Consider the following 144179-nt stretch of genomic DNA (forward strand, 5'->3'; position numbering starts at 1 on the left):
CGAAGCATCTATAGCTATTATGTTACTTGGCTGTAGGTGTTGCAAGACAATCTTGCAACAGGTTATTTGAAAACGTGACTGATTGAAACTTAGGGTTACGGGGGAAAATGTCATCAAATTCTATTTTGGTATGCTGATTTCATTCAGTTGATGTAATAACCTCTCGAACGTTCACATTCATACTATGTAATTGTTTTTGTACAGATACAATCTTTGGAGTGTGAAAACGAGGCCAATGAGAAAGAAAGAAGGAATTTGGATCATTAATAAAGGAGTATTCAGATCGTCTAATCGGCAATCTGTAAAACTTCAGAAAAATTGGAATTGTTAAGATGCGAAATCTGCAGGGCAATGTTGGAAATTTAATAATTTAATTATAGGGTTTTACGTGCCAAAACCACTTTCTGATTATGAGGCACGCCGTAGTAGAGGACTCCGGAAATTTTCAGCATCTGGGGTTCTGTAACGTGCACCTAAATCTAAGTACACGGGTGTTTTTGCATTTCGCCCCCATCGAAATGCAGCCGCCGTGGCCGGGATTCGATCCCGCGACCTCGTGCTCAGCAGCCCAACACCATAGCCACTGAGCAACCACGGCGGGTGGCAATGTTGGTAGGCGCGCTTCTTGATAGATGACGTTAATAGCCGCAAACCTTGAGAGTCCCAGACACAGGCGCAGGGCTTCACGCTCCAAAGAACTACAGGCTTTGTTTTACAAGCAGGGCAGCCTGAGAAGAATACACACACGAATTACAATATTGGGAGCATATAAATTTCATAAATCATTAGCAGGGAATCCCTATTGTCGGTTACTCTTTCTGCGCAGAATACCTAAAGCACGTTGTACACGCAACACTTTCTACGTGTGGACCCCAGTTGAGTTTTCTATCATATATGATTCCCAAATATTTTAGAGACTCAGCCTATGTAATGGGTTCTTGCTTATAAGTCATAGAAATTGAAATTGGATCCGTGAGCGGGAACACTAAGGTTGCGCTTTTACTTACATTTAATTAGATAGAGATTGTCTGAAGTCATACCTCAAGCATACTCATGTATCTTCGTAATTTTTCGCATAGGGCGTAAATGTCACTGTCAGTCTGAATCTGCATACACATAAACTTGCACGTCCTGACAAGTGGGGATGGAGCTCGTTAATATGTTAAATAATGTTGGAGACAGGACTGGTCCTTGGGTGACACCGCGCGTCTGTCTGAATTTAGACGAGGAAGAGCCCTACTTGAAGCAATAAAATTATCTTGATCGCAATAATTCTGTCAACCACGCGATAATACAATTTGTAAAATTACGACTCTGCAGAATATCTAGTAAAATTGAATGTTCAACGCTGTTATATGCCTTAGCTATACCTAATGTCCCTAAAGCAGAATACTGTCGCCTTTTCCGGGCAAGTTGGATGCGGCTCTCTAAATGAGCATGGCGACCCCATATTGAGCAATCAGCTCTAAAGCCTATTTGATATGGACTTAAGCTTAAATTATCCGTCACCCAGATAGTAATTCTGCAATGCAATACCCTGTCTATGAGCACGACCATATTAGAAGTAAGAGAAATAGGCTAATATTTTCTGCTATAAACTACTCTTTGTTTTTTAAGTATTTGGATAATTTTAGCTGCTTTCCAATCGTGAGGTGCTCAGGCTTTGTTTAATGAATTGTTTATAATGTTTAGAAGGTCGCTAGGAAATAGATCGAATAAAATTTTTGTCACGTCAACGGTAATTCCATCAGGACCAGGGGCTGACAAGGGCAAGTTAGGAATCACTCGAGGTAATTCATGCAATATAACTTCAGTAAACTGATGTTGAGGCTGACTTTTGCAATTTATAGGACATCGACGACGTGAATCTACTCTCCAAGTCTTTAGCAATCAGTTCAAGAGATTTTCAGTTTTCATCGGAAGACAGAGTGGCATATTCAATAATAATTGGCGATGGCAAAATTTTGCGACATCTCATATATTTAAACAACGATTTTTTGACCCGCCATGGTTGCTCAGTGGCTATGGTGTTAGGCTGCTGAGCACGAGGTCGCGGGATCGAATCCAAGCCAACGCGGCCGCATTTCGATGGGGGCGAAACGCGAAAACACCCGTGTGCTTAGATTTAGGCGCACGTTAAAGAACCCCAGGAGGTCAAAATTTCCGGAGTCCTCCACTACGGCGTGCCTCATAATCAGAAAGTGGTTTTGGCACGTAAAACCCCTTAATTTAATTAATGATTTTTTTGTTGTCAGGTTTATAAAGAAAATCGCATTGTTTCCTATCATAGCATCCGTTAGCTTGAGTGACTGGGCGTCTAGTTACAGCAGCGTGAAATTCGTTCTTTCGAAGGCTCATCTTCTTCTTGGCCGATTCCCCGTAGTGGGCAATTGCCATTCGTTGGAAATACGAACACGAACGTTCGCCGCGAAGCCGCGCGACCGGTGGTGTCCCTGCCGCACACCGGGACCGGTGTCGTGGCCGTCGCAAGGCTGCCCTAACCCCCGGCGGAGGAGGCGGCGCCTGCGTGGAACCGCGACGGGCAGGACGGCGGCCGCTGCTCGAGAAGGGTAACCACGCTCATCGTGGCCAAGGGGTCCGATGGGCGCCCGGCAGGGCACCGTGGCCCATTCGGAAGATGAGGAAGGCCCTTCTCCTCCGGCGAAGAGACAAAGGACCGGCGACCGTGACGCGTCGGAAAAGGAGGTGAGTGAGCCCCATTTGTTGTCGGCATACGTACACCGTTATGTACCCTCGGCTGAGACCAACTGGCTATTTACCCGCTTTGAAGGCGTGCACGCGCGTTAAACAGAATCTGACGCTGTGGACGTTCAACCGCCGTAGTAGTCGTGGGGAGTACATAATTTCTTTTTCGTCTTCTGCTATTTGGCATGCGCTTGGTTAAGAAAACAGGTCTCGGCTTTCGTTATTGGTTTGTGCGGTTAGATTCTGCTTAGTGCTATAACTTTGGTGCATTCGTTGCACCGAATGCACCGAATGCACCGAATTCGGTTGCACCGAACATTCGGCGCAAACGAATGGACGTACTCAAAAATCTGCGATGGAAATTCAGCTTCACGAAAGGTCGTTAGAAGTCAGAAGGACGAGGCAAGTCAGTTCAGGGGCGCAGTCGCTCGGTCCATAAATGCGTATGCTGCTTGCCATTCACGGACTGCCAGTGATGCACGTCAGCAGCAGCGTGAGATGGACCTTGAATTTTACAAGTATGAAACAGTATAGCGAGTGGCTCCAGAAGACTTCCGGTTTCGATTGGGAACTGCACTACTGGTGAATTGGGCGTACATTTACGAAGATTTAGCAATACTGCTAATGCGTATGGTCGGCAGCTAATCATAATTTTATAAGTGAATTTTGTATTCAGATGACGCAAACATTTTATATACGTGAGGCCAAGGCATGGGGCTTTTTTACTTGAACGCCTCAAGCATGGCGCAACACGGGAGCGCTTTCTTTTTTATTGCCAATCACGCTGTTCACAGCAAGCGGCTAGGAGTTTTGAGGTGTCCTAAGTACACCACTTCCACAATTCAGTGAAATGTTCACAAGGAGGCAAAAAAAAAAAGGCCGAGGACAGCGAAGCACTTCTTCTGAGTTGCGAATGCGAAAGCGTTAATGTCTAATCGAGTGCCGCTGAGCGGTCCTTCCAACTCCTCGCGGGCAATCGAGCGTATTCAGACGCTTGGCGCGTTTGGATTTGGCTTGGATTTGGTTTGGTTTGGATTTGGTTTGGACTTGCGCGGACAAAGAACACGCGAACAACATAGGCTTCCGAGAGCGGGAAGGGTGACGTGGCGCCGCGGCGATGCCCTCTCCCTTCACGCAACACCAGGCGCGCTATCGGCTCTGCTCCGTCGAGACGCGCTCATGACGTGGCGTCGCAGTGGATCGTCGAAGGCCACGCAGCGTAGCGTAGCCTTCGCAGCCAATAGAAATTTGCCTGCCGTTTCGCTGCTACAAATGACAGGCGCTGGCTTTTTCGCTCAATAAGCCATTTGACGCTTTCACATCAAAACCTCGTTGGACCTTCTATGCCGGTGTCACAGGTGCGACAAAGTGACGCGTTGGGCTGTGCTGGTTATAATACACGCTGTGAATGGCACGAAACACGAGAGAGAGTTGATGTACTGACTCAGGCTGACAACTGACGATTTGTTTTGCAGAAGGCGGAGCACGATTGGGAGTTAAAGAAAATATATAGAAAGCACTAAAGAAGCAGCATTTCCATACAGCCATTATTTAGCGGCTCAGCGTGTCTCAACTAGCGTGCATGATCTCAGGAGCGCTACCGCGTTTTTTGATGGATGTTGGTATGTTCCAAATAAGCCCTAAGTAGTAAGTCGGTGCCTGTGCAGCCTTCTCATGTGTCCTTGCTCTATTCGTAGTGTGGTAGATATGAAGTGAGGCATTTAACCCTGTCGGCTGTCGGCTGTGCCGAGGCCTTTTGGACCAACGAAAACCCACAACTGCTAAAGGTTACTTATTCTCGAACAGCTCTTTGGCAATCATTCGCCGTCTCGAAGTCGCGAGTGGAAGCTAAGATGAGCCTCAGACGAATCAATCCTCAGCAGCGCGGTAACCGTCAGTGACTGCTGAGGCAGTTATTGTGTCATTAGTTCATTGAACTCAACCACCGGCGAGAAAATCATGCCTGAAGGCACCGTCGCACAGACTTGACAGCATTCATTTGCGTCAGCCTCCGTTCGAACCTTTATCATGGCACTCCAAGATATGTGCAATCAACGCATTCCGCCGTTGACACCAATTCTACTTATTCCTGCAAACTTCCGAACTACATTACTCCATCTGAATTGCCCATTGACTATGTACACTTACTTTGGAACACGTTCATTTAATGGAAAGGACCATTGTTTGTTAGTTTCTTTACGCATTGCTTAACCCGCGCAACTGACGTTTCCTCTTATAATCTTAACTACAGAATATGTTCAATCCGCGTTAAATCTCTAATAAATGTTTCTGCCTTGCTATATCTTAAAACGTCATGCCTATCAACCTCCTGTCTATCGTGCGCAGCGGGGTCATTAAATTTCTTCTAAGCCTCCCCCCCCCCCCCGCCCACCCTTTCCAGTTCCTCCCTGAATTTCAATCGCAATAGGTTGATGTTGGCAAATAGCCGCGAGTGTATCATATTTAACTAGCACTAAAAAGACAAGACGAGAACGATAAGCACACAGGACACGACGCTAGACTTCAACTCACTAGCCAGCCTAACTGCAATCAAGTGGCCCAACTTGCTTCCCTAATTTTGCATGCTTTCCTTTGCAGTGGTACTGGTAAGCCGCAGTTCTTCGAAATACGCCCTAGTCCATTTTCCTTATTCTACAACATTTCCTACTTCATCTTTTTTTTTTTACCAACCACATATCTGCGTCTATTTGCTCGAGTAAATGTCCACATCTCAGTCTGACCTTTATGCCTTCGCATGTGCAGGGACAAGCGGCTACCTCTGACCCGTCGGAACAGAAACCGCCAGACATCGATGAGAGCCTTTACTCTAGACAGCTGTAAGTCAATGGCTTAAATGACGTGCGAGGTCTGTTAGACTTAATGAGCCGACGTCGGTCTGACTTTCGGCAAGACGTCGGCAAGACGTCGGCATCACATACCGATCTGGTGAAAAAGTACACAAAGCGAATACGCGTTTGAGATCGGTCAAAGGATGGTCACCATGAAAAATTTAGAAAAAATACAACGTAGTTCGATTCGCGCTAGTGGATGTTTTCGCGAATGAGTGAGGTTGGCGTCGCAGTCAAGGAGGGAGGGGGGTCACTGTGCGGACGGTAAGACGGTGTTTGACAAGTGTGGGGAACATGTCTGCTTCAATGGGTAAGCTTTAAGCCTCATCCGGGTATACTGTCTTCATTCTTACGCGAACCGGCGCAAATGCTTTCATGTGCGTGGAACTATGTGCATTACTCCGCACGCATCTGTTGCATGCAACAAAACATCCAGGAACAATCTTTTTTTTTTTGCAGTACTAATGTAAACTTATTGTAGAACCATACGTGCCACGGGGTGCTGCTTAATCACATGAACATAACATTTCATGCAGCTCCGCATCAATGGGCAGTTTCGTGAATTATTTAAAGTCACTGCAAGCCACATCGCACTGCAACACACCCAACAAATCGTACGATAAAATCTGGTTAAAGAACTCCGTACACTTGGTGCCCGACTGATTTTTCATATTCAACGGAAGAGCGCTTCAGTACGACTATTCGCACATTCCGTAATCGCTACCAAGCTGATATATCAGTCAGTCAGTCAGTCAGTCAGTTTTTATTTGCAGGAAAATCACATCATCCTGCGGGTGGCAGAGACTAAAGGCATGATTGCCTGACGAGGTCTCTGCCCCCGTAACAAAAGGAGCAGTCTACAGCAGTACAGCAGAGAGCTGGTAACAAAAGAGAAGCGGTGTTACAAAGAGTACACGCATACAGCCTACATCATACATTCTATACAATATGGGTGTACTTAAACACTATGGACAGTTTATTTTTATTTATTTTTTAATCACATTGAAGATTCGCTCATATCACAAAAATACTTAAAAGGAAGTCAACAATTGAAACGGAAATTTACATTTGTCATTGTAACTTAACACTTTCAACCAAAAACAGAATCGACGGAAAACAAAATGAACCGCAGTTCACGTTTGAACGTTTTTCTGGGTAGGCAGAAATCCAAAATAGAAGCACAGTTATTTAACATGTCTATTACCTGATATTCCAGATCTTGTTTTCCATAATTTGTTCTGACTTTTTTATTTCTGCGTTGGGGGTTACGGATATCATATTGCGCCAAGACAGGTGTGTAAATACTGTGGAGTTTCTGTTTATAAATTCGCTGTGCCAGTATCCATAAATAGACTTTATTTGCAGGTAAAACATCAAATCTAGGAAAAAGTGGTTGTGTCGGCAACAAACTAATAGGGCCGGTGTGGTTCACAAAAATCCGGAGGACACGTTTTTGCAGCAGCTGTAGCCTATCGTAGTTCCCTTTTGTCGTTGTCCCCCAGACCAGAATGCCATAGAAAAGTTTAGAATAGAACAGGGAGTAATATAGTGATTGCTTTAGCCAAAGGGGTAGAAGAGGAGCTATTTTTCTAATACAACCAACAGACTTCGCGAGTTCGGAGAGCAGATGATTGACATGGGGGGTCCAAGACAACTCTTCACTAAACCATACCCCAAGGAACTTTTGTACACTTACTTGTTCTAAGTTATGTCCTCTGTACTGTAAGTTAATCATTTTTTTATGCTTATTGATTGGCTTAAATATCATGTACTTTGTTTTTACTGCATTCAACTGAAGTTTGTTTTGTTGCAACCATGCGGATAAATCATTTAAATACAGATTGGCCGATTGCTCAATGTCATGCAATGTTCTACCTGTAAAAAATAAACTAGTGTCATCTGCAAACATGGTTATTGTGGGTGTTCTTTGTAGATCCGTAATGTCATTAACATATAAGAGGAAAAGTAACGGGCCTAATATCGAACCTTGCGGGACACCTAGTTTAATGTCAAGCTGTTTTGAAGAACTACATTCCATTTTAACAAACTGACGCCGAAACGATAAGTAGCTCTTGATAAGGTCCAATGTGATACCTCGAATTCCATAGCAATCTAATTTTATAGCTAAGATTTCGTGGTCAACAGAATCAAAAGCTTTGCGCAGATCGAGAAATATACCTAAGGTGAAGAGCTGATCTTCAATATTTCTGATTATTTGCTGCTTGACGGCAAGAAGAGCGTCCTGAGTTGTCTTGTTTTTCTGAAAACCATACTGTGAGGGTGATATTATATGATACTTAGATATTTTGACAGTCTGTTATTGATTGACAATTCGTAAATCTTTGAAAACACCGGTAGCAGTGAGATTGGCCGGTAATTAGTAATATCGTCAATTCTACCTCCTTTGTGTATTGGAATTACTTTGGCCAGCTTTAATTTATCTGGGAAGACTCCAGTAGAAAATGCGAGACTAATGAGATAGGCTAGGACAGGGCTGATAATTAATGACACTCGCTTTACAGGTTCAACTTTAATTTCATCATACCCACTTGCGACATTATTTTTTAAGCATATTATAAGACCATTGATTTCTCTTTCGGTAACGGCATCCAAAACAAATGAATTTACTCGACGAGAAGGCCAGTAGAGCCCACTTTGTTGAATAGACGGCTGGGGTACGGCTGCATTAATGAAATACTCGTTAATTTCATCTGCTAGCGTCTTGCCTCCTACAGAGTCATTGATTACTATTTGGTCAGCCTTAACCGGTGATGGGTTCCTTCCAGTAAGGTAATTTACCTGTCTCCAGATCTTTGCCGGATCCGTTCTTATCCTAGCAAACATTGCTTCATAATATGCAAGTTTGGCTTTCTTTAAATCAGCGTTTAATTGATTGCGATACTTTTTAAATTCTTTGAACAAGTCACCGTCTTTGCATTTTATGAATTTGTGGAACATATTATTTTTCTTCTTGATGCGTTTTAGCAGGGCGGTGTCAATCCAGGGCTTCTTAATCTTCCCATTGCATTTCTTATACTCTCTCAGTGGAAATGCATCATTGTAGCAACTAAGAAAGACCCGAAGAAAAACCTCATACGCAGAATTTGCATCCTGCTGTAAGTACACATTTGACCAGTCAGCCCGCTCAATTAAAGAATGAAAGTAGCTTAACGATGAGTCATTCACCACCCTATGTTCAAGCCTGCTGCGTTTATAGTTCGTGGTTAGGATGTGTTGTGTGGCAAAGAATATAGGCAGATGGTCACTGATGTCACATGATAATGCCCCTGCTTTGAAATCTGATGCATTCAGGTTTGAAACACATATATCTATGGAAGTAGAACTTTGTGAAGTAATTCGGGTTGGCATAGAAATAGCATTTTCGCACCCATAAGAGGATAAGAGATTCATCAAGTCGCGCGCAGAAGAGTCGTCGGCCAACGTATCAATGTTTACATCTCCCAAGAGAAAGAACTGCTTATGAGTATTAATACAATAGATTATTACATTTTCTAAATGCTGTAGGAAATGCCGCTTGTATCCAGTCGGTGGCCTGTACAGATCAGCAATTAAAAACATGCTGGTTTCCACCGTTAAGCACTCTATATCCTTATTCATAACTGTGCACTCATCAACAATATGATATGCATACTTTCGCTGTAGATAAATAATCAGGCCACCACCTCTACCTGTTCTGTCTAATCGTATTGGAATGTAATCAGTAAAACAAGGAGAAGGCTCATCTTTGCTTAACCATGTTTCTGTGAACATGAATGCGTCAAAATTAACTTGCAGGGATTTTAGCCAAATGTCCAGCTCATCTTGTTTGTTCCTCATGCTACGGACATTTAGGTGTAATAAGGAAAAACATGGGTGTAAGTATTGAAGATTTGATTTTAGCGTGGACGATTCAGTAATGAAAGAGGATGAGTTGAGCACCATACTGATTAAATTAGAAACCCGGGCCAACACAATGACGTCTAAGATTATTTGATGCGGGCGATATCTTGTTTGTTTGCAATTCGAATGGCATCGGTCTGTTCATCTTTCCGTGCCAAAATTTTACCCGAGCTGACCCAGACGTATTTCCATCCGGCTTTTTTCTTTTCTGCAAGGGCAGCCCCAAGAAGTTGCTTGTTCTGTCGTGTTAAGTGCTCATTCACGTAAATGGCAGTGATGCCTGTGCCCTTATATCCCACATCTTCAGATGACAACTTCTTTTTTTTTGACTTAGCAAGGAACGTGTTGCGCTTGGTTCGCGATATGAACCGTACAACGATGTTCTTATCCTCACTGCGGGCCGTGGGCACCCGGTGGCAAATGTCGATATCAGTATCAGTTACCGCTTCACCAACAAGTTCACCGATCTTTTTTATCACTGAGGTCGAGTCGAGCTCCTCTGGCACACCCCTGATTTCCAGATTATTACTTCGCTGATATTGTTCGAGCTCGTCCACTTTCTTTTCAAGTCTCTCGTTTTCCGCTTTGAGATGTTGATTCTGAGCTGTTAACGCTTTTATTTCTTGATGTAACGCCTTGATGTCACCAGTAATTGCCTTAACTTCATCACAGGTGTCGCTACAGAAGCGCAGACTATCTTTAATTTGCCTCACTTCAGTCCGCATTTCCCTGCGGAAGTCTGATAACGCACTTGCAAGTTCCTTTTCTTCTTTCTTTGACATCGTGTGCCCACGTCAAAAAGCAGTCAAAATACAAAATATATATCTATTTTTGGTTGTCCGGCAGCAGTGCAGCAAGAAAGGTAATTACTATAACGTGTCAAGGTCGTTTGTTCTTACCTGTAACGATATACAGGATCACTTAGTCGACCTGCTCGCTGGGTGCACTGCTGCCGGACTGAAGAGCGAAGCAGGGATTCCAGGCTTATGTAGGCAGCCGGGCACTCTGCTCCGTCAGCGTAGGCAGAGACGAGGATGCGCAGTAGGTTGCACGGGCGTCACGGTAACCAAAGGGCTCAGGCAGCCTGCGTCGTTGATGGCAAGCCGAAGCGTTGATCCAAGGCCCCAGGAAACGTGTGGCTGTAACGATATACAGGATCACTTAGTCGACCTGCTCGCTGGGTGCACTGCTGCCGGACTGAAGAGCGAAGCAGGGATTCCAGGCTTATGTAGGCAGCCGGGCACTCTGCTCCGTCAGCGTAGGCAGAGACGAGGATGCGCAGTAGGTTGCACGGGCGTCACGGTAACCAAAGGGCTCAGGCAGCCTGCGTCGTTGATGGCAAGCCGAAGCGTTGATCCAAGGCCCCAGGAAACGTGTGGCTGTAACGATATACAGGATCACTTAGTCGACCTGCTCGCTGGGTGCACTGCTGCCGGACTCATATATAGCGGCTAATTATATATATATATATATAGCGGCATATATATAGCGGCTAATTTTCAGCGATACCAACGTGGTGCGCACCAACCGATTAAGAGCCATAGGGAAAGTGAGCGCTTGGCAGGAGCGCTGAAATAGCTGTGAAGTGCTGTCTACCGATGACACTGACATTCATCATCATCAGCCTATTGATGTTCAATGCAGGACGAAGGCCTCTCCCTGTGATCTCCAATTGCCCTAATCCTGCGCCAACCGATTCCAAATAGCACCCGCGCATTTCCTAATTTCTTCACTCCATCTAGTCTTCTGCCGTCCTCTACTGCGCATCCCTTCTCTTGGTACCCATTCTGTAACACTATTGGCCCAACAGATATCTAACCTGCGCATTACTTGACCTGCCAAACTCCATTTTTTTTTATATTGGTGTCGATTAGAATATCGGCTATACCCGCCCGTTTGCTCTCTGATCCAAACCGCTCTCTTTCTGTCTCTTAACGTTATGCCTAGCATTCTTCGTTCCATCGCTCTTTGCGCGGTCCTTAACTTGCTCTCAAGCTTCCTTGTCAGCCGCCAAATCTCTGCGCCGTATGTCAGCACCGGTAAAATGCACTGATTGTATACTTTCCTTTTCAATGATAACGGTAAGCTCCCATGTAGGGGCTCACGATGTCTGCCGTACGCGATCCACCCCATTTTTATTCTTCTGTGCATTTTCTTCTCATGGTCAAGGTTTCCTGTGATTATTTGACCTAGGTAAACGTACTCCTCCACAGACTCTAGAGGTTGACTTGCGATCTTGAACTCTTGTTTCCTTGCCAGGTTATTTATAATTATCTTTGTCTTCTGCATATTATTCTCCAGTCCCACTCTTACACTCTCCCTGTTAAGGTTCTTAATCATCTGTTGTAATACGTCTGTATTGTTGTTAATAGGACAATATCATCGGCAAACCGAAGGTTGTTGAGGTATTCACCGTCGATCTTTACTCCTAAGCCTTTCCAGTTTAATAGCTTGAATACTTCTAAGCACGCAGTGAATAGCATTGAAGAGATTGTGTCTCCTTGTCTGACCCCTTTCTTTATAGGTATCTTTCTACTTGTGTAGAATTAAGGTGGCTGTGGAATCTCTGTATATGTTTTCTAAGGTATTTACGTAAGCGGGTCTGTACTCCTTGATTACGCAATGCCTCTATGACTGCTGGTATCTCTACGGAATCAAACGCTTTTTAGTAATTTATGAAAGCCATATAGAGAGGTTTACTGTACTCTGCGGATTTCTCGATAACCTGGTTAATGACGTGGATGTGATCCATTGTAGAGTAACCTTTCCTGAAGCCAGCCTGCTCCCTTGGTTGACTAAATTCCAGTGTTGTCCTTATTCTATTGGAAATTATTTTGGTGAATATTTTATATAATGCAGGGAGTAAGCTAATAGGCCTATAATTTTTTAGTTCTTTAACGTCGACCTTTTTGTGGATTAGTATAATGTTTGTATTCTTCCAGTTTTCTGGGACCCTTGCAGTCGATAGACACTTCGTATAGAGAGCCGCCTGTTTTCCTAGCAATATGTCTCCTCTATCTTTGATTAAACCGACTGTTATTCCATCATCTCCTGCCGATTTTCCCCGTTTCATGCCTTGCAAGGCCTTTCTGACCTCATCTCTAGTTATAGGAGGAGTTTCTGTATACGGTTCATTATTGTCTTGAATAGAGCGCTCCTGAGTCCTCTGGGTACTGTAAAGGTCAGTACAGAATTCTTCCGCTGCATTTATTATATCTTCGAGATTGCTGATGATATTATCCTGCTTATCCTTTAGTGATACATCTTGGTTTGTCCTATGCCAAGTTTCCTTCTCACTGTTTTCTGGCTGCGTCAATTTTTTACCGCTTCTTCAGTCTTTCTAATGTTATAGTTTCGAATATCACTTATTTTCGCCTTGTTAATCATTTTTGACAGTTCCGCGAATTCTAGCTTATCTCTTAAGTTGGACACTTTCATTCTTTGTCGTTTCTTTATTAGGTCTTTTGTTGCTTGGGATAGCTTGCCTAATGATTGTTTTGGTGCCTTGCCTCCCACTTCCATTGCTGCCTCTGAAGCCAGCCTCGTTACGGTTTCATTCATTACCTCTATGTCATCATCATCATCTCTCTGTTCTAAGGCTGCATAATTGTTTGCAAGTACCAGCCTGAATTTGTCTGCTTTTACTCTTACTGCCTCTAAGTAGACCTGTTCTTTCTTGACCAATTTTGCTCTTTCTCTGTTTAAATTGAGGTGGATCCTGGCCCTCACTAACCTACGAACACTGCATTTTACCCTACCTATTACTTGAACATCCGGCACTATGCTGGGATCGGCAGAAAGTATAAAATCAATTTAATTTCTTGTTTCACCATTAGGGCTTTTCCGGGTCCATTTTCTGTCGCTACGTTTCCTGAAGAAAACGTTAATTATTCGCAGCTTATTCCTTTCTGCGAATTCTACCTGCATCTCACCTCTAGCGTTTTTTAGAGTCGACACCGTAGTTGCTAATTGCCTGTTCACTCGCCTGCTTTTTCTTCACTTTTGCATTGAAGTCCCCCATTACTACTGTATACCGCGTTTGCACTTTTCTCATCGCTAATTCGACGTCTTCGTAAAACTGATCTGCTTCCTCATCGTCGTGACTGTAGGTTGGAGCGTAGGTTTGTACTATCTTTAATCTATACCTTTTATTGAGTTTGATTACGACTACTGCTACCCTCTCGTGGATGCTGTAGAATTCATCAATGTTGCCCGCTATGTCTTTATGGATTAGGAATCCTATCCCGCATTGCTCCTTATCCGGGAGACCTCTATAGCAGAGGACATGGCCGTTATTCAGCAATGTGTAAGCCTCACCAGGTCTTCTAATGTCACTAAGGCCTTTAATATCCCAACTATTGCCTGCTAGTTCTTCGAAGAGTCCTGCTAAGCTTAATAGTTGTTTATTCAGGGCATTACAATAACACATAACGTGAACCCACAAGAGTACAAATATGTGTATGTGGCGCAGGGCCGCCAGTATTTTCGTTTTATCTGCCTTTAATTCCATTACAGAGCTCCCAATAACAGCCCCTACATATCACACATTACAAATATTCAATATATGTCAGCGCTAACAGAGAGAGAGAGAGAGAGGTTGATTCAAGGAGAAGAAAGCCTGCTGACCACACCATTATTGTTTAGCGCCCGGCTGACGCCCAAACATCCACAGTATGATAAAAGTATATTTCAGTATATACGTCACCATAGTTAAGGAAATCGGAACACTATCCAGCGAGAAACAGCTTGTCAAATTAAGAAACTGGAAGAACAAAGACACTTGCTTCTCATAACGAAAACGAAGTGTCTTAGTGCTCTTGGCTGAAATCCCAAGCAAAATTTAAACCATAGCTCGCGCAATTAGGGACCACTATGCCGAGATTCAAAATCACTTTCCTGAAAGGTTAACCATCTCCAGTACAAACAAAGCCAGTGTTTTGTGCAGGGTGGGTAAATACCACTTAGTCTCAATTTAATTTTTAACAGCTGAACTCTGCCAAGGGAGGCTACACTCTAAAGCAAAATTACAACCTTTTGCCCAACAACGATAATCGTGATCTGTCTTATTTGCATTTCCTTTCTTTAACGCGGCGAGCCCGGTACTTCCCAGTAACGATCGGTGTGCGCGTTATCAGCATGACATAGCATTCCCGACAGGAAAGTAGCGGGCGCGGCGTTTTCAAGAAAGGAAACGCAAGTAAGGCAGACGCAGATTATCGCTGTGTAGCAAATATACACCCCAAAGGGTGTAATTTTACTTAGGAGTGTAGATTCGCAGGTGCTACACTCTAAAAACAGAGTTCCCGGCACTTTCTTTGAGGGAGTCCCATAGCTTGTCCCATAGTTCACTCTTTTCGAGAGTAGATCGACCCTGTTTGAGAGAGAGTAGGACAACTCCTCCCGACAGGGTTTTGTTACTCCGCCGCAACGGAGTGCTAGTACTCTTTTGCAGAGTGCGAATACTCTCCCCACGGGGGCAATAGTACTCCCTCAGACCGAATGCTTCTACTCCTCCAAACTGAGTACTTCTACTCCTCCAAGCCGAGTGTTTCTACTCCCCCAAACACAGTGCTAATACTCCTTCCAATAGTGTGAAAGCATGATGTAGATCCATGGTCATGTTAGAAGGGATTCGCAATACTTACATGTAGAGAATATTTGTTTCCTTCATAAGCAGCTCCTGCACTTATGCTTGGTGAATGGGATGTAATCGACAGTCGCCGAGTTTCTCAAATGAAACATTTTGTCTCTTAAAAGGACAAAATCTTTATTGATCAGTCACAACACGAACTGAATAATAATTTGAGAAACATACTGACAAACACATAAAATCACATTACAATGATGTAAATGAGCACTACAACACATCTTGTAATAAAACATAAGTATACGTATTCTCTAAAGTTTCATCAGTATTACAGTGTACAAATATCCTTTGATTTCAATTGGCTCCTTCTTTTCAAAAATAATGTACACAATGGAAAGTCAAACATAGAACAAACATGTGCAAATTCACAAAGTATTGACGCTATGAACGAAGAGAAATATGCGCCACATTACTGGCTAGCAAACGCATTTCTGGGACAAAATGCGTGCACTTATATGGCAGAGGTTACTAGATGAGCTGCTAAGCATGGGGCTGGTAATGTGGATAAAACAGCATTATCTACACGGAGTCGCTAAGTGCAATCACAGCACTGAAAGCCAAAAACGTAAGGGAACCTTTAATAGGCAATATAATCCATAACATAATAACTGCTCAAACACAAGGACACGAAATTAAGCTTTGTTGGATACCAAGCCATCAAGGAATTAGAGTCAACGAGAGAGCTGACGCGTGCGCCGCTCAAGCCTGCCATAAGGATGTCAGTACTGTAAATATACCCTATGCAGATTGCATGAAGTTAGTAAAAAACAAGCTTGAAGAAAAATGGCAGCGTACGTGGAATAGCGAAGAAAATAACAAACTACATTTAGTAAAACCTATTCTAGGAGAATGGAGATCATGCAGGCATCAGGAACGTTTTATAGAAGTAATTTTATGCCGCCTGCGCATCGGACACACACACCTAACACATAACTTTCTACTGACAAAACAAGACAAACCGTTATGTGAGAAATGTGGAGATGAACTCACTGTAAATCACATTTTATTCTCGTGCACACAACTCGAACGGCTAAGGAAAAAATATTTTACTGTATTTTACAATGAACGCATTCCCTTCCATCCCAGTCTGCTTTTAGGAGATAACCCACAAGTAGAAACTTCATCTGTTTTAAGTTTTTTGAAAGACGCAGTGATCCTAAACGAAATATAATATATCACAGAACTACTAATTCTAAAAATTATTACCCAGTTTTTTCACGCATGTTATGATGCACCTCACCCATTTTTCTCAGTCCTGAGAAGAAGGCTGAGGTCTTCATTTGATTAGTTGGGCTCCTCAGAGTCCTTGTCCTAGGACCTTCGCTGAGGATACCCAATTTTTGAAATAAATTATACCATGTGTTCGGCGCATGATAGCATAAAACCCAATACGATACGATACAATATAAATTGTGCAAGAAACTTTTTTGTGTGCCGTATTCTAAGACAGCAGCTCATTTTATAACGTACTGTACAGCGTATGGATGTTCCTGACAGTGTATTTAGAAGCGTGTTGTATATTCTCATGTGTGGCCGCAGGTCTAGCTAGCTTTGCTTATATTTCACATAAAGCTATTCATGTACGGGCTGCGCCCAATTGTTTCTAAGTGTGTCTTGTCACGGTTCTGCAGCAATATCCTGCCCGGCCTCAAACCGGTACAGAGGCGTATTATATTTCTTATTCGGTTGGCCTCCTCACGAAAGTAGTTGCCTGGTGCTGTTGGCATTCATCCGTTGCACTTTCTCACAAATAACTTAAAGTTAAAATATTATCTAGTGTGTAGCAAATGAGTATATAACTGCAGGGAGCATTGGCATTAAAATCTTGCTCATCAAATTTCTTGTCATATATGGTACCTTTCCATTCCCATTACGGTAAGAATGGTATATTTCTGAGGAGCAGCTTGCATAATTACGTGATAAATTATTATGACTCGTTGAATACGCAATCTAAAGTATAGCATGGCTTCAGATGTGAACCAAAACTCAGATGTGATAAATATGATGCATCAAAGGCGACATAAGCATAAGTACAGGCAATGAAGTGCACAAAAAAGACAAAGAAGCAAAACACAAATTGAGAATTGCACCATCCTGGCTCACATATCAATTCGATGCACATAGATTTTGCAGGCGACTATGCATATACTTGCACAATGAGCCAACTACCTGGAACAAAAGCTTTTTTCCTACTGAAGTGGACTCCCGATTTGCTGATCACGTGGCCTAGGAACAAAAGCTCATCGTAAGCGAAACGGCACTTTTTATTTTTTATTTTATTTATTCAGCATTGATTTAGACACAGTGAAGGTCTTGGATGGCAAGGCTAAAGGCAGTACATTGTCTGCCTGACTAAGGCCCTGTCACCCATACATTGCTCAACAGTGCGGTAGCATATAACATACAGATAGTATACACACATATCAATAGCGTGGATTAGACGTACATAGCATACATTGCAAACATATGTGCATTAATTACAACAATCACTGTACAACTTTCTGAGTAGAAACAGTTTAGGATCAACAGAGTAATATGAACACGAAAAAAAACTTTATATATATATGCAAGCACAAAATGAAACGCACTTAAAATAATTGTACATAAAACATACAAAAAACCAATTAGCACAATGTCAATCCGAAAGGGAAAGCAAATATTTTTTCATGGTACTTTTAAAGCAGTTTAATGATCTGAAGTTTTGCGCGATAGTGATCGTGTTAGGATGTGCATTTATGAAGGATGGGACTAAGTATGCTAGTTGTTTTTTACCGTAGTTCGTCCTGCAAAATGGAACTCTAATATGCTCATGCCTGAAATTGTATTGGGTGTAACTTGAGAGGTGGTTTTGATAAAAAATGAGTGAATTTTTCACGAGTTCACCTCGTATGTATATAGCAAGCTTAAGTTCGTATAGTTGATTAATTTTTAAAAGTGCATGCTTTATGAAAAAAGGTGCCGTGTGATCGCGGGGTCCAAGGTTCTCAACACAGCGAACTGCTTGTTTTTGGAGACATATCAATCGATCCAAGTTTGATTGGAATGTAGTCCCCCATACCAACAGGAAATAACTAACTTCCGGCTTCAGAGTGAGCCCTGATGACTTGATGGCTTCTAACACTGTCGCAAGCCGCCTAAGGTGATCGTCTAAATTTCCTGCGAAGACGACAACGTCATCCACGTAAACAAGACAGATCTGCCACTTCAATCCTGCTAACACCGTGTCCATGACGCCCTGGAACGTTGCAGGCGCCGAGAACAGCCCGAATGGCATGACCTTGAACTCGTAGAGGCCGTCTGGCGTGATGAAGGTGGTATTTTCGCGATCTCTCTCGTCGACTTCTATTTGCCAGTAGCCAGACTTGAGATCCACCGACGAGAAGTATATTGCGTTGCAGAGCCGATCTAATGCATCGTCTATACGTGGAAGGGGGTATACGTCCTTCTTCGTGATCTTAAGTCGACGATAATCGACGTAGAAATATAGGGTTCCGTCCTTTTTCTTCACCGAGACTACAGGAGATGCCCACGGCCTTGTCGACGGCTGGATAATATCGTCGCGCAGCATTTCGTCGACTTGTTCTCTTATAGCTTCACGTTCTCGCGTCGAAACTCAGTAAGGGCTCTGGCGGAGTAGTCGAGCGCACTCTTCAGTGATTATGCGATGCTTTGCGACCGCTGTTTGTCGAATCCTCGATGACGTCGAAAAGCAGCCTTTGTATCGTCGGAGAAGACTTCTGAGCTGTTTCTGCTTACTCATGGTTAGACCTGGATTTCCGTCGAAGTCTGGTTCGGGGTAGATGCGGCAGAATCCAAAAGGACAAACACATTACTGGTTTCCAGAATTTCCTCGATGCACGCTATCGTAGTGCCCTTAATTGTTGAAGTATTTGAACTCCTGGCTGAAGTTTGTCAGCAACACTTTAGTTTTTCCTCCGTGCACTCGAGCGGTCCCTCTTGCGACGCAAATTTCACGATCCAGCGATAGACATTGAACACCCACGATGACGCCTTCCACGTCGGCAGGCGTTTTGGTGCCGACGGAAATGACAATGCTGGAGCGGGGCGGGATGTTGACTTCACTTTCAAGCATGCTTAAGGCGGGGAGACTACGAAAGCTCTCCGGCGCTATCGCACGATCTTCCGACAGCGTTATCGACTTCGACTTCAGGTCGACGATTGCGCCGTGTTGGTTCAGGAAGTCCATGCCGAGAATGACGTCTCGCGAACACTGTTGGACGATAACGAAGGTGGCAGGGTAAGTCCGGTCATGTACGGTAATTCTTGCCGTGCAGATTCCCTTCGGCTTGATGAGGTGTCCTCCAGCGGTCTGAATATGAGGGCCTTCCCATGCAGTCTTAACTTTCTTCAACTGGGCGGCGATGGGTCCTCTCATGACGGAGTAATCGGCTCCTGTGTCTACTAAGGCGGTGACTGCGTGGCCGTCGAGAAGCACGTCGAGGTTGGTGGTTCTTTGTCTTGCGTTACAGTTAGGTCTTCGCGTAGGATCACGGCTGCGTCTCGTTGACCTGTAGCTGGTACGTGGCGTCGTCAGGTCGTCTTTCGTTGGCGTATTCTTCGCTTCCAGATTTCGTCGGGATGGCGGCGTGTCGTTATGTTGTCGAGGTAGTTTCTTCGGCGTCTTCGTCGGCGGCGGAGGATCTTCGTCAGTTCGAGGAACAGCAACCACACCTCCATCGGTTGCTGCTTTTAGTTTTCCGGATATGGGCTCGCAGACCGGCCCCGGGCTAGGCCATTGTATGGTCGGCGCTGCGGCGACAAGCAGCGGCCGGGTGACGGCGAACGCGACGGTCGTCGAGGGTTCCACTGAGTGGTGGCAAGGTAGTCGGCGATATCGCGAGGTCGTTCGCCAATCTGTGGTCGCGGCGCGTTAACGGTGAAACCTCTTAGTCGCATCTCCCGGTATGGGCATCGGCGGTACACATGGCCGGCTTCTCCGCAGTGATAGCAGAGCGGGCAGTGGTCGGGGGCTCGCCAAATGTCCGTTTTCCTCGCGTAGGTGAGGTGGGCGACGGGTGGGCATGCTGGCGGCGGCGGCGGCGGACGACGGAATTGCGGCGTTGCAGCGCCCTGGCGCGGTCGCACAGGGGGACCTTGACAGCGTGCGACGGCGGCGTATGTCATCGCTTCTGGCTGGGGCTGCGGTAATTGTGGTTGCACCTCAGGAACTTCAAGCGATCGGTGCATCTCTTCTTTCACGATGTCGGCGATCGAGGCCACTTGAGGCTGCGACGAAGGCAGGACCTTGCGCAGTTCTTCGCGCACAAGGGCCCTGACCGTCTCGCGCAGATAGTCCGTGGCCAGTGATTGAATCCCTACGTAGTTGGTAGAGTTCGTACGGTGGTTGAATTGCTGGTTCCGCATTTCGAGTCTCTTCTCGTTGCTGGTGGCCTCGCGAGGGAACTCTTCTACGGTCTTCGGTGGGCTTCGTATCATTGCGCCTAAAAGTTCTTCCTTCACACCACGCATGAGTAGGCGGACTTCCTTTTCTTCGGGCATATCCGGGTTTGCGTGGCGGAACAGACGGCTCATTTCTTCCGTAAATATGCCAACGTTCTCGTTGGTAGCTGCACTTGGGCGTCCAGCATAGCTTCGGCCCTTTCCTTGCGCACGACGCTCGTAAAAGTGCGCAGGAAGTCGCTAAGGAACAGGTCCCATGTTGTCATGGTCGACTACCGGTTCTCAAACCACGTTCTGGTGGCGTCTTCTAAGGCGAAGTATACATGCCGCAACTTGTCGTCAGAGGCCCAGTTGTTGAAAGTCGCGATTCGTTCGTAGGTCTCCAGCCAGGATTCCAGGTCTTCAGTAGCTGCTCCATGGAAGGTCGGTGGGTCCCGAGGTTGCAGGATAGCGGGGGACGCTGGCGCAGCCATTGGGGTTGTCTTGGCCACGATCTTCTTTGTCGTCTCAGGTAGAAGTCCGTGCTCTGGGGGCAGTCCTTGCAATCTGCGGCTAGCACGCTGGTCTTGGGCGATGTTGGTTTTGTTTTGATGTTGGTTTGTTGGTTTGGCGATGTTGAGGGGCCGTTCGGTACATGAACGCACAATCACCTCCACCAGATGTCTCGTGGAAGTAACTGTGAAGAAAGCAGCCAAACTGAGAAAGACGAAACTTGCGTTTTATTGGGTGAACTTGTGCCCTCAAAAACAGGCTACACTCAAAGAACGGCGACAGCGGCGAACACAGTCGGCGATCGTCGAAAATCTCATCAGCGGGTCAAGCGCGTCGGCTTTTATACACCAGTCGTCGAATGTTCCAGAGTAATTTTGCCGCATTATAGTCTGCACGGCTGCTGCGCCATAAAAATCCCAAATAATCAAATCCAGAGTAATCGCTGGGACCCGCGTGCCTTCCACAAAGCTCTACATTATTCGCGTCGCGCACACATGCGATCAGATTACGCAAGTTTCGGTCACAGACAGCGGATGGAAGCATCGACAACATTCCAGAAACTTCCGATAGATGCAGGCGCGTCCTGCGCTGTGCGATAACATTTGTTAGGCGGTGAAACGTGTCGCCGGATAAAGACAAACAAGTACACGTGTCAATATGGGGGAATCATGGACACGCTGATGAAGCTGATGACAAAGTTTCCGCTGATAAAAGGAGGACAAGCCTTCAAGCAAATTACAAGACAGTGTGTCGTCGGCAGGCGCTTCAATTCAAGGCCTCTTAGACAAGAAGCACCACCACCTCCATAGCAGCTGACACCGTGACTCAAGCACAACCATTCGAAATCATCGCAGTAGATTTTATGGACCCACTGCGAGCAAGGCACGCAAACCAGGATAAGACCGCGAAGATATACACAGTTATTTTTACTTATGTGGAGACGCAAGCCGTAAATTGGGCAATTGTAACAAACGTCACAATTAAAAGCCTCTAACAATCCTGTCGATGGTTCGTAGCAAAGTGAGGAATATACCAGACAATTTACAGTAACAACGTACCTACCTGCAAGAGAGCCCCCAAGGAACTCAAAGCTGTCAAAGGCATCTCGACTGACCCCACCATAAAGGACAGTTACAAGTCATAACGTAATACGGAAGTACGTTCATTCCAGAGAAGGCCCCTTAGTGCGTGATTTTACGAAAGATACATCCGGATTTTAAAGGCATTCCTGCGCAAAGCCGTTGGACGGCGATTATGTGGATAACAGCTGCAGCATTCCTGTACCAGAAGACATACCGGGCATCTAAATCCTCCAGGAGGTTTATGTCGCCAATGCAGCCACCTTATTTGCGCAGATGAACAGCCCCTTCCCCATCAACAACGTTACTGATCCACTGCTACGCTATACGGGTATTATTAACGGCTGTAGAAGGGACTGACGGTGGTGGCCTTTAAGTCTACACATTTCGCAGTGAAAATAAAGTCAGGGCTCTTACAAGCACGGCAACGGTGCGATCCAGTCGCTTCTTGTTCGCGAGATTCGAGTAGCACGACCACGGTCCAAACAACGCCGCTTCATGTTGTAAGAATACCGAATACCAGGCTGCGCGTAACTCCCTCGGTAGTCACCACCATCACTCTCCGTTCTTCGCCATTCTTCACATTCGGTGTCCCAATTCAGAGGCCTGTATGACTAATACATTTCGAGGACTATGTATTCAGGTCGGGTCTGACCGCCAGTCCCGAACAAACCAAGGTGTGCACGTTCCTGCAATGAATGGGTACTCAAGCACAAGACATCCTTGCTTCGTTCGTAACGGACGCCTAGGCCCATGGTTCCTTGGGAACCGTCTAAGAGGTGCTCACTGGCATCCGGTCAAATAAGAGTACGAATCTTGCCGGTTGCACCGACGCGCACTGGTGCCCGCGGTAACGGTGGACGCCTTCTGCACAACGCTCGAACACATGGTGAAAAATTGCAAATACCCGTCAGCAACAGACGAGGAACGCCTCGTATGTGAGGGACTCATCGTGGGCCTGCGCGAAATTTGCTTGAGGTACTAGTCTTGTCGAAAATCAAGTGTGATGCTCTGGGACAAGCGCACTCAAAATAGACCGAGCGAAGACGAAGAAAACGAAAAGAAAAACTTGCAAACACCATCCCACCATAGCATTCGACGGTACACATTCAGCGTTGTATCAAAATATTTACAGAACATGTCCCCACAGCCAGAAACGGGTTATGTATGAGACGTGTACTGCAGCGGGACTCTTATATATCGCATTCCTGAGCGCACTCGTCCACATCAAGCGCGGCCGACCAGAAGCGCATGGTTGCAGAAATTCATGGCGCACGGGTGCGTGTGAGCCCGTAGAAACGGTGGAAACGCGTCCTGCGACAACCAGACTCCTTTCTCTCGTTCTTTTTGGAAGGTGCGCTGTGCCATGTAGTGGATCCACCTAAAAGCTTGCGCGTGACCTCTGAGAAGAGAAGCCTGGCATGCCGGTGTCTGTGAACGCTGAGAATTGTTTCCACGCTTCTCGAACACCTAGTGGCCCATACTCAATGATCAAAATGGCGAGGGGCTTCACTGAAGCTTAGAACGACAGAAAGCTGAGGTAGTTGGTAAGGATTCGTGAAGCAAAAAAGAGGTGGGGCGTGCAGACAGGACACAAGAGTAGAGAAGTGGACAACACGAACGCCTACTATCAACTGAAGGGAGCACGGAGGCGAAGAAAGTTTAAGAGCTGAAAATACTCATTGCATTCATGGCGCACCTCGCTTAAACGTTGGTACACCTCAAGGCACTGCCTCGAGACTTTGACTCTCTGAATATGCAGTTGCCTCAAGCTCATTGATGGCTCGGTATAAACAAAAATTTCAATCATCAGTATCTGCCGATGCAAGGTTCTATGGAATGGGATAACTCCTTCTTCAAGGACAAGCAACCAGAAAGCCTAGCTACAGCCTTCACATCAAGAGCCTTGACTTTCACCGAACAACGCTACAGCCAAATCGAAAAGGAGGCACTGGCCGTCTGATGGGAAATTCGAGGTTCTATACGTTCCTGAGGGACCTCAGCTTTGCCGTTGAAACTGTCCAATAGCCATTCAATATCTTTCTGGGATTGGCTCACCTAGACCTCATGCCTCCTTGAGTGCAACGGCTTCGCATAAGCCTTTTTCACTACCACTTCACGGTCAAGGTTGTTTCGGGCAAGCTGCTTGCCATGGCTGACACTCTGTCATGGGATCAAGAGCGCTCCAACTGTCCTGTCTTTGTGGACAGTGTTGAGCTATTTGTGTCACAAGTTGTGAACGCTGTTTCATCAGTTTTAGTGGTGTGCCTTGTATACTTCAGAGCTGGTAAGGAATCAGAAGAGGAACGTGCAGCGTTAAAGGACTACAGCTCCGAAGGTTGGCCTAGACTTGACTGGTTGCCATTGATCGTGACTCGCTAATGGCAACACCAGGGCAACATCTCCATCTGCGATCGCCTTCTCATGAGAGAACGCCTTGTGCTACCAGCTCAGCTACGTCTAGACATGGTGAACCTTTGTCTCCTACACTGCAATCACCAAGGCGCTAACCGATGTTTGGCACTAGCCAGAGTCGGTGTGGTGATCAGGTCCTAGGAGCCAAATGAAGTCTACAGTGGCAAACGTTTCCAACGTGGCCAAGCCATGATGGGAACCGAAACACCTGCAGCAGCCTGGGAGCGGTGTCCACAGACCAGCTTCATCCGGATGGTCGGAAGTTTCCGTTAGTGGTGGAATACCATTATCGGTACACGGAATTAATCACTCTCCGGTCCACGTCAACCGAAGAAGTAAGATTGGCGCTAAAGAGCATCTTCGCCCGGCATGGCATTCCCTATAGACTCTGCTTAGTGACAACCGGTCTCAGTTTGCCTGCAAAGCCTTTCAAGAATTCGCAAAGACCTAAGCGTCTAGAAATACCACAAGCAGTCCTCGCTTTCTCAAATATAATGGTGAAGCAGAGCAATCGCAGCATCTTTACTGACTTCTACGGCGACCTCTCTGCTTATTTACTGACGTTGTCAATGATGCGCTATCTCTCCGTTCTAGCATCTCTACAGATATTGAGTTGTCTGTAGAAATATGCATTTGTAACATGTCTCGTCATCGAATTAGGCATGGTAAAATTGATTAAATGCGTAAAAATATTGAAAATGCATGCATTCGAAGATCGCTCAAAGCGAAGCCGTAGCGACAGTGCCTGCCGTAGACCGTATAACATCTCAAGGCTTAGGAGAAGCGGACCCTTTGGTTAGTTCATGATTTGTAATATCTTCCCCTATTTAACACAGTTTTCACGGAACCCAAGTCTCTGTAACTTATATAGAAACCCGCTCCACGGCCTCAATAGCCACACGAGACCTATATAACTCCGAAAGGCTGCAGGCTCGTTTTATTTATCCTGCCATGTTTTCATAAAAGTTAACCGCAACTCTAACTGCGAATGGCATTAGATCCATGTACGTAATGATATAAACAGGGCAACTTTTTAATGACCCAACACCACGTAATATTTATATTTGACTTTGTTTAAAAAAAGAAAAGGTTAGGCCTTTGGTCCATTATTTGGAGGTCATCTTTTCCTTTACTCGCATTTAGTCGTACTTCAAAGGTTTACTATTCGAACATCCGTAATTTCAAGTGTTTTGCATTGGGGGTGCCTTTTTATTTAGAATAGAGTTTGGTTTAGATCACCTGCGGTAGAAAGCGTAATCGAAATCCTTGAGCTGTGTCACACGAAGCGGCGCAAGATACTGGTTCGAGGAATCCAAACGCATGATTGCATAATTAGCAAAAATAATGATTAATCTTTAGTTGCTTAAATTACAGCACATGTTGATATTGACGAACTATAGCCGATGAATCTGCAAGGCGCGTAAATTTGGAACGAATTTTAAGGATGGCACGGGTTCTTAAATATGCGTCTTAAAATTGGCGACAAATATGCACTATTGTTCAAATTGCATATTCTACAAACCACCGTTTTGTGGATCGAAGCTCAAAAGTAAGAGAAATGCCCACATATTTCGTTGGAAGCTTTGGCAATGAACATCTCTGAAATGGTGTTATCATGCAAATTCGTCCAAAATGAATAAGCCTTGGGAACTCACAAGCTTGAATTTGTAAATTGGAAAAGGCACAATGAAGCAGTAAATATGCAAATGAGATATGTCTGCGACTGCAAGAGAAAGAAACAGCGCTTTCACAGCATCTCCATGTGTAAGCCTCAAAAATTGGTTCGCCAATAACTCGCCCGTTGGTACCATCCTGTTCCTTGTGCTTTCCTTATGCGTCGCTGCAGGGAGTACCCTCCGTGGTCTTAGCCCCGGCAGTCACCAGGAGGCATCTAGTGAATACGACAGCTCTAGAGGATCATCACTAAGGAATAGAGGCAGAGTATCGCCAATAATGTGCTTGTAACGTTGGTGCTAGGTATATTCACGTTGCGCAAGTAAGCAAATACTGTGCACCTCTCGGCCTCCTGCATTTTGAGTGTATATACTTTGAACTGCACAACAGGAAAGCTGCCACTGGAAAATATCACCTGACTACTCATCGATTACTTTTTCCGAGAACATCATTAAGCGCTATAGCAACTTGACTCACCATTCCCATTGACTGCAATTGGCTTGTCTGTGAGTAATAGTTAGCACAAGCGTCTGGTATCTTTACAGTCCCAGTTGCCTATGTAGAGTACACATATGGCCGGAATACGGTTTGTGGCTGCACTACTAACCACATTCATATCTCTCCTCACTGGCACAGGAAATACATACAGGGAAAATAATTTAACATTTTCTGTGCATTACAACGAGCGGTTGCTCACCATTTTGTTTGCCTCCATCTCAAGTCATGATCACGTGGCACTGGCTACCTGCAGAAGGCATTGGGAAGAACAAGACAACGTTTTGCTTCACCACCTGCCGTGGCCAATCAGTGTATGGAAACTGCCGAGAATAACATTTATCAGTGATTTAAACAAAAAAGTTGCAAAAAGTGTCAAGACAAAAGTACTCGTCCGAGATTTAGGTTCAGACATGCATACATGTCTTAATGAAACGTTTAAGTTTCTTGTCGCGTCATACTTCGTAGATTGGTTGCTCATAGATGATAGCGTTGAGTCGAGGGACGCCATGGATCGTTTCGTTTGTAGAACACGCTTGCGAAATTTCACATGTGGGCCCAAACTAGAATATGAAGCCGCGAAAGATCTGAAGACAGCGTCGCAATCTCTGCAGAATGCATTTGTATCTCTGTACACGAAAGGCTCCACATTAAAGGCAACAAAAAAATATAACATACTTCCCAGCCACAACGAGCTGAGAAACAGAGAAATGCGCGTAGGATACACATATGTCGTAACACCGCATCAAAGTTACTTCGAATCAGCATTCACCTTGAAGACACTCAACATGTACAACGTTACGCTCACGTGGATCCACTACAAACAACTAAGAGCATTATACGACGACCTCTTAGACGGCAATATTGACATCAGCGGGGACGTAATGCCTGTGAACTCCTGGATTGTTCACACTTTCTCCTTTGCTGCAGCACACAGCCAAACCGAAGAAAGATTTTACGTGAAAAGCCTTCAACCAGTGCCCGTCTCCTTCTTCGACGTTCTGCTCGAGTCAAAGCTCGGCCTTTGTTTACTTGTTACAGCGTTCTCTTGCACCTTGCTCACTCTGGCTTTTTTGCAAAGGCAAGCTGTGGGTCGACGTCCTGGAGTGCGTAGCAACATTAGTGGCTCATTCATGTTCCTGCTTGCTTCGTTCTACTCCACTTCTGCGCCGCTTCCACGCCCGCGACGTTCAGCCCTGAAGCGAGGTATGTTGTGCGGTGTATGGCTCTTGGCCATTCTCCCGCTTTCGAACTACTTCCGAAGTGAACTTGTCTCGAGGCTTAGTTTGAGGCGGGCGCCGGATGTCGTTGACACTCTGAATGAACTTGAAGATGCCCTCGATAATCTGAAGGTCATTCCGTGCGTAGTAGAGGGCACAATGGTACATACGATTTTGGCAAGAGAGCGCACGCAGAGCGCTGGTATTTACGCGAAGCTCCACGCAGCATTTCAAAGAAAAGAATTCAACTTGATCAAAGATTCTTTGCCTTGCGTGGAATGTGCAAACCGAAAGGGGCATGCATGCATCACAAGGCGGTTCCTGCCGTGCTACTTAAGGCATCTGCGTATGCATGGCGTTGTGGAATCAAAGGAGGAATTTCTGACCGTATGGTTAACAATGCCCGCTCGAAAGAACTTCCCGTTTCTGCGGGGATTCCGGGACTACCTCCGCACAGTTTTCGAAGGTTCTCTGCTTCGATGGCCAGAATTAATGCATCTTCGTCAATGCGAAGTACGTTCATTTGGTCAGCCAAGTATTGAGGACCCTCTGAACCAACTCGCTCACCTGGCGCCGTTCTTCTTGCTTTTCTTCTCACTGTTAGGCTTTGCGACTGTTGTTTTTCTCATGGAGTTGGTCATTGCAAGGCGTCCCTTGAACATCCCTAGAGAAAGCTTGGCTTGAGTGTTACGCCTGACATATCTCGCTTCGAAGAAATCGATCAGCATAGCATATTGCGTGCGAACAGACGTTTAAAGGTTGTAAAGTTTTTCACCTATCTATAGCACCCGTCACAATTTTTCCCGTATGTATGTGTGTCTTTAAAACAATAGAGGGGTGTCATATTACTGAGAAAGCATTGTATGTTCTATTACGCGAAAATATGGTGTTACCGTCGGCGGCGGGACGGAATGAGGGTACCACAAATGGCCGGCAAAGTGAAGACTAAAAACACATCAAAAGTGCTCGGATTGACGTCAGAATGGGCAGGCAGGTTTCTGTAAACAAACTCAATTAATGGAATTGAAGAGAAAATTAGCTGTATTGCGGTCAGCGTGGGGATCGAGCTCGTACGTCCCATGTGCTAGACGGTGGCTCCATGGTTACGTTCGACTAAAGTTGTGCGTAGTGCGTGCGTCACTGCACACGTCACGGCGCTGCTTCCTGAGCGTGACTTGCTTTTCGCACTTCATCTGTGCTGTGTCTGATGGGATGCACTCCGAAGCGTCTACCCCAGCGACATCTCTGAAACGTGGCCACCCGCAGAAGCATGCCGCAGCAGACGAAGCAAGGGAACACAAAAAGGAACGCCGTGCAAGTTTACAACGTGCATGAGGACATACGGATGAATACCTAACCAAAAACATTTACCCAAAGAGACTACAGTGCTTTCGCATTCCCACACTTAAAGAAGTGTCTCTGATGAAGTTTTTTACCGGTCATTTCTCACTGCCTCCTTTGCCGTGTACTCATATAATATCTTCATTAGATGCAGTGGAATAACAAACAAGCTTACTATTCCGGTTCATGTCCCGGTCCAAAATCATTAGTTTAATAGATTGCGAACCTCCTGTGTGTGAGTCACAGCTTGAGTTAGTTTAGATGAGTTCTTCGGCTGCACAGCTGTTTGTGTTTGTGTCACTTCGCATACATAGTTCTACACTTGTGACTCTTGCTACTACGTCTTTCGTGTTCTTTGTCACGGTGCGTTGAGCACATACATTGCGTGTCTTCTACCTGTAACCAGAACTCACCTTCTATGCCAATAAAGTTGCTGCCACTTACATGTACATGTCGAATTGTGTTGATTGTACTTTACCGACGGATAGACACGTTTCATTTTTAATTCACAATGTATCAGGTCAAACATGTGATTGTTGAGCAATAATGCAACAACACTAAGAATTGGAAGTATGATACGAGCACCAACAGAAGATAGCTGAACATTTGTTGAAAATAATGTAAGAACTATAAAGATTTCACTAAGATAAAACAGAATTTTGTCACCTTTGTACGATGGGCTGTTCCAACAGCAGGCCTCCATCTTAAGGTCTCACAATACGTACCGAGCTCCCCACATTTCTCCTGGCGTCAGAGGTGCAAACTGCGATGGTTGGTGGCCGTTCAGATACAGGCAGCAGAGGTATGCTTACAGGACAAACATTTATAAGAGGAGGGAGAAATAAAGAGAGAAGGCAGGGATGTTAGCCAGAAATGCGTCTGCTTGGCTACTATACTCTGGGCGACGATAAAGAGGGAATAGAAAGACAAGATAGAAAGAGATGGAGGGTGGGGGCGGAAGGACGCGGCGAGCTTGCGCATTCTTTAACCACTGCCTATTAGTCAGTTTGCGACGTCAAACATTTACAGACATCACAGATTAATTAATAGGCTGCGGCTAAAGCTATATCCGACATATCCGTTTAACCTTTTTTGCAGGTATTTTAGAAATACGATTGTGTAGAAGGAGGTATGTCCGACGAATCCCGCTTCTTTTGGCATGTTTCACGCCATGGACATGTCATACGTGAGCATGTAAAAGCGCTAACTCCACGCTTTGCCCTGGCTAACGTTGTCATTCTGTGTGTGCTGCGGGAAAAGGCGCTTCAATGAGCTCTTTCGAAGCAGATCGATATGCTAATCACTGTTGCCACTGCAACCAACTTGTCGCCTGGTGAATCGGTCGCCAGACCGGTGGTATGGAGCTTAGAGATTGCGAGGCAAGCTTTAACGTTATGCTAGATATGTGTAAGGCTTGATTATACATTAAACCGCAAAGTGAAATGACAGTACCTTGAGGAACGCCAAGTTAGTTTAGACGTAAATTGAGAAAACGTTTCGCAAAACGATAAAATTTTGTTTTAATTAAGAGGCCAGTCAACTACCTTATTGTCGACCTGCTGGGTAGCTTCCCCAAGTCCACTACCGAACCTCACTTGATTATTGTGTGTGTGGTCTAGTTCACCCGGTATACTAAGACTGCGCCACTTGCATCGGCTGCAGCAGCTGACGTTTCATCTTTCCTGCTGTACTCCGGGATCCTCCGTAACGGTGCTCCGCGCGTTGTGATTAGTGATCCTGGACGGCAGTTTACTGCGGACTTCGTTGAAGAACTGCTACGTATTTGTAGATGAGATTACCGGCACTCGATCCTTTACCACCTGCAAACAAACAGCGTCACTGAGTGCACGAATCGTATCTTGACGAACATGTTTGCCATGCATGTCTCATAAATCACAAAAATTGGGAATATATTATACCTTTCTTTACTTATGCTTACAATACAGCTAAGCATGATGTCACAGGTTATGCGCCTTTCTTTCTTCTGTGTGCGCGCAACCCCCAAAGCTTTCTCGACACTATCCTTCCCTGGTCTCCACATGATGACTCTTCCATAGGCCAGACTTTATGTCGTGCCTAAGAACCCCGTCGACTGGCCCACCTCATCACCCTCTCCTCACAAGATCGCGCGCAGGCTCGTTACGACGCTCGACATATACTCGTCACAATTGGTCCAGAGGCCTTTGTTTGGCTTTGGACACCGCTACTCAAAAGGCGGCTGTACACAAAATTTCTATCACGATACAGCGGCGCATATGTCATACTGACACGCTAGACTGACGTGACATACGTAATCGCAAGAGTGACTTCGCACAACCGGCGGTCACGTAACACGCAAGTCGTGCACGTCGCCGGACTCAAGCTGTACCACCATCTTCACTTTCGGGCTACATACTTCACTTTAGAGCTACATACTTCACTCGCAAAGCTTCGTCTGCCCCCGGAGAAGCTGTCACGCTGCATGACATAGCCGAAGGAAGAGAAAGTAAATGTGCGCGTGAGGAGCTGGCCGATGCCTGTTAGCTTTGCATGAACGTCTTGTCCCTTGCTCTACGCTAAACATCTATCATCTTGTATATACGTCCACCCCATCCGTAACAATTTAATTTTGGAACCAATGCCTCTTTAATTCATTCAGTAAAATGTCATGTTCAAGTTTATGAAAGGCTATTATTATAATCAATGTTACTACAGCCGCGATTTGCCTCTGACGTCGTGCTAGTTTCATACGCATTTTCAGATCTACGTGGGCGCGCAAAACTGTACGATCAAATCTATGTCTACTGCGCTTCGGTCAAACATTGTACGTCGAGCCAGCAGGCCCGACCCGGCGCTCACGGCCCGTTAGCGGCGTTGGCGCCGTGAGAATAGGGAACGAAGAGAACAACGCTCACATTCTTTCTTGATGCTTGTCATGGCATACGTACCTGAGGCAACAACAACATCGGTATCCGTGCCCACCAGCATCTACATTTGCATCTGCGTGGAAGAAAGGCGGAAGAAATAACGCAGTCAGGGACGATATCACCGAGGAACCGCGTTTTCGCCCATACGTCTACTTCCGTCCTGTGTCCGCGTCTTAGGTGCACCTAAATCTAACTGAAACTCAGGATTTCAACGCAATACTGTCTGATGAGGTAGTATATTTTCTGGGAAAGGAGCAGGTTACCGACCACAGTAAAAACAAAACGGCGTTTTGAGCTCCGCGCGTACGCCTAGTTTATATGTGAACAAGTGATATGTATGAATCTGAAAAAGTAATTACGTTTCGACTGTGGATATGCCCTGCTTCATTCCTAATAATGGGGATTATCACGATGATGACAAATGCAGGAGAACCTGGAAATCGAACAGTGCGTTGTAATAGAGGTGTGGAGGGTTTGGCGTTTCAATTTCGGCTGATGGCACGTCATCTAGTTTGTAAGTGCCCTTAGACAAAGACGGTCGTTGCGACTGCACTAATTGATGTTACGAACACCCTTGTGATATTGTGGATCTCAATAACCAGGCTTAAGGAGCTCGTGTCGCAGAAAAGCTGGTGTCGCCATTGGCTGTGAGCGAAAAATACTGGAAGGCAATTCATAAATAAAAACAACTTGCAAATTGGGCTGGGTGGGAATTGAACCAGGGTCTCTGGAGTGTGAGACGGAGACGCTACCACTCAGCCATGAGTTCTTTTTTTTTCTTTATTTTCAGCCATGAGTTCGACGGCTTGAAGCGCGACAAAAGCGCCTCTAGTCAATGCGGTGTTGCCTTAGACACGTGCCGCTGAAAGTTATACTGCGGTGTATATCGGTAATTATGAGCATGTAAATTACAGAAGTCGCAGTTAAACGAGTAGCGAAGTACATTTCCGCTACATTTCTTCTGCGCTTGGCGCACATGCAGAGCCATCTTGCGGCAAACACAGAAGACCTCCTCCTCGCTATGTGCGGCGCCGCCCCGACAGGTGGCGGGCCACTCGCCCGCTTCTCCCCTTCGTCTCGCTAAGAGCATGCCGAGCGAATGAGTGGGCGGTGCGAACGGGGTGCGATAACACTATCGCGTTGCGCTCTTGAACGCAAAGCTTAAGCGTCCTCCAATTTTTTGTCTGTTTCCCCTGAATTGTAAGTACTTTGTGTCAATCTAGTACCAAACTTCCTTTTCGACGTCATCCTTTATGAAACCTTTTGTCCTATATCCAGCTGAAATTCGTATTACTTCACGTCTTTATCGCCAATAACTCCCATTACGGAGTTCTTTGTACGTTTGATGCCTCTAGGATTTCAGGTTACTTTGTGCTCTTATTTTCTCTTTTAATCTTCACTTTGAGCCTTTCAATTTTGCAACCATACTTTCAGATTGTCATACTATCGCCAAATTTCCGTTACTTTTTCTTGATTATTTATTCATACAGGATTACATTTGCTGCTTGGTAGTTGCCTAAAATTTCGAAATGTGACTGCCTTAGAGCCAAAACGCACCAATATACGCTGAAGCTCCCTTTATCGAAATTTCAGTTGGGGGTTGTTCCATTTCATTCCGTCAATAATTTCTGTAACAATATTTCCCCATTTGCTTCGTTTGGTTCACTCTCTTCTTCTTTCTTTTACTGTAACATGCTTCATTATTAAATTCTACATTCTGGTGTTTCATTTTCTTTATAAGCTTTTCCAGCCTCGTGATTTCGTCCGGTGCTATCACCCCTGATAGTTTTTGTGCTTTCTTAAGTGACATTTTTTTTCTTAAATGCAGAAAATTCAGAAGATAGGACGTTTTTAGAGCCAGCTATCTTGAAATCCCCAGTACACTACTAAGGCAAGAACAGAGAAGAAAAAAAGAACAGCAAGATATTGACGAATTACGCTCATGACATGTGAATCAGCGATAAGCGGAGCTTCCCTTTAAATTTATTAAAATGCCCTCGCTCAATTTCTACGTCTAGCCTAGCATTCTTCTCTCAATGCGCTTTGTGGTCCAATTTAGTTGATTTCGCTTCTTTCTCCAGACGTGGCTGTTTCTGGTGCCTCTGGTGCCAATTTCTTCATTTTTCTGTGGTCGACTTGAAAATTCCGATGTTGACTTTTCCATTTCACGCTCTTTTGTAACTTGTGTTCTGCTTGACAATTCGGGTGTATTCTTAGTGGTACCCATTTATTCTGCGGGATTGACTGAGAATGCTCGCATGCCCTGTGCCACGTGTCCAGTTACACGTAATCAGTGGTCGAAGTTGCACTCTAGCCGTTGTTGCTGCTGCTGTTCGCATTGCGCCTCAACTTTCACTGCGATCCTACGTTCACAAAAAAAAAACACTACGCTATTCAGGGCTATTCAGAAAGTAATGCCTCCAAGCCCACTACCTTGCCTATAGGACTGCAATGATTTTGAACTCTTGTTCATTAATGTACTGATGTTTCAGCTATAAAATGCCGTTTGCCTCATCTTCTGATCTCTTCGCTTTCCAAAATAATTGAGCAATCCATGGGATCCAGTGCTGACGTGCGGTTGAAACAGCGGGCTGTCATTGAATTTCTGACTACGGAAGGTTGTGCACCCATTAGCATTCATCGTCGACTGACTGCAGTTTATGGGGATGCTAGTGTTGACGTCAGCACCGAGCGGAGGTGGGCAAGGAATGTGAAGGACCAAAATCCAGCCGCATCAATTCTCCAGGATCAGCACCGAAGTGGACGGCCCGCAACGGCCTCTGATGAGGATCAGGTGGACGAATTGATTCGGGGCAATCCCATGATCAGGTAACACGATATTACAACACTCGCCATTTCCATGCGTTCAGTGAACCACATTATTAAAGACCTGCGTTACAAGAAGATTTGCGCTTGTTGAGTACCCCGACAACTGATGATTGACATGAAAGAGTCGAGGAAGCGCACCCAACAAGCGCAAGTCTTGGATTCCTCCTGAATACAAGAATCTAAGGAATCTTAAATAGGAATCCCAAATAACGATTTTTTTTACTATTGACGTAGTGATGCCATCAGGACCTGGCGCTTAATAGGGCAGCTAGCTTACTACATGGGCCAGTTGCGAAACCATGACCTCTTTCAAGTCTTCACCACTAGTGGGAGGTGGGGAAATATAGGGCGAAGTAGAGTTGAAGCGCCTTTCTAGACCTTTTGCGACACATTCTAGTCCTTAGCCGATTCGCAGTATGTAGGAACCATAGAGACATTTATTAATGCGAAAGCATTATATGGCTCATGAGGCGAAAAATGCGGCCCAGTTGTCGGCGTTGGCGCGACCACCGATGGCAAACCCTCGACCTTTGGTGGGAGTCGAGCTCACACACTTTGGTGTTAATTAAGGCGAAGTAAATAAGACACAATGGATTAAGGTAGACCTAATTTGACCTTGTGTTGTCGCAACACGGATAACTATTCCGTACAGTGGGTTGGCGAAAAAGGAACCGGACAAACTAGACAAACCGGAGAACCCAGGAACCATCTCTTGATCCACTAAGCCCGAACCATGGTGTGCAGGTGTCGTAGTAGTCCCAAGAGCGGCAGGGGGATACCGCCTATGTGTCGACCAGAGTAAGTTCAAACAGACGACCCAAACAGACGAGAAGTGCCTCATACCTACCGCTGACTAGCTGCGCAGACATCTGGGATCTTGAAGGGAATTACGGTCACTGACCAAGTCTTATGAATAATCTGACGTTTCAGAACCGCGTACGGGTTCCTTGTTCACTGAGTTGGACAGGAAATCGTCGTCACTTATATAGCCAGCACGTGACGTAATGAACGTGCGTAAACGGCAGGCATAGTCCCTGGTGTCCGGTTCATCGTAGCTGGCGTCGATTGAATGATTAGAAATTCTAGCAGCCGTCGGGATGACGCGTTCTTTTCTTCGGCAACAACAGTGGCATTGTCCCAGTCAATCTTGTGATTATGTTCCTGCGCATGCTCGGCAATGGCTTTCGTCGTGCGACTATTATTTCGACGTCGAAGGTTGCACGCCCGTCGATGTCCCCGAACTTAGCGAGCTGCTGCGGTTTTGTCTAAGCAACACGTTTTTTTGACACGTGAGGGGGCTCAGCTTTGTCGTTAAAACTGACCAACAACCACCTTTCTTGGATTGGCTGACCTAGACCTCATGCCTCCTAGAGCGCAACGGTTTCACACCAGGCTCTTTCATTACGAGCTCACGGTCAAGTGTACCACGCCAGCGCCTTGGCATGAATACCACTATATCGAGACATCCGGAGCGCTCAGTTTCTCCAATCTCTATGGACAGCGTTGAGGTATTTCTGTTGCAAGTTGTGAAGCCTCTTTAGTCACACTTGGCGGTGCAACTTGAAGATTTCATAGCTCATCAGGAATGAGATGGGAAATGCCCAGCGATAAAGAAATACTGATGCGAAGGTTCATCTAGACATGACTGGCTTCTGTTGAACACGAGCGGCTAATGGGAACACCGAGGCAACTTTTCCATCTGCGATGGTCTTCTACTGATGGGAGAATGCCTTGTAGTACCAGCTATGCTGCTCCAAGACATGGTTAACCTGTTTCGGAACGCTCACCAAGGCTTAAACCGGTATTTCGCACAAGCCAGAGAATCTGTGTGGTGGTCAGATTTCAGCAGCCAAACGAAAACTACAGCGGCAAACGTATCCAACGGGCCCAGACGATGATGCCAACAGAAACTCCTGCAGTAGCCTGGGAGCAAGTGACCACAGACCTTTTTGATCTGGATGGCCACTAGTTTCTGTTAGTGGTGGACTACCATTCTGGGTACCCGGAACTAATCACCCTACCGTCCACGTCTGCCGAGGAAGTAATAGTGACACTCAAGAGCATCTTCACCATGCATAGCATTCCCGACACTCTGCTTAGTGACAACGGGCCTCCGTTTGTCTGCAAAGCCTATCAAGACTTTGCAAAGAACTGGGGGCTTAGGAATACTACAAGCTGTTCTCGGTTTCCCAATGATAATTGTGAAACAGGCGAATAGTCCGGGCAATCAAAAACTTGCTGCGAAAGGCAAACCCCTTTCTGGCTTTGCTGGCATACCAAATTACCCCTGGACTCTCCTATTATATTCCCGCTCAACTTCTTATAGGTCAATTACATCTGCAATTGAAAGGTTAGCCCTAGTCTGGCAACACATTGCAAACATCAAGGGCAGGGACACAGCTCATAGGCATTGTTAAGCACTAGATTTCAACAGACGCCATGCTGTTCATGACATTCACGCCTTTCAAGAAGGGGAAGAAGTATGCGTTCAAGACGCCAGGACAAGGGCCACCGTCCTCAATCCTGTCTAGAGACCACAATCCTACGTCTTCCAGACGCCCGTAGGAGTGCCGGTATGAAATCGCCATAACCTCAGACCTTGCACCAGCCAAAAGACACCACCTATCTCCAGTCCCAGTAACTCGTGGCAGTGCCAAGCATCACAGACTGTGCAGTCGTCACATGAGTTTGGTGACACTGATGACATATCACCTAAATTGTGCCTTCTAAATCGCCTCATGTACGGCACACCCGTTCAGCACGGTTAGCTAAACAGCCCACACACTGGACTTGTGATATGCATGGCTTTTGTTTTCTTTCTCTTACCAGACATTCGGCGTTTAGTTTGTTCCGTCAGGCAAGTCACTATAATGGGCGTGGTATTGCTAGAAACCCATGGTGCTGAAATGAACGTATGTAGGGGGCGTAATAGACATGCCCCAAGGGACTGGATGGTGACGCCCTCCAAATGTGTAGTGGAGGCGAGCTCCACCACGGGAAAAGCTGGCACAACCGTCGGCGTGACGTGGTATGAGGGATCACGTGGACACAGCGGCCGCATCGGCTGCTTCGGAAGCGCCGAAACGAACTGAAAACGAAAGTTTAAGGTCCTGCTTGCGCTGCGGTTCTGATTAAGGGGTGAAGTTTTCCCGTCTTGGGTATCTGCTTGACAATATTTGAAAGCACTGTGCTGGGTAGTGGTTGCTTTTGGAGGCATGCAACATGTTAGGCTACTGCTCGGTGCCGCAGTGCCGCAGAGCCTTGTGTCAGTGTTATTCACACGTAGCCGCAGGAAAAGAAGATGAGTGAAGCTTGGCTCGCGAAACGCCGGCAAACAGCCATCAGCTACTACTCGGGTATGCAGCAAGCACAGACGCGAGGAAGATTTCTGCTAAGGCGTCGGGACTGCGACGTTTGGCGAGTACCAGAAAACGCGCACTGAGACACTCGCCCGCACCTGCTGCCCGGCTTATGTCATGACGCTTTATTTGGTCTATGAAGTCGTTGATGCTAGATTCCGGCAAGTTAACTGGAATGGAAAGGGAGCGGCAAGAAGCCCATTAAAAAAAGGCCTGTCGCATGGTCATGATGGTATTATGAATTGCGTACTGGATTACGAAAAAGAAGCAGCGGGAGATCGCATGCTCGGAGGAACGATAAAGATACAGTGCGACGCAACTTGAGAAATACTATTGCGAAGTCCAAGAATTTAGAAGCAAAAAATAAGATTGAATCGTTGCGATGGCACATCGCAGTCGCCTAGGCGTCGAAGTCTATAACGAAATTATTTTTGAACAGCTCTGATAGCGTCCACTCAACAGTGGTTGCTTGTGTACTGTAAGACGCTCATATTCTGCCGCAAAACTCAGGGCATGGTTCGAATACGCGCTCGCAGCGAAAGCAAAACCTTGTGCGCGGGCATGGATGCAGACGCGCAGTCACTCGCTGCGAACCCGTCCGATTGCGGCATTGAGGCTTCATTCTGTTATGCTCCATTCACTTATACAGACAGCCCACTATAACAACATATTGCACATAGTTTGCTCTCATCGATTGCCCACATTTCACGCAAGGAGCTGGTTCGGGAAACTCCATCACGGCGACCGCGCGCAGTAGCGTTCACTGTACATATTCGGTAAAGAGATAGCGTCTGTAAACGAATCTGGGCTTTCAGTTTGCCCAAGATTATTATTTTGACAGTAAGGAACTGCCCTAGTTTTGAGAGTACTTACAGAAAAGTCGAAGAGGGCTGCCGCGTGGTGTTTTTGTTGAGCGCCGTAAGCGAAACCTGCGGGGAGTGCGCCGCGGGCCCATTCCTGCACTTGCCCGTATAACATCTCAAGGCTGCAGAGAAGCGCACCTTTCAGTTAGCTCCTGATGTGCATTACTTTGTGCTATATAATGCAGAGTTTTAGCGCAACTGAGTTCTCTGTACCTAGCATAGAAACAAGCTCCGCGGCCTCAATAGCCAAACAAGGTCTGTACAGCTCGACAAGGTTGCACGCTCGTTATCTTTATCTTGCCATGTTTTCATAAAAGCTCACCGTACGTCTAACAGCGGCATGCATTAGATGCGCATCTGAAGTAATATGAACAGGGCTCATTTTTACTGAGCCAATGGCACGTTATCTTTATATTTGACTTCATTCAGAAAAAAAAAAGGTCGCAGTGCCGCCGGAAAGACGCAGCACCGATTGGGATAGCAAATTAGTACGTAGCTGTACGAAGCAAGGAGAGCCGTATGAAGCAAGGAGAGCCGTATTATCGGCCGTATGAACTTGTAAACCGTCGGTTGCAAACTAAATTAACAATGATGGAATAAGTAAGCTTGACTGAACGAGGACGTAAAAAGAAACAAACACCCAGAGACAGCGCTGTCTTTGTGTGTCTACTTCTTTCTGCGTCGCCGTTCCGTCGTGCTGACACATTCCATCATGCATTCAAACCAACTAGACCGCCAATGTGTTTCAACAAAATTGGCCGTGGCTTAGCTCGGCTATGCCAGGATATACGTAGCGAAAGCTAATTCATAGCATGGTTAGCTTTGGTTAATCTTGATTGCATGTCGAGGTTAGTCTGGTTGTCTAGCTATGTTGCGGCGTTTAGCCAGTCATTCGGCGTGCTGTTCGTCTGTTTCTTGGGCGATTCGTTTCCTTTTCATCTCGTTCCAATGTTGATTCCAGGTGTCCTCCTGCGTTTCCTTTTCATCTCGTTCCAATGTTGATCCCAGGTCTCCTCCTGCGTTTCCTTTTCATCTCGTTCCAATGTTGATTCCAGGTCTCCTTCTGCGTTTCCTTTTCATCTCGTTCCAATGTTGATTCCAGGTCTCCTCCTGCGTTTCCTTTTCATCTCGTTCCAATGTTGATTCCAGGCCTCCTCCTGCGTTTCCTTTTCATCTCGTTCCAATGTTGATTCCAGGTCTCCTCCTGCGTTTCCTTTTCATCTCGTTCCAATGTTGATTCCAGGTCTCCTTCTGCGTTTCGTTTTCATCTCGTTCCAATGTTGATTCCAGGTCTCCTCCTGCGTTTCCTTTTCATCTCGTTCCAATGTTGATTCCAGGTCTCCTCCTGCGTTTCCTTTTCATCTCGTTCCAATGTTGATTCCAGGTCTCCTCCTGCGTTTCCTTTTCATCTCGTTCCAATGTTGATTCCAGGTCTCCTTCTGCGTTTCCTTTTCATCTCGTTCCAATGTTGATTCCAGGCCTCCTCCTGCGTTTCCTTTTCATCTCGTTCCAATGTTGATTCCAGGTCTCCTCCTGCGTTTCCTTTTCATCTCGTTCCAATGTTGATTCCAGGTCTCCTTCTGCGTTTCGTTTTCATCTCGTTCCAATGTTGATTCCAGGTCTCCTCCTGCGTTTCCTTTTCATCTCGTTCCAATGTTGATTCCAGGTCTCCTCCTGCGTTTCCTTTTCATCTCGTTCCACTGTTGATTCCAGGTCTCCTCCTGCGTTTCCTTTTCATCTCGTTCCAATGTTGATTCCAGGTCTCCTTCTGCGTTTCCTTTTCATCTCGTTCCAATGTTGATTCCAGGTCTCCTCCTGCGTTTCCTTTTCATCTCGTTCCAATGTTGATTCCAGGCCTCCTCCTGCGTTTCCTTTTCATCTCGTTCTAATGTTCATTCCAGGCCTCCTCCTGCTTATCAAAATTGTCGCCGTCCATACTGCACTCTCAACTGTGGTTGCGGCGCACGCGAGCTCTGCTTTTCAATCATCTGACATGTTATCAGGCATGCGACGCAGCTAGCGAAGTGAGCGGAGGCGAACTCAACGACAACGAAGGCGGTGTGACGAAAAACGCGGTGTGCCGTCATGTGCCTCCTCGGAGCACGGCTACGGCGAAATCGGAAGCTCGCGGCCAGTAAAGATTTCACTTTAAAATTAACAAGCACGGCGCCACGCACGCGCCGGTAAACATGAACTGATCTCACTCGATGAGCGCGGAAGCTCGCTGTCAAAATGCTGGAGGAAGGAATCGCGGCAGAAGCAAGCGCATTCTCCTTCATGCATCTCTTGCTTCAACGCGTACGAAACGCACAGCGTTTCGTACGCGTACAAAAGCGCAGCGCGTACGAAGCTACCGGCACTACGCGCACTCCGCAAACATCGCAGATCGTTTTGAAGACGAGGACCGCGTGGGCGCGCTCTTTGGCCACGTCGCAGATCGCTTTCAAGACACACGAGCGCCGACAACGCGTCCCTACGGCGTCCGGCAAAATCGTTGGCTACGCTGTTCGCCATTCGCGTGCCCAACGCCGTAGTAGACACCACGGATGTCTCCGCTCTATAGACCTTTTTCATACGCGGTGTGGCAGCAGTGCGTGCAAGACCCCACCGAACTTCCGGTCAGTCATTTTCGAAAGTCCAGTTAGCCAAGAAAAAAAGAAGTATTTTGTCGCATAGTATAATGTAGGCACATATTCTTGATGTTTTCAGATATAAAAAACGTGCGCCGTATGTCGAGCTCGTGTACACGCGCTTTTTGTTATATTTAACACTGTAGTTCACTTGTCAAAAACTCCTACTCTGCAACAAAACTGGTGCCAGATGTAAGGTCCTATAAATTTTTAGGCTACTGTAACTTACCTTTCTTCAGACTGTTTAACCGGAAGTCTTCTGGGAACTATGTTTGCAAGCATGAAAAGGGTCTATACGGAGTGGCGGGCGAGGAAGGCATTGAGACGCCCTAGCAGCCGCTGGAGGAGAACGCCCCTCCCCCCCCCCCCCCCTTAGCCTGATCCCTGTGCCTCGCGCACGACAGGAGAAGGCACACTTCCTGCCCGGGTTCCTCGCCAGCGCACGCGAGATTGAACCGCGTTCACCGGCTCGCCCTCGCAAGATTTCGCTCGCAAATACAGCACACGGCGCGCGGCGACGCTTATATCGCCCTTCGACTTTATACAGAGCCTCACGGCGACGTCAACGGCGTCGCGGACGGCAGAAATGCGCCTGGAGTGTCCATATAATTGATATCGCAATAAAAGAAAATGTATCATCTTGGGTCAATTATTCGGAGGTCGTCTTTCTCCATTACTTGTATCTATGAAGCTGACTATCAGAACGTCCCTAATTTAAAATGTTTTGCCGAATGGGTGCCTTTCTTTAGAACACATCTTTATTAAATCGTCTGTAGTAGAAAGCTTATTTCTAATCATTGAGCTGTATCACTCGAAGCAGTGTACAATACTCGCTCGAGAAATCGAAACGCATGATTGACCAATTAGCAACATTCATGAATTAAAGCTTAATTATTTACTTTACGGTACATATTGTACTGGACGAATTGTAGTCAGTGAATTTCCAAGGCGCATATCTTTGGAAGGAATTCTAAAGATCGCATGGGTTCTTGGATGTGTGCCGTAAAACTGTCGACAAATATGCACTGTTGTTGCACCGGCATTCTCGACAAACCGGCTTTTTATGCATCGAAGCCTAAAAGCAAGATCAACGCCCATGTATTTCGTCGCAAACTTCTGGAGCAAGTATATTCAAACTGGTGTTATTCTTAAAATTGGCTCCAAAGGGATACGCCTTGGGACCTCACGGCTTGAATTCGTAAATAGGAAAATGCACAGTACAACAATAAATATACCATGAGTGATATATCTGCAACTGGAAAACGAAGAAAACAGTCGAGGAAAGTGGAATTTCGGAGCACTTCATTTATATGCATCAAAAATTGCTTCGCCAATAACTCCTTCTGTTGGTACCACAATGTTCTTGTTGCTTTCAACAGGCATCGCTGCGGAGGCTGCCGTTCGTGGTGTTTTGCCGCGGCAATTTTTAGGAGGCGCCAAGTGAATACAATAGCTCCAGATGGTGGGATAAGAATAATACTCAGCAATAGAAGGAAGCGTAGTGGGATAAATATGGTTGTGACGTTGGTGCCAGGTATAGTCATTTGGCGCAAGTAAACAAATACTATCCAGCTCCTGTCCTGCTGTATTTCGGGCATAAACACATTGAACTGGAAAACAGGAAGGCTGCTATGGGCAAAAATCACGTGCTTATTTATCGATAATGCTTTCCGAGAAGATCATTCGGTGCTATAGCAAGTCAGCTCACCATCCCCAACGGCTGCAAGGAGCTGGTCTGTGAATGAAAGTTAGCACCAGCATCAGGCATCTTTACAGTCAGTTGTTCATATGTATAGAATACACATATGGCCGGAATACGGTTTATGGCTTCAATCCTAACCATACTCACAACTCTACTCACTGGCGCAGGAAAGACATGCGGAGAAAACAACCTAAAATTTTCTGTGCAATTCAACGAGCAGTTGCTCACCACTTTGTTTGCCTCCATCTCAAGTCATGATCACGTGGCACTGGCTACCTGCCGAAAGCATTGGGAAGAACAAGACAACGTTTTGCTTTTCCACCTGCCGTGGCCAATCAGTGTATGGAAACTGCCGAGGGTAACATTTATCGGTGATTTAAGCGAAAAAGTTGCAAAAAGTGTCACGGCAAAAGTACTGTAGGGGTTGGAGGACGGACTTCGGGATGAAAAACCAAACTTGGGAGTATTTATTCTACATTATATACAGAGAGGTGAGAGTCATTTAACAGTCGTACAGTCATTACGGGCCGGCAGCAACTCGGACGCTGCGGCCCGCGGCAAGAAGTTCGAGAGAGGTCACTCAAGGGAATCGGGGAATGTTCTGGTCTCTCTGGAATCCTTCTTATAAACCCTTCGAGCACTGGAAGTCGCGTCATGTTCGACCAATGGGAGAGTCCGCTCAGATGACGCCACTTTCAGCCAATGGTAGGCGCCCGTGCGATGGTGTCATCACCCGGCGAAGAGAGTCGGCGCCTGGTCCTCCTCTCTTGATCCCGGTGCTGCGGGCCCTCAGCGGTAGCAATTGTCTTCTTCAAAGGCGATGAAGAGGTACGCTTGGGCCTTCCCGGCACGTCTGGCTGTCACGGCGCATTACCGCCGTCTTGGTTTGCACCCACTTTACTTCCAAGGTGGAGAACGAGGGGGAGCGCTCATGCTCCATTGTACAAGGGTCCACCTGCTCCTGGTGGCTCGGCTCCGCAGTGGTGGCAAATGCCTTCTTCAAAGGCGAAGGGGGACGATTGAGCTCCATTGTCCGAGGCCCCCTTCTAATCCCGGCGGCGCACGACCTGGGGGCCGCAAACTTGTTTGCACTTGTCTGGTGCTCCTCTGGAATGTGCTTTCCTGCTTCTGCATTCCTCAATTAGCTGTGCTGCGATTCGGAGTGGTTTGGGGAACTCGAAGTAGCCTCAGGAAACAGCTCCATATCTAACAGTACTCGCCCGACATTTAGGTTTAAACATGCATACATGTCTTAAAAGAACATTTACATTTCATGTCACGTCATACTTGGTCCATTGGTTGCTCATACGTGATAGCGCTTAGTGGACGGACGCCATAGATCGTTTCGTTTGTAGAACACGCTTGAGAGATTTCACATGTGGGCCCAAACTAGAACATGAGACCGCAGCAGATTTGAAGACAGCGTCGCAATCTCTGCAGAATGCGTTTGTATCTCTGTACAAGAAGGGCTCCCCATTAAAGACAACAAAAAATATTCTTTTCAGCGAGCTGAGAAAAAGAGCGATACGCTTAGGGTACACATACCTCATAACGCCGCATCAAATCTACTTCGAATCAGCATTCAACTTGAAGACACTCAACATGTACAACATTACGCTGACGTGGATCCACTATAAACAAGCAATAGCATTAGGCAAGGACCTCTTAGACGGTGATATTGACATCAACGCAGACCTAGGCCCTGTTAACGACTGGATGCTTCACAATTTCTCCTTTCCTGTGGCATACAGTGATACCCAAGAAAGATTTTACGTTAAAAGCATTCAACCAGCATCCGTTTCCTTCTTCGAAGTTCTGCTCGAGTCAAAGCTGTGCTTTTGTTTACTTGTTGCAGCGTTCTCTTGCACCTTGCTCACTCTGGCTTTTTCTTAAAGGCAAGCTCTAGGTCGACGTCCTGGATTGCGTAGGAACATCAGTGGCTCAATCATGTTCCTGCTTGCTTCGTTCTACTCCACTTCTGCGCCGCTTCCACGCCCGCGACGTTCAACCTTAGAGCGAGGTATGGTGTGCGGAGTATGGCTCATGGCCATTCTCCCGCTTTCGAACTACTTCCGAAGTGAGCTTGTCTCGAGGATTAGTATGAGGCGGACGCCGGATGTCGTTGACACACTGAATGAACTTGAAGATGCCCTCGATAATCTGAAGGTCAATCCGTGCGTACTGCAGGGCAAAATAGTACATATGATTTTGGCAAGAGAGCGCACGCAGAGCCCTGGTATTTACGCAAAGCTCCACGCAGCACTTCAAAGAAAAGAATTCAACTGGGTCAAAGATCCTTTGCGTTGCGTGGATAGTGCAAACCGAAAGGGCCATGCATGCATCACAAGGCGGTTCCCGCCGTGCTTCTTGAGGCACCTGCGAATCCATGGCTTTGTGGAATCAAAGGAGGAATTTCTGACCGTATGGTTAACAATGCCCGCTCGAAAGAACTTCCCATTTCTTCGGGGATTCCGGGAACACCTCCGCAGAATTTTCGAAGGATCTCTGCTTCGATGGCCAGAATTAATGCATTCCCGTCAATGCGAAGTAAGTTCATTTGCTCAGCCAAGTATTGACGTCTCTCGGAACCAACTCGCTCACCTGGCGCCGTTTTTCTTGCTTTTCTTCGCACTGTTAGGCTTGTCGACTGTTGTTTTTCTGACGAAGTTGGTCATTGCGAGGCGTTCTTGAAGATCCGTGGAAAAATCTTGGCTTGAGTGTTAAGAGGAAGCTTTAGCTCTGGTGCTCCTATCTTAATACGTGTAAAAGGAGAATTCGTTTTTCTCGGCAGCTGCTGCACCAAATTTGACGAGGTTTGTTGCATTTAAAAGAAAAACTTAAATATAGTGACTGTTGGTTTCGAGTTTTTGAGTTAGGTCATGAATGTTTTTTTCAAATATTGGCAAAAATCGAACATTTTCAAAAAACGAAACTATCAAGTTTACCCCTCTGTATTTCAAGAACGAAAAATAATAATGCCATTCTATAAATTACATCTAATAGTACTGCTAAAGCGGACAAAATTGATGTTACACATTAATATACAAAAATTTAGTACTATGGAAATTTGCGCCATTTTGTTTGTTTGGCCTGTTTTACTTTTTTGATCAGCTGATTGAATAAATAATAGCTAAGGTGTTGCAGCAATCACGCATAGATTTGGACATTTGTACGTTATAGTGCCGAAATACGACCACTACATACCCATCGTCCTTTTGTGACTTTGGATTTCTTTTAATGACGTTCGCTGTTCTCCATGCTGCACACTGTAGCGACTCACATCGTTTGCATTACCAGTTGCGCAGATACATGAAAAGGGCATGAATCTCGGTGCAGTTTGTTGCCTATACCAGTAAAAACAACTTTTGCAGAACCCTTGTAACCAACGTAAGAAATTCTCGTAAGATGTAAAATGCCATATCGAATTTGTCCGCTTTGAATGATCTAATGGATGCCGTTTACAGAACCGCGATATGAGGTCTTGATGCAGAGCTATGAGTTTGAATCTTCGTGCTTCTATTTTTTTCAAACAGTCAAATAGTTGAAAATATCTTTAGCAAAATTCAAACCCTGAACCGAGATTCCGCTTCGAACAGTTACTACAATTTAACTTTCTCTTTCAAATGCAACAAATTTCATTAAAATCGGTACAGAGGTTATCTCACAAAACGTTTTTGCATTTTACATGTATTTGAACAGGCCGTGTCGGAGTTGGGCCCGAGCTATAGCTTCCTCTTAAGCTTGACATATCTCGCGTCGAAGAAATCGATCAGCGTAGCCTATTGCGTGCTGACAGACGTATAAAGGTTGTAAAGCTTTTCATCTATCTATAGCACCCGTCACAATTGTTCCCGTATGTGTGTGTGTCTTTAAAACAATAGAGGGGTGTCATATTACTGAGAAAGCATTGTATTCGTCATTACGCGAAAATCTGGTGTTGCCGTCGGCGGCGTGACGGAATGAGGGTACCACAAATGGCCGGCGGAGTGAAGAGTAAAAACACATCAAAAGTGCTCGCATTGACATCAGATTGGGCAGGCAGGTTTCTCTAAACAAAGTCAATTAATGGAATTAAAGAGAAAATTTGCTGCATTGCGGTAAGCGTGTGGATCGAGCCCGGACATCCGAAGTACGAGACGAGAACGCTCCACTGAAGCCACGGTGGCTCCACGGTTAAGTTCGACTAAAGTTGTGCGTTGTGCGGGCGTCACTGCACACGTCACGGCGCTGCTTCCTGAGCGCGACTTGCTCTTCGGACTTCATCTGTGCTGTGTCTGATGGGATGCACTCCGAAGCGTCTACCTCAGCGACATCTTTGAAACGTGGCCGCCCGCAGAAGCATGCTGCAGAAGAGGAAGCAAGGGAACACAAAAAGGAATGCCGTCCAAGTTTACAACGTGCACGGCCACATACGGATGAATACCTAAGCAAAAAAATTTCTCCAGAGAGACCACAATGATTTTGCATTCACACACGTAAGCAGTCTTAAGTGTCTCTGCTGAAGTTTTTTACCGGTCATTTCTCACTGCCTAGTTTGCCTTGCACTCGAATAATATCTACATTAGATGCAGTGGAATAACAAACAAGCTTACTATTCCAGTTCACGCCCCGGTCTAAACTCAGCGGTTTAAGACGGCGCGAACCTGCTTTATGCGGTTCACAGCTTTAGTCAATTCAGATAAGCGCTTCGACTACACAACGGCTTGTCTTAGTGTCCCTTTGCATACATATTTGTGAGATTTGTAAACCACTTGCTACTACGTATTTCGTGTTCTTTGTCATGATACGTTCTGCACATACGTTGCGTGTCTTCTCCATGTAATCAGAAATTGCCTTCATAGCCAATAAAGTTGTTGCCACTTACATGTACATGTACATTTGTTTTATTTTACTTAACCGGCGAAGAAATACAAATTCCATTTTTAATGCACAATGTATCATCAAGCTGAACATGTGATTCATCATCATCATCAGCCTGTTTTATTTCTTTTAGGTCGAAGGCCTTTCCCTCGATCTCCATTTACCCTGTCCTGCGCCAACCGATTCCAACTAGCGCCGCGAATTTAGAAGTTTCATCGCTCCACATGGTCTTCTGTCATCCTCGATTGCGTTTCCCTTCTCTTAATACCCATTCTGCAACTCTAATGGTCCAACGGTTATCTAACCGGCGCATTACATGACCTGCCCAGGTCCATTTTTTTTCTCTTGATGTTAATTAGAATATCGTCTATACGCGCTTGCTCTCATCCAAACCGCTCTCTTCCTGTCTCTTAACGTTATATGCCTAGCATTCTTCGTTCCATCGCTCTTTGCGTGGTCCTTAACTTGCGCTCAAGCTTCTTTGTCGGTCTCTAAGTCTCTGCTCCATATGTCAGCACTGGTAAAATGCAGTGATTGTACACCTTCCTTTTTAATGATAATGATAAGCTTCCAGTCAGGAACTGACAATGTCTGCCGTATGCGATTCAACCCATTTTTATTCTTCTGTGAATATCCTTCTCATGATCAGGGTTCTCTGTGATTCAGTGACCTAGGTAAATGTATTCCTTGGTAGACCCTAGAGGCCCACTGGCTATCCTGAACTCTTCCTTTGCCGAGCTATTTATCATTATCTTTGTCGTTTGCATATTAATCTTCAACCCCACTCTCACACTCTCTCTGTTAAAGTCCTCAATCATTTGTTGTAACTCGTCTACATTGTTGAAGAATAGAACAATGTCATCGGGAAACCGAAGGTTGCTGAGATATTCGCCATCGATCTTTACTCCTAAGCCTACGCTGTTTTATAGCTTGAATACTTCGAAGCACGCAGTGAATACATTGGAGAGACTGTGTCTTCCTGTCTGACCCCTTTCTTTTTAGGTATTTTCCTGCTTTTCTTGTGTAGAATTTAGGTAGCTGTAGAACCTCTGTAGATATTTTCCAAGGTATTTATGCAAGAGTTCTGTGCTTCTTGATTACGTAATGCCGCTGTGACTGTTGGTATCTCTACTGAATCAAATGCCTTTTCGCAATCTATGAAAGCCATATAGAGAGGCTTATTATACTCTGCGGATTTCTCCTAAACCGATTAATGGCATGGATGCGATCCATTGTAGAGAATCCCTTCCTGAATCCAGCCTGTTCCCTTGGTTGACTAAAATCCTGTGTTGCCCTTATTCTATTAGAGATTATTTTGGCAAATATTTTATATAATACTGGGAGTAACATAATGGACCTATAGTTTTTCAATTCCTTAACGTCTCCCTTTTTGTGGATTAGTATAATGTTTGCATTCTTCCTGTTTTCTGGGACACTTGTAGACGATAGACACTTCGTATAAAGAGCCGCCAGTTTTCCAAGCATTATGTCTCATCCATATTTGATTAAATCGACTGCTATTCCATCTTATCCTGCCGCTCTTCTTCGTTTCATGTCTTGCAACGCCCTTCTGACCTCATCGCTACATTTAAAAAATGGAGAGTGCCGGGCACTCTCTTTGAGGAAGTATCTGCTTTTCCCATATTGGCTCCCAAATTGGCTGACCGCTATCGCGGGCAGCCAATTTTTTATGCGAGCACTCCCTGGCACGCGCAGGCCTCTGCGAGCCCCAACCCACGGGCCGCCCTGCTTCTAGCTTTGATGTCCCCGTTGCCGCTTTGGTGTCCTGGAGGCGCTGCCAATAATGCGAAATAATGACACGTTGTTTTGATTAGTAAAAACATGATCGAATAAATACGATTGCGTCGAGCCGCCAACTTGCGATGCTAAGTTCAGCACTAGCGCGCTCCGCGACTTCTGCCGGCACGCCTAGGGACAAGCACATACAACGCGCGCCAAGAAATTCCTCCGTAGTACCTAGGCAGAGTCGTATCTTCAAGGAGCAAAACTCCCCACATTTCCTCTCACGCACCCGCTCTTACTCGCGCATGCGCGCAAACGTCCGTCGTCTCCGCAAGTGCCGCGCCCCGCTGTACCTACAAGCAGTTGAAATTACCCAGCCCTGGCACCTCAGAACAAGCAACGACGCCAGACTCGCAACGGAAAAAGGACAATTATTCCCTCCTGTGATGATGGAATGGCAGCGAAAGCGATTTCCTTTTCGTTTTAAAGCTTCGCCTGTCGTCAACTTTCACTGCCATTCCATATTTACTTTTTTGTTGGTGTTTACATTCAAGATTCGTCTCGATAGGTTCGTCCTCTGCAGCGATTCGCCGGCACTTGAGTTTCCTGGGCCAACTAAAAAGTGTTTGTGCAAGCACGATGTCTCTGTTGTCGATGTCAAAGGTCGACCGTCACATATCTTTTGCTACAACGGGTTGCGCAAAAAGTGATTGACGTAGTTGAATGTGAAAATATATATGCAAATAAAACTGCAAATAAAGATGGCTATATTTGGCTACAATTTTTCCATTCTATTTTTTGTGTTTGGCTACATTTAGGGTGCATTTTTTCTAGCTTTGGGCTATGCCACCTTGTCCAACTTGGCAACACTGAGTGCAACTTGTAGGCGACGAGCGAACGCTACAGCATTCTCCATCATATCGCTTGTAGCGGCCGTGCGCAAGATAGCTTACATGGAGTTTATACTTTATTCAGCATAAAACATGGATTCCTCATGGGTCTTCAGTAAGTTCAACATAACGCGCCCAACTGACTTTTCGCAGCATTCAGCTGGATGCCTGCGGCAAAGTTTCTAACTGGCACTGGCGCTGCACGTAACTTCAGTGATCGCAGATTACCCATGAGCAAGACACCGCCAAGAGCCCAGCTTACTTATAACGAAAGCATACCGCCAGCAAAATGACGCCTTCTATTATGTGACTCCTTATTTCAACAGCGTTCCGTACGCCGTAGACAGCCAAACTGAATAAATTCAAACACACAAAACACACGCTAAGCACGCTCCGCATAGGCTCGGAATCATGGGCTGGTGAACAAACCATTTTAAGCGTCCTCTCGCCTCACGTCTTATTGAACATACCATGGTTCTGGCAGCGTTTGCGATTTTCAAGCTCTTACGAATAGCGGCAAGTGATAAAACCACATGCAATTATCGCGACGACTGGCTTTTTCGATTGACATCGAGAGACACGGCGCGCTTGCCTAGTCCCTTGTCAATCGCGTCGGCTAAGCGCCGCGACGACTTCCTGGCGATAGCATGTCATATAGCAGAATGTGCACCTAAGTTAGAATGCACTTAACGTGGAGGGTTTGTTGTTATATCCAACGAATTACGAACGAGTGTCGTGTTTTAACGGCGACGCGAGATGGCTGACACACGATCTCACTTGGATGGCCTTCGTTACTGCTCGCTGGACGGATCACCTTCTCCGGCGCTGTGCTGTTCCGCGATGTTGAGCGCGCGCTCAGTAGAGCAACTCCGAGTGAAAAAGTAGAGCGCTGGCTCCGCGTTCCTTTGAACTGTGGCTGCCTGTTCTCTTAGAAGCAAAACGGTGTGTTCTTTGCTCAGCGTGCGTGAGTGATACATCGCCATGTTCGGGGCCAGCCTCCTACAGTTGAAGCAGTTGATTACGCTACGTTTTGTTCTCTATTGCCGCAAGAGTAAAACGGGCATTCTACTCTCCCCCAAAAGGTCAGAGTGAAACGCACATTTCACTCTATCCTTGGTGACGGAGTGAAAAATGCATTTCACACCACTTGACATTTTGCGAGAGTAAAACAGCGCTTTGAAAAGTAAGTCGGCCGCTTCACTCCCGCGATACCCTCCCTAGTTTTTAGAGTGTAGTTGGAAACGGTTGGCGCAGGACAGGGGTAATTGGAGATCGCAGGGAAGAGGCCTTCGTCCTGCAGTGGACATAAAATAGGATGATCATGATGACGATGGTGGTGAGGATGATGATAATGATGATATCTCAATTAGGAACGTGATTTCTGCGACTCTGATACTCCACTGATTTACTAGTGGCTGCCCATGGCCGCCACTTGTGTTGTGTCTAAATATAGTAATAAACAGGAAGGGAGACATCTGGTCACGAGGCGTACTCAGGCCGACTTGGGCTTCTTGGCACTCTCCTAGGAGAGGAGGCCAGATACTAATAAGTCACGACTCATATTGCAGCTACGTGCTCGGGCGCGAAGCCATGGTGCGCATGGCCCAATCGGACGTGCTCATTTCGGGCATGGGTGGCCTGGGCGTGGAGATTGCCAAGAACGTTATCCTGGCTGGCGTCAGGTCCGTCACCATTCACGACGAGGCAGTGTGCACGCTGGCGGACCTCTCTTCTCAGGTTAGCGGGCTTTCCTATCACTTTGGGCCGTTAGCCTTAGTTTCATTGTATAGAGATTGGTACTGACAGGATATATTCGACTGTTCATTTGGTTGCGTTAAATGAAATCGATAGGCTTCCAAACCATAGAAAAAAATAGTGACAAGCCTCAGAGCACTTTCAGCACTGGAAAGTGCTCACTGAGCACTGGAACATTGAGCACTGGAACAGTTAACAGTTGAGCACTGGAACAGTTAATAATATATTAATTGTTCAACATCCAGTTTCGGTTTCGTTCCTCAGGAGGATAACATGTTGTGATGTCATGAAACAGTATGGGGTCACGTGGGAGCTGCACGTTGCAATGTTTTGACACTCGCTCCGGCTCGCTCGATTGCTCCGTGTGCTGCTACTCTGTACGAGGGCCAATGTAGAAGCATAGCGGACGACTAAGCTAGACTGTGTGATTGTCAAAACGTCGCAATCTCCGCTTCCCACGTGACCATATATTGCGCCATGACGTCACAACAGATTATCTTTCACGGAAACAAAACCAGAACTGGCTCTAGAAAATCTATTATAATGAAATAGTTAGGGCACTGTGAGGCTTGACAGCGTAATATCTGGGGTTTAGAAGTACAGGACCTTCATTTGAAGCAAAAAAAAAAAAAGAAAGATTCGCGACATCCTGTCAGCACCCCTTTAGAGCTATATATTTCTTTCTCTACGATCAATTTGGTTGGACGGACGGACGACTTTCTTGCACAATAAACTGGAGAGGGCAACAGCAGCAAGGAAGAGGAGGAGAGCGGACGAGAAAGCACAGGTTCGAGAGAGGAGACAGGGGGCGCCTGAATGCCTGAATGGTTGGCGCGGGCGACTGAAGCCGCGAGCGGCATGACGTCACCGATATCACGTGAGGCCTTCGCCTCGTTGGCGTGTGCGCAGTACCAGTCACCATATATCAGAGTCGTAGTAATGAGACGTTTGATTTCACCGTGTTATCACTGTTATCCACATATAGCTAGACGCGAGACGCTCCTATACTCCACAAGATTTCGTTGGTGTTGACGCTGATTCTGCAACAAAAGCGTATTGTCTAATCACATTGTACGCACAAGGAGGGTTGCCGTGAATCATGGGATGCCATGAAGATTGAATTGAATTGTAGGTTTTTACGTGCCACAACACCGTATACTGGGGTACGCCGTACGAGGCACGCCGTACTGGGGGACTCCGGAAATTTAGACCATCCCAGGTTCTTTAACGCGCACCTAAATCTAAGTACACGGATTTTTTCGCATTCCGCCCCCATCTGAATGCAGCCGCCGTGGCCGCGATTTGATCCCGAGACCTCGTGCTTAGCAGCCCAACACCAATAGTCGCAACCGCGGCGGGTTGGCATCAAGATCGACGGACAGCATAATTGCATAGGAACGCTATTGCTCATTTTGACAATAATCTACGATGGTTTCTGCCACTATTGTTAAGGGCTTGACGCATAGATGCTACAGTCGGAAACCTCCGTACTTCTTTAGATCACCTGGTATTATTTAATTCGCACCGAAACCTTACTACGCGAGTGTTTATGTGCCGTTTCTCCTTGAGAATATCACCGAGGTGCCCACGAATCGATGAAACGTCACTGCAGTCACACGTCACTCGTTCCACGTCATTACACGTCACTGCGGAACGTTATAGGCGACGAGACACCCCGACGGCTAGCGCTTTAATCTCTGTTTGAGAGGCACGTCGCATATACGCCAAAGTTTACATAGCATCCATATCACTTTTCCAGCAACCATGGCTTGGGATTCACGGCAACTCTGGCCACTTTGGAATGGAGTAAGGCTGCCGGACTAGGTATTCGCAGTCTGTAGGGTGTTTACAAATAAATGTAGCGGTGTAATTTGTTAAAGCAGGAGTAGGGAATGTGGCCGGGCGGGAAACGACCGCGATGTGCGATCGCAGTAGTATCCAGCTTTCGTCTAACTTTCCAAGTTTTACCTGAGCCACACGTATATGTGGCTGCTTTCACGGCCAATTTTTATACTTATTGAAGGAAAGTGTAAAGATTCATGAATATTGGTATTGACAAAATAGCCTAAAGTATATATCTTAAACAACAACAACAACAACAACAACAACAACAACAACAACAACAACAACAACAACAACAACAACAACAACAACAACAACAGCAACAACAACAACAACGTACTAATTACTTAAAATTACTAATCATGCACTACCTCTTCGGAAAGAAATTTTCTTTTCACATCAAAAGAAAACGTTAAACCAGGCGCAACCCAGTTTGTAGTTGAATGTACGAAGGTCAGTAACTCGAGAGCGTGCTGTATAGAGTCCGTCACTAAGGAGATACTGTCTGGTATCTGTCGTAATGCTCGTGTGCACAGCACCAGCGGAGTTCGCTAGACGCTGTCGTTCGTTGCAGTACTACCTGAGCGAACGAGACGTGGGCCACAACCGGGCAGACGCTTGCGAGCCTTTGCTGGGACGGCTGAACCAGTACGTGCAGGTGAAAGCCCACACGGAACCGCTAACCGAGGATTTCCTGAAGCAGTTCACCGTGAGTGATCCGACCTGCCCTAAATGGTTTCCCCTACATAAAGTATAGTGCCACTTCATGAAAGCATAAACAGTGAAGCGCTGTTCACACATGCACACTGCTAACTTGCAGAAGTACACGTGAAAAAAATGATGCAGAGCTTCGCTTATAAGTGTTTTGCGTCAATGTTTTTAGCCGTGAACCACAAGTTATGTAAGAATGAAAATGTATTTATTACTTTTTCTTAACATTTTTTTCGTTATACAGTGGCTGTATGTCACCATATGCGCTGCATTTGCGCGGACAGTGCTTGTGTTGTACCGATTCCTTGTTTCACTCGTCGTCGTGCTTACGATGCGTGTCACCACGTACTGAGTTATTGTTGAACAAAATATCGCAAATATATTCACATCCCTCCCACTCCCGCATCCAATGCGTTTGCAGCGAATGCAGGAGTCAGTAATAAATAAATAAATAAATAAATAAATAAATAAATAAATAAATAAATAAATAAATAAATAAATAAATAAAAACTCGTCACAGCACTTAAATACCGCTGCCGACGTACTTTTCGTGACCTTTCTGTCAACTAATTTTGCCTACTTTATGATCAGTGGCCAACGGTCATTACGTATTGCTATCGGTGCTTCGTCAATAACAAAATTGCACGGCTACTACATTCATTTCGACGCACAAAACGCGTGATTAGGCAACACCGTTGTTTTATCAGTCCTAGTTTCTCTGTCGCATTACAACTCTCGTTAGGATGCGTATCGTGCATTGTAAGTATAGACTAGCTAGTCTATCCCGGAGGCAGTACACTGTCTCCGGGATAGACCCGCCTGGAGTTCTTGCGTCTTCATCACCAACAAAGGCCGATCACCGTCTTGTATATTTGCTAGTAAGTTGACAAGGCAATCCACAAACACTGTTCCACGTGAATAAGAATTAAAACATTTTGTTCCCGTTTATTTTTGGCCACGGATAGGGCATTCCTACAAAATGCTATCAACTGTGTTTTTAGTAAAATGAATTAGTAGGCCTACAGTAATTAATTATTCAGTGATCGGCTTCTTGCACTACTCACAATTAATATGACACTTTCCTTATTTACCCGTGCACTTATTCAAGAGTTTGGAGGTGTACGTATGAGGTGTACATTTGGAGGTGTCGTACATATAAAAACGATGCGTCAGGTTAATGGGGTGTAATGCGCCCCATGGCTCCACTCCAACCTTAAGTTGGTTGTCAATGCAGCTATTCAACTGTTTTGGGGAGGAACAACAAAGGCATTGCCCAGTTCACTGCAACTACCACCACCACCACTACTACTACCACGATTAGGAATTGCAGTAGTGCGATCGACAGTTGCACAAACAAGGGGAGCGTCAGGCTGAAACCGACGTTTCGACAAGAGTCCCCTTGTCGAAACGTTGGCGGCCAGCATGAGGCCTTCCACGAGTCGCCCACTGTGGTTCACTTCGAGCACCGTGTTCCTGCGAATATATTTCGTCTCCACAAGGTTTCTAGGTTGATCCGTTCACATTGGTGCTCGTAGCAAAATATGCTGAGACGCTGAAAAAATTCCAGTTATGTTCTACCGATTTCAGTTTTGAATGATGCTGAATATGCAAAAAATAAAGCAACATATATATATATATATATATATATATATATATATATATATATATATATATATATATATATATATATATATATATATATATATATATATATTACTTATGGAGAGATCTTTTGTGATAAATAAATAAATAAATAAATAAAAAATCTCAGTGCCCTTCTACTCTGTGAAGAAGGATGACCACCGAAGCTGTGTAGGTGGCCCCATAATGGCGAACTGCACCTCGGCCGCGGGTCGGCGCGGTATTGAACTACCTTCGGGATCGGCCCACGCATGGGAAGTGCTCACCGCCTGCGTCACCTCCGCTGTGGGTGGGCCCGGCATTGCACTATCTTCGCAATTTTTTTCTACACGGGGGCGCGCAAGTGGGAAAAGTAGCCCTTAACAGCTTCACTGCAAAAATAAATAAATAAACTTATGCGGTACGTATTGGTTAGAATAAGGACTAATAAAACTCAAAGCCCCATTCTTAAAGAAAGATGGTGGAACGCGAAGCTTTCCCCCAATGGACACTGAATCAAAGTTAAAGTCCAAAGTTGACGATTACGCAACGAACAAAATAAATGCTGAAGGCCCGATTTTATTGCTTGTTTAGGGTTGTATTTTTTGAACGCTGAGCTTGAATAAAGACACAGTTAAGTTGCGTAGCCTTTATTTTAACACGCACACACTCACACTTTCACGGACGACTCTGCACTTGCATAGTATACATATATATATATATATATATATATATATATATATATATATATATATATATATATATAGTCATATAATGAGAAGCCAACAAACACTGACACCAAGTACAACATAGGGGAAATTGCATGTGCTTAATAAATGAAATAAAGTAATGATAAATTAATGGAAATTAAAGTGGATGAAAAAACAACTTGCCGCAGGTGGGAACCGAACCCACAACCTTCGCATGTCGCGTGCGATGCTCTACCAATTGAGCTACCGCGGCGGCGTTTCCCCATCCACTTTCTTGGGTATTTATGTGTACTAGTAGAACCCTGGGAGTGTTAGCCAGCGCCCCCACTCATAGACCTTGGCGGCGGACGTGGAACGTCTTTTTTGCCGCAGGCGTCACGAGAACGTGATCTTTTCGGGTGAAGGCAACTGGTCAATAAACCCACATATGCTACCTGAAGGCATCAATGTTGCCGGATTCGAGACCCTCGTTAAGTAATAAACGAGAAGAATGGGGGTTAACCGAGGGGCCCGATATTTATTAGTCATATAATGAGAAGCCAACAAACACTGACACCAAGTACAACATAGGGGAAATTGCATGTGCTTAATAAATGAAATAAAGTAATGATAAATTAATGGAAATTAAAGTGGATGAAAAAACAACTTGCCGCAGGTGGGAACCGAACCCACAACCTTCGCATGTCGAATCCGGCAACATTGATGCCTTCAGGTAGCATATGTGGGTTTATTGACCAGTTGCCTTCACCCGAAAAGATCACGTTCTCGTGACGCCTGCGGCAAAAAAGACGTTCCACGTCCGCCGCCAAGGTCTATGAGTGGGGGCGCTGGCTAACACTCCCAGGGTTCTACTAGTACACATAAATACCCAAGAAAGTGGATGGGGAAACGCCGCCGCGGTAGCTCAATTGGTAGAGCATCGCACGCGACATGCGAAGGTTTCGGTTCCCACCTGCGGCAAGTTGTTTTTTCATCCACTTTAATTTCCATTAATTTATCATTACTTTATTTCATTTATTAAGCACATGCAATTTCCCCTATGTTGTACTTGGTGTCAGTGTTTGTTGGCTTCTCATTATATGACTAATAAATATCGGGCCCCTCGGTTAACCCCCATTCTTCTCGTTTATATATATATATATATATATATATATATATATATATATATATATATATATATATATATATATATATATTGGTCGAGAGTCGGTACAACTGCGATTGTAAACTGTAGTGCTCTATGCGGATGCGTAAGTTGGCTTTCCTGCAGGGCTTTTTCGGAGAAAGCTTCGCTTTAAAATACGCGAACTCAGGTGCCTTTTGCGGTAGTTGGACACCGTCACCAAATAAAATAAGAAATTAAGCGTAAACACACAAGCAAGGCAAGAGAGAACGGCTGTACACAAGTACAACCCACATTCGATTCCCCACTATAGGTGGTGGTGCTGACAGAGACCCCGTTGGAAACGCAGCAGTCCATCGCGGCCTTCACCCACGAGAACAAGATCCCTGTCATCGTCGCCGATACCAGAGGCCTTGCAGGGTGCGTATACACTGCAACCTGATCGCTATACGTGGCCTCCAAATCCGCGCACTCAGTGACCTCTACCACCGGGCAACAGAAACGAATCTCGAAGGCTATGCTTTTGCTGTCAGCACGCGCCTGAAGCAATGTTTTGGACATCGCGTGTAGCGAGCTATCGCTTCCCATCTGCGTCACTGAAATGACGCGAACTACTGTGTGTGCGTGTGTGTTTCCACCTTGGTCCTTCTCTCCGCAGGCAAATCTTTTGCGACTTCGGCGAAACGTTCCGGGTGCACGACCCCAACGGAGAGCAGCCGCTGTCGGTGATGGTTCAATCCATCAGCGAGGTGTGTGGGAATTGAAAGCGTTCTCTCATATGCTCCCCTGCCAAGCTCCCCTGCCAAGAGCTGTAAGAGTAAACTACGCTTCTACAACGCCAAAAAGAGCCACTCTTGCCGTGAGGGGAGGAGGAGGGGGGGGCTTGCTAAGCTAGGAAAGACGCCAAATCGAAAGGTTGGTGGCGACGCTGCCGAGTGACTCGCTCGCCTAGTCGCCACGACTCCACAAATTTTGAGTATCTGTTTGGGCCTAGTAATTTTTGTTGTTTATCGGAAAGGAAGGACCACATTGTATTCTGAAGGAGCAAAAGGTCAAACTTACTAGTTTCCAGAACATTTGCTGCGCTGTACAAAGGCCCAAATACGAAAAAAGAAAGGAATGCTTTGAAAGGCATGGCGTCACATCGGCATAATGGCGCTGGGTTGTCGGCGTGAAAGTTAAAATGAAAAGAAAGAAAAGTGGAAAGCTTGATCCTAATTTTCAGTTCTTAAAAGCAGTGCAACTTTTACGCTGAAATTAACTGCAATAATATTCCGAGATAATGCTTTGTAGGACTAAATCGAACCAGCGTTTCTCTTTAACGTCCGTTTATAGGGCGCAGAAAGGGGGAAGGGGCACAAGGTAGGCCCATAGACAACGAAATTTCAACAAGAGCGGACACTCCCACAGAGCCCCGCGGCCGAATTCACTGTAGCGCCCCAAGCGGATGGTATTAACATCGTCCGGTTTCGGTTTCGGGCGCGCGCGTTTTGAACACCAGTTGGTACACGCCACGCCGGCTCCGCTGATCGCTGCAGCATTTCCTTTTTTTTTTGCTTTTACTGCTGAACCAGGCGCGGAGTTGGCGCGGAATCGTTTTATTTAGTAAAAATGATTGCGAACGATCTTTACAAGCATCCACCGAATCTGTGTCACGTGCAATTTCATAAAGAAAACGCAAGACGTCTTGTGAAATGATGAAATGTTTACTTTGCTTTACATAAATGCTCGTTCCGGGCATCTTGTGCATTCATGCAAAGTTGTGACACCAGGTAAGCAGCAGTCGTTGCCGTACGAAGCTCCACCGGATGCCATCATCTGAAAAAAATTAAATTACAAGCATGTATCATTTTGGTATACTGACCTAACAGGAATATTGCGTGTAGAGTCGAAACGTGCGTAAGTGGTGAATGAGCGGCATTACAGATAAATTCACTTTTACAAATATCTCGTAGCAAATAGACTCCTACCAAACAATGCCATAAAATCTGATGAAAACATCCGATTTTCAAGCACACCTCCCCTCCCGGGCATTATTTCCTGCACTATAAGAGCACAAATACACGGGTGACTGCGCGTTTCTAAAACAACTTGGCCTCAGTCGACGCGATGGGACGCCAAGTACACAAAGGTGGCTACAACACAGGCTTAGCCAGACCATGTTACACGCTCGTATAGAATGCCTTCTAGTCGCACTCAAGACAGATTCGTGGGTGCAAAGCCTGTTTTCAGTCGCTCAGAAGACAGAAATGACAAGTTCTTGAGCTCCTTGGCGTTATCTTTTACGCGTACGTCCTGCCGGCGCAAGCAACACACTCCCGTGTTGTCACTCTCGGCGATTGCTCGTCGGGTTTTCGACAAGCGTGAGTATCGAAATAAGGTATATGTTGTTGCAGGGCCATAAAAGGCGTCACAAACTTGTCCCACTAAAATTTAGTACACGCAAAACTAACTCACCACGGCCGGCTCGCTTTTTTGCAAACAGCTTCACAACCCCAGGCGCGGCGAGCTTGCCGCAAAAGTATCCCCAAAAGTTACGAAATGAATTAGAATAATTTTTGGGTTAGAGAATGCGTCACGAACTTCTCCCAGTAAGATTCAATACACGCGAAACTAACTGCGGCACACAGCCGAGCGCGGCCAGTGTGCTTGAAAAGTACCCCAAAAACTAGCGAAATTAGTTACAATATTGTCTGGGGTCAGAGAAAGCGCCAAAACTTGTCCCGGTAAGATTCGGTATATACACGCGAAACTGCGTCACACGGCCGAGGTGCTTGCTTTTCGTCACAAATCCAGGTGCGGCGAGCGTGCCCAAAAACTACCGAAATAAGTTGTAATAATGCTTGGGCTCATAGAAAGCGTCGCAAGCGTCTCCCAGTACGAGTAGTTAATTGAAATTACTATGCCTGGACGGCGGAGCTGTTTTTCGAGAACTGCGTCACTATATGGGTTCAGTTTGTGCAGTAAGCCTAAATGTGCTTGAAGTGCGTCGTATACACTGCCAAACAAAATTCCTCACCTAGCCGTCGTCCAGTAGTGCAGCGGCGCCGTATCGAAATGCAGACGAAACAAAAGAGAACGCCGAGAGCCCCCCCCCCCCAAAAAAAAAGAAGAAAGAAAAGAAAAAGAAGAAAAAAAATAGGGCCACACTCAAAACAGACGAGTCGCCGAGAATGCGAGCTTCACATGCGCAGCCCGCCTCGCTTGCTCCTGTGGCATGTCTGTCACAAGATGCATGCGCGTCTGGCGTACCGCTAGCTTCTTGCTAGGCAACGCAAGAAAAATTAAGTGTCAAAGTATACGTTCATTTACAGACAAAACTTTCTTAGTTTTAGTGGGAAACAATAAAAAAAAATGAAATGTCTGTAAGTTCATTTCACATTCCTTTTTCCCCGATGCTCGCGTCAAGTAACGGATGGAGTCGAAACAAGGCGTGACGAGTTTTCTGTTGCCAGTTTTTACCGAGTGTCGCCTCTTCTTGCATTTCTTTCTCTATGGCGGGCCTCTTCAAAGCCGGCTAATCACGATATACCAAGTACACTAATCAAGAAATAATGAAGGATGGAAGTAGAAACAGGAATCCAAGGTTTTATTTCTCAATCACATGGACAAAAGGACTTTCGAACCACACATACCTAGGCCATCCATGTGACGCAAGCAATTCAGTGTACAAATTGAATTTCTCTCGCTAAAATTCGTAGAAATATCGTAAACTACGACTTCTACACTACCTAAAGATATAATAGCTCTAGGACTGTAATTTGAATATAGGAGAAAACATAATTCTGTAACCCGAAAACTCATGCAAACTTCTTTTCCAGTGTTTTTACAATCGACAGGCCGGAGACGGTGTCCGCCAATTGCGCACGCGGGCACGTAAATATCTCAGAGTCCACGGAGCAACGCGCCCGCTTCCTTGAAAGACTTCCAGATGGCGCTCGCCTCTGCTGCATCGCTAGGAACTAGGAAGCTAGGAACTAGGAAGCTTACCAGCAAGTATGCGGCTTGTAGGGTGGACAACACAACAACAAAGGTCAAGCGGAAAGTCAGAGAAGCTGAATTAATCTCATGGGTGGCGGCAATGGAAAACTAAAACTCAAAGGGAAGCTCATTACTTTTCGAAGCGAGATCGGGATGCCTTAGAACACGCACCTATAAAGCGAGATATAAGAAGGAAGAAGAAGCATGTGCTTGCTGTGGTAAAGCTAGGGAAACTACGGAGCATGTTTTATTAGAATGTGAAGACGTATACCCAGCGGTCGATTTAGGCACCACTGGCCTCCTTGAAGCCCTTGGGTTCAGAGGGAGCAGTGGTAAAGCAAACATGTCCGCAATAGACATTAGTAAAAGGCGGCTGGAAGATTGGTGGAAGAAAAGTAGGGAAACGACAAAAGACGGAGACGTACAAAAGCAGAGTTCGCAATAGGGGATCAGAAAATTTGGGCGTGGGAGTTCATAGTGTTCTTTTGTGTCTTTTTTGATCGTTTAACCTAGGTAGAATATTAGACAGTATAGTAGCAAGGGCTTGGTGGCGCAACCCACCGCCTCGTTCCAAAGGGGACGCTCATAACATCCATCCATCCATCCATCGCCGCCGCTTGCTGCGGAAAATCTAGGGAAACGATGGAGCATGTTTTATTAGAATGTGAAGACGTCTGCCCAGTGGTCGATTTCGGCACCAATGGCCTCCTTGAAATCCTTGGGTCCAGCGAGAGCAGGGGGAAAGTAAACATGTCCACAATAGAGATTAGTAGATGCGATTTAAAGATTGGTAAACGACAAATTGGGAAACGACAAAAAACGGAGACGCACAAAAACAAAGTTCACAATATGGAGTCAGAAAATTTGGTTATGCGAATTCGTCGTTGGTTTTTCTTTTCTTTTTCTATTTTTTAACCTAGATAGGACATTAGGCAGTATCATAGCAAGCGCTTGGTGGCACAACCCACCGCCCCGTTCCAAAGGGGACGCTCATAGCATCCATCCACCCATCTATCCATCGCGGCCACTGCAAGAGGCCGCGTTTCGACCAGAAAGCCCTCCGGCCCGCCTTCGTGCGGTAAAAATTACGGTTACATGAGCTGCAGCTGCCGGGAATCGTGAAAAGCAGTCAGGGATCTTTGAATGTTATCGCGTCCCACTCTTAAAGGTGGAGCTTAAGCGACCTCCAAATTTTTTTGTTGCTCTCGTCGATGTCGTCTTGCGCGTTTGTTGTTGTTGCTGCGGTCTAACACACAGGGAAAAGAAAAATAACGAGATGGCTGCCAGGCAGGCCCGCACTGGACACCAAAACCGTCCCGTTGCCCCGGGGAAGCATTTGCATCGAAAACATCTAAAGCTAAACGCCGACGTATGGCATTACGGGGCTCCGAGCGCTCAATATAAACACTTTATCAAACCTCAGTAGCTAAAACGTTCCTGAAAAGCATATAAGGAACACTATAATTGCGGGCCCACGTGAATGTCATATGGATCGCACATGGCAGGATCAGCAATTTGAGATTGAACGGGAGCGGACGCGGTTTTCCCGCGATGCTCCTCACGATTGAGGGGCTAAAATCTGGCTCTTTATATGGAAGCCCATGAAAAGCTGGGTCTTGGATGAGGCTTAGCAATGGTTCTAACACTTGAATTGCGCCCATTACTTTCAAGAGACGCTTGAGAGTAACGATAGGCTGATCTGGGGCCCTATAACGTAAAACTATTCAAATCTCTTTTTATATCACTCTACTCACGTCAAATTTACGTAACCACCGACGCAAGCATCGGGCGGCAACCCGCAGCGTTGTTCGAAAAGCCCAATCAAGAGAGAGAGAGAGAATAAACATTTATTGGGTGAGTGCAGCTTTGGAGAGGCGTCCTCATTCCAGAAGGCCTTGAGCTCGGGCCGCGTCCTGGGCCCTCGCAATCAGCCGTTGCTGATCCTCGAGGTCGGAGCTGGCCAAGGCTCTCTCGCAAAGGTCGTTGGCCCATGGGGTAAGGGTTCGGAGGATTTAATGGTGCCGCTCTGCAACCCCCCTGCTATGTGCCTGGGGGACCCGGGCTCTGCGCAGAAGCGGCATTGCGGAGAGAATTGTGTAGAGGCTAGCAGGTGATTTCTGGTTGGGTGGGGGAATGTATTAACCTGTAGAGCTCGGAGGAATCGCTCCTGCTCTCTAGGTAGTGACTTGCGTGGGTGTGCATATGTTCTGCGGGTTAGCTTGTAGTGTTTTGTGATGTCTTGGTACGAGACTAGAGGGTGCTTGCGCTCGGGTTCAGATTCATCGGCGTCGGCTCGGTGGGTCAAATCTCGAGCCACGTGGTTGACGACCTCATTGCCAGGAATGCCGTGATGAGCTGGCGCCCAGATGATCATGACTGATCTCGTTGGCGGCTTTTGATTGATGATCTTGAGCGTAGTGGTATGAATTCTGCCACTAGCAAAGTTGCGGCACGCCTGTTGGGAGTCCGTCACTATGACTTCAAACTCTGTTTGGGAGAGCGCAAGGGCTATGGTCGCTTCCTCGGCTTGGAGGGGATTGTGTCGTGTGAGCGAAATGCTGCTCCGATGTTCTTTGTTGACGACTACGGTGACTGTTGTGGCTGCGCGTCTGGAGTAAGAACCCGCGTCCGTGTAGTCTGTAGACGGTAAAGTCCCGTATCGCTTGTGTATGGCCATGGCGCGCGCCTCCCTTCGCTCTGCGTGGTGCACTGGGTGCATGTTGCAAAGTAGAAAAAAACGTACGTGATGTTGCTCCGGATGGCATGGGGTAAGCTCACAGTCTGAGGCGGCGGATGACTGAGAGGGGCAGAGAGCCCCAGGCGTAAGACGATGGACCTCCCCGCTTCCGTAACCGCCAGCCTTGTTCGCTGACTGGATAAATGTGCCTCGATCAGCTCCTCGGCCGTGTTGTGCACACCTAGTCGTAGTAGGCGTTCTGTGGACGTACTGATCGGCAGGCCCATCGCCCGCTTATATGCCTTTCTGATCATTGTGTTGATTTACTTGAGTTCCGTTGCGTGGAGTAGTGCGTATGGAATAACGTAAGTTATTCGAGACACGACGAATGCTTGGACAAGCCGAAGCGTGTCCGCCTCCCCCATGCCTCTTGTCTTGGTTGTTATTCGCCCGATCATCATGTGGGTAACTTGGGCTGTTGTATTCTTAAGCTTCTGAATTAATATTATATTGGTGCGATCCGATTGGAAAACCATTCCCAATATCTTTACGCTCTGAGACGGAGCGATGGTGTGTCCCTCCAGTTGTATGTTGATAGTGGGCGAGTCGGATGCGTGCTTCTTTCGCGGTGAGACCAGGAGTAGCTCCGACATTTGGAGGGTGCAGCTGAGGCCAAATGACTTATAGCATAGTCGCTCACCACGTTTGACATTTCCTGCAAGCGGCTCTCCATTTCCCCGATGTAACCTATGGATGATCAGATGGTAATGTCGTCGGCACATATTCCATGCCGGATCCCCGGTTTGTTATCGAGGAGCGGCGGAAGGTCTATTAGGGCGATATTGAAAAGGAGAGGGGATAACACTGCGCCCTATTAGCGGCGAGAACTTGGTGTGGCGCCCTCTCGCGATTGACGTCACGGCCAGTACGCCGCTCGCTCCGGCTCGCTCGGCTGCCGCGCGCGCTCGTTCCCTTCGTGTATGCTTGGGGTATGGGTGGCTCGAGCCGTACGTATTGAAAGATATGTCGGCTCCTTTCAGCTGTCATGCCTTAACCACAGTTTCTTCTTCAAAAGCGCGTGAGTCGAGAAACATTGCGGCTTGGATATCGCAAGCTAAGTAGCGTTAAAGGGGTCTACTAGGTTTTGCAATGCACATATGAGCCGTGTCTATCCGTAAATTTTGCGTAAAAGGAATGTCTGCAAATTGAACACGCGAAGTTGTGTATGATGCCCCGCTAAACACTTAACATTCCCTTAGTATTTAGCTATGAGAGACATTGCATTTTACATGGAAGAAAAATCTTGGTAATTGGCGTCAGCATGTTATCCGATGTTAGAAAGGCACTGCCCAGCGAAGCTGTCATTATGATTCTTATTACTCTGGTGTGTTGTTCTATTCAAATGTGGCCATTCATTATTGCTTAAAAAATAGGCGCGCATTTCTTATGAAAAAGTTTGCTGCTAATTTCATCCCCCTCTGAAACATGCCTCCAAAAAACGGAATTGCTCATGGCTGCTAACACGACGGCGCGTCACGTAGAAAATTTACATAGTTAATTCACAAACACCATAGTAGCAATCACCTGAAAGAAAAGTTTCGTTGTTAAGATCGAGAGCCAGTCAATTGAAAGTGATAAAATGTTTCATACTGGCCCTCAGTAGCCTTTATCGACAATATGGCACACTCCTGGTCACGTAACGGTAGCAATCGACTGTCGGCATGGCGAGGCACGCTATGTTCGCGAAACCTATCAGTTCACTACAACTTCAATAAACATGTGAAGAACCGCCTAATGTTGACAAGCAGTTAAAGAAGCAAGTGGTGCTTTTAGAATCTAAACTCCAGTATTAGTTAAGTCCCCGTGGTACTGCCGAGCGTTTCTGTGAAGAAATGCAAAAATTCGATATTATTACACGAACTACTCGTCGTGAGCAAACCTGTTTTAGCGGTTTAAAATCAACGTAACTGTTGCAGAAGTCATATATAGCCAGCGTTTGTGACATACTTGTTGCACCGCGGCAGGTATGGTATCATAACTGGATTCCTGTATGCTATGTTTTTGCGATTGTCCATCCGCGCACGAAAAGCCCGCAATGGGCTGGTTTGCGCTCCTTCGTCTGGCACTGTAGCATTGCCTTTGAGAGCCGCGTTGCTGTTTAAGAAATTAGCTATTTGAGTAAATGTTCGCAAAGGAAGACGTCGTACAAATATATTTGAGACGACAACCTTAAGTATACAAGCAGAGAGCATGAGGGCGAACAAACGAAAACACCGCAGAAAGTGCCCGGACAACGCCCGAACTGTAGCAGACGACAGGCGCGAGTCCTTGCCCTGACGTCACGCGATAGGCGCTCGCAGCGCCCCTGTAGTTCGTTCTCGGGGCTAATGGTGTGCCACGCCCGCCCAGTAGGAAGGGGTTTGTGGCTTGGTCCCCGACCTTTAGGATGGCTTTTCTATCTGAGAGGAAATCTCTGATATAGGAGTACGTCCTGGCCCCACAGCCCAGCGTGTTTAGCCTCTGTAAGATTGCTGTGTGCTTGACGTTGTCGAACGCCCCTTTAAGATCTAAGGCGAGGATAGCCGTGGGGGAGTTGCGTGTCACTGGTACAATCCTCTTTCAGCTGAAGTGGGATGTCTGGAGTTGAGAGGTGCGGACGGAATCCTATCATCGTTGTTGGAAGTTTCCCCGAGTACTCCAGGAATGGTTGTAGCCGGTTGAGAACGATGTACTCTAGGAGCTTTCCTACACACGAAGTGAGGGAGATCGGTCGTAGGTTCTCAATGGCTGGTGGCTTGCCTGGCTTCGGTATGAGACGAACCTTGGCCATCTTCCAGTCCTCCAAAAGGTTTCCTTCCCTCCATACTTCCTTAAGATGAGCAGTAAGCTCTGGTAGCGAGGGGCTGCCAACATTTACAAGTGCCTTATTGGTAATTTAGTCCATTTCCGGGGCTGTGTGGCGTCTCAAGCCCATTATCGCCGCTGTTACTTCATGAATATGAATGTCCTCATCTAGGAGCTCGTTAGGGGTGCCGGTGTAGGGTGGCAGAGGCTCCGATGGCTGTGTGGGGAAGTACTGAGCTTTGAGAGTCAAAAGGAGGTCCGCCTCGTTTCCTGGAAATTGGTGAATTACTCGGGCCATATTGTGGTGGGATTACGTTTTGCTGCTGGCCGGGTTGATTAAATACCTCAATAATTTCCACGTCTTGGAAGTACTCAGTCTTCCTCTCAAGCTGTCCTAGAGGGATAGGCAATTTTCTCGGCATAGCGTGGTTGCGTATTCCGCAGCCTCTTGTGTGAGTAGTGCGATTCGCCTTTTGAGCTTGCGATTTAATCTTTGCCTTTTCCAACGCTTCAGCAGGCTACGCCGGGCTTCCCACATGCGGAGCAAGCGAGCGTCGATGCTCGGAGTGGTGGTGGATGTTTCAAGCATTTTGGTGTGCGCCTTCACATCCTGGTGAAGCTGAGTTATCCAGTCCTTAATTTACTGAAGCTATTGGCTCTGTTCGTTCGTAGCTCTTTCTTTTCTTATCTCCCGCAGCTTGGTCCAATCAGTGGGGCGAGCAATGCCTATCCTGGCTTTGTATCCGAGCCCATGGAGAGTGGTGGCTAGCAGCGCGTGGTCGCTGCCTAGGTACTCCTCCAGATTGGTCCAGCAAACTTGGGGGATACTTCTGGTGAGGGTTAAGTCGGGGTTCGTGTCTCTTTGAACACTTGTGCCGAGCCTCGTACTATTCCTTGGATCGTTCACGAGTGTGAGTTCCATGTCCTCAATAACTTTGTGAAGCAAGTTTCCCCTGGTGTTACATGGTGTACGTATAACCCCAGAGGGGTTGGGCTGCATTAAAGTCGCACACTATTAGAAGCGGATGGTTGCCTGCTGCGTGCGTGGCTTGCTCCAAAACCTGTTTGAGGATCGATGGCGTGCTTTTCGGCCGAGAACAGACGTTTAGAACAAACATGGGACCCTTCTTTGTTGCTTGTGGGATAATTTCGAGCAGAATGACAAGTGGTTCGGATTGTTGGAGATCGTGTTGAACGGCCACTAGCTTCTTACTGACCAGGGTGTGAATGCTGTCACTTGTATCGTTGGCATACGTGTCGTATCCGGGTAGGCGAACGTGTGTGTTCGTTTCTTGCAGTGCGATGATTTCAGGTGGCCTTGTTGATGTAGCGTTGTATTGTATCACTGATCCATTCTTGTTCTTGTAGCCCCGGCAATTCCACTGTCACACCGTGGTTTCGCCTGGGGAGCCCCCGCGCTTACTGCATATATGTTAGGAGGAGCCATCTTGGTTATTAAGGGGTGGTGATGCTTGCACAAGATGGGGTTCTGGGGAGCCCAGAGAATCTGGCAAATCTGGTAGGGTCTGATGAGCTGTTTTCTTGAGGCGCCGGATTTGACGAGCTTCCAGTGCTAGTATGCGTTCCTCTAGTCGCTCTAGTCTCATGATGCGTTCCGCCAACTGAGTGTTAGTGTTGTTGTTGAACGGCGAACTGTTGTTGTTGTGCCGCTGTCTGTTGTATAGCTGTGAGTTGTTGCTGCATAGTAGCCCAATCAAACGCGCTTCTCGTTTGTAGGCTGTCACTCTTTTTTGCTTTCAAAGCGAATAGCATTTCCTACGTTGAGCAGTATTTTCTTATCTGATTTGCTGAGAAGAGGCTGGGAGCACGCTTAAGTGGAGAGAATTTCAATGGGGCCGAATCAGCGCAGTGAAAGTAGATAACCAGATGATGAGGGTGGTGCCGGCGTCTGCAATTGGTCCGCTTCCCTTACTTAGCTTGCGGTGGCTGGTCGAAAATCGCGGCGGCGTGCAACGGAAGTTTAACAAATACCGCTAGAACGGATGCTCAGCAAAAAAAAAGTTGGCAGAGCGATGTCGTACACGTTCCGAAAGGTATCGATAACGTTATAGTGCCACGCAAATTTTTTATTATACTCAAATAAATCCATGTTCCCCTGCAGCTCCGAGTTGACAGTGCCACTGCAGCGATCGGCGGACAGCCGTCTTCTATTCCTTTCCAAACGGGGCGGTCCGAAAATTTAATTTTGTTCGGCATATTATTGCGCCTTTAACGCGTACACTTCACTTTGACGCGGTGAGCTCTTGTGATTTTGTGACGTCGCGCGACAGAAAGGCGAAGGGGTGCAGCCCGAAAACGTTTCAGCAGCAGCAATTGGACAAACGACGTCTTTTTCGCTAATGGCAAGAAAGGGCGCCGAATCAGTAATTATTGTTTTTCTTTCGTTCGGTCTAATCATGAATAATCAGTATTCACATATCATATCAGATGAGGCGCTTTCGCGGTTTTCGTGACTTCGCGTGACAGACAGGCGCAGGGAAGGTGAGTGAGTGAGTGAGTGAGTGAGTGAGTGAGTGAGTGAGTGAGTGAGTGAGTGAGTGAGTGAGTGAGTGAGTGAGTGAGTGAGTGAGTGAGTGAGTGAGTGAGTGAGTGAGTGAGTGAGTGAGTGAGTGAGTGAGTGAGTGAGTGAGTGAGTGAGTGAGTGAGTGAGTGAGTGAGTGAGTGAGTGAGTGAGTGAGTGAGTGAGTGAGTGAGTGAGTGAGTGAGTGAGTGAGTGAGTGAGTGAGTGAGTGAGTGAGTGAGTGAGTGAGTGAGTGAGTGACAAGACTTTATTTTGAATCAGAACTATCGCAGTCCGGCGAGTTGGTGGGCTGGGGCCCCCGCCGGGGTTACGGTCAGGAGTACTTGCCTCTCGGCGGTCTGGAAGATCGCGGCTTCCTTGGCCAGCTGTACTGCCCAGAGTTGGTCTTCCAGGTTCGAGCTGAGCAGCGCGGCCTGCCATCGCGCGCTGAGGCTGTCGATGGAGGCTTCGCTCGCATCGCACTGTATTAGTCTGTGGCATTCCCATAGTATGTGTTCCAGCGTGGCTCTTGCTCGAAAATTTTTTGACCAATCGTGTAGGGATGACTGCAGAATTCAAAGAGAAAAGTTTGGAATAGTTTTACGTTACGACGTCCCTGTATTGGTAAACTGAGCTTACGAAGCGCAAAAAAAAAGTTTCATTGTTAAGCCGTCAGTAAGCCGTATAAAAGACGCGAAAAGGATAGACGGGCTTGAAGATACCGCGCTAGCGTGCCGGGATGCCATCAGGAGTCGACAACATCGGCTGGAGCTAGTTAATAGTATCGACAGAACAATGATCCCATTGCACTCTGAAGAAACAAACGACTCTGCCTGTCGCGCTTTGGTAACGTTTTTGTAGAAAAATGTCTCAAGCAGGCGAACAACTTTGAAATCCGTGACTGAAGTACAAGGGCTGCTTTTCATGAGCGAAATTCGAAGAGGCAAATGCCGCTCTTAATTTTTTCCGCTAGCGACAAACATTTTCTTGCCAAATGCAGCAAATCTATAGCCTTCGAAGAAACACTTCACAAGACTGAACCAACCTTGTTTTACTCTTTGGCGTCCCTTTGACGTCGCGTCGTCGTAACAGTTACACGAGTTGTTACACTGCCGGTAACTGTCATACCCGTGTATTCCATAGTTATTAATTGCTATCAATAGAACAACGGAGCTAAATGATGTCATAGAAAGCCTTGAGCTTAAGCCTTTGTATGCTTCTCATGAGCTCATCGTAACGCCTTCTTTTTGATTCGCCTGTCTACGTACGACAAGAAAGGAGAGGTCAAAACCTTGGACAAAGTACGGCATGGTTTCGAAGACGGCGACTACGTCAAGTTTTCAGAGGTCAGGGGCACGCCCGAGATCAATAACTGTCCGCCCACGGAGGTAAAAGTTTTATGTGAGTGAAGCTACCTTTCCTCTACAATTCTGTGCCATTTTTTTTCACTTTCAGGATATCACCGTTATGATTCTTTACAATATTGGTGAATGATTGTCGCATGAGTTGCCATATTTCTGTAAGGCTCAGACACGCTTTCATTTTAAGAATTATTGAAGCTACCGGTTAGCTGTTATTTCTGGCTAAGGAGAGTGCACTTGTACAAAAACAATGACATATCATTTCAGTAAGAACCTAATTAGTAAACTAAATAATTAGCCCTTCGTTTCTTAAACTACGCACAATTCAAACTTCGCTACAGCTTATCAAAACGCCACTACAGGCCTAAATATGAAGTTACGTTTTCTGTGCTTAAATCAGAAATTTGAGGTATCAAACTCAGCGTAGCGTTAGAGATACGTTGATCATTACAGAGATCTGCATTCTTTTTGCCTTTAGTTAGTAATATAACAGAAAAAAGGGTCACAACGCTATGTAAAAAAGGGCAATGGGGAGAGCATATGCACGCTTTTCACGTTATTAAATACCAACCTCTCATCCTCCTGAATAATAATAATAATAATAATAATAATAATAATAATAATAATAATAATAATAATAATAATAATAATAATACGGGCCTTTTGTGACTACTTGGCCTAGATAAACTATACCACTCACAAACTTTTGGATAGCTTTAGGTTACTGAACTAGTAACCAGTTTACCATCGCAGGAAAACAGAATGCCGGAAATAGTGTCATTTAATAACCATAGTATGTGCGTCAGGAAGTGCTACGATACGGAAGTTTTCAAAGTTCAGCAAGTGTCTCAAATCTGCGATAAAATTGCCGTGTTTGCATAGTACGGATAACGTTGTTGTTCGGACACAAGTACAAGAGGTCACTGGGTGTCATTGCGAACGCACTCTAAGAAAGATCTGCACCTGCTGAGGCTTTTGTCCCCAGATAATAATAATCGCCATCTACCTTGCGTTGTTTCTCTTTCTTGAACTCTCTGTGAGCTCTCTACCTTCCTGTATAGGAAAGTTGTATACGTCATGCTCGTATACGTGCACGCTGTTCGTGCCGTGAAAATACCATGCGTTCAGCGTTAAACAAATAAAAGGCACGCAAGACAGATTACATTTAGCGTTTCGGGAGAAGATGTGCTACAAAGCATTGCAGACATTTCCGAAAATGTGGAGCGGCCTACGTAACTGCAGCGGGTATAAAATATTGTAATGATTGAATCGGGGTAGCTTCGTATGGCTCACGCGTTATCGCCTATACTGTAGCGATTACTGTGCAATAAAGACCGCGTATTGCTGTCTCCTTTACCTTTCCTGCTTTTGTCCTTCTTTCCTTTAGGTCCGCACACATTCTCCGTGAAGCTTGCGACGAAGTTCGGAGAATACGCCATCGGAGGCGTTGCAACCGAGGTTAAGATGCCGAAGGATATCAAGTTTGTAAGCGGCTATTTCAATCGGCACGTCGTATAGCCATCAGAGCGTGACGCTGTATGTATCGCGGCATGCTTCGCGTGACTAGAAGCCTGCTGCAAACAAAAAAGTGGTGCATTTTAGAAAAACGAGACCAGCGGCATATATAGTTCTTATTCGTCTTAATTATGTTACTCAGACTATTCGTCCAAGTGTGATTAGTTAAGTACTTGCGCTTCATTTGCGAAAAATAAATGTGTGTTTTAAAGCATAACTAATTTCCGAAAAGTTGTAGAGCGCGCTGAAAGCATCTAGTAAAGCTGTCTCTATTACGTCGTACATCGTTTACGGGGCTCTTCTTTTCAGGGCACTGCACCCTGTGTTGTCTATTCCCCACCAATCTTTTCGCTCTGTTTTCCAAGTATTATCCCAAGAAAACCTGCCAAATATGAAAATGAAGGAAAAGAAAATGGGTAGGCTGTAACAGGGACGCTGCCTCTCTGGGTCGCGTGAAGTATCTTGTCCGTACTGAAAAAGGTGTATGGGCACTACGGTACAGAAATGACGCAACCAAATACACAAGCGACATTTATTCACGCATTAGAAAGGTTACTTGCCTAACTTATGTTAGAGCTAGTGGGCGTCTTCGTAATGGGCCCGTTTCTTTCGCAGAGGCTGTTTGGACACTAGGGTAAATAAATAGAAAAAAAAAACATGGATGCAGGCATAATCGTTTGCTCACGACAGGCATGCGGGCTTCGTTCTGTTGAAACATGATTGAGAGCACTCCATATCCAGATTGCGCCAGCACGCAGTGACGTCATGTTGTAACCATTTTTGATGCGTTAGCATTAAAGAGGAGAAAAGTGCATGTGTGGGTAGTGTGGGAAGCCAGTCACGTTGTCTGATGGGGGTCTGCTCCGGTTTCCCGTCAGTTCCCCGAAGGGGCAGGACGTGCGTCGATGGGCTCCTGAAAAACACTTTGAAACGTGGAGAACGCGAATTAAATCATTGATCCGGGACCTCAAACAAGCGCGGTGTGATGCTAACGCATTCCTGTTGGATTTACTGCTAAATCTCCATTGAATTGTTTTCATACTTCCTGGGTTCCTACAGAGCCTGGTAAAGAAGAAGCACGTAAAAGATATAAGGTGATAAAAACAGCATTATTTTTTTCTTTTTCTTTGTATTCATCGTAAAGCTTGTGAAATACGACTTACGACCTTAACAAACATTTATAATTTTCAATAATTAAGTGGGAGTAATTAGCCATAACTAATCGCAGTTTGAAAAATAGCCTGGGCAAGTCGAGACGACCATGCGGATAACACAAGGCTGGTCTCATTTGTTTAAAATGCATCACTTTAATTTTGAAGTTTAATTTTTGTTACGTGAAACACACAGTTTGGTCGGCATGGATACACATCACTTGCGGAAATTGGGTTCTTAACGTGTGTCTTTATTAAATTAACTGCGGTTGTGCGCAAATACACGTGGTGGAGGAAGTTCCCCTTTCACGTAAACTTCCTTCGCCTGGCAGTTTCAGCGGCGCTAATTTGATTATTCAGTGTTCCATGGCGAGGAAGAATTAATCAGCTCTACCTCGCCCATCCATCTATTGGCGTACCGACCGTGGCCTCCGCGATCAGCTCCGGCGGCGCGCCTTTAACGGAGCTGATCGCGGAGGCCACGTACCGACAAGCTTACTTGGTAGGGTGACCGTCCCATGGTGCTGCGTTCTACAACTGCGACGTGAACGGCCCAGAAACGCTAAGCGCCGAAACTTTCAATGCCGAAAGTACAACGCCTGAAGATGTAAGCATCTTTACAAGTAATCAAAAATCATATATCACGCTGAAAAATGGATGGCATGTGAGAAATGATGAGAGCAATGTGTGGACATTGTTATAATTAAGTGCAGGGGTTAATTAGGGTGAGTTGTTTCGTTGATTGCTTGGCCAAGTCACTGCCCGGTATTCAAGGGCGTTAGTGCATTAGTCTCGTTAGTCTAGTTGGGGCATTGTTCTCGCCATCAGCTTTCCTGAAAATGAGTTGCCAAACTGCCCGCTTTTGTTGTTGTTTCTTCTTTGTTCAGCTGAAAAGCCCTCTTGCTAAGAAGTGCGTATCCATTTCCTATTTAGCTTCGAGGCGCTCTCTTGTGGATGCCAGTGTTTCCGTTGATGCCTTTTTTTTTTCTTTAGAAACCCTTGAAGGAATCTATGGTGAACCCAGAATTTGTCGCTCCTAACTCGGCAAACGCACATCATCCGGCACAGCTGCATTTGGGGTTCCAGGCTCTACACGCCTTTCACAAGTTGCACTCACGACTCCCGCGTCCTTGGAACATGGTACGGAAGCATTGAATGCCGGTGAGGCTAGCGTACAGCGAAGTACAGAGCTCTATGCTATCACGGCGTATGTGGACCGTGCGAAGGAAATTACTTGTGGAATGGCAGGGAGTACATACGGGACTCCCTCTTGTAGGAACACTAAAGGAAAATATCAACTCAAGGTGGATTGAAACATCGGGCTTCTGTAATAACGAATTCGTCAGTGTAGCGAGAACAGAGCTTTTCTAGGCGAGAAAATAACGAAATTTGGAAATCGGAGTGGCGCCACCTGTTTTGGACTATGGTACCTCTCATGCGGCATCAGCACAGGCTGGTTCAGAGAGCGGCATAGGTCACGTGGATACTACCGTCAGCTCGTGCGTATTGCCGCGAGTGGTTCAAATATAAGAACAGCGGGACCTTCAGCTGCAATTTTCTGTGCAACCAAGTGATACACGTGTTGGGACACAGGAAACGATGATATATTTCTAGATGAATAGCCTATCGATCTAGCTCGACATAATATTTTCCTTTCGTGCCCCTTTAGGTGACTGACAGTTTAGCGACATGCTTGAGGATAAAGTAAAATCTGAAGGCTATTTGCATAAAACTGCGACTGTGGCGAATTGGTATTGCAGTTTCACGGCTCATAAAGTGCCGATGCCTTACGGGTTCTTCCTCATCAATCAACACTTCAAATGTATGACGAACTTGAGCTGCAATGCGCAAATACCACACGTCTTAGCAAAGCGGCTGCGCTTGTTGCGGCGCTAATGCGGCGCGGTATTGTGGCGCCACCCAGCAGGTACTCTGCAAATGACTGCTTTTCCTTCAATATTTTGCTGTGCACCTCTGCCTTTTCCCACTTTTTACAGCGAAGCAGTTTATCTCTAGCCACCGTATGCGTCCCCTGCATGCATTCTCATAAGGGGTAGGCTTGCGTCTGTATCGTGGACAGGAACACGCGCAGCCGACCATTTAAGGGAGAGGGGGAATAGTGTGGCGACGGTGCCTGTGCACGTGGCCTGCGCTTCAGCAGTCATAACGTCACACGCGTCGGAGGTGCCGGCGCTGCTGGAATAGAGGCGGGTAGTGGAGAGGGCGAAGGTGTGCCGACGGCGCTGGAACAATACAGACGGATAGGAGCGAGGGAGAAATAGTGTGGCGACGGCGGTGCAGCAATGGAGATGGGTAGAGGAGAGGGAGAAAGATTGTGGGCACAGCACTACAAGAATGGAGACGGGTAGTGGAGAGGGGGAAATAGTGTGGCAACGGCGCTACAGCGACGGAGACGGGTAGGGGAGAGGGAGAAGGATTTTGGGCAATACGCTGCAGCAATGAAGACGTGTAGGGGTAGAGGGGGAAAGAGTGTGGAGATGGCGCTTCAGCAATGCGGACGGTAAAGCCCGTTAAACTTCGTAAAGTACCGACATTCTCCTCCTCCACCTTCCTTCCTCCTCTTTCTCCTCTCTTTCACGCGCCCTCCTCGATCGTGACACCGTCTACACTGCTCGAGCGTAGCAACGGCGCCAACATGCGCTTCTCGCCACTCCGTAGAAGCTTCTCGAGTGAAAATGGCGCTGAAGCATGGCGCGAGGACCCACGTGATGCTATTAGGCCAATAGCGACGCGTCGTCGGCCTCGGCCAGAGCCCGTGAGGCGGAAGCGGCATTCTTCAAAGCAAGCCGCTACTTTACGACGTTTAAGGGGCTTTAGTGGACGGGTGTGGGAGAGGGGAAAAGAGTGTGGTAATGGTGCTGCAGCAATTGAGACTGGTAGGGAGAGAGGGCGAAATAGTGTTCCGACAGTGCTGCAGCAATGGAGACAGGTAGGAGAGAGGGGGAAGATTGTGGCGACGGCGCTGCAGCAATGGGGACGAGTAGGGGGAGAGAGAGAAAGATTGTGGGCACATCGCTGCAGCAACGGAGATGGGTAGGGGAGAGAGGAAAGTGTGACGACGGCGCTGAAGCAATGTGGACGAGAAGGGGAGAGGAGGAAATAATGTGGTGACGCGCTGCAACAATGGAGATGGGTAGGGGGAGAGGGGGAAATAGTGTGCCGACGGCGCCTGTGCACATGGCCTGCACTTCTGTGGTTATAACGTCCCGCGCGTCGCGGGTACCGGCGCGGCTGCAGAAGCGGTTACGGCAGATGGGTAGGATTTCATGATGTATGTATCCCATCTATGCAGCCTACACAGCTTCAGTGGCGATCAGTCCCCTTATGAATGTTGTGGCCCCACGCAATTTTCCCTTTCTAGTTCTTGAGTTTTTTGCATGATTAGATGTATGACACATTAGAAGCCTCAGGCAAGCTGATACGAATGAACCACTGCATGGAAACACTGAGAATAATTTGCCATTGAAACTAAAATTTTGGATAAGGAGAAACACGTCCGGCGCAAATGGCCTCATACAACAGAATTCACGAAGTATTGCAAAAATATTACGTATAACTTGATATCGCGAGTAATAAGAACATGAGCCGATGCGCAGAGTCTTTGGTTTACGAAGGCCGCTGATTGCCATGGTGCAGGACGACGCAGCGGTGGTAGTCCAGCTTGCGAAGGAGAAGAATGCCTTGCAGGCCAACCCATTGGACAAGGTGGACGAGAAGCTTCTCACTACGCTCTCTTGCGTGTCAGCAGGTTCCCTGTGTCCCATGCAAGCCGTCATCGGCAGCATTGCCGCACAGGAAGTCATTAAGGTGAGCTGTCAACGTGTTGCTCCACGGATTGTAAACGCACTCGCTACGCATACTGCGGCCACGTTAATAGTCGGCCCTTTCGAAACAGCAACGCTTAAAGGATCACTGAGAAATAATGCAGTTGACATCAGGCAGAAAAATAAAATGGAGCTGGGCAGGCCATGTAATACGTAGGGCACATAACCGGGATCGGCTATTCTCCTGCCCGCACCCTACCAGTTTCCCGTTGATTACATCGCAATACGACCTATTTTAAACGCGTAAGCGTTTCTACGCTGACTCAACGAGAAAATCGTCCGTCCGTCCGTCCGTCAGGTAAGAAGATCGCTTTCAATATAGAGCCCGCAGCAGCAAGCGATTTTCCCTTCGTGCTGCCTGTCGCTTCAACGCGAACGAAGCGGCGAGAACACAGCGCTCACCGAGCTCTATGCCCATGCCACACTCGGCCCGTTTCGCAGATCACCTTCAAGATACGGACCCGTGCATCTCTCTTCAGCGCTTCATCTTCAGTTCATCTCTCTTCAGCGCTTCATCTTCAGTGCATCTCTCTTCAGCGCGCCAAGCTATCAGCAGTCGGAACTCTCTGTCGGCATTGCGGATCGCTTTCAAGATACGGTCCGCGCGGACGTGGCACATGCAGCCGCTGGCGGACTACGTTTGGTCGTGGTTCATAATGGTTCGACGCAGACCGACATGGCGCTAAAGACTCATAACGGCTTATAATGATTGGAACTTCATCAGCGCACCTGGCGCCGCCACCTGCAGTACTTCGCTTGCGTTATCAATGCACCTTAATTGCGGCGCCGCCCGCAGCAGTTCGTGTCGTCGCAGCGCTGTCGCTTGCACAGGCCGGATCAAGTTTCACAGCGCTGATAATAACACCGGGCTGCGGGGAAATGAGCAAGTGGTACAATGCTTTACGCGCACTTAGACAACTACCAGAGGAGTTTCTGCGTGAATTCCCCCCCCCCCTCTCTTTGTGCCAGCGCTCCCTGCAACTCCGTAGCGCCAGAGCATGTGTGCTTTGCATCGGTAACCACCGACCAAGAAATTTAAACTTCCTTTGCTGCCGACAAGGAAAACGGGTAATCCCTTGTATCTGAACAAAAATGCGTCATTTGCAAAGACATTTAATCATTATAGTGGTGTAAAGGTAGATGATTCGTTGGTTTATAAGCGACAAGGTGCAATTCAAAAAATACAAATAAAAAGAGAATACCCGTCGGAATACATAGGGCTCCTTAGAAAAATGCATGGGGAAGGTTGTAGTAGGGGTGGGCCAACTGATGTTCGGAGGTGGGTCAACTTGAAATTTGGGGATTGGCCGACTGAAATTTGGGGGTAGGCCGACTGAAATTTGGATGTGGAGCAACTTAAATTCGGGGGTGGGAGAACTTAAAGTTTGTGGGAAGGCCAACTTAAATTTGAGCGCGGCCAACTTCAATTTTGGGGGTGGGTCAACTCAAATCCCAATCATGTGGGCCAACCTGAAATTTGGGGGGCGGGTCAACTTAGATATGGGGATGAGCCAACTTGAAATTTAGAGGAAAGCCAACCTAAATTTGGGGGTGGGCCCGCTTGAAATTTGGGACGGTCCAACTGAAATTTCGGGGGTACGCTTACGGATACTTAGACAACTCCAATAGAGCTTCTGCATTCTTTCTTTTGTTGTTCTAGGCGCTACTCACCTTATCTTAAACTCCACGCATATTTGACGTGTTGGCCACTCCATACAGGTCGCCTGACTACGTGTCCGTACATCAACTTTTGTGATTTCATTTTTTTCATGCAGCCACAAACTGGAACAGCCTTCCCCATCATATCACCCCCATAACATGCACAGAAGCGATTACAAAGGCTCTCACTTTGCCCTTTTATATATTGATCTCATTCGGTTGACGTGCTTCTCTGATATTGAATTGTAACATCAAAATTGCGTTAGTACTTGTTTGTTTTATCTTTATACCCAAACATCTTGGCCCATATTCACAAAACTTTCTTAGGCTAAAAGCGTTCCTGCCAGCTTATAGGGATGTATAGACATATTATTAGTGAAGGCGATCAGCCCATGAAAAACAGCACTTAGGAACGAAAAGCTTTGTGAATTCGGCCCCTGTTCTGTTTCGCGAAGTAAGCGTCTTGCATTACATTAAAGTGTATTTATTTGCAGGGTCTTTTTGTATTGCAACGTTTAAATTCACTGTTATGAGTCTAGGGCTGTAACCAACCTTTATATTATACTTAACCACTCAGAGGTTTATTGAAATGAAGTAAAACCTATTTACTGTAAAACGAAACAAATCTGCCAGCCAGTGTTTCTTAACTAACCGTTAATTTCGGTAGGCTGTTGTAGAGGTGCGAAGGTTCCGCGAGTTTGAGTGGTGCCGCCGTCGTCGTCGTGCTGTCTCGCCATCGACGGCGCATGCGCCACTGGTGCGCGCAACGTGAGAGGTTCTGCAGAGTAGCGGAGTGGGCTTGGCTGTACGAGATGTCAATTCCTCCCGCAGACAAAGCACTGAAAGCGATAGCAAGGCTTAGCGTTGCGCACTGAAATGCTGTTGCGAGGAGGAGCGTGCGGAAGGCGCGGCAGGTGTCGCACCTCGACGACGCACGAGATGAGAACGAAGGAAAGCTGCCGGCGTTGGCCAGCGTGCGAGCAGGGGATTACACGAAGTTAGCTCGACGTTCGCCACGGTCGGATGTACACACGGCTGCTCAACGCAAGCGCTACCACGTGTGCGCACAGCGCTCACGCCGCAGCACTGGAATCCACAACACTGCCGGCCTGGATTTGGTAGAGCCGGCTGAGCGGTGCGGTATATACGATGCGTGCACTTGGCTTCATCGCTTTTGGCAGCCGAACGCGCTTGGTGTCTTTGGAGGCCTTGTAACATTCCATGCGTGCGCCGCGCATGCGTCGTTGATATCAGGACAGCACAACAACGCCGACACCAATGGTGACGGCGCGCCTGGAATGTTCGCACAATAACTATTGCAGTAAAACGACGGGAACGATTAGGAGTGCGGATCAACTGCGAATATCTCAGCAACGTTCGGTTTCAACATTGCAACAAATGATTGAGGGGCTTCACAGCGAAAATCTAAGAGTAGTGCTGATGATTAATGTGCAAAAGGCAAAGGTAGTGTTCAAGGTAGTGTTCCTGGTGAGGAAACAAAAATTAATGATCGCCAGTCAGCCTCTGGAACGTACGCAGGAATACGCCTGTTTAGGTCATTTACTCGCAGGGGATCCTCATCATGAGAATGTAATTTGCAGAAGAATAAAAGTTGGTTAGGGCGCATACAGCAGGCATTACCAAATCAAGACCGGGAGCTCAGCGTTGTCGTTGAAAATTGTACAATCATTGCATTCTACCGGTACTAACATACGGCGGCAGAAACTTGGAGGTTAGCAGTTAAGCTGGAGAACAATTTAAGGACCGCACAAAGAGCGATGGAACGAAACAGTGTTAGGCGAAGCGTTAGGACACCAGAGAGTGGTGTAGATCAGCAAGCAAAGGGGGGTAGCCGATATTGTAGTGGACATTAAGAGAAAGGAAATGGAGCTGGGCAGGCCATGTAATGCGTAGGGCACATAACAGGTGAACCATTAGAATTACAGAATGGGGGCGAAGGGAAGGAAAGCGCAGTCGAGGACGCCAGGAAACTAGGTGAGTTGATGAAACGAGGAAATTTGCAGGCGCAACATGTAATCAGCTGGCGCAAGTCAGCGGTAATAGGTGATCGCTGGAAAAGGCCAGGACAGCGTTCTACCTTTCGCTGTTGGTGTGAGCCTTGTGTGCAAGCATGTTATAGGAACACTAACGTTTTAGCTATAAGCTGCTTTGGTGCCTGCGCTAATCTGAGTGGAACAGGCAGTGTACGTCAGGCTTAGCATTACCGAATATTTCACTGGATGCTCATTAGCGCCGGCTGTTTGCCATCAGTATATCGTCTCGTGCACCATCCAGGCGCGACACCTCCAGGGCCACTGGCGGCGCTCCTCATCACCTCAGCGTCGTGAGACGCCTGGTATAGCTGCCATGGAGTTTTTTCCCTTCTGACCAGTAGGAGTTGCCGTGCGTATACTGCTTCGCGCCCACACGTCGCACCCGCGCATATCGTTAGGGAACACCGTCCGAGAAGTTCCAGGGCGACGATAAGGCTTGAATTCGTTGTCACTACTTCGCTCTTCGAGTGAAAGTGGCACATTTTTTCAAGGCATTTCCTCCTCTGCTGACTTCACACGGGATTGGCGTATCTGGGATCTGGCTATCAGTAAAGTTTCGTTCGTTCTCTGTCCTCGCTTCACCGTTGGAACTTGAAGCTTCTCGGACGATGATCGGCAGTTGTTGATCAAACGCAGGCAGGAAGCGATGAGATCAGATGTACAAGAAATATTTATAGGTAAACTTTTCTATATACAAGGCAGGTAAAACAAATACATTACAAGCTTGAACAATTGAGAAACAAAGTCTCACTCTTCGACTGTCTCAATGAATGTTAGAGCCCAGACTCGTTTTAACGTACATAGTACGGAGGCTCACTGATCTATCAGCAATCCTGATTGCAGTCAAGTCTGAGGGACAGCATGTCGTCCCAATTTTTATAGCCCAAATATACAAAGAAAAAAAAGCCGGTAGGGCCGTTGGCCCGTCCCACAGGTTCAGTTGCCAATCAGAGTCAACCGTTTGTTAAGCCACAATCCACAGGGATGGGCTTACTCTTAAAAAATAAACATATTGGAAAACAAAGCTCTTTTCCTTCTTCCCTAAAACTCCGTTGCCCTCTCATTTCTCCGTAGTTAGTGACGGGCTCAGCAAAACACGCCAGGCCCGAACGAGTTATCGCTAGGCCGCCTCAAATCCCAAGGGCGTCTCTAGGCCGCAACTGTCTCGTAAGCAGGGTCATCGATACCACGTAGTGCGGCCGTACTCAAAGTTTGTCCGCGTGGGAGACTGATGGCCCTCCTTGTCCTTCAAACATTGTCTACAAGACAAAGTTCTACGAGTGCGTGTTTCCAAGACGCCGTCGTCCGAATGCACTCTTCACGTGTGTACCGCATCCCTACAGCGTGCACTGTAAGCTGGCCTTCGACACCACACAGGCAGTCGCACCCAACAAAAAAGGCTGGCGATGGCGTTCCGGATGCGTAGAAGAATAGGTCGCTGCTCAGTACATGCGGCACGGGGTCAAAGTTGCTAAGCCCTTCTTAACCTCGGCGGCGCCTCCAATTAGTCAGGTACTCGGGAGCCAGACCCACAATACCGTGTACAGCGGTCCCTCTCAAGGCTGGTCTGTGTGGACTCGTGTGACCGTCGGCGGACTGCCAACACCGTGCGCACAATACCGACTTCCCGGAATCGGCACTCGCCCTCCTGGCGCCTGCCGCGACGCGTCACCCAACACCGCGCGGTGCCTGTGACCCCACATAACACAGCAACTGTTGCCCGGCTGACATGGGGGGAAGTGAACCCTCTCTCTGTACACAAAGCACGTGGCCGATTTGAGACACTTAAGAACACGAACAATTAGAGCGACCTTACACTATCTTTTAACCACTTCTAAAGAAACTTGCTTAGGTCGCTTGTACATGTCGCATGAACGTGAAATTGGTATCGAATGATACCCCTCCATGCCGTGAACACGCAACAGTAGTCAGTAACAAAGACTATTATAAAAAGTAAGTATAATTAACCGTAAACACTCGGGGTTAATGAATTGCGCAATATTTATTACTAGAACCGTCCGCTGAGCATACGCTATAGCTTACACTCGTATCCCTGATGTTACCGCGCGCGTCGACTTCACATGTCTTTAAAGAAAACGTATTCTTTGTTGACGTAACATGGTCTGGGCATAGTTGGCGTCTGAATATCTTGCAACAACTTCCAGTAAAAAAACAAAGGCCAACCTGAATTAATTTTAGGGTTTTACGTTTCAGAACCACGATTTGATTGTGAGGCATAGCGTAGTGGCCGACTCCGGAATAATTTTGACCACCCGGGGATCTTTAACGTGCCCGTAGTGCACTAGACAAGAAAGGACCAACCTAGTCTCGATGATAAAGAAGACAAAGGTCTACGCATTCGTGCATGAAATACGAAAATATGAAATGAATTTATAATGAACATGAGAAATTGACAGAAAGAGACAGAATAGAGATACATAATCAACATTTAATTATCCAACTATTTGAACCATCATAAACGTCGGCCTTGTCTTCTCTAGCGTCGAGAAATCCCGTCTCACCCCCCCCCCCCTTTCTTTAACAGTTTTTTTTAAGAGCTAATCATAATGGCCGCACCAGTCGCATTTCTAAACAGGCACCCGGCTGCAAAAGCATGACTTGCGTCACGCGTTGTAGCGGTTGCACGCAAGTTTGTTAAAGCTTCAGACGACCCATATTGCAGACCGACCAGCAATTTCGCTCCTACCCTTCGCGGTAACTTTGCTGCTGAGCACGAGGTCATGGGATCGATTCCCGGCCGAGGCGTGGCCGCGTCTTGTTGGGGGTGAAATGCAAAAATAAAAATAAATAAACGCTGGTGTATATGGAGTCCCCGTTAAGGAACCCCCATGCAAAGAAAACTAATCAGTAGTCCCACGTTGGACCGAATACTATGTCGCAACCGACATGCTTACTTTAATCGAAAAATTGCGATAACAGAAGTAAAAGCGTACCACTCAATATATGTCGCAACCGGAATGGTTTTTACAGCGACTTGCGACGCTCTGATTAACGCGGTTAGGTGCAGCGGTGGCGTAGAGGTATAACACCCGCCTCGCGTGCAAGAGGTCCGTGGTTCGAATCCCGGTGCCGGCAATTTTCCACCGGATTTTTTGAAAAAAAGATCGGCGTGTTGATAAAATTGCACAAACAGGCCTGGAGTGTGGCCTGATCCCGGTGACCAGAACCGGTAACGCACTCCCTCACCGGAGCAGGATTGGCCACCCTGGTGCAGTACTAGGCCACAACCTCCTATATGAACACAACAATCAAACCCCGGCCCTCAGTCCCCAGCAGCTGCGAAGCAACTGACCACGGCGGCGGTCAGAACTGCGACGCAGCAGAGGGTGCTAAGAATCACTGGCTCCGGACAGGCCGCCATTGGAATATGAACCTGGCAACGTTTAACGCTAGAACGTTATCTAGTGAGGCGAGTCTAGCAGTGCTATTGGAGGAATTAGAGGGCAGTAAATGGGATATAATAGGGCTCAGTGAAGTTAGGAGGCCAAAAGAAGCATATACAGTGCTAAAAAGAGGGCACGTCCTGTGCTACCGGGGCATAGCGGAGAGACGAGAACTAGGAGTCGGATTCCTGATTAATAAGGAAATAGCTGGTAACATACAGGAATTCTATAGCATTAACGAGAGGGTGGCAGGTCTTGCTGTGAAACTTAATAAGAGGTACAAAATGAAGATTGTACAGGTCTACGCCCCTACATCCAGTCATGATGACCAGGAAGTCGAAAGCTTCTATGAAGACGTGGAATCGGCGATGGGTAGAGTGAAAACAAAATACACTATACTAATGGGCGACTTTAATGCTAAGGTAGGCAAGAAGCAGGCTGGAGACAAGGCAGTGGGGGAATATAGCATAGGCACTAGGAATAGCAGGGGAGAGTTATTAGTAGAATTTGCGGAACAGAATAATATGAGGATAATGAACACCTTCTTCCGCAAGCGGGATAGCCGAAAGTGGACGTGGAGGAGCCCGAACGGCGAGACTAGAAATGAAATAGACTTCATACTCTGCGCTAACCCTGGCATCATACAAGATGTGGACGTGCTCGGCAAGGTGCGCTGCAGTGACCACAGGATGGTAAGAACTCGAATTAGCCTAGACCTGAGGAGGGAACGAAAGAAACTAGTACATAAGAAGCCGAATAATGAGTTAGCGGTAAGAGGGAAAATAGAGGAATTCCAGATCAAGCTACAGAACAGGAATTCGGCTTTAACTCAGGAAGAGGACCTTAGTGTTTTAGCAATGAAGGACAATCTTGTGGGCATCATTAAGGAGTGTGCAATGGAAGTCGGTGGTAACGCCGTTAGGCAGGATACCAGCAAACTATCGCAGGAGACGAAAGATCTGATCAAGAAACGCCAATGTATAAAAGCATCTAACCCTACAGCTAGAATAGAACTGGCAGAACTTTCGAAGTTAATCAACAAGCGTAAGACAGCTGACATAAGGAAGTACAATATGGATAGGATTGAACATGCTCTCAGGAACGGAGGAAGCCTAAAAACAGTGAAGAAGAAACTAGGAATTGGCAAGAATCAGATGTATGCGTTAAGAGACAAAGCCGGCAATATCATTACTAATATGGATGAGACAGTTCAAGTGGCTGAGGAGTTCTATAGAGATTTATACAGCACCAGTGGCACCCACGACGATAATGGAAGAGAAAATAGTCTAGACGAATTCGAAATCCCAAAGGTAACGCCGGAAGAAGTAAAGAAAGCCTTGGGAGATATGCAGAGGGGGAAGGCAGCTGGGGAGGATCAGGTAACAGCAGATTTGTTGAAGGATGGTGGACAGATTGTTCTAGAGAAACTGGCCACCCTATATACGCAATGCCTCATGACCTCGAGCGTACCGGAATCTTGGAAGAACGCTAACATAATCTTAATCCATAAGAAAGGGGACGCCAAAGACTTGAAAAATTATAGACCGATCAGCTTACTGTCCGTTGCGTACAAACTATTTACTAAGGTAATCGTAAATAGAATCAGGAACACCTTAGACTTCTGTCAAGCAAAGGACCAGGCAGGATTCCGTAAAGGCTACTCAACAATAGATCATATTCACACTATCAATCAGGTGACAGAGAAATGTGCGCAATATAACCAACCCTTATATATAGCTTTCATTGATTACGAGAAAGCGTTTGATTCTGTCGAAACCTCAGCAGTCCTGGAGGCATTACGGTATCAGGGTGTAGACGAGCCGTATGTAAAAATACTGAAAGATATCTATAGCGGCTCCACAGCCACCGTAGTCGTCCATAAAGCAAGCAACAAAATCCCAATAAAGAAAGGCGTCAGGCATGGAGATACGATATCTCCAATGCTATTCACAGCGTGTTTACAGGAGGTATTCAAAGACCTGGATTGGGAAGAATTGGGGATAAAAGTTAATGGAGAATACCTTAGTAACTTGCGATTCGCTGATGATATTGCCTTGCTGAGTAACTCAGGGGACCAATTGCAATGCATGCTCACTCACCTGGAGAGGCAAAGCAGAAGAGTGGGTCTAAAAATTAATCTGCAGCAAACTAAAGTAATGCTTCACAGTCTTGGAAGAGAACAGCAATTTACAATAGGCAGCGAGGCACTGGAAGTCGTAAGGGAATACATCTACTTAGGACAGGTAGTGAATGCGGATCCGGATCATGAGACGGAAATAATCAGAAGAATAATCAGCCTGCCAAATGCTAGGGTGCATTTGGCAGGCATTCTCAGATCATGAACAGCAGGTTGCCATTATCCCTCAAGAGAAAAGTATATAATAGCTGTGTCGTACCAGTACTCACCTACGAGGCAGAAACCTGGAGGCTTACGAAAAGGGTTCTACTCAAATTGAGGACGATGCAACGAGCTATGGAAAAAAGAATGATAGGTGTAACGTTAAGGGATAAGAAAAGAGCAGATTGGGTGAGGGAACAAACGCGTGTTAATGACATCTTAGTTGAAATCAAGAAAAAGAAATGGGCATGGGCAGGACATGTAGTGAGGAGGGAAGATAACCGATGGTCATTAAGGGTTACGGACTGGATCCCAAGGGAAGGGAAGCGTAGCAGGGGGCGGCAGAAAGTTAGGTGGGCGGATGAGATTAAGAAGTTTGCAGGCACGACTTGGCCACAATTATTACATGACCGGGGTTGTTGGAGAAGTATGGGAGAGGCCTTTGCCCTGCAGTGGGCGTAACCAGGATTATTATTATTATTATTATTATTATTATTATTATTATTATTATTATTATTATTATTATTATTATTATTATTATTATTATTATTATTATTATTATTATTATTATTATTATTATTATTATTATTATTATTATTATTATTATTATTAACGCGGTTGTTTCCTTCTTGTAGGCGTGCAGTGGCAAGTTCACGCCGATCCAGCAGTGGTTTTACTTCGACGCCTTCGAGTGCCTCCCACAGGAGGGCGAAGTTCCGGAGGTGGATGCCATTGCAATGGTGAGCGCTACGGCCTGCTTAGATGACTCGTAGCTATGAAACCGTCCACTTAACTTTAAATGATGCCAACTCCACATTACGTTAGAGAGAAGCTGTTAGTGCGACTAGAAGTGATCGAAAATTTTACATGCATGCTTTCAGAGTGCCCCCCCCCCCCCCACAAAAGAAAAGAAAGGAGAAGAAAACTAGGTCATTCAATGAGTTTATATTTGAAGGAAATGTGGTGCATGTTATGACTGATGTATAAGAAGAATCTGAAGTGTCTTGGTTTAGAGGCTTCGTGAAAAATGCTAAACCTGCTTTTTTCATAAGCATATATATTGCGAACCTCGTAGAAAATCTGCTCAATGGTCTGGAAAATGTTCATGTGCCACAAAGTCCACATTTTGAGAGAATGGGGAGCATTTTATGAATGATATGTGGCCAAGTGTGAAGAGCGTCAGTTAACTACAGATCGTGCAAAACATTTCTTAAGCAAGCGTTCGAAAGCGTCATGCTGCCGTTAGCAGCTGTTTCTCAATATCCCGAGACAAAGATATAAGCCACAAGTTGTCCGGCTGTTTTAGGTCAAGTAAACAATGTACCAGGATTATAGTTAGGGAGACTAAAGGATGGGCTATGCGTGACGTGTAGGTAACGTTCAAAGCGTGTGGCCTAATTCCTGTTTTTGTAGTAGATTACGTTTTCAATCGAGCGCTATCAGTATGTGTTTCATGAACGGCTCAAAATTTAGCCCTCTGTCCTTGGAAACTATAACTGTCACCCAAGCTTAAACTGAGTGAAAATAGGGGGAACATTAAGAACAATTTGCACGCGAAGTTAGAAGTTTGTGGATGAATTACAGCCTTCGTAAAAAAAAAAAGGTCCAGCAAGTACTCGAAAGCGTTATCCGCGTTATCCGTTATCCGCTGTTTCCCAGTGTAAGGACACAATTCTGTCTAAGTTGGTTAAAATGGGAAGCATGTTAAGTTTATTGTGAGGGTAAACTGTAACGTTTCTCGATTATTTATAAGCTTTGAGAATAACTTGTCGACCTTCATTTTCCCCATATTTTCATGTGTTATACGAAGTGCCCGCGGGGTTCCCGGTGAACTAAACGAGTCACAGTTTTTATATTTCGTCGAACTATAATGGTGATTTGTAGGCAAAGGTCTAATGGTGTGGTTTAGTTTCAGCATTTGCAGTAAATTACGCCTGTGCAAGCGTGACTTACGAACTGCGAAAAAAGTAGCCCGCGATCTTAGGAGAACTGTGATTGTCGCCGACATCATGTCTGGCGAAAATGAAGAGAACATTATCACCCACTTGCGTGTGATGTTTAATGCGGGTGTATAACTTATAGTGCTCGAAACAAATTGCTTTAGCAAGTGCTGATAAGCGGTATACGGCCGTTAAACTTGATGTTTCCAAGTAGAGAACTCTACGTGGCATTCAGTTCACATTTATTGGAAATCGGAACATTGTTACAGGTGTTGCGTGGGGAAAGTTTACCATCCCTAGAATAATTACGATTGCTCCAAACAAATGCTGAACCCTCAATTTTCTCCAATATTCATGGGTTATGCGAGGCTCCAATAGTGTCGTTGAATGACTGAACTTGTCAGTCAAAGTGGCGAGATGGGCTTGTTGGTTGCTAGATCTCGCATACATGTTTGCAGCGCCGATTTATAAAGCACTTACACACAGAAAGGAACGAGTACACCGGAGGGGGGAGCGCTGGACCAGTTTGGTCCGCTGGTCCAGTCTGATCCAGCTGGTGGCGACTAGTCTGATCCAGCTGGTGGTGACTGGTCCAGCGCTTGTCCAGCCCACATGCGTCCTTCTGTGTAGGTGCTTTTTTTCAGATCAGCGCTGCAAACACGAATGCAAGAAAACGAGCCTTTTTTGTCTATATTTCGTTGAAACATAGAACAGCCTATGGTTGATGTGGAGGCGAAGTTCTGAGTGAGTCGTTCTATCACGCACACCTTTTAGCACGTAGTCGTGGAATACCTATAACAGACACCGAGATCAAATTTGGCGAGAATGAGGCGTTGGGCGTGGGGAGGGGGGGGGGGAGGGGTGGCGGAGAGGAGACATATACGAGGTCACAGGACTGAGTCTGCTGTGTGAGCTATGAGCGAAATATAAAAAAGCTTATGATTTTGTCCAATAATATGATGTCTTGCTAGCGTGTGACTGTAATTTCAGCTTTCTGGAGCCGTTGACATTTCGTAATCATAGGTTTTCTTTTTACCATTGTCTTTGCAATCCGGTCAGCTGTAAAAACTGGGGAACTAACTCTGAGTAAGGAGCAACGAAGTAACCTAAAATTTCTTGTTCGTTTGGGAGAATCCCTCAGAAGCACTCCAAATGCCTCGACGGGTATATGAAGATGACGTCACAGGACGCACACCTGCGTTTGAGTGACACAAAAGGTTCCGAGAGGTGAGCGAGGACGTGGAAGATGACTCAAGAAGCCGGAGACCGTCAGCAAGCAGGAATGACGATAACGTTGACCGTGTAAGACATGCTGTATGCTGATCGGCAGGTGACTATTCGAATGATCGCCAAGCAGTTTAACATGCGAAAGGACAGCATTTGGAGCGCGTTCACTGAAGATTTCGGCATGCAAAAATTCTGTGCAAGGATGGTGTCGCGGCTGGTGAATTCTGGTCAGAGCTTGCTTCACGTGAGCATGTCTGAATATCATCGCACCATTTTCAAACTGAACGACAGATGCTTTTTCCAGTCATTACCGGTGATGAGGTGTGAATTTTTTTAGTACGACCCCGAATCCAAGTGCCAGAGATGTCAGTGGAAGCCTCCGTTGTATCCACGCGAGGCCGAAGAATCAAGGAACGCCAAGTCAAGCTGTTAGCGTTTTTCGATGTCAGAGGCATCGCCACCAGTTAGCTCATGCCACGTGGCCAGGTGATGAGTGAGCAAGTTTACAAATAGATTTTGCAGCGTTTGCTTCGCTCAGAGTGCGAGAAGTGACGGGAGTTATGGCGAGACAAATTCTGGTTGCTGCATCAAGGCAATGCACCTAGTCTCAATGCCTTCAGCATCCGGCACTTTCTGCCCAAGAGAAACATCGCCACCCTAAAGCTACCAACCTATATTCCCCTGAATTTTCCCCCTGTTACTTAATTTTGTTCCCCAAGCTCAACGGAATTATCAAGGAAACCGTTTTGAAGGCGTGGAGGTGATTAAGAGGGTGTGACTACGGAGCTGCGGAACATCCCAAAGGAATCTTTCCAGCGATGCACAGAAGCGTGACAAAGAAGGATGAAAAATTGTGTTACACTGAAGAGTGATTGCTTTGGAGGGGATGCCAAATAGTTTGCCATTTGTCACATAAATTGTTGGTCACTTCAGTTACATTTTAGACAGACTTCGTCTGCGAAGTTAAACGTCCGAGGGTGAAGCGTGGTCTTGGCTACATAAAGAAATGCTCGAAAACATTATATGGGGGAAATGTTGCAAATTTGTGAGTAATATGCGAGCAACTTCTATAAAGTGTGTCCTTTATTACAGGCAACTGAAATTCTTATTGCAACTGCTCGAAAGAAACAGCTTCGCTGGAAATTGCGCTGTTATTCCGCATGGTCGCACAAATTTGCTGTATTTTTTTTTCTTTCTCTTGAAGCGAACCGTTCTTAGGGAGCTCTCCCGGATTTTAATGGCCATGGCTGCTGCTGGTGCTGACGACGACGACGATGACGACGTTGTTGTTGTCGTCGACGTCTTGCCGAATAACTCACACAACGACAGCACTCATATAACGAATCTGCCTACATGTAGCCTTATCTGCACTAACCCTACAGATGTGTCGGCGGCCGGCTCTGTTTTCTACGGAATTGCGCAGGTCAAAACAAAAGCAGGAAACGGCCCTTACGTAACCCCAGTACAATAATTACACCCCATCAAGCGCACACTTATTAAATAGCAGCTTTCTATGCCTTATTTTCTGAGGTTCGACGCCTCTCCTTGATTGGCCTCTCGCCGAGTAAAATGAGCTGATCCTGGATGTAGTGTCATAGCAAAGTGGGCTGATCTCGCAGACAGTCTATGTCTGTGGTCGCGTTAGTGGGCGTTTCGGTATTGATGGTTTGCCGGCGAAGAGCGTAATTGTTATGCTGCTGAACGCGTCGCACAAGGTGAACCTTGAGCGCTTAACTACCCGCTTCGCGAAAGCTTCCTTTCACACAGATTCAATATGTGCGTTGAATCATCATATTTTTTTTCACTTTTACTGACGACTACAGTTAAAAGCTCGAAAGGGTGTTCTGTGTGCCTGGCCCTTCCGTTGCACCGTCGTAGTACAACGTCGCCGTCAGACCACCATTGTCTGGACTCGTATTCACAGAAAACGTCCAGCGCTAGAATGGTTCGTAAGAGAAAATTTCAGCCAATCGTGGTGCTGGACGTATCAGCGAATTAAGGCGGCTGACCAATGGCAAAAAACGCCTATACGAACGAAAAGCGTTGTTAATTTGGGCCCCTGCTGATTCTCAGCCTTGTCCTCAGCACAGGACAAATAATACCAAAACATCGCCTGCCACCTATCACTGCACCTGGAAATAGAACTCATCTCCCTGCAGTAATGTGCGATTGGAAGGTGGACGCACGACAACCACTGAGCTATCTCGCAACGTTCGCGCAACATTCGCGCTTAGCAATTCCTGCGGAGTTGTTTGCGTCACACAGATTCTGAGAAAGGCGACGTCTGTACGAGTATTCCTGAGGCCGTGGCATGGCGATACTCTCGCAGTCGAAGAGACTCACCAGAAAGTTGGTCACGTTGCTTCATTCTGTCGATCTTTTCATCTAGAGATGTTTGGTGTAACATATATACGACGTACTATATTTCCATTTTTGTTACCTCTGTTTCCTTCTGCAGGAGCAGACGCGGTACGCCGGGCAGGCCCGTGTGTTCGGTACCGAAGTTCAAGACCTACTGATGGCACAGACGTATTTCGTGGTGAGAATCGGCTCGGGAACTTCCGCAATTCTTGTTTCGTACGAGCGAATAAATGTTGTCGAACGCATTGCATTGAATAATTCGTGCACCTAACCTGCAGGTCAGATCAATTCGCTTCCATTGCTATTGTGTCGAACTATTTTAGATCGATTTTCGTATTGTTTCTAATCATAGCAAAACACAAAGGCGAGTGAGATGTTGTTGTCATAGAAAAAAAAATGATACGAACAAACATCAAAAGTCAGTACGTGCTATAGGACGACACGTTTTGACACCACAACAGAATGTGAGCTCGCGCTTCAGTGATTACCCGACTTCCTGATATATTAGTTACTCTTCCACGGTGCATGTATTCGATGACAAACGCACCGTGTGACAGAAATGCATTTGTCAACTGCACAGGCAGCAGGTCACTGTCAAATGAGCTTGCACAGTATCATTTATTCAATTTGCGCAATACGGCAGCACCATATAGGCCCGAGCAGGAAAGGCAAGTGCAATAACAAACACAATCACAATAAAGCAATTGCGCTTCTGGAAGTACGTACGTACAGACGGACGGATATAACCATTGCTGGAAAAGTGGTCATGCGTCACACGGCATTTACATAGTGAACGCACCTAATTCACCATAACTTTCTAAATAGTGCCTTCTTTAAGTCTACTGAGGAACGATTTGGAAAGCTACACTGTAGAAAATAGCGTCACAATCAGCAAGGAGCAGATAAGCAGCTAGGGTGCATTATTATTGCTGAACAAAGCGGAATCCCGTTTGATGAAGAGAAAAACACGCTAAAACAGCAAGATTTCCATGGTGCCACTTGCAAAGTAAAATCACTTACGTCAGGGTCGATGCCTTCAAATGCGCAGGTCGGGGCCGGGGCCATCGGCTGTGAGCTGCTCAAGAACTTCGCCATGATGGGCGTCGGGGCGGCCGACGGCTGCATTCACATCACGGACATGGACGTCATCGAGAGGTCCAACCTCAACAGGCAGTTCCTGTTTCGGTCCGATGACATCGGTGTGCGTAGGCCGTCTTCGTTCCATTGGGGCGTACGAGATATCCGTTTCGGTTTGTCAACCGACGCAGTTTGCTAAGTTTATCTGCAACGCGAGGGTGGTCTCTTTTTTTTTTTCCTGCACCACATAAACTTAGCAATCAGTGTCGGTTGGCAAACCGGTCCCGTGTGGTAAAACTGCGTGGGGCCGTTCCAAGAGACATGGAAACCATCTCGTTGATTGTGAAGAGGCAGTGTCGTATGACCTGCCATTGCCCTGTGGCATGAAGCGCATAGAACAGATGGTACGATGTCTTAATGACCCCGTAAGAGGACCATAGTTTAAATGTAAAGAACTCAAGCGGACAAATAAGATGCATGATTCACATTTCTGAACTGCACCGCTATCTTTGACAATGACTTTCGCTAGGCGCTTGTAAACAATGTAACATATTCACTTTCACTATGATTTCATATGTCAAATTTGCCCGCTTTAAATGCCTTAACAGATGCAATTTACAGAACTGCTGCGCTATCTCTTCTTGGTTCAGGGTTATAGGTCTGTAAACTTTGTGCTTGTATATTTTTTTAACCTAACCCATTGTGGGCAATTTGTTTAGAGCATGTAAAGTCATCAATTGCAATTGTGCTTCCTGAACCAGTTGTAATCTAACTTTATCTCTTAAATGCAACAAAATTTCTCCGAATTCGTACAGCGGCTGTCTCATAACAGAATTTCTGCGTTTTAGATGTGTGTGTGTGTGTGTGTGTGTGCGTGTGCGTGCGTGCGTGCGTGCGTGTGTGTGTGTGTGTGTGTGTGTGTGTGTGTGTGTGTGTGTGTGTGTGTGTGTGTGTGTGTGTGTGTGTGTGTGTGTGTGTGTGTGTGTGTGTGTGTGTGTGTGTGTGTGTGTGTGTGTGTGTGTGTGTGTGTGTGTGTGTGTGTGTGTGTGTGTGTGTGTGTGTGTGTGTGCGTGTGTTTATTTTCTGTAGGAAAATTGGAACGGGGCCCCAGCTACTGTTCTTATGATGCGTTTCTGGCACAACAGGCGCGTTCTTGCAGTATTTTTATTAAGTACTGCTTTCGCACGCTTCACATTATTTATTTCACTGCATGCCGTTTAATACAGCTTGGTCCGCAACATATAAAGCTGCTAATATAACGTAACACACAGACGTAAAAACATGTTCGAACTTCACATACATCTATCCGTTGTCGCTTGTTCTTGAGTGTATGCGTGTGCATTAGTTTATAGTTATTATCATTATATAATATTACAATTATATATATTATATTATGTATTATAATTATTATATTATTATTGTTATTATATTAACCATCTATGTGAGCAATCATGCCATAATCATGTCATATAATAATATAATGATATCATGTGTGTGTAATCATGTATATATGTGCATTTTAGCATGTATGAAAGATGGTTACACTTCATGTTGTGTGTGTTTTGTAGTTCGCAGTTATTTTGCCGGATTTACGTCCATGCTGCCGTGACTAGCCATAGCGACGAAGGGCCCAGATGGTAGTTATTGCACTTTGCTTATACGAAAAAAAATCGATAAGTACACAACACTACAGGTAAAGCAACATGCAGAGATATACGCAGCAAAAGTTAAAGAAAAGCGAACGCCGTGATCGTGAGGTTGTTACGTATAAAGTGAATGACGGGCCGGTACCACGGATGAAAATGTCTTATTCTATATGTTGTTACTTTTGCATTATGCCTCGCCTGCTGTGCAGGCGCTAACTGTCCAGCTTGCTTTTAGCTTATCTTTCTTTTTTTTTTCTCGTACGTCTCAACGCAGCGCATGAAGTCAGCCACCGCCGCGGAAGCTGTGGCCCGAATGAATCCAGAAATCAACATCGAGGTTCACGAGGACAGGGTCGGTCCAGACACAGAGAGCGTCTACAATGACCACTTCTTCGAATCCCTGGACGGCGTGGCCAACGCGCTGGACAACCTGGATGCACGTGAGTGGCCGCCCATTAGTATACTGTATACGACTCGTTAATGCGGATTGCGATCAAGTCGCATGCAACATGGAGAAGCTGCGAAAATGTGTCGTCGCGATTTATTCTCGATTTAACGGAGTTGGTGTGGCAGTCGCTTCTGCCAAACTGACCGTCAGAGTAGGTGACCGGGCTATGGTTGGGGATTTGTGGTGCAAATTCACAGCGCAGGAATGAAACAGGGACGAGAAGAACGTAAACTAGGCGTGCCTGTGAAGGATGGTAGGCGGCTTATATTACGCACAACCACCTCAGTGTGGTGCCTTCAGATAAGAAAGGTGGATTACTCTCCTGCTTTATAATAGAATTCATACCAAAGCTAAGGCCGCTATTGTCTCTACATTTGATATGCAGGGCCATGTTCTTAAACGCATGAGTGTCAAGACAATGGATTTGCGCAGCATGCTTACCAAAGTTGGCTCAGTCCGTTGGCAGTAGAGAAAAGTAATCACAGAAATCACAGACGTAATCACAGAAAGCAGTAATCGCAAAAAAAGAGTAGTGGCTATTCCGTATATTCATTCAGTGTCGCACAGGCTTAAAAAAGTTGCTAGTAGATATGATGTTAATGTTGCTTTCACTGCTCCCAATAAGCTAGGTAAGATATGCGCTGCCGTACAGAATAAAAAGGAGTGGGTTAAAGGCAAAAAACGAACAGATATTTGTCCAGTGAAGCACAATAATCACAACAGTTTTACAGAATGTCGTATGGGTGTGGTATATCAAATTCCCCTTAGCTGTGGCCAGTTCTACGTAGGGCAAATGGGACGGTGTATCAATCAGAGGCTAATGGAGCATAAAAGGTCGTTAACCGGTGGATCGCCTTCTAATCTTTCGCTACATTGCCGAGATTGTAACTGCAAGCCAAAGTTAGATGAATGCGCGATACTGTACAGGCATAAGAATGAAGATACGCGTCTTATGGTAGAGGCTTGGCATATCTATAATGGTGGAAGTGCGTGCGTGAGTCAGCCTTCGATTACTTTACATAAGGAAGAGATTAAGTGCCTTAACAGTTATCTCTCACGTAGACCAGCACGTGTACCCGATTGACACGTGGTGTTACCATTCCTGAGCATGCGCAGATGAGTTTTGTGTCTTCTTTCATTTTTCGCCTCAGTGCTCCCTTCAGTTGATAGTCGGCGTTCGTGTTGTTCACTTCTCTACTCTTGTGTCCTGTCTGCACGCCTCACTTCTAGTTTGCATAAGGAGAAAAGTTGGCCTTCGACATGGTTGTTCCAGCAAAGTTCAGCCATTACTGATATGCCATATCGTTTCGTAGTCTCAGAAAGAGTAACCTGGCAAAAATCCGCTAAATAAGTGCACGCTTCGATGACGGAGCTTAAGAGAATGACCTGCCATGAAGCAGTGTTGTAGAAAACAAGTTCTACGCCGCGGATATAAAGTGGCTGACTCATGACGACTATAGTCAACTATACTGCAGTAATCAACTCGCTTTTCGATGCCGCAAGTCAAACATGTGTCTTATACGACACCTGCGTCACCTCCACCTCCACTTCACCCTCCACTTCACCCTCACGGCCTTCGTGGTACCCCAGCAATCGCACTCCTCTAACATATCATGTCGATATCCCGTCGACCCGCAAATTTCATTCCACGTAATCCCCGGAAAAGCTTGCCTCGATGACCTTGCAACAGAGTTTTAGGCGTGACTCGCTAAGCGCGGTTAATGTATTAGTTTTATTTCAGTCTTCCATCGGTGAGAAATTTCTCGCGACATCTCTTGGCCCCCATGCACCAACTTATACGCCTGTTGATACAGGCATCGCAGCCGAATGACTGTTGCAAATACAGGACCTGGTTAGTTGGACGGCGCTAGATTGAGGAGTCTCGATTCGACACTAATGTTAGCGCCCCTACAAGCGAACAGCTACGCTCTGCTCGTTTTTGCGTGAGCTAAAGACGCTGACGCGAGCGTTGAGGTCAGCGCCATCCCGTTCATATATACGCGAATGCCTGTATGCGCACTCTACCCAACAGCTTGGCTGCTTTATTACCGCGTCTCCTGTAAAATTAGCGCCACCGCATGCGATCTACTTTGAGCGTAGCGGACTCACCAAATCACGGAGACGGCGCGACCCGGTTTTAGAGCGCAGCTCTTTTAGGCGCCCGTTCCTGCGGAGAGCGTCGGCGTCGTCCCTCGTAACCGAGTGAGCGAGCACAGTGAAATATTAAAGGAAAGGGGAGGAGGAGTATACAGTGAAAGCATGAGATGGAAAGTGGAGGAGGAGAGTATGGCCAAAAGGGTTAGGAGAAAAGCAGAATGCCGCAAGAGAGCATACGAGACGGCGCCATAATATTTGTGATCTAGTTGCATGCGTGACGCGAATCATGTATTACTTTTGGAAGCCACGCGGGCACCAGCGATTACACTGGAACCTTCGATGAGTCATGTATAAAAGACACACGCTTGCGTCAAGTGCGTCGCATGACGCAAAAAAATACGAGTACGTCGCATTCTCATGAAAATACGAATAGAGCTGCGCTCTATTCACACACACACACACACACACACACACACACACACACACACGCACGCACACGCACGCACACACACACACACACACACACACACACGCACGCACACGCACGCACACACACACACACACACACACACACGCACACGCACGCACACACACACACACACACACACACACTTTTTGCTGTAGCACATGTGGAACTTACCATGCCTGATCGCCTGATACGTAATGTAGCACAATTATATCTCCATAAAGGCTTACGAGCATGTATCACAAAATTTCGTTGGCGAAGCCATACGTGAAACCGTACGGCAGCTAAGTACGTGCACACAGAGGCAGCGACGGATCGAGAAGGGGCCTCGGGCCCACTCCTCTAGACATGCTGCTGGTAGGGGGGAGGGGGGAGAAAGGGGGCAGGCAGAAACCGGCTTTTGTCATTCGCCATTTACTTTGATGACCCGGCTGTGAAAGCTATCCGGGATTTTATCATGCGCTGAAGCGTACGTGCCTTTTTGTGGGCAGATGCACGTAGAAGCCCATATTCGCATTTACTCTTCGATCAGCCCTGCGTGAGTGTACACAGCCCGACGCAGCACTTTATGTCGGGTGCATAAAGCACCATCGTTCTGGGAACTTTCGTGACAGCTATCACAAATATATTATTTTAAGCCAATTTTCTGTGTTTCGGGTCCACTGGTGCACTCACCCTGTTTCGGGTCGTTGTCGACACGCTGCCAGTAATCGACAACATCTCAGGTTGTCGAACAACGGTATACATGTCGCGCAGGCCTGTACATGGACCAGCGATGCGTGTGGTTCTGCAAACCGCTGCTCGAGTCGGGCGTCACGGGCACGAAGGGCAACGTCCAGGTCGTGGTTCCTCACATGACCGAGTCCTACTCGTGCTCCCTGGACCCGCCCGAGGCGTCTGTGCCCGTCTGCACCATCAAGAACTTTCCCTACACAATCGAGCACACGCTGCAGGTCTGTCTCGCTCCTTACTACAATTATGCGCAGCCTCGTTCGCTTTACGCGAGGCACGTCTCGTGGCCTGTCGCCTACTGCAGGCTCGTTAAACCTTGCACGATATCGATCTGTTTGTCGCAATTAGGAGCCTAGGTAGGAAAAGGTAGGAAAGGTAGGTAGGTAGGTAAGAGCCTAGGTAGGAAATTAGGTAGGAAAAGAACAAATAAAAGAAAATAATATGTCATTTGTACGCGCGGCGTTACGATGAAAAGGAGTGCATGGAGTCACTTTCTACACACACAGGGAAAAAAAGAAAACGTATTGACGATGCAATATCGACCTGCAGCCCTAGTGATGGTTACCTTAAATAACTTTTGGCGACATCTTGTGAGGACGTCTCGAACGTATGTTCACTAGCTCATCTTGGTTGTTATGACAACTTACTGGAAAAGAAAGACAGAGAAAATGAAAGAATGTATAAAAAGGAAAGGAACTGAAATTAAACGAATAAACATTTTGTCTTTTCAGTGGGCACGCGATGAGTTCGAAGGTCTGTTCAGGATGAGTGCTGTGAATGCGGTCGAGTACTTGAGGTGAGTGAAACACCCGTGGATTGCGTCGGATAGGAGGACATAAAATTAGTATTCGCTACGCTGTGTGAATACCTTCGGAAAGCGAATCCGTAAGGCGAGAAAACTCGGTTGGTATTTAAACGAAATGAATAAAAATCCGGCCTCTTGGAATTAAAAAAAAAATGGGGGAATGTGGTCTTCGACGCCTTCCCCACCCCGACCCGTCAAACTTTTGAATGCCCCTACTAAAATGTAACTAAATAATTAAACAAACGAACGAACGAATTAAGTATTTAATTAATGTGAATTTTCTATTTAGGAAATAAGAAGAATAAGTGACTTTAGTCGACGCGAGAGCGTAAATAACCGTGCTCAAATGTATACTAAGGAAATCAACGAACTGCCAAAAGCTCAAATTATAGCGGATATGCAACAACGGCTTTACGCTATGTGGTAGTATGTGTTTGGAACATGTTTTACTTGGCATTTATAAATGTTGTCATAGATATTCTATTGCGTTTCTAATCGCCTCCAGTCGCCTTGAATAGCATGTTCGTTGAGATGCAGGGAAATACCACGTGAGATTTTTTTTTAAGAGGAACGCCGCCACCGGTCGACGCTTTTCTTACGCCCATATATATGGGACTTCGGGACCCCGCAAAGCATATTCCTCTCGAATTCTCTGTTTATTAGAAACAAATGGCTTTAAAGATTACCACGTGACCAGGTCACGTGATTCCTGCTTGTGAGATTGCTTAGAGCTGGGAGTGTCTGTCATTTTTATTAGTGCAGTTACTAGAAATACTTAGAGATTTTCAGGGTACCTGATTCTTCTCAATCCTTAAAACAGGTCGTGTTTCGGGGCACTCGGTGATTAAGCGGGGCTTGGATCACGTTACACGCAGCCTCTGCGTTGGACCATATATAAGAATAACGAATATGCATTTATTTCGAGACACCAATGTCTAGAAAAGAAACAGAAAAATCCCCCATTTCGGTGACGACGTGTGTGAGCCATCAAAATTTTCGGCTTCTTTTCTGACGTCATCACGGGGCTGATTGTTTACAGAGATCCCGATTTTCTGCCCGGGGCGCTACAGACGATGCAACTAAGCCAAAAGGTAAAGCACTTTTTTTTCTGTAATAACGCAGGCTGTACAAGTATGCACTAAATTCAGTGTGAGCTATTTCCTATCGCGAGTGGGGCGACACAGTTTTCAATGTCACAACCTTTCGGACAACCTGTCATTGCGGAATCTGTCCCGGAAATATATTCAATTTTAGCATCTCACAAAAGTACACAGCGCACGTGTTTACTATGTGCTGCGATCTTTTGTATTCTAGTAACATTCACATTTTTTATTTGACAGCATGCACAATATTTTATACTCTGGCTTTATTGCATCATTCGAATCTTGTGAGGATACCTCCCGTTCAATGAGTCTTCATGAGGAATGAGCTCTTTAAGCGTCTACCGGGTACATACGAGCGCTTTCGGAATACACGAACAGCATGCAAGCACCGTGGGAATTGAAGACGGACAAGTCGAGGAAAATAAAGCAAGACGGAGAAGAAAGAAATTAAAGAAGGCGAATGGGAGTCAGTCTGATTTGTTATTCCCTACAACATTAATTTTGTCAGAAATTATATCGCTTTGATGCATGACACTGTCCCTAGACATGCAGATCCTCCAGAAACAAACTTCCTCATGCCGATCTTCCTTGCGAACCCATTCCACACGCAGTAGTCCGTGCTCGCGCAAGACAGGACTTGCAATGCTCGGACGCCTGTGGTTCGTCTTCACAGTCGCATCGATAACTGAAAGCGGCTCGGGGATAACGAAAAGCATTGTCTCTCCCGCCATTTTCTGGCTGCCCACCTACAGGGCTTATGTGTGTAGGTGCTTCAAAGAAAGTGAGAAAACTGTCGCAACTGTTCTTTTTTTTTTCACTTGAGTGAATGTGAATAAGAGTAATGTTGCGTGCAGTCGGGGTCTGCTTTACAGAGTGATGGTGAGCAGTGTTCCGCCCATCTGTAACACTTGATGTTTCTGTGACGGGATCTTGCCTTCAAGAAAAGAGTACCGCCCAGGAAATGGAACAATGAGTCATGACTAATCTCTCCTTAATTCATTCCACGTGGGAAAGTTAGTCTTTTGAAAAAATCAAATCTGACCTTCGCTGGCGTATTCTACTTCCGAGTACGCTGCTGTTGGACACGCGATGTTCGGGCACGCCCTATATAGTCGAGCGTTGAATGCCCCCTGAGGACAGGCACATGTCTTGCAGTTGTACCGAAATTTATTTATATGTACGGGTACCCCTGTCTCACTCTCAGATGTGAGGCAGTCGACTACGGTCTCCGCAGACTGCTGCGTACATATATAGCTTGGCCTCCTCAATTTCTGCCAGACGCCGTATACTGTGCATTGTAGCGTGGTTGTACCTTATGTGCGCGCGTACACTTGAGAAGTTCGGACCGTGAATTCGTGCACTCGGCGGAAAAATCTCGTCACGTGCTTCACCTAAGCTTTGCAGATCAAATATGACACTGACATCAGATATGGAGAGCTGTTTGAACCATTGCCTTCCCAACGCCACATCTAGATTACATCAGACGAAGCGTTGAGAGGACGGCTCCGGAGGCGTTTCCATGGCCTTGTTTGTGAAGAGCAACAATATCTAGATGCACGGTTTTCATTACCTCGCCTAAGCATTGCGTTACCACTATGCAACCACCGCGGCCACGAATTAAGTGCGAACTCGTGCTAACGGACTCCACGGTATGAACAGCTGTGCTACTCCGTTTCAGGTAGTCTTGCTGGAAGAACTCAAGCATATTCTGGTGGACGAGCGGCCGAGGGTCTTCGACGAATGCGTCGATTTCGCCAGGCTGCGCTTTCAAGAGCAGTACAACACCCGAATCAGGAAGCTGCTCCAAGCTTATCCCCCAGAACAGGTGAGATCTTTATCTGTCAGCGGTAACAAACGCGGAAAAAAATGGCGTGGCACCGGCCCTTTGCCACGTTCAGACTATTAAACCCATCTCCTCGCGATGCGCGCATGCCCAGATGGTTTAGCTAGAGTCCGGCGTTGGCATGGTAATAAAGCTATTCGATTTGGCTGTTTAGTCTGCGCACTAGTGAATGAGGATACATCCAGTACACTTACTTGCAGCCCACGTACTTATAGACGGCTTTCAGGTGACGTCACGTACCCAGTTTATCACCGTGCCGGTGCGTCAGCGTGGCGGCTAGTATAAGCCATTTATACTGCCTTTGGTGCTTTTGTACGGAAATGTATATGCACATGCTTGTAGCTTCTTTTCTTTCCCTCTCGCTGCTGCAAGCTGTGTTCATATACCATACTCCTAAGCAGAATATCTGTAAATTGAACTCCCTGTGCTTGGAATCCCCCTCTTGATAAAGGCGGTACACCGGCCGAAACGTAGAATTAAATGTTTGCTTTCGTTTTTCTGTATAGATACATCTGCCTGCATTTCTTAAGACTTCTCGAACGCCGGATACAATGTAAATTACTGTGTGTATATATATATATATATATATATATATATATATATATATATATATATATATATATATATATATATATATATATATATATATATATATATATATATATATATATATATATATATATATATATATATATATATTTATTTATTTATTTATTTATTCAAAATACCTTACAGGCCCGAGGAATGGGCATTGGGTAAGGGGGGGAAAATTGACACAGTATAAAGAGCAGCAAACAATTATACAGAATTATACAGTGATACAATGCTTTGTTAATAAAAACACAACGAAGAGTCAAGTTTACACCAAGTAAATAATTCTAAATAACAAGAAAAAAAAGCATACAAGAAGCAACACAGACAAGTTTTTTTTTTTTAATTAAGAAATGAATGTTTATGTCGTGACGGAATTTTTCTTTGTTAGCTTCAGCTACCAGGATATCGGGAAGGTCGTTCCACAAGCGGATGACACGTGGAAGCGCAGATGAGTTGAAAGCGTCTGTTTTGCCGTAGATGCGCGTGAAAGAAAGATGATTATGCAATCTGCGTGAGGTGAAAGGAGAAACTTGAAGAGCTATTGGTGATGGCCTCGGTCCGTGAACGTACTTGTGAAAAAGCAATATAAGTGCTACATCACGACGAGTGGTCAAAAAAGGAATTGATAGATTGTTTTTAATTTGCGTTATACTTTCGCTCCAGTTGTAATTTTGTGAAATAAATCTAGCGGCTCTATTCTGAACTGATTCTAGCATAGTGGTAGAATCATATCACTATCATTCAATCATATACACTATCATTTGTAGCTTTCACATTTTTTAGCACTCATATATCTGTTTTCTCTTGTCATTTGTTCAATGATGCCCCCCTTACTCAATGCTCCCCTTGGGGTCTGTAAGGTACATTGAAAAAAAAATAAGAAGCAAGCAAACAAAAGCACCAAAGAGAACACATGGGAAACTACTTGTACTTAATAATTGAATTAAACAAACGATAACTAAATGGAATTGAAAGTGGATGAAAAAAGAACTTGCCGCAGGTGGGGAACGACTCCACGTCTTCGCATTACGAGTGCGATGCTCAACCAATTGAGCTACCGCGGGGCCGTTTTCCCATACACAACTAACCCTTGGAGTGTTAGCCAGCGCCACCACTCACAAGCCTTGGTGGCGGATGTGGAACATCCTTTCTACCGCAGGCGTCACGAGTACGTGATCTTTTTGAGTGAAGGCAACTGGTCAATAAACCCACTGGTGCTAGCTGAAGCCATCAATTTTGCCGGATTCGAGACCCTCGTTATGTAATCAACGAGAAGAAAAGGGTTAACCGAGGGGCCATATTTTTTTAATAATATAAGAAGTCAACATTTAACTGCAAAGTGCGGATGCGGATTATAGGCGAATTTCGCCATGAAGTATGGCTTCACGGCAGCGCGGCGCGCGCTGCCGCGAAGCTACACCTCGAGGCAAGGTTCTCCGCCATTGAAAACTTCGTTATCTCCTAGGGAGCTCCACCTCCTCCTCACCCCTGCGTGTTCAAGCTCCCTCCTCTTTCACGGTCGCCCATTCTCTTCCGCTTTGTAGGTCGCAATTTTGCGTGTAGCAGTCGGCCAAAAGTGCACGCGGCGACGGAAAACTCATACGTCGCCGATTCTTGCGGCGCTCCCTTATTCTGCGCCAAGTGCTTCGCTATACAGCGCTGAGCCAAATCACTGTTGGGATTCCTGGCTCGGCCTCGTTTGCTCGGCCGCCGTTGCCGATGCGAGGGCTTCTCCTTCCACGCTGTCATCCGCTGTCGTGCGAGTGTTGGCTGCTAAGTGGTCCCATTCACGAGAGATATCATGTGACTGATCCGTCCGCGATAACGTCCGGCGTACGAATCCAGCTTTGTCAGCATCGCCAAAGAACGGGGGAACAGAGCCGCTGGCCGAAGAACTCGTGAATCCCTGAACTGAGACCGTTTTTGCAGACTTGAGCAAAGTTGTGTGCAGTTACTTCGCCGGATTACACACGGGGATAGTTTTTCTTTCTTTCCGGGGATGTTGTAAGTGGGTACTGGTCAACGGGCCAGACGATAAACAAATGAAAATAAACTTCACATTTTGGTGGTACTCATGCCTCTAATGCCGACCTTGATCTGCGTGCGTGCGTGTGTGTGTAAACAAAACGCTCGTTTATGCATTGAATTGAATTCTGGGGATTAACGTGCAGAAACCAGGATTTTATTATGAGGCACTCGGTAGTGGAGTACTCCGAATTAATTTTGACTACAAGGGGATCTTAACGTGTCCCGATTGAACGGGACACGGGCGTTTTTACATATCGCCCCCATCGAAACGACACCGCCGCGGCCGGTATTTGATCCCGCGACCTCGTGCTTAGCAGCGCAACACGATAGCTGCTAAGCCACCATGGCGGGTTTTTAACAATTGAAGACCATAAGTAACTTGAAGCAGAAAACTTATTTCGTCCCACACTTTGAGAAATAGTATCTCAGAACTGGCGTCATCCTGAAGATTCATTTCAAGTGGATGATACGTCTTATAACTCACCGGCTACAATTCGTAAATTACAATATGGTCCATGAAGTTATTATTAAGTAAGCTAATTAGTGAATTTCCCTTAATTAGTTAAGTGTTCTTTTTTATTTGTCATGCCAGTAATATCTGTCTTTTCGAATAATCCAGCTCAAGGACAAAAATTATGCTATCGGCCACAGGCGATTTTTAAAAATTCCTTAGAACTTACAAATGGTCCCTCAGTCGTATATACAGCTTTCGTGGAAGCAAGAAATTCTGGGATACGCGGCCCCCGCCGCCATCTCCTGACGCCGGTTCCCTTCGTTGATATTTACATCGCGCGTGCTTTCAGCGCGCGCAGCAGTCATGGCGGTGTGCTCGGTTATCAGCTGCAGCGCGAGGAGCAAATCTTCTGCGCAAAAGTATGAACACAAACGCAGGCAGATGTCTGCATTGCTTTCTAAAGTTATAAATTTACAATGCTGGCGCACAAGCATGCTGTCCGAGAAAAGTCATAGCGTGTGGCTTGCTCGCATTAACAGGAAAGCCATCAGGAATGTATGCGCGTGTGTGAGGAAATATACATTGCTTTCAATAAATCCATTCCTTCCTTGTTTGTTTGTCCCACTTAGAGTTAGCAAATTCGTATACAGCGAAGGCATCACAGATCTGTTTAGGTATGTCATAAGCGAGTTTGGGTAATGGCTTCATACGTCTAACGATTTCAAGGACAAAAGTCCGTTCGATATAACCGGGTTCGACATTGTGCAAGTTTCTGATAGAACCGTTTCAGGTAATAAGCGCTCGTTCTGTGTTCTTCAGTAGTCTGCGTCCCTTCCCGCTTTCTAGCCGTGAGTACACGCTAATACGACCAGTTCGCCAATTTGCTTAAGAAAGAAGAAATTGGGTTATCGCGTTCATGTCGCTGTTCTTTAGCTACCTTTGTCGCAACATCCTGGCCAAATTACCACGTGTGATTCCACGTTACGAAGCGACGGGCAGAATAATATGAGCGCGTTCTCTGTCTGTTTTCTCCGCAGCTCACCAGTTCGTTTATGCCGTTCTGGTCTGGCCGCAGGCGCTGCCCCCATCCGATTGAGTTTGACCCCAACAACGTAAGGATTTGCATGCCGTGTGCCGACGCCTGTTGCGCGCGGCACGGATTTGCAGAATGTGTTCATTGCTCTTGCCCTTCCGTGGCGAGGAAACTGATCGTTTCGCGTTTTTTGTTTTTGTTTTCTTTCTCTTTGTTTTTTCTAACCTCTGCCCTGCCTGCCATCTCGCCATAGACGCTGCACATGGACTACATCGTAGCTGCGGCCAACCTGCGGGCAACCATGTTCGGTATTCCAAACAACACGGACCGCGGCGCGATTGCCAAGATTCTCGAAGAAGTCGACGTCCCGGTCTACGTTCCCCCAAAGAACGCTGAAGTTGTTGCCAACTCGAATGAGCCAGTGGTCGCGCCACCTGACGGTGAGTTTGTCCCCGGTTTCTTCGCTTACTTACTTGTGTCACTGCGCGGTTTTCGTTTAGTCTTTAAGTGTTTGAAACGCACATTATCCGCCACCCCGATGTAGTATACTTCGCATAAGGGGCCGCTGTGCGCTGGGGCGTGCTTGCACCGTTTGCTTGAGCTCGGTGCTCTGTGGCAGCTTGCTCGGACGGAGCATGCGCAGATGGGTGCAGGTGCGTAGGCTGCAAGCAGCATGCTGCTCTAACGGCGCTAGTAGTGGCACGTTCGGCTGGCAGTTACGCTCCTCTGCACCAGAGCAGGGTGATCTGTAGCCGCTCTTTCCATCCCTGACCCTCACAACGGAATGCTCGAGCTCTATAGTCGAAACCTTGTCGGATTTTCGAAGCACAAAGGAGAGGGCTTTGAAATGCGTGCCTTGTATAGATAAGTTACGCTAGCGCTCGCACGAATCTTCATTCGTCATCACGTAATGCATATGCCTACGAACAGAGTTACTTTTGTGGTTGAATGCATAAAACGACGTTTTGTTGGGAAAGTAATTGGAACGCTAATGAATTTTGCGCAATGTTCGGGGCTGAATATCTCGGAAATGATGTCATCCTGAGAATTCGTTCCAAGTGGATCCGCCTTGCGAACTCCACGGCTAGAACTTGTAAACTACAATATGGGCCATAAGGTAACTAGTAAACACTTAATTAGGTAATTGTTAATTAGTCGATTGTGCCTTTAAATTTTCTGTGCAGGTAATGTCCTTCGCTTCGAGTAGTTCATGAACTGGAATTGTGCTATCTGTCACAGGCAACCTTTAAAAATTTTTGGAAAGTGTTCGCTGAAACACCCGGTATATACTCTGCGCATTCACTGCATATGTAACGTCCTATGATTCTCTTGTGATGTAGTTAGTTGTCGTCGAGTCTCGCTCTCTTCCAACGGCGGGTGCCTCGAGCTTTCACCTTTCCGCCTCGTATACCAGTGAAGCTCGTATAAACAGTGAAGCTACACGCATAATTTTTCGCAATACTGTATCACTGGCGTTCACGCTACTATTTTCTCAAGCCAACGTGGGGCTAGATTGTGCCAATGGGCCCGTCGTCCATGCGCCATGTGTCCCTCAGCCTCAGAGCATTATCCACGCTTATCTGGTCTCGCGCACCGACTCATGCCCCAGCGCATAACGCTTATAGCTTCGACCACGGTGCCCAATTACTGCGAACCGGAGAATGGAAGTGGAACATCTTGAGAGTTTAGTTGACTCATGATTAGCATATAAAATCAGCTTCGCGAATAGAAAGAATGGACAGCGCACAAGAACAACGCTTACACTGTTCCTGTGTGCCTACTTGCATGGTATCCCGAACATCTTGAAAGGCTATGGTTGATCGACGATCACCAGGGGAAATTATAAGTGCGCGAATAGAAGGAATGGAACACCGAACAAGAAGACGCTCACGTTCTTCTGCGCGTCTTCTCGTGTGCCATCCCTTTCTCCCACTCGCGCAACAATTTCCCGTCATAGAGAATGGAAGCTCGTGTTGCGTCGATCGTCCCCGTTCTTCGCCTTTCACCAGTGGCTGTCGCATTTCTTCGCTTACGTAGACAATGAGCTCCTGGACAAACTGCAGCAGGAGCTGCCCGCTCGAAAGGATCTCGACGACTTGACCCTAACGCCGCTCGAGTTCGAGAAGGACGACGACGCCCACATGGACTTCATCGTGGCGGCCTCGAACCTGCGCGCCGCAAACTACGACATTCAGCCGGCCGACCGACTCAAGAGCAAGCTCATCGCGGGCAAGATCGTCCCAGCCATCGCCACCACCGCATCGCTCGTGGCGGGCCTCGCCTGTCTCGAACTTTACAAGGTGCAGAGAATAGCAACACTGGTTCTGTATTCACGAAAGGCTCTTACGCTATAGAATCGTTCGTAAGAAAAAATTCCAGCCAATCACAATGCTGCACATAAGGCGGCCGGCCAATGGCAAAGAAAACTTACGAAAACGAAAGCTATGTCGATTAGGCCACTGGTTCTTTTCTGAATGCGTTTTATTGGACCATTATCATGCAATCGACACTTTGCCGGCCATTTATTAAATCTCTGTATTCTTACTTAGGAAAGGTAATTGAACGTTGCAGTATTTCACCACTGACCCTGGCTAATTAGGGACAGGTGAACACAAGCTTCCTGTCTGATTTAGATCAATTGAGTAGCTAACAACGTTTCACCAAGTAGCTTTTATTTATGACCAAAATAGTCACACAGCTTAATTCATTCGTTGTTGAGGGTGATATTCAGCAGGACTGAACACATTTGTCCCTTTTAACTCCGTGATTCGAACCAAATAATTCGTAAATACAAAAGAGTATTTTTCCTTAACATTCGCAGCGTTATAAACGCACTGCTTCGCCAGCGGGATGACAAACTCGTATGACACGACCTGCTGGGATACGGCCTGCTGGCCAAATGTATCTCATAGATATATTAACACGCTCTCTCGTTATATTAGAAAATCCTATAAAATGGAATGCCTCAGAAAGTCACTCTCTTCGAGCGCAATATGTTAACTTATGCACTGAAATCAGCAATTAAAACGTTTGTGGCGCAACTTCCTATTATACCCTACTGGTGATGTATCGCCTTGTCACTCGAGGAACGTGAACCGGTCGACGTGACCCATCCGCATGGGTAACATTGTGATGTCCAACAGAAGACATATCTTACTTATAATAAGACTAGTAGAATTAAAGAAACAAGTATCTGGCAGTCTATCCTAAATGGCAAAGCATCGACAGGGATAGTAATGAAATTAAATTATTACACGAAGTAAGGCTCGTGGTTTCTACGGGCGCGCAGCTTAAATAGCAGTATAGAGATTTACTTACTAACTAGACACGCGTTCACATGGTCAAACAATCGCGTCATTGGCTTGCCTTCGCCCTCGCACCAGCAGCAGATCGTGCACGTGATCTACAACGCACGGCGCTCGATCCGCGCATGCGCGAATGCGCCTGGGGTGTCTGTATAATTGCCACCCAATAAAAAGTGTCTGCGTGCATACGCCATAAACATGTTCCGGATTTTGGGTAACTGGTCACCGTGGTGTGACATCTCCATAGCTACGTCTACATGAATGCGACAAAGGCGATGCGAGTCGTCTTGTACAGCGGCAGCATCTGCTACGAGACCATGCTAGTTGATGATCTGCGTTAGTATGAAAAAGAAACAGCTGGCATCCGGGGAAAAAGATAAGAATACACGAGGACGAGCGCTTGCACTTGTGGGTTCTCACACCCGTGCTCTTGGGACAAAGGAACGACAACACAGTAGTGCAAACAATCACAAGGGCATTTATTGCACCTTTCATAGATCAATGCCTGCTAGCCGAGTTGCTATCCACAAAACATGCCGATGGGCGCGCGACAAATCTAGAAGTCCGACTCACCGCGACCGGATAACGAGCGAATATGTTCGCCCCATGCTGGATCCCAACGCCTGGTCGTTCGCGCGTACGGTCACGCGAACGGTGGCGCGTTCGAAGGCGGCCACGCGAGACGGTCTCGCAGAAGCGTGGATCGGCGCCCGCGCGGGACGTCCGCCGTGCTCGCCGGTCCGCAACCCAAGAGCGCGAGCTTTCTCCTTTCCGCTCCCAAGTAACCCCACCTGAGGAGGCGTTAGCAGCGCAACACTCGCGCCATCTTCCGTACTGCCTCTCAACCAGACCGACTGCCGCGGACATCATGTAGTCCACCCGGCGAAGCCGGATTGCAGGGAAAGGGAGCTATGCGGGAAAAACATGCCAGGGGACGCGCGAGAGTCGCGCATCCCCACACACTTCGTCCATTCGTGTCTTTGTCATGGTGCGCGTTGTAATTCGTAGGGACATCCGGTCAGTCGCTGGTTCGTAGAATTGTCAGCGGCCATGCGAAAGTCTGGACGGGTCGAGTCGTATCGGCTTGGAGTGTGCCGACTCGATATGATTCGATACGTCCGGATTCCGCAGGTCACCTGTGCAGGTTACATGTATAGTAGTAATGTTATGCATTCGTGTCTCTTCGGGCAGAAAATTGTTTCAGTGGGATCGTCCTGCAGTTGAGTATAGCTTGCCTTCGTAGTTGCGAAAATTTCTGGGGCATTTGTGGACTTTAGGCGTTCGTTACCCGTGAAAGCCCCGCTATAGATGTGAAACTGGCAGTTGCTCTAACAATGTTCGGAACAGTGTCCCTCTATCCGAAGAGTTCGAACTTAAAGAACTCAATGAGATGAAGAGAACTCCGAGTCGCTGGGTTCTGTTGGCAAAGTTTCCACGATGTCAAAGGCGAAATACAAGTGTAAACACAAGAAAGAGTCCTAGGCGACTACCTACAGAGCGTGCTTATGCTGCTTAACGGACACTCGTTTGATAGCCCGCGCAAGCATTCTTTCATTCCGTCTTTTGTATTGTCGCTTGTATTTTGCGCCGTTTACATCGCAAGCCACACGAGTGGGTCTTAAACTGTATGAGCTCTTTGGTAGCCATATTGGAAAATGAAAGATGACCGGCAGTGCGACGTCTTTGCCTTTACCCGCTTTCTGTACGCAGCTGGTTCAAGGCCATGACAGACTGGAGCTGTACAAGAACAGTTTCGTCAACTTGGCACTGCCTTTTGTCGGTTTCTCGGAACCCGTTCCAGCTGCGAAGAAAAAGGTGCACTTCCATTTCTTGTTTGCATTTTTCTTCATTTCAATGCGATATCGTTAGACAGAGCGCTAGCCGACCGCCATTCTTGGTGTCGATGCACAGTACCGCCAAGCACTAAAATCAGTTTTTCCCCTAAATGGTATACCTAAATTCCCTAGATATACCTATATTCTTAAAGGATGCAGTAGTTCTCTTTGTCAATACGGTTTTTGTAAAGACACACTTTTTTGTTACGCAATTAGAATGCTTATATATTGTTTATGTTTACTTCCAAGCTTGTTTTTATGCATTTAAATAATGAAGTCACCGCAGTGCACCTGAAATTGTGTTGCAGTGTAAATTGTGCTATTCGTGCTAATAATACAGCCTCCTTCTTGCGACTATATTATCAAAAGAAGACGTCACCACATTTATATGTACTTCGCTCGGCATGCAAAGCAAAACTGGACCGCAGCAATATGCCAAGATTGACATATAGCCTTATTCAAATATTAGGGAAGCTTTAACCGGGCGACCCTTACAGAATGTAACAGTCTCAAAACAGTGTGACTTTTCAGGGCATGAATATAAAAAACGCGCAATAAATTTTTCTTGCGCGCAGCGATGAAGCGACATATGGCACCACCACGCTTACGTGCTTACAAGTCATTTTTCAGCGTAGCCATCCAAATACGCGTCCAATTTCTTAATTTCCTCCATGCCACAACTCACCCGAACACGTGACCACAGGGCTTTACAATGCAAATCTGCCCGATGTTGCTTTGACTATAGACGGTTCCGGTTACATTTGCGTTCATAGTTGCCTACGCAACGCCCCGGCCTCCTTGTTGTACTCAGCGCTTGGTGTACGTGCCAGCTTACGCCGACACTTTCGTGCGCTTCTTTGTTTGGTATGAACGAGAGAGGGTTCGACGTTTCTTAATCATGACCACATATAAAGCCAACAGACAATGAAGTCAAGATAAAACATAGGGGGAAATTAAATGCCATTGAAATTGAAATGTAGAAAGCAACGAAGGGAAAAGACAAATGAACGTGGACGAAAAGATAACTTGCCGCCGGTGGAAGCCGAAAGCACATTCGCCCGCATTACTCGCGCGTTGCACTGTCGATTGCGCTACGGCCACGTCTATCGATCCGGCCACTATCTAACGATCTACTAGATCTAGATCTAGACTAGATCTAGCGTTTGCTAGATCTAGCCAAGGAAGTGTTAGCCAGCGCCACTGAAAGCCATCGCGCGCGGTTGTTGAACATCCTTTTCCTTTTTTTGCTCGATGGCGTCACGTAACACGTGAATTTAAAAGAGCAGGGACGTGGCTGAAAAAAAAAAAACTGCGTATGCTACCTAATGGCGTAAAGGCCATCGCTTGTGCGTTTGCGTATTGCAGCGTACGTTTGTTTTGACAGGTACAGATGAATATTTCGTTTAAACGGTGCATGTAAACTGACCGCATATAGCTGTGCTGCGTTAACCGGCGCGGGATATCCACGCCTTGTCCTTTGCTTGGCGAGAGGCGTTCACTGCGCTCCAGTGAAACCACAAGTGATATACTTCGCATACTAATGCGAACGTAATTTTCGCTGGCTGAAATCAAAACATGCCGTCACGTCAGCGGTTACGAATATATATGGCTTCGGCTCCCGCCTGTGTCAAGTTATATTTTCGTCCACTGACATTCTCTTTAACTATATAATATTTCTAGATTTCAAATAAACCTAACGATTAATTTTCCCTCTGCTTTTTCTAGCTTCATTGCCTGCTTCTTCGTATCAGTAACAGTGTCAGAACTTATGCAAGCAAGCCTTTGAGCATCGCTAAGCAAAAGACGAATTGTCGTGCCGGAACCAGCACCCGGCCGCACAATCCTCCTTTCCCAGCTTTGAGCGAGCACGCGGTAGCGAGTGAGTTCACTGAACACTATACCTCCCGCAGTCACAGATATTGTTCTCTGACACATTTCTCACGTATACAGTGCAACAATTTAAACCACGAGGCGTGAAACCTCGAGGCAAGACCGGAGGGACAATTCACCCGCAATAAACCCTATACGCCTCAACGATATGTGGCACCTTCACTATATTTTCAGGCTGCTTAGGCCTCGCTTCCCTTTACTTCATTCTTAGTGCATTGTGTTTCTTGTTCCTAACAGTTCCGCGATCGTGAGTACACCTTCTGGGACTGCCTCGACATTGAGGGGGAGTTGACTCTTGCGGAGTTTCTTGACCATTTCAGGGTAAGTGATGCTTTATTTGTGCACTCGTGTACGCGGTCGCGCTTGCGGTTTGTGTTTGCACGTGTGTGCGTTTGCGTGCGCGCGCGCGCGTGTGTGTGTGCATATGTGCGTGCATGTATGTTTGCTTGTTTGTGCTTGGGTGTGAGCGCGTGTTGGGGGAGGGGGGGTTGAAGTGGGGGGGACTTTATCCTGTGTAGAAACTAAGTGAGGAGAGTATGGCGATGCCGCGCCAAAAATGCATTGAAAAGGCGTTTTATGCGATTCCTTGTTCAGAATATGGCTTTGGATGTCAAGTCGCCTGTTTAACAAGCAAAGTTGTGTCGATACTTTCCCGCAAATGCTCTCACCAATTGTATATCAAAATTATTGTGGCGAATCAAAATGCGCGCCAGGCGAACAATACGTGGGGTACATTCTAGAACGAGTGTCTTATCCTTCGCCATCAGAAGAACGTAACAATATTTGCCCCCAATGAACGCAGCCGTAACTGCCGGATTGAGAACGAGACCTCCAAGTCCGCTTACGAAGCTGTGGATCAGCGGAGGGAACCGGGACCTAGCTTGGTTTAAAGGCCACTCAACACTTGAGTGACGCCACTTTCAACTTGGGAAGAATCTTCGCGTTCACTTGACTCATCTGCTGACTTCCTATTGGCGGATCAAAGAACTTTCTTGGCTACGACAGATATTGTTTTCTGGCCGATCTGCGCGCAGAGTTCTTCGACGCAATTCATTATCGTCATCCATCATCATCATTCGAGGAGCCGAACGTTCCCAGCCTAAATGCAACCATAAGAAATTTAGCCACGAAATGTTGGTCAAGATTACGACGAGAAGTTCTAGCCTAAACATTTATTGCGATTAGCATTCTTTGGATTAGTACATCACAGACTCTTCCGCAGTCGTTGTTTCTAACCATTTCTATTATTAACATTACTACTCCAGCTACGCTTTATTTTTACGTCTGCTTGCTTTGTAATAAGTTCCACTACGTTTATCGCTCACGACGTGAAATGCAGTTCCTTCGCCCTCGTTTCTTCACTTTCTTTTTTCCTTTCCCCGCAGAACGAGTTCCAAGTCGAAGTCCTATACCTTTCGGAAGGAGCCCGCATGCTCTACGACGCCTACGCACCCCCGTCGCGGAGTCGCCTAAACCTGGCGTAAGCGCACCTGCCTGAGCTGCTTCAACGAGGCAGTGTGATCGCTCAAATTCACGGTTGCTGCTTTAACACTGCGATGCCCTAGTACAGTTACACATCCAGGAAAATCAAGACAGCATGTTCAGTTTTGTTTTTTGGCAAGGAGAGTAGATTTCTACAACAACAACAACAACAACGACGACGACGACAACAACAACAACAACAACAACAACAACAACAACAACAACAACAACAATGATATTATCTGATCAATAATTTGATTAGTAAACAGCAATACATTAATCAGTAATCGGTTTATTAAACTACTATACTAGGAGTTATACTATACCGCCACAATAAAAATTTCGCGTGCTTAAATCATTTGATTTTTTAAGAGTTGAACTCAGTGCAGCATGAGTGATAAGTTGAGCTTTACAGGGTTAAAAGGGACGCAAAAGAGAAATAATGGAACTGAATAACTTGAGATGTACTGTGTCCTTTACCAATAACAAACAATAGCGATGGTTTTCATGGAGTAACTATCCATTATATTCGTATCATAATGTGGCCAGAAACGATATATGGTGTAATCCGTAAAAGTGGTAGGGAAGAAAAATCGGCAACCCGGGGCCTTAGCGACCCTCTTAACCCTTTGACAGTTAAAACACTGATGCTTTCATTTTTCCTAAACCCAGGAATTGAGACGACATTCCGTGGTTTCTTTTCTTTGTATGTTTGCCTCTTTTCACACCACAGACGTGCCATGTTCATTTGCATTTCAAATTTAGTGTTCCAGCTTACCTACAAGTCCTGATGTGCTGTAAAAATCACATGCCTTGTCGCTAGCGGACGAAGGGTTAACATCAAAAACATACCTTTTTGGAGCAGTTACTGGTCTAAAATCCCAGCTGCCGAAGCGCTATGTTTCCACATTTGACGTCACCTGCTTTCTGTTCGCAATGCTGCATGCGTTGCTTTGTACTACACTGTTGCGTGCGTCGTATTTAAACTAGTTCTGTGCTTTCCTTTCTGGAAGATTGTAGACAAAAAAAAAGTACGTTATCACTTAGACGTTGGGCGAAGGGTATATAGCTTCCAGTGCGCAGCAGCTGTTTAATGGTTGTTCATTAAAGGCGTTGTGCGTGGCTTTCTTTTTTTTTTTTGCAGCGTAAGTAAAGTATTGGAGATGGTGTCCAGGACGGAGATCGACACCGGGAAGCGCGCCCTGATGCTTCAGCTAATGGGCAACGACGTCAACACCGGCGAGAAGGTGGAATTACCTGACGTGCGATACGTGCTGAGCAAGTGATAGCGCCACCTGCCCGCTCATGCTAAAACGAACGTACGTGCCGTTGGTTCTAGAAGCGGGTGCAGTCGAACGCCTTTATATAAAGAAGTGTTTGGGCCCTCCGAGATAATTCGTTGTACAGGTCACTTCGTTGTAAAGGTTGCGAACCGCGCAGCTCACAAGCAGAAAATAGACGGGACAAAATTATTCCTTCGTGGTACAGGCGCTCAACTGTATTCAGAAAGAGAGGATTTAAAAAAAATGTTCAGAAGCCAGAGCGTATACTAGGCGAAATATTTTTGAAAAGGATCTAGAACATAAGTAATCTATAGGCCAACGATTATGTAAGTAACCCAGAAAGTCGAAGTGATATTTATTTTGCTTTCTTCTTTTCCACATTTAAAGAAGTCAAATATTAAATTCGGGAATCTTACGTGCCAGAATCACGATTCTTTTTACAAGGCACGCTGTAGTGGGGCTGTACTCCAGATGTATGCTGAACACCTGGCCCGGGATTCATTAAAGCGCACCTAGACCTAGTGTTGTAGTGGGCTTTTGAGTTGACAAGTTTGCCCCATTGGGGCGCCTGGCTTCCCTGTAGAACTCTATGATAAATATTAGGGACCGGCACTGAAGTGGGTACTGTTCAATTCTGGCAATGACTGAGACTGTGTGTAGCCTATAGAAACTATGAGGGCTCTGTTGATCCTGTACTTCGATTCAGCGTCGTGACATGGCTTGGTTGCTGAATGACAATTCGAGATGAATGGAGCAACGGTACGAGATGGCAATTTCTGCCACTGTTATAAGATATTTCCCACGTGTGTGTGAACACGTTGGTCGGCTGCGGAACGGTTGCCAGAATTTCTGCAACGTTATTTTCGCTGGTCTCAACAGCATTCGTTCATTCTCTGGAGCACCGGCCAACCTTCACCACATCAGTTGGAAGAGTCGCTCACGTTTGGACAATAGTGGCTACAAAGTTAATATCTCTCATGCATATTTCAGCATCACTCAATATTGTTTTGTTAAGGTCAACATTACAATAGTCAAAACTTAGGTGCATTGGCACCAATATGTAAACTCAATATTTTGATTTGCTTAGGGGATCCAAATATTTTCTTTCAGTTACAGTTCTAAAGTATGTTATTCCTCTGTTCATGTGTAATAACGCCAACTCGCTGAGCTTAAGAAAAGGGATGTGGATTATTGCAATAGGAAACAGAGACGATTGTCATAAGTGCTTCTGGTTATTTTTAAATTACTTATCTATGCTTTTTAGTTTCGTATGTTCATCATCATGTATTACTTCATCGCTTTCTCCCTCTCTTTTCGTTCGTCTTTCCTCCTACACCAACCCAGAGCAGACCGTCCCTCCAAAGTCGTTTCTCCCAAAATAAATCTCGCTCTATCTCTCGCTCAAGGATAAAAGTATAGGTACAGTACAGCTGCAGAATCTTAATTTCGCGTAAACACATAAGCCTGTTTTGCAGGGGGTGAGCATGGCATTTTCTTATTCTTGCTTTGGTTTACGGCGAACCCACGTATCATGAATAATTAACAAAGATTCCTTCCGCCCATGTTTCACTATATTAATACAGTATACAGGATACATGGATAAACTCCTTTACGCTTCTTGCGATTGGCTGGTATTCTTGCATTTCTGCATATCTGTTGTTAATCACTATTGGAACGTTTCGTTTTCGTGACCTGATCATCGCAGCTATATCGCGTATCGAGGAGGCGTATGGCGCTTTGTTGTGCCTGATGCGGCACAAACAGCGTTTATAGGTGCTTCCTGTGTTCTTTATTTGAATAGATGCTTCGTTTGCCTCTTGGGACCAACCACTATGTATGTCTTAGTGGCTATTCATGTCGTTCCGCCGCTGAGCTCGAACTCGCGGGTTAAATTCCGGCCACGACGGCCGCATTTCGATGGGTGCGAAATGAAACACTCGCGCACCCTTAGATTTAGGTGCGCGTTAAACAACCTACCGCGGTCCCGCGCACAGTCCTCGACTACAGCGTTCATCATAACAACATCGTGGTTTCGGCTTTATAAAACCCCAGAATTTATTATTTTTATTTCTTTGCCTCTTCCCTAGACTTTGGCTGCTGCTGGGGGTATTCCCGAGCTGACGCGCAGGTGGTCCCACGCATGCTGTTGCTCAACAAAAAGGAATTACGTGTCTTATAGTGGGATTTGAACCAGATGCCCGATGCTCTCTCTCCCCTAGGACGCATACGCATTCGTGTCGTGACGAAATAACAGCGACCTTACCACTGTCATCGCCACGTAGCATCGCACAGCCTTCGAGACAGGCCTGCAACGTAACCAAACAGGTTGTAGTGTTGCTTCAGCGGAGCCCGATAAATCAGGCGTCACGTTTAGTCCACTACCTTCGTCCCACTACCTTAGTCATCTTCAAGCCACTGCCGGTGTCATGCCGTCGCCTTGCACGAGCCGCATACAGGGACACCACCTCGCACCAGACGGGCTTTACCTTGCACCATAGCCATGTATACCCTTCTTACATTAGGGTGTCTCGATGCACGCTGAGACATGCGCTTACAGGCACTCTATCTGGATGGACGGATGGATGGACGCTATGAAGGTCCCCTTTGAAACAGGGTGGCGGATTGCGCCACGGAGCTCCTTTTTTCATTTTTTGCCTAATGTGTTACCTATGTTATTTTTTAACAGACAAAATGTTCCCAGCCTCAAACTTTCGGAACTATTATTGGGAACGTTGTACGACTCCGTTTTTTTTTTGTGCACTCCCTACTTTTGTGCCACAACACCCCCAGTCACCTTTTACGAATCTTTGTTGCCGACATGAAACGCACAGACATAAAACGCAATCTGTTAATCCTTTGCGCAATTCCAAACAATGCTACATAACCAACTATACCTGCAGAATGTTTCGCATTACATTTATTCCCACAGTGCGTTGGACCTGCATAATGTTTTTTTTTCTTTTCTTTTCAGGGACATTAAAAAAGGCTGCCCCGGCCCTACCAGCCTCCAGCCATGCAGTGAAACAAGCGACAAGCCTTGCAACCTCATACATGCTTGTCATACTTCCAACTCGCAGCCAACCCCTTAAACTTCCTTTTTAAACTGTTGCAAATTACAGCCCTGACGTATGAGTTCTGGATTTGTTTGTTTAGCTCGTGCTGTAGAATCAGTGCGCCGGTTTCTCGGTCCTGGATTTTACTATCCGTAATAAGTTATCAACAATGAAACGTTGATGTAAAGAGCACGCTGAGAAAACAACAATAGCGTGTGAATCGACACTCGCAGCATGCAAGATAATGTCATTTTCTACTTATGTCTGCATCCTACGCATTCTTGATGCCTCCAGCAAGGCGGCACAGGTCCACCTTCGCTTTCGTCTTTCGGTTTCTTACCACTAAAGCCTCTTCTTTCTGCGTTGTGTAAAAATGTTACTGCAGAAACTCCCTAGTGGAACTCGCCAGATTTCCCGTAAGCATTACTTTCATTCCCCCATGTTGCACTCATGCAACGAATGATTGCTCAAGCGCCCGAGTTACGCTCCCAATGCGCTGGTTGAGGTGAAGGTGGTGAAGGTTGAGGTGCGATGAAGAAGCGACACATACTGCTGCAGCCCTAACGGGAGCATGGCTCATTGTCTGTGGGGAGAGGGAAGTGGGAAGAAAGAGGATATAAGAATGAGGGAAGGATTAGAGGGGGAAGGTTGCGTCCCATAGCAGGACTGGCAGCGACCAGCAGCAGACCCCTGTGCTGGGCAGCGAGGTGTCTGTCCTCGAGTAAGTCGAGCGGTGCATTCGTCGACGATACCGGTGCAGCTCAGAGAGCGAACAGGACGCCGCCGTTCTGTGAAGTGAGGCAGACCTAATAGCCGGCGTCCGGCTTCTTACATCTTGACCGTTTTCCTTTCTCTTTATGACCTGATTTTCTTTGACTATTCATGTCCACGCGCCTCTCCCACCAGACATTGTTTTCTATGATAGTCCACAACGCCGAGAGCGCTTGCGCTCTCCGCATGATGGCATCGCGCGCAGATATTTCCAGAAGGCCCGGTAATGATTTCTTTTTAACGTGGCACTCGCTTGCCTCTCCATCAGCTGCGAAAGAGTATGCAGGCATCCCGTACGAACAGTTCCACTGTTTCGCGTTGACGAATTATGTCCCTTGTAAAATACCAACACGTGGTCAAAGCCTTAATGACATTAATTGGAATCTGCCATTACGGTCCTCCATGTCTTCATTCTCCTCCTCCTCTCCATCATTGTCGTCTTCGTTATCTGTTCATCCTGCATCACTATATATCTTCAATTTACTGTCGAAGCTACGTTTGAGCGCTCCATGAAAGGTTCTTTATAAACGCGTTTGCAAGTAAATGGCGTACTGGGAAGAGTAAAAAAAAGGGAAGAGAAGGAAAGCAGCTCTTGCTGGACGTTTACTCCTAATTTCTCGGATTTCCTGAGGAAAGATTCTACGAATATTTCAACTAACCTTGAGCAAGAACAATATTTGCGCGAAATAGCATTTAGGAACTATATGTTTTCGCATGGCGACTGAAAGCCCTGGTTTGTCTAGTGCATTTAGCCCGTGCATTGAGCAGAAGCTCAATGAAGTAAACGGTAGAGGTTAACTTAAGTTCTTTTGTTGATTTCGGTATGCACTATGAAACAGCCTTTTTAACGCGTTAGCATTTGGAGTGTTGAAATGGAAAGAAAGCGTATGTGAAGTGCTGATAGGGGACATGTGTGTAGTGACCTCTTGAATAACGCTTTCCAATGTGGTGAGCACGCTTTAAATCATGGACCCGGGACCTTAAAGAGGTTCGATGTAATGTTAGCGCATTTGTCTAGCATTTACCACGAAATCCCCACTTAATTTTTTAATGGTGCTAGCAACTTCCTCGATTAGAGGCTCCCTTTATCAGGCCGCCTTTAGCTGTCCATCGTTCGAACTCATTTCTTCCTCACTGGAGTTAATCGTATTGCTCCAGAAATACCATGGCCTAACACACGTTCCTCTGTATCTTGATGTGGTCGAACATTAGGTCCAGTATTTCAGCCAACTAGTGTACTTGTTCCATAGACACAGTCTTGAAGCCTAGTCAATATAGGAAATGCTTTAAGGAAGTAGGTCCTCACCACATGATAGATATGCAGCAATTTCTAGCCCTCGGGAGTGCATAGGAGTGGGGGAGAGTAGTACAGACAGCGGGTGTAGCGACGGCCGATTGTGAAGAGGATGTCACTAAGAGCTACCGCAAACTAAACAATACCTTCAGGGGTCCGGCAATCACTCTGGGCGCATTTTCCATGCGTCAACGCGCAGGTAAGGCAAATCATTTCTGCGGAATCCCGCAAGGTGGAAGAAGTACCGCTAAAGGAAAAAATGGTCATCCACCCGAATGTAGCAAGAAGCTACAAAGAAAATCTATACAGGTTTCTCAGAAAGAAAGCTTCGCAGCTGTGAAACTTCACAGTTGTAGCTTCTTGCTACACTCGGGTGGATGACAATTTTTCCCTTTCACAACGTGCAGGTAAGCCAGAAGGGATGGCGTAAGAGGACCTTGGCTCGGCGAGGCTACAGCTCCCTGACGTCGTGCTCCCTCCTATAGCCTCTTTCCTTACTCCACGACTTGTTCTACAGGCAATTGAGCAACGTTACGGCGCCTCTGAGAAGCAGCGGTGGCGTAGAGGTAGAACACCCGCCTCGCGTGCAAGAGGTCCGTGGTTCGAATCCCGGTGCCGGCAATTTCTCACCGGATAAAAAAAAATCCGCGTGTTGATAAAATTGCATAAACAGGCCTGGAGTGTGGCCTGATCCCGATGAACAGAACCGGTAACGCACTCCTTCACCAGAGCAGGATTGGCCACCCTGGTGTAGTACTTGGCCACAACCTCCTATATGAACAACACAATCAAACCCCGGCCATCAGTCCCCAGCAGCTGTGAAGCAACTGACCACGGCGGCGGTCAGACCTGCGACGCCGCAGAGGGTGCTAAGAATCACTGGCTCCGGACAGGCCGCCATTGGAATATGAGCCTGGCAACGTTTAACGCTAGAACGTTATCTAGTGAGGCGAGTCTAGCAGTGCTATTGGAGGAATTAGAGGGCAGTAAACGGGATATAATAGGGCTCAGTGAAGTTAGGGGGCCAAAAGAAGCATATACAGTGCTAAAAAGCGGGCACGTCCTGTGCTACCGGGGCTTAGCGGAGAGAAGAGAACTAGGAGTCGGATTCCTCATTAATAAGAATATAGCTGGTAACATACAGGAATTCTATAGCATTAACGAGAGGGTGGCAGGTCTTGTTGTGAAACTTAATAAGAGGTACAAAATGAAAATTGTACAGGTCTACGCCCCAACATCCAGTCATGATGACCAGGAAGTCGAAAGCTTCTATGAAGACGTGGAATCGGCGATAGGTAGAGTGAAAACTAAATACACTATACTAGTGGGCGACTTTAATGCCAAGGTAGGCAAGAAGCAGGCTGGAGACAAGGCAGTGGGGGAATATGGCATAGGCACTAGGAATATCAGGGGAGAATTGTTAGTAGAGTTTGCGGAACAGAATAATATGAGGGTAATGAATACTTTCTTCCGCAAGCGGGATAGCCGAAAGTGGACGTGGAGGAGCCCGAACGGCGAGACTAGAAATGAAATAGATTTCATACTCTACGCTAACCCTGGCACCATACAAGATGTGGACGTAAGAACTCGAATTATCCTAGACCTGAGAAGGGAACGGAAGAAACTGGTACATAAGAAGCCGATCAATGAGTTAGCGGTAAGAGGGAAAATAGAGGAATTCCAGATCAAGCTACAGAACAGATGTTCAGCTTTAACTCAGGAAGAGGACCTTAGTGTTGAAGCAATGAACGACAATTTTGTGGGCATCATTAAGGAGTGTGCAATGGAAGTCGGTGGTAACTCCGTTAGGCAGGATACCAGTAAACTATCGCAGGAGACGAAAGATCTGATCAAGAAATGCCAATGTATGAAAGCCTCTAACCCTACAGCTAGAATAGAACTGGCAGAACTTTCGAAGTTAATCAACAAGCGTAAGACAGCTGACATCAGGAAGTATAATATGGATAGAATTGAACATGCTCTCAGGAACGGAGGAAGCCTAAAAACAGTGAAGAAGAAACTAGGAATTGGCAAGAATCAGATGTATGCGTTAAGAGACAAAGCCGGCAATATCATATCTAATATGGATGAGATAGTTCAAGTGGCTGAGGAGTTCTATAGAGATTTATACAGTACCAGTGGCACCCACGACGATAATGGAAGAGAAAATAGTCTAGAGGAATTCGAAATCCCAAAGGTAACGCCGGAAGAAGTAAAGAAAGCCTTAGGAGATATGCAAAGGGGGAAGGCAGCTGGGGAGGATCAGGTAACATCAGATTTGTTGAAGGATGGTGGGCAGATTGTTCTAGAGAAACTGGCCACCCTGTATACGCAATGCCTCATGACCTCGAGCGTACCGGAATCTTGGAAGAACGCTAACATAATCCTAATCCATAAGAAAGGGGACGCCAAAGACTTGAAAAATTATAGACCGATCAGCTTACTGTCCGTTGCCTACAAACTATTTACTAAGGTAATCGCAAATAGAATCAGGAACACCTTAGACTTCTGTCAAGCAAAGGACCAGGCAGGATTCCGTAAAGGCTACTCAACAATAGATCACATTCACACTATCAATCAGGTGATAGAGAAATGTGCGGAATATAACCAACCCTTATATATAGCTTTCATTGATTACGAGAAAGCATTTGATTCTGTCGAAACCTCAGCAGTCATGGAGGCATTACGGAATCGGGGTGTAGACGAGTCGTATGTAAAAATACTGAAAGATATCTATAGCGGCTCCACAGCCACCGTAGTCCTCCATAAAGAAAGCAACAAAATCCCAATAAAGAAAGGCGTCAGGCAGGGAGATACGATCTCTCCAATGCTATTCACAGCGTGTTTACAGGAGGTTTTCAGAGACCTTTGAAGCTTTGAAGCTGGGAGACTTAAGTCCCCAAAAGGCATGCGTTATAGCCCAGAGTGGCTATTGGAGTGCGTCATCATGCACATGAAAAGTCTTCGGCTTTACGAACACGTCCACAGAGAAAAAATACTTGCTCTGCCCAGCCGAAGCTGCCTCAAGAAATACAAGAGGCCGTATGAGAGCAGCTTTGGGTTCAGTGCACATGTGCTTTCAGGCAGCATAAAGAAGACGGAAAAATTGAGTGACTTTGATCGCCATGGAGGGCTCATAATCGATGAAATTAAACTTTCTGAGGACTTGGGTGTTGCGGGAGGCAGTGGAAAGAATGATGGCATTGTAGGCCTCGGTCCGTTTACACCCGAATCTGACAAACTAATGGACCACGGATTAATGGTAATGTTTCAGCCGCTGTCACGTTCGTAGCACCAGATTCTCGGTGTGTTGGCCTCTAAGGGCAATGTTAATGCGCGACTACTCTCCAAGATCGTCTTGGAGGCGATGATGCTAACTGAGAATGTTGGGCTGAAAGCGGACTATGTGACATGCGACGGATCATCGTGTAATCGTGCAATGTGGCATCAGTTTGGAATATCGGGAAAAGGAACAGCTATCGAGCCATCAACATCCCACTCCACTGATGATGACCCACGACTCTCTTTCCTGTCAGACTTTCCACACTTAGTGAAATGTGTGAGAAACGGCTTTGTAAAAGCAGCTTACAAGACACCAGCTGGGAATGTCGACGAGAAGCCATTAAAGATCTCTCATGAACTGGCCAAATGTGCCACAACGCTCAAAGGTATGCCAAAGATAAGCGAAGTCCACCTGAACACTAATAATTTTGGAAAAAAAAACTGAAAGTTAATTATGCCTTTCGTCTTTTCAGCTCTGAAGTTCCACGTAGTCTCTTTTTCTATAAAAGCCAAATTGACAAAGCCTTGCCACAGCGGAAGCCGACAGAACATTTCATTGGATTCATGCAGAACCGTCATGACATCGAGACTTCCATCCAGTGCCCTCAGATCGTATTCACCAGAAGAACGGATGAGTGATTTCCTGCGTTACATCAACGAATAGGAAGTCATAACAGGCCCTTCAAAATCAGCTCTTTTTGTCTTCAAGCACAGCATAAGGGTTAAGAGTGACCCTGCAAGGAACGTTGGAGCTTTTAAGATTAGAGGTTACAAATATTTGTTAACTTCACCCCTGAGCCAGGATCCCATGAGAAGTTTTTTGGCATAATTCGCCACTTTTCGAGATGTAATGATCATTCAACCTCAGCACAGTTCCTTACTGCTGTTAACTGTCTGAGCTTCAATATTTTGTAAAAGCTTTAGACACAGGCAACTTCTCAGTCAGCGCAATCGTGTCAATATTTGGCGGACCAGCTGAGGCAGCCAACCAAGTGGACAACTTGATTGGTGCAGGAATAATCGATGAATCCTCCAGCGAGCTTGAAACATCATCCTTGTGCACCGATCATGCCTCCGCAGAAACATAGTGATGCAAGGCTAGTATTTTATTTCGATGACTATGTGGTCCGACGGAAAATACCAACATAATGTCAGGACTGCTTTGAGCAGCTGCTGACATCGGCTGAGAATTCAGATGCAGCTCTCTCATCTTTCACCCAGTTTTGGGATAAAGGAGTGCTTCTGTATCCCTCAAGAAAACTTTTTTCGTTAGTGGAAGCTTTGGAGGATAGCTTCACAATGTGGTTCAGCTGGCAGAAGATCAAAAGAAATAGCGTCACAGATATCTTGCATTGTATGCGAAATGTGCCTTCCATCAGCTGTGATGCCCACAAAGAAGCACTGTCAAGCAATATAGTGAAGTTTTTATCTTGACACGACTTCACTTCTACATCAAGTCTTTGAACAAAGAAAGAATATCAACGCGAGACAAAAAGAAACATCTGAAGATGCGACGCACTATATAACCGATATTACAATGCGGATGCTCACAGCTCACTACGCCTAATCCTAACTTGCTGAATAAAATTTATAAAAATTAAAAAGCTCGGAACGACAGAAAGCTGAGCTAGTTGGTAAGGATTTATAATGCAAAAAAATGGTAAGGCGTGCAAACACGGACACACGGACAACACGGCGTTCGTGTTGTCCACTTCTCTTGTTTCCGTGTCTGCACTCCTTACCCTTTATTGCATTAAAAAGCTCGGGTGGATCTCAGTTATTGTTGCTTTGCATGAACAGTGCTATCGTGCCCGTTTGGTAGGAATTAGTAATAAACAGCAGCATGCTAGTAATTTTAAATCTTCAGTAATGCAGGTCACCTGAGAAGATGAACCGTTTAGCTAACTCGGACCTCACGGGCTAATGAGCAGCAAAATGGGCAAGGGGGCACGAATTCAGTTACAATAACGTCATTTTCGCAGTATTATTTAGTAGATAATGCAGCGGTCGTGATAAATTATGGTTTCCGATATAGGTCAAACAAGGCGCCCTTCAACCGATGAGTGTCGCTTGTCGAGTGAATGAACTCAAATCTCGGCAGTAATATGCGCTCTACGTTCAGTCTGGTAAACATGTATGTACAGTTTAGTCCATTTAATGGGCAACTGCGATCGCGTGGCCTCCGCTGGAGAATGGAAGGCACCAGACGCATGTACAGAATGAGCACCGGTGCATGCATTTTGGGCCGGCTTTCGCAACAGCGCAAAGCGAAGTGCGTAGGCCACGCGATCGTAGTTTCTTGCGATATGGCTTCGTTATGACTGCAGCTAATCTAAAAAAAAGGAGTGTGGAACACGAAGCTGCCTCAGACAAAGTTACCGCGGCCACAGTGCAGCGGCTGGAAAGCCACAGTAACCACAGCAGACCACCACCTCCGAGCGACGTGGATGGATGGAAGGTAGGAGCGTCCCTTTTGAAACGGGGTAATGGCAGTTGCCACCATGCTCAGCTTTTTACTTTTGTTTAACTGTGTTGTAAGTTATTAAAATTCGCCATTTTTCTTTAAATACTTCTTCCTGCGCTTTTAACCTTATGTCACCTCTCTGCTTTTGAGCCACCAATCTTCCAATCGCTTTTTGCTAATTTCCACCCGATATTTATTTACATGACTATTGTTATTTCTAAACCCTAGGGCCTCACGAAGCGTGACTGCCCGCATCGACATCGGGATGGACACCACATTTTAGTGTCTATTGTTTCCACAGATTTACCACACACAGTACATGTGTCTTCTTCTTTGTTAAATTTCTTTTTATAGCTGCGCGTTCTAAGACATCCTGACCTAGCTTCAAAGAGTAAGGCATTGCGTCTTGAGTTATCATAAAACGCTTTCTTCCTGATCTGCTGTTTCCAGTATCGATATAGTTCAACACTATGCTTCTTTTTCATTGAATCTGTCAAATTTTTACCTTCCGCGTTTTTAAACTGTCGTTTAATGCTCTGTCTTTCTCCGTCCTCGCTTCTGGCATACTTACTGGTTAGCTTCCTAGTTCTTTTCGCCATTGTGAGTCAACGCTCTTTCTGTATAGGTATTTAAATACCTTAGCTGCCCACCTGTTATCGTCCAATTTCCTCAGGCGTTTTTCCTCAGGCACTCCTCGGCGATAACATCGCCTCCCTACCATACTTCTACGACAATTTTCTACCTTGGAACTTAGTGCACGTACGTACGAGTAATTGCGATTATGATGTACTTCTTTATATGCACGTACTTTATCGTCATTGCAATTCCTCTCCGTTCGTCTTAAGTCATCACATTGTACTTTGCTCACGCATATTTTCCAGCTGTGATGAGAAAAAAACCTGCGTTTGATATACATAATGGGTGCTTGTGATACTGTTACACCCATACTTTTTTTTCTTTTTCTTTTCGTTTCAGTGGTGGTTTTCAAAGAGTTCTTGCCAGTTTGTAAAGATGTACATATAATTGTTCTGCTGAGTTCCTATTCTGATGTATCACTATACATCTATCATATAGTGCTTGAATTGGTTAGACCAAGGAGATTGCTTTGTACTTCATGACTGCCGTGCGCGACTCGTATAAATCGATTTTGTGTGTTCCTTAGTGGAATTACATTGCTTTACTTCTTTCCCAAGTCACACTGCATGTAAGGTGCACAGTCCTCATCAGAAATTTGGCAACACGCGCATTCGTGCCTGCATTCACAGAAACTTGCGTACAAGTTTTCATATTGCACGAATCTTGCCATCGAGTGCCTGTTTAAATATTGCGCCGTTATACTTTTTCGACACCAATACCACCTGGATTATTGCCAGCACTGCAATCCAGGTGGCAATATTAAAACCATAAACTTTAATTCACCTCTTCTGTTATGGGCCAGCACGTCGTTCTGTTTGTTCCCTCTCAAAGACAAATTGATTATTATTATTATTATTATTATTATTATTATTATTATTATTATTATTATTATTATTATTATTATTATTATTATTATTATTATTGCTACTACTACTTTGGTTTCATGTTTTGGCTCATACCTGCACTTGGGGGATTGGCCAAAAATTGAAGTTACAATTTCAGCTTGTTTGCACGAGGAAAATGCGTGAAGGTTTCAAGTTTTCTCCAGAGTCCAGTGTGCCTCCAAGCGGCAGCATGCGCTAACTCAGCGTCGAGCTGCTTTAGAGCAAATTCAATAAGAAAGAGGGATAGTGGGAGAAAAAGCATGTTCATTTTATTAATGAAGCTTAGGAAAGGCATGCCTCATTTAATGCCTTGAGCTCGGACCGCTTCTTGGGCACTCAATCATGAACAGCCGAAGCTGATCCTCGAGGTTGGAGCTGGCAATATTTTGTCTGACTCTTCTAGAAAAATGCCTCCGGTACAGCGAGCCGTGAATTAAGAACGAGGCTCAGTAAATACCAACAACGTCAGGAGTAAATCAGAAAAGAAATCCCTCGGTTCATTGTAACAAAAGTGTTGTCCGAATCCACGTCTGAGTTGGAACTCTCACTAGAATTATTTACGCAGACCTTGAGACCACTGTTATGCTGGTTGCATGCAGCCATGCATGCAGCGGAGGTAACTTAGGAACCGAAAATACGTGGTGAAATTTCGACACCATTTACACCATCTATAGTGCACCTACAGAACATCATCAAACGTGTTGGCTGTGTTTTTGGCGACTTTTCGCTCGGAAAAAAAAATTGGGTCTGGCTATTTTTGGGTTACATTTTGAGATTATTTGGCCATTTTTTTTGTTGGGGCCATCTGGCAACCCTGCTAGTACATGCTTGTGGCAGCGGGTTTTTTCGGTTTCGAGAATGCCTACTTGCACTGTATCTTTATTCCTGGCATTGTCTCTAGTTTTAAGCGCTGCTCATGGAACTATATCTCCATCGGACAAAAAGAAATCATCTAAGGTAAGTGCTTACACATTGAATCTTTTGAGCGACCCAGCTGAAGCTCCGTTTTGCGACTGCAACGGTATGTCTGCGTGGCACTCTTGATTAATCCTTTCGTTTCGTGCACCTATATTGCAGACCGTAGAACCGTTAGACCCCGGTTCTGAAGACGTTTTCGAGCGTGATTTAGTGAAGGAGGCTTTCAAAGTCAGCGATGTGTTGAAGCATCACCGCTCCTACTGCAACACGAAAACGAAAGCTAGGCGGTTCGCGGGTTCAGTACTTGGCTACGTTACGCCTGTGAGTATCAAACAAATCAGCTGTTCGCTGCACCTCTTATACGAATGAACAAGAAATGCGGTGAGATACGTCAGTTGTGCTGTTCGTGACTGCGCTTCTTAATCTGCAGTGGAACAACCGTGGTTACGACATCGCTAAAATATTCGGCTCCAAGTTCAGCTATGTTTCTCCAGTTTGGCTGCAGCTCGAGCTTTCGCAAGAGACGTCGACAGGCTTTGCGGTCGCCGGACAGCATGACGTTGACGTCGGCTGGATTCAAGACGTAAAATCTGCTGGAGAAGCAGTGAAGATGGGTGAGTAACCCAATGAAAGAAGAAATCGGTGCTGAGTCAAAAAACGAAGTTCGTTCTTGCTCAGTTCAGTCAAAGCAGTTGTTTTTTGGAGCTTAACTCGGTTGTGTTGAATTACATGTTTAAATGGGAACACTTTGCCACGTTCTGTAATCTGTTTCTGGGCATTGATTTCTCGCCTTCTCAGTTCCTCGAATTTTGTTCGAAAAGTGGACGCCCCAACTACTCACGAAAGTAGCCGCATCAAAGAAGAAGATGAGTGCGATGGCAAAGACATTGGTGGATGTAGCCGAAAAGAGTGGCTTTGATGGATACGTCCTGGAATTGTGGTCACAGTTCGGTGGACACATGACCGCGTAAGTCTGTCGCTGTTTCACTTTACCTCATCATCAGCTCTGGCTCATCTCCTTGTGACGAAAAAAAAAAAAGAATGAAAGGGAAAGAAAGCTTCTTAACTGTATTGTCTGTAATTTTACTGTGTGCGAAGGACAGACATGCATCGTTGACCCAAACCATAGTTAGAATACTTACTTCCAGTATCGAAGGGTTGTGAAAACTTCTGCCTACTTAGCCATCACAACAGCAACAGCGAAATCAGGACTGTGGAAGGGGAAGGAGAACCCATAGCCAGCCAAGACAAGCTATCCAGGGGCTTAGATTAGGAACATCCCCACAGGGTGGCAAATAGTACTTTTTGAAGCCAGTCCTGGCATAAATTCTGCAGTCCTAGAAGCGGATTTAATTGAAATAGATATCGGATAGTTATTCAGGGATGAACAGCCTTCCTTATCTTTAATGTAGAACTGTGTTAGTACACTGGTATTCACAACTCTAGCAGTTTTTGCCATCACTACACAACGTACAGCATGGTTTATTCAAAGCACAAGTGCAGCCATTTTTTGCTTACAAAGAACTTTTCGGGGCATGTGTGGGCACGCACCATCAGGGAAAAGGTCAACAAGACATTCTTGTGGGCAGTTGATGACCCCATTTTTCCAAAACTTGCAGTCAGAAATATGCATTGCCCATGGCAATGGCCGAATGACAAAAGAAGGTCTTTAAAGTGGAGCTTTCAACGCGAATCCCCCTGACCTTCGCTGACTGCTGCTGGGTGCTGCTACTGATGTCTTGCCAAATAGCCGATGCAAAAAAAAAAAAAATTATAGTAAGAGAAATATGTGCCTAAAGGTGAGATTAAACCTCTGTCTTCCTGCTCAGAAGCCCAATGCTTTAACTATTCAGCCACAAGTGCAGGCATACTTCTCTCGTGCCGATGCCAGGTAGTTCTTTCAGATGATTTCCGCATGCATCATGTCATGCTGCACGTCCATCCGAGAGCATGAAACCGCAACGGCACATGCACACGCATTCCAGTTTTTGTTTGGCCACAGATGCTGGAATTAAAAAGATGAATAAGACTCTCTTGGCAGTACACCTCTTCTCACCATTCTTCCCTCGATAAACATCACCTTCATCATTGTGACATCATTCTGTTGATGTCTCCAGTGTATATTTACATTTTGGAATAGCTTGTGTGTGCTGGAGTCCATAAATGTAAACATTGTGTAACGTTAAAGTTGTGCCCTATGTGTTGTACAAACATAAACTTTGAACACCTCCAATGTGACACATGAGGCTGTAATCTGCAGGAATAAGGGTACATCATAAGGTGAACTGGCACACCTTTTGACCTTACTCCCCTAGCCAAGACAGGAATTCTTCAGCATTTCTTTAATGCTTGTGGGGTCCTTTGTGGCACGAACGTTTGATATACTTTGAAAAAAAAGGTGAGTTATGTATTATGACTATAGTTATTTGTTGTCCTCTCTAGTGTAAACATCGTGAAATGGAAGGCACATGTAGTATTAGAAAACCTTTGTTTTGTTGGTAAACATCAGGAAATTCCTTATGCATCATTGCAGCTAATGAGTGTTTTACATTCTCTCATTATAGTGAAATGACAAAGCTTATTCAGCATTTGGCCAAGGAGCTGCAGGCTGAAAATTTGCATCTGATTCTTGTCATTCCCCCTGCAGTGTACCAAGGGTGAGTGCATATTCTTTAAATTCTATACTCCTGCTCACATGTTCATTGCTATGATACTTTTATTGCATGTCATTACTCATGCTCATTGTTTTTGTGCTTTTCAGGGACATACCAGGGATGTTCACGAAGAAGGACTTTGACAACTTAGTGAGCCATGTGACTGCATTTAGCCTGATGACCTATGACTACTCTAGCCCACAAAGGTATAAAAATTTCATTCCAGATGAAGCACATGAGCAGCTTCGTTGCTGAAGTGCCAAGAAAGGAGCATTGCATGCAAAATTTTTCTAATGTATGAAGTCAGACTGCCAAATTTGGTTCAAAATACTTGCTCAGCCTCTGTGCAAGGCTGCCACTAACATCAGCTGAGATTTCACATTTGGAAGCATTTGTTGCTGCCTGTGTAGCATTTTTAGCATGTTAATTTATTATGTTTAGAGTGTCTATGACCTGCCTTATTTTTGTACTGCTATTTGAATACGTCTACAGTGAAGGCCAAAAACTGCAGTTCCTAAGCAAGCAATTTACCAACAATGTCTTTCTTTGCACACCAGAGGCCATTTTTAGAGCAGGATGTATCTTTATTTTATTGAGTGAGTCAATTATAAAACTGATTCTGGAAATGTTGTAGGATGGATTTGGTTCATTCATAGGGGGCTAGCAGGACCAGTTCACTGTATGTAGGCATTGAGGCACCCCGAGTGCAAAGTGTACCTTGGCTGAGTGGGTTAGTGAATTAAATGTTACACAATGTAAATTTACGTTCCAGACCTGGGCCGACAAGTCCTATCAAATGGGTACGCAAGTGCGTGGAGCTGCTGGTTCCGGAAAAAGATGTTCAGCGTGCAAAGATACTTCTCGGCCTCAACTTTTATGGTTACTCATACACAAGTGTTGGTGGTGGACCAATCCTAGGAAGCCAGTGAGTATCATGCTACATGAGCTAATTGAACTTGGGGTGTAGTCATTGGGCTGCCGTGTTTCGGTTTTATAGCTTTGTCGTTCTGTTAGGCATGATGGAAGGCCCATAGGTTGGCATACTCACCCATGTGCACTGACTCATACTCACATGCATTTCTCAGGCACGCCCTGCAGGGACATCTGTGTCAGCATGCGTTTGGTGTGTTGCGACACCACGTACCCGAGCACATGAGGGTTGGACCCTTCTGCGTGTAGCCATGCGTGGCCTAAGCGTGTTTGGGGAAAGTGGGATCCTGGGGGTTGAGCCGATGCTGGGTGTGCGGACCTTTAAGGCCTGCCAGCGCAGGCAGCACACCTCTTTGACCTCCGCTTCACATAGACAGCACCTCCAAGCTGACCCACCTGAAGGAAATCATCATCATCATGGGTAGTTACCATCATCATCATGGGTAGCTACCATCTGAGTTAACCAGGCAGCCAGCATATGGCAGGGCGAAGTCAAATTTGTCGACAACTCGAAGCAAAGGCAAGAGTTTGACGTAATAGTTATGCAGAAACCCACAAGGTGGAGAGAAGTAATTATTAAAGGGAAAATCAGACATCCACCTGTTCGTAGCAGTTGCTACAAAGGAAACCCATACATGTTCCTCGAAAGAAAAGCCTCGCATTTGAAGAAAAATTTGTCCTGGTTCGAGATGAATTCTCTGGCCTGCACTAGTATTGCTTTCAAACAGATGAAATAGGTGCCACTTCTTCAACGACACATATGTGATGATGTGGCAGTGCTAGAGCATCTCAAATTTGTGACAAATACATATTAAACTGGAGCTATACAACTCAGAACTAGCTAGGGCCAGAATAAGCTTCCCTTGAAGCCACTTGGGCAACACTTTAGTGAAATACTTTGCAACTTTTGCCTGTTAAGCTTGTGGAAATAGTCTGTTTAGTGTCATTCATTGCTGTCCTCAGCAAGTCTTGCAATGTCACGTTGCTCCTTGATTCCTGAAGGTGGCTTTTGGTCAGTAATTCCAGAAAGCGTATGCTCACGTACGCACATGTGCTTCCAAAAGGGACACCAGTTTAAAGGCGTTGTTATTGTTAGCTATGTTTTTGTACTTGCTTTTAGCAGGGTTCTTATAAAACCGTAGGAAGGGCTGCTCCCTCTGCAAACCTTTTAGCTCCAGTGAACAGTGCAGGCAAATGCAGCTCTAGCTGCATTATGTAGTCAGTTTTTAGGCTTCACTGAGAACGGGCCACAAAACAGGGTTTACTCTGTTTCCAATCTTCGAATGGCATGAACGGCTGTTGGAATTCTGCTGAAAGGTTCTCAAGACGCTCTGAAGCTTTTTTCAGCGTACGTTTATCTGTGAATTGGAAAACATGTGGTGCTAGAAATTATCGATAATGAGGCTATTTATGTTTCAGTAAAGTATGATAGAGATAAAAAATATTGCGGCTTTCACGATTGAACTGTACAATATGTCGCTGCATCTGATCTTAATATCAATGTGAGTCAGCTTAGCATCGTGTCATGAAACCAGCCTGCTTAGCCATAGTTACTTCATTACAAACTCCTTAAAGATGTGTCGACGAAGAACTGCATTTTATTTCTACTCATCATCATCATCAGCCTATATTATGTCCACTGCAGGACGAAGGCCTCTCCCTGCAATCTCCATTTACCCCTGTCCTGCACCACCCGATTCCAACTAGCGCCCACGAATTTCCGAATTTCATCGCCCCACTTAGTCTTCTGCCGCCCTTAACTGTGCTTTCCTTCTCTTGGTACCCATTCTGTAACCCTAACGGTGCAATGGTTACCTAACCCGGGCATTTCGTGACCTGCGTAGCTCCATCTTTCTCTCCTAATGTCAATTAGAATATCGGCTATATTCGTTTGCTCTCTGAGCCAAACCGCTCCCTTACTGTCTCTTAACATCATGCCTACATTCTTCGTTCCATCGCTCTTTGCGCGATCCTTAACTTGTTCTGAAACTTCTTTGTCAGTACCCAAGCCTCTGCCCCATATGTCAGCACCAGTAAAATCCACTGATTGTACACCTTCATTTTCAATGATAATGGTAAGCTTCCAGTAAGGAGCTGACAATGTCTGCCGTAAGCGATCCAACCCATCTTTATTTTTCTATGAAAGCGTTAAGCAGTGTTGTTGATGATGATGGTCAATGTTATAGATACAAATCACCTTGGCCAACGTTCACTCCCGGCTTGGCCCAATGCTTGCAAATATTTGTCAAGGCTGAAAAGTAAGCAAACACACACAAAAATATGTATGTGTTTGCTAGCGCTACATCTGCAGTCATTCAATCAGAACATATTGGAAATGCAACTGTTCGTTTCAATCGCTGCTGTGCAAATAATATGGTCTGGGCGTTGGTAACTTGATGAATACGTTCAGCGGTTATGTGCCTTTATCTACTCCCAACAAGGAATCTTATGCTCCCGCACCATTTTTGTTTTATATTGCCTGACACAGCCAGCAGTTTGCATTATTTTGGCGACAAAGTTCGCATTTCTTTTTTTTTTTTTATCACATAGCTATCCTCCGATTACAGGACCAGCACATACCATGGAAATCCAAGTTTGGCTACGGGCTGCTGAAAATTTGCTTGAGAGTTGCGTGCGGCCCACATATGTTGGGAAGCCCTCTTTTAGACAATGCATGGATGAGTCGCCCTTATGCATGACAAATCTTAAGCTTATATCCTTGCCTTGACTTAAATTTTCGCGTCTTAAATGGCTAGGTTAATTAGTTGTGCATCTTGGTGTATTGCGAGTCTGCTCACTTGACTCATATGTGACTTTTTTACAGGCTAATTCAAGAGCTTTCGAAAAGCAAGAAGCAAGTGATAAACTGGGACGATGAAGCCTCGGAGCACTACTTTGAGTACAAGTAAGTCGCTGTTTTACCTACATGCAAGCTGCTCTAGCTTACATCTATCCTGAGGTGGGGCATTGGTTATATTTTAATGGAATAACCATAGTGTTAATATTGCAGACACAAGAAAAGTGACAGGACAGTGTCTATTGTGTTGATGTTATGGTTATTCTTTTAAGTATGAACTGACCAGCTAAAGAGCAAGTTATACTGAGGGAGTTATTTTGCGTGCAAAATTTCTTGAGTGTTAGGAAAGAACATTAGCATGTAGGAATTTTTACTAGCAAGAAATATTTACAGGAATGGCTATTTTAACTCTCGATGTAGGTGATTTGCTGTCTGCTGTTGTTCACAATTGAATAAGCAATGGCTGCTGTTCATAATGGAGCTCTGCCACTCATTTGTCTGATGCTCTAGTGTTGGAAGATTTGTTAAGGTCTTAGAGTCCACTTGCTGGCCAGCTTGTCATATAAAACAGACACAATAAGTCTGTTAGGTTTGCCAAGTTTGCCTCCTTGATGAGACCGCTCAATATGTATGTGTCATGAAATGTAAGAGCAAACAGAGATTCATGTGTGACTTTTTGCTTTCTTCTGCAACTACTTCTACACAAAGCCCAGTGACGAGCTGTTCATATTCCTCTTGCCCGTGAAAAGGGTCACGGGGACCTTGGAGGTGGGATAATATACAGCCTAATATGAAACGGGATATTTAAGAAAATAATTAATGTGACGAAGTAAGCAAAATTATCTTGAAAGCCCCAATAAGGATTCCTATTGCAGTACATCTAATAATAGATGTAACGAAGTAATGGGTGTAACAAAGTCTACTTCTCCCCCTTAAACTTCATTATAATAATTTTTTACTGTACTTTGAGTTCATAGTCCACACTTTCAGCCTGCTGATGGCACCAGCCTCTTCTCACCCTAACCACCAGCATCACTACGTATCTTGGTATGATGTGAGTGCCGAACGGAACATATTTGATCACAAGAAACATTGCATGAGCTGAAATGGGGATCCATAGAGATTGGGAGCGTTCGCTTATAATAAAAGGGAGTGTATAGTGCCTTGACACATCTCAGGTGCTGTCCAATTTGTCAAGCTTCATGGATTCTAAGCATGCAGTGACATAGCCAGAAATTTATTTCAACATTTATTTTGCCAACAACGAAACACTTTGCTTAACTTCTGACAAATTTTTCGTCGCTAAGGCGTGTAGCCACTTTGCATCAAATTATGCTATCACCCTTACGCTATATTTAAAAATGATAATATTGTCACGAACAGTGGCGAAGACAAAGACATAGTGAGGCTGGGTCAGAGTCTCTCCTGTTGGACTGAAAGACCCGCTAAAACCTGTGTGCCATGTGCAGTCCTGACTAGCTAAGTGCTAGCCGTTTACTGTTGAGTGAATACTCCCCGTAACAATATTTTAAAAAGCCAAAATTTTGTTTACAAATTCATGAACCTATATAATGTAATAATGTACCTGTATGTCAATGACCGAGCTTTTACATGACTTGGAAAAACGAACAGCGCTAGAAACGGGGCCAAACAAAATCAAGACAACGCACCGTCGTGTGTCTTGTTTGCAATTCAGACTTGTTTGCAGCGCAGGTAAAAGTGGAGATAGCCGTTGTTTCCCAGCCAGATCTAGTGAGTGGTAAGGCCAAGGCTATGTACAAAAGAAAGAGGGCACTATTTTGCTAGTCGCCTTTCAATCAATCGCACTTTCGGTGTTGTGGACATGCTAAATTATTCTAGATTTAAAACTACAGGAACGAAGCTTTGCACCAGAACTTCAGTAGTATCATATGATGCAAGTTTCACTTTCGGTGACCTGCTCTCCAACTTGTTTAAAGAGATGTTTAGAAGCAAATTGCGCTCATGGTATTGTAGTCATCAAACGACACATATTGTTTTTTGATCACACTCGGGAATTGATGAGAAAGACAGTCCGAAGTAGGGCTGCTTCCTTTGTGAAAATTATGGCATCCGTAGTTCGCAGTAAAATAAACAACAGTAGCTCTGAGAGATTTGAAAGTGTTGTGTCTCCCAACACCCGTCTATTCTGAAAGCTTCTGAGATGTTTGGTTAGGATGGGCTCTCCGCAGCAATTAAACAGCACGTGTTATGATGGGGTAGGGGAGCATCAGCTAGGCGATTGGTTGCGGTCGTCTGGTGTTGATAGATGGAGCAGTGATGAGACGCTCTCCCTATGTCCATAATTATCCGTCAACTTCGTTCTTGACACCTTTAATGTGCGTACACCCCCCCCTCATATCCATCACCCCACTCCCTTTCTTAAGAATTTGAAGGACACTTAAGCTCCGCCTTTAAGAGTGGAACACGATAGCATTCAAAAATCCTTGACTGCTTCTCACACTTCCTGGCAACGGGAGCGTATGTAACCGTAATGTTTACTGTCAAACGCTGGCCATGCAGGCTATGCACAGGGACGGGCTTTCTGCTAGAAACGCGTCCTCTTGCGTGAGCCACGATGTAGTGGAGGTGAGCACCAGCTGGAGGTATTGCAAGGAACAGGACGCGCCGCTCCGCGGCCCGCGAGATACTGGTTTGCTGACATGTGCAAATGGCATCCACCGTGGCAGGCCTGTGAATGGTAGAAACACTGGAAAAGGGGTTTCTTTCAGTTTTCGTGTAACAGGATTATGTTTTCTTGTATGGCCAAATTACAGTCAGACGCTATCATGTCTGTAGGTTGTGTTTAAGTTGTACTTTACGACTTTTCTATGTATTTTAGCCTGAGAAATTCAATTATTTCAGTAACCTACTTGCTCCACGTGGAGGGCCTGGGTATAGGTGGTTTGAAAATCTTTTTGACGAAACGACATCTGACGGCGGATTTTCTGCGACACGGGGTCCTTAACGCTATCACGTTAAGATTCTTTCCCGTTGCTCACTGTCGCACTCTTCAACATTCACCGGGTTTTTGAGTGACAAAGTGGCCCCTAATAGATAGTTTTAGTTTTGCGTACGCTATACCATTGTGTACGCTATAAAATAGCGGGTCGTCACTGCGCATGCGCAGTACGCTAAATGACCCATAGCATATAGCGTATGCACGCTATTTCTCAGATTTAGCATTGCCATCTTTGCATACGTTTAGTAGTTTGCCTAAAACATGGCTGTGGTCCCAGCTGCCTGCTTAAGCATTGCTTTTGTAAAATTCACTTCGTTCTTGGCAAATTACTGCGTAAACGGCTTTTGCTTAGTGTCAGGCCACTTCAACGACAGAGTGTCATCGATAACCTTGTGGAGTTTTCGAGGTCGCTTCTCGTTTAGAACGAGTTGAAGCCTAACGAGAGAAACATTCGAGATGTCACCGCCCGCCTATCGCTGAAGGCGGGAGATAGCCGTGACACCGCCACATGGCCTCTGAGATCGGAAGATCTTTCAGGCCAACTAATATTGTAATAAATGTGCGCTGCACTATAGTATAACTGTCTAATGTTTCTATATTTCTGTTTCTGCGTGGACTTCGAGGCCATCCACCTACAAGTCCTCGAACCTGTTTGTTGTGGCGGCTTCTTAACTTCCCTGGCCCAGTACCTCAGTCCTTGATATATTTATTGTGCTGTGCGCAGATCAGTGTTCTGTAGGTTTTTCTCTCTTATCCCCTTTTTTGCACCGTTTTCATTCTTACCGACATGTACAAGCTAGCCTAACAGCAAGCTCTTCACAAGTTTAACATAATGAAAGTCAGAAACAAAGGAAAGAAAATGAAAAGAAAAATGGGGTTTGGTGCTTATTACGTGTTTCCTAGGAACAGGGATAGAGAAGTATGAGGAGACATGCAAAGCACTACCACATTAATCAATACAGCTTTTAATGTACTTTACTAGGCAAGATTAAAAATGAGAATAATTCAAGTTCTTCAAGTCGAAAAGTGTACAGAATAGCTTGGACATCATCTTTAATGCCAAAGTGCACAAGCCTGATCTATGATTATTATTTATGAAATTGGCACTTGACAAGAACAGGTCACCTTATTCGTTCAGGATAAGCTCAATCTTCTTGCAATCTGTGATCCCTTTGTAGTGAAAAACTGATTAAGTTTTAGAATTTGTGAAGCTTACTGGTGAGAAAGAACATGAAAGTGTTCTCATTTGACCTGGACGACTTGTATTATTGATTTCCACAGTCTAGCCTATTAACGTGCATCAAATGCTGCAGCACTGATTAATTTGGTATTGCTGTGTCTGTCCTTCCACGTCTTCTTTTGTCTCTGTTCCTGTGTACAGTAAGTGCTATTCCTCTTGTACGTATTCCCCTGAGACGAGAGAAAAGTCTAGTGCCATAATAGCTTTTATATAGTCAGTCCTCCACATCGATTCCTCTGTTACAAGCCTGGAACGCCCCCTGTTTAACCAAAGGGCATGGGTAAATACGCTCAACGGCAGCGCATCTCCATGTACATGGACCTCTTTTGCTTACATAAACACATAAGGATTCCCCAGAGCTGCAGAGCATGATCTTTTGCTGGTGTATATCAACAGGCAAACGGTATGAAAGATGTCATTGTAGGCTTATGACATAACGACACATTTATGGAAGCTGGTCTGTATTGCGCATCACTGGACCAGACTAGCAGCTTTGAAGGAGTACTGACATGAGATTTTCGATTTGGCACACTCTGTTGCAGTAAATGAAGGTCCAAACACTCTGAGCCTTGGAAAAAATACTGGCAATGCTTGCAGTGCCCTAAATAGTTTACAACACTTGTTTCTACGAACCAGTTTCAGTACTGACAAGGTGGGCGCACCGTGACATCATGACGCATTGGCTTGCCACTTCCCCGTGATCGCTGTGACTGCCATATGCAAATGCAGCTGGAAAAACACATAGCACTTCTGTTTATTTTTTCATGAGCAACATCACTGTGCTTACCCTTATTGCTACTTACACAATGTCAGCAAGTTTTGCTTTGTTTCATGATGCCACAATAGGCACTGGGTGGGCCGGGTCAGCACTGGGTCACCAGCGTGCTAAACAGCGTGCTGATGAACAGCGCTGCAAAGTGGCAGCAGTAAGAGTACTGGCATGTGATGCAGACGACTGGGTGAAGGTGCTCAGGTCGCTTCCAGTGATTTCACACTGCGATTTATAAGGCGTGAAATACCTGAAAGCACATTTTCATGCATCTGCTCTTGAGAAAGACCTCCGCTTGTACAAGGCAGGTCATATTCATGACGTCAAGTAGTATATAAAGCAGAAAATGAGTGCATATTGCAATGTAGATTCACTGTGCAAACAAAGCTCACTGCTGCGAGCTGTGACATGGAACTCCAACAGTTATTTTGCTGATTTTTTGCTGTGCACGTTAACATTATTGTGTATTTATTCAGGTAGAAGGGTGAAGCAGTGCGAAAATTTCTGACTAGGGGAGGTGTAGGTCTCCTTTTTTTGTTTTTGGCACTGCTTCTTATAGGCTCCTCTAATGATGATGTCCAGTTTAGTCTTCTTAGACGAGTTAATCGAGGCCCAACGTCGATCTCAACTAGAGAGGCTTACTCTCACGGAAACGGGCCGCAGCATTCTAAACAAGCCTAATATCACCTACCATGGTCAACATGGAGATAAACACCCAATACCACGCGACATTCAGCAATGGATACACGCCGACCCTATTCCGAGAAACATGCACCCAGACTACAACAAAGAACGCAGGAAGGCACGAGTTACTTCCCTCATCAAAGCTTACGCCAACACCGCGGGCGACACCTTCGTTGACGCAGCTGAGTACCAAGATGGACGGCGCTTTGCAGCGGTTACCACAGCAGGCGGCTTGCTCCGACATGCTGCCAGCATCATTACCAAAAATGCCGAGACGGCCGAGGAAGTTGCCATCGCCCTGGCCATTCTTGACCCAGCCTGTCACACCATAGTGAGCGATTCTCACGCAGCAGTCAACAACTACATCAAAGGTCGCATTTCTCATCAATCACTCCGCATCTTACGACAAGCCCCGCATTCGTCTGAAAATCAAATCACCCTCGTCTGGATCCCAGCACGCCGGCGTTGTCCACCCGCACCTCACCAACCTCAACGAGGTCACACACTCCGTAGCACGAGGACTAGTCAACCATGCTGGAGACGATGCAGGTGCACCCGCAGGACGCGACCGCCTTACAAGATATGACCTTGTAAAGTCATTTTACCTCGCAAGAAGAACCTTCCCCACCCCTCACTGCAAGTTAAACAGGGCACAGGCAACCACCCTTCGCCTGTTACAGACGAATGCATACCCCTCCCTCACACGCTATCACACTATATACCCCGACATCTACCCGAGCCAGACGTGCAAGGTCTGTAAAACTGAATCGGCAACACTCCTCCACATGCTATGGGAGTGCAAACACCAATACCAAGACCTTAATCCCGTGACCCTCTCGTCGAGATGGCACGCTGCCCTGCGCAGCTCCCACCTCGACGACCAACTCTGGGCGACCCAGCAGGCCTACGAAGCGGCAAAGAGGCAAGACCTCGACGTCCCATCGTGGGAGGCCTAGGCCCAGCCGACAAAACTGCTGGTGCTTATTAAAGTTCACTCTCTCTCTCTCTCTCTGCTTCACTGATAGCATGTGTGTCACTATGT

At 45.9% G+C, this 144179-nt stretch overlaps 2 protein-coding genes across 4 annotated transcripts in view; both read left to right on the forward strand.

Annotated features, from left to right (window-relative positions):
• The first annotated feature begins 2383 nt into the window (after positions 1-2383).
• LOC135916878 (ubiquitin-like modifier-activating enzyme 1) lies at positions 2384-120913 on the forward strand. Of its 3 annotated transcripts, XM_065450307.1 has the most exons (26): positions 2384-2706; positions 5470-5543; positions 52590-52758; positions 55193-55327; positions 59096-59202; positions 59441-59531; positions 72080-72206; positions 73554-73651; positions 75826-75972; positions 78490-78660; positions 88768-88872; positions 93758-93838; positions 94709-94861; positions 96658-96823; positions 100151-100347; positions 100858-100922; positions 101971-102022; positions 103713-103859; positions 107991-108065; positions 108240-108426; positions 110024-110286; positions 113002-113106; positions 115254-115337; positions 116402-116496; positions 117643-117817; positions 120753-120913. In XM_065450307.1, exons 1-25 carry the CDS (start codon positions 2602-2604, stop codon positions 117782-117784), a joined length of 3141 nt encoding a protein of 1046 aa, XP_065306379.1. In that variant the 5' UTR covers positions 2384-2601; the 3' UTR covers positions 117785-117817; positions 120753-120913. The 3 variants fall into 3 exon arrangements, with proteins under 3 accessions (XP_065306379.1, XP_065306380.1, XP_065306381.1); XM_065450308.1 differs by lacking the exon at positions 75826-75972; XM_065450309.1 differs by lacking the exons at positions 72080-72206; positions 73554-73651; positions 75826-75972; positions 78490-78660.
• Positions 120914-130946: 10033 nt separating this feature from the next.
• The window catches only part of LOC135916882 (chitinase domain-containing protein 1), a 16506-nt gene continuing 3273 nt past the window's right edge, over positions 130947-144179 (forward strand). Inside the window, exons 1-8 of the mRNA XM_065450314.2 lie at positions 130947-131122; positions 131243-131404; positions 131514-131697; positions 131882-132050; positions 133648-133740; positions 133845-133943; positions 134510-134662; positions 137492-137572. Of these exons, the coding sequence (XP_065306386.1) occupies positions 131024-131122; positions 131243-131404; positions 131514-131697; positions 131882-132050; positions 133648-133740; positions 133845-133943; positions 134510-134662; positions 137492-137572 (1040 nt within the window). The 5' untranslated portion in view covers positions 130947-131023. The remainder of the gene's footprint in view (positions 131123-131242; positions 131405-131513; positions 131698-131881; positions 132051-133647; positions 133741-133844; positions 133944-134509; positions 134663-137491; positions 137573-144179) is intronic.

This window comes from Dermacentor albipictus, chromosome 3 (assembly GCF_038994185.2).
Source record: "Dermacentor albipictus isolate Rhodes 1998 colony chromosome 3, USDA_Dalb.pri_finalv2, whole genome shotgun sequence".
Lineage (NCBI taxonomy): Eukaryota > Metazoa > Arthropoda > Arachnida > Ixodida > Ixodidae > Dermacentor > Dermacentor albipictus.

Bases quoted from the DNA above. Each gene is read 5' to 3' on its own strand.
- LOC135916878 (XM_065450307.1), top strand. From the start codon at position 2,602: ATGGGCGCCCGGCAGGGCACCGTGGCCCATTCGGAAGATGAGGAAGGC. The intron at 55,328-59,095 runs GTGAGTGATCCG...TCCCCACTATAG, and splicing joins ATTTCCTGAAGCAGTTCACC to GTGGTGGTGCTGACAGAGAC. The intron at 59,203-59,440 runs GTGCGTATACAC...TTCTCTCCGCAG, and splicing joins GATACCAGAGGCCTTGCAGG to GCAAATCTTTTGCGACTTCG.